Raw genomic sequence first — 121,896 nt, forward strand, 5'->3', positions numbered from 1 at the left:
CGAGATGGCCCAGTGGTTAGAACGCGTGCATCTTAACCGATGATTTCGGGTTCAAACCCAGGCAGGCACCACTGAATTTTCATGTGCTTAATTTGTGTTTATAATTCATCTCGTGCTCGGCGGTGAAGGAAAACATCGTGAGGAAACCTGCATGTGTCTAATTTCAACGAAATTCTGCCACATGTGTATTCCACCAACCCGCATTGGAGCAGCGTGGTGGAATATGCTCCATACCTCCTCCTCAACGGGAGAGGAGGCCTTAGCCCAGCAGTGGGAAATTTACAGGCTGATTATGTAGATTTAGTGATGGTTGAGCAGCCTAAAGCCAAACAGCAGCAGTACTGTATTCCTATTTAAACATAATGGAAAATAACCCAGTGTATATACAGCTGCAGGACATTAAGAACAGAATGACAGAGAAAATAACATCACTGGTACCACCCGCTCATCAGATATTCTACCGCCAAACTACAGCACTCAGTATTGTTGTATTCCGGTTTGAAGCGTGAGTGAGCCATTGTAATTACAGGCACAAGGGACATAATATTTTGGTTTCCAAGGTTGGTGGCGCATTGGCGATGTAAGGAATGGTTAATATTTCTTAAAGCGCCGTTGTCTATGCGCGGTGATGACCACTTACCATCTGGTGGCCCATATGCTCGTCCGCCAACCTATACCATAAAAAAAGTTGACGGATGTTATCTTTTACAATTAGGTATCCGGTTTACTTTTATATTTTATTAATTTAATTAAAATACTGGCAACCTATATGTAACCAGTGATTGATAATTAAAAGCAAAATAAACACACTCGTTTCTAATCGTACTACAATTTTATCTCGCACCTGGAAAATTATGAAAAGAGTAATGAAACAATCGTTATGGAAATGAGTCGTGTACGGACACTCCACTCCAGTCTGAATAATTTTACAGTTTCTCTGAGAGCTCTCCGCTTATGCTCTGTTTAACATATTATTTAAATAAAGAATATTGTATTTTTATACAGCACTAGTGCTATTACGGGAACATCGTTTCAATTCAAAAGGAACTGTTATAGAAATTACACATATAAGTTTTGCTCATTGATATTTAAAGTACAGCGGAGGTTGTCGATCCTGAATTATAAAAAGAATATTTTTTCAATAACTATGTTATAGATAAGTTATTACTTATGCTGTCAAATCATGAAATCAAATTTTATCCATTAAAAATATATAGCTAATATTTCAAAATATGTTTATATGTGAGTGTGCTGTAGCAGTGTTTTATTAACACATGCGTATATCAATATCTGTAAACTATGCTGATTTTACTTTTTTTTTTTAAATTTAAATTTGCAATATATTACTTAAGAGGTAAGTGAAACGTTGAAGTCTGGAAACTTCCTACTGCAAAGCCAAGGCGGTCTCTGCAGTAGAGGAGAAGGTCCGTCACTCTGCGCCAATGCTGATTGAGTCAATGCTAAATGTATTAAAAAATACTTTTTAAAGCAAAAAGAGTCATTATATGTTTAGTGGCTTTTAAGAAGACGTCAAGTCGCTTCTGAACATATTATTTACCAATGTTAAATGCTTACAGATTTAATAAATCTAAATGATAAGAATATTGAATGGCAATTCCTGTTACCTCATTACCAGTTCATCAGCGTGATTTAAAAATAACGTAATCTTTATCAATATTCTAATCAAATATAATTTATACGCGACATACAGATAATATTAAAAATGAACGCTTATTAAATCAAAGTAAAAGAATTAATTGTGTACTTTATAAATCTATTTGAGTTGTCGTACAATTAATAAAAAGACGTAATGAGTAAAATTATTTTGTTAAGTAAAGTTAAGTAGGTATATACTATTTAACTTTACTCACAGCACAGACTATTTTAAGGTTGTCCGTACGATCCTCGGGAGATTCATTCCATGCGACGTTTCGCATGAAACTGAGATAACAACCGATGGGCGTGGCGCACGGTGGGCGGAGCCAACGCCCTTCAAACAAGCTCCGCCTACAGTACGACCACGCCCGTTGGACCAAAAACGTGGCAGGTGGGCGGGACAGACTTTGAAGTATCACTATGGACACTTTATCAAGTAATTTGTTAACATTGATGTCGATTTAAAATTTATTTTCAGCCCGACTTTGATGGATGAAAAGCTTTTTACAATCGTATAAATTTAAGAATTTCACGCTGCTTCTGCGGTACAAATAAACCTTTGAATTCATAACTTTACGGCTTTATACGTTTACCTCCTATTCGGTATATTTTTAGATAATGTTTTCAATGAATATTATAACATTCAAATACTTTATAAACATATTAACGTTTTCTGAAGACGTTTTACATAATTCGTCAACTATATCTGTTTCGCCAAAATTATGTATTACAAGTTTGATAAAGTTCACTTCACTTATAATTATTAATATAAAAAACCAACGCACGAGCTACGAGGACAAACGAGCAAATCGATTATTTAATAATACAAACACCTTCACTTAGCTAACATAGACAATAGTACTGGAAGACCTTTGACATCGTCAATATACCACCAACCACGATGTCTAATGATCGACATCAAAATAATCTCGTGCCTCTTTACACTGGCCCACTGACCATTCAAACCAGAACACAGCCAAAGCTATAAATAGTTCATAGCTTGCTTATAATTTTTATTGCTGTGTTGCGGTAGAATAATTGATGTGTGAGGTGTTACTACCCCGGGCATATACAAGTCCTGCTACCAGTATATATACAGGTATATTGTAATTAATGCTTGATTTCTGTAAAAATTTGTACAATTGTCACTCATTTTTAAAAATATCATAATTTATTCATCTTATTCATTCAACTTTATACAGCAAACATAGAATAAAAACAACATTATAAATGAATGCGGAGATTAAATTCTGAAATAGTTTTATATTATTTTATACTAATAATAACCAAAATTTAATTTACTATAACGATTTACAAAATAGTTTTTCAGGTTTTTAGCAACATGCTTTAAATAATAACATTGATTTTTTTTATGAATTATTTATTAACAGTAAAACTACCTATTATTAATATCAAACCGGTAAAAATATAACATTTTCCACCGGGTTTGGGTGAGTTGAGGTCTGAGGGTGGTGAATATAAGATATGTCACGATAGTACCTAAAGTATAAAAGCTAAAATGGTTGGTATATATAGTATTAATATTATATATAATATAAATAAATAGTACTTGTACGTAACAGTATTGTGACCGACGGAAAGCTGAGCATAATGTTGGCTGTTCTCGTAAGGTTATTATTTGTTTAGAAAAGTAAATTATATCTTATTACTGAGAAGAATCAGTGGTTATTGGCCTTGTTAAATACACATACTTATATAAATTTATTGTCTATATGTAAGTAGTTTATCACTGTAAGATATTTAAAGAAGTTTCTTTTGATCTGGCTACTGGCGACTAGAATTTGAAGTCGAGTTATTTTCGTTTTATTAAATATCTTGCTTGCTTCAAACGTAGAATAGCAAGAATGTTGTACAAAAAGGGTACTGCATATTTTTCTTTAAAGGGGTATTTAGCAGCTCTGATCTCACGGATGTCTAAGAAAAAGTTGAGTTATTCTAAAGAGTTATCAAAGCGTAGCGAGGCGAAACACCCCGGGAATGTCTTTGCGAAAATTGTTGACATTGCGCTGTCGCCATTGCTTAGCAGCGTCGCCGGTATTTAACTGCTTAAGCTAAAATTTAATTAAGGGCACCTTGTTCATACGCTTGTGTTACAATATTTAGAGAATTTCAAGAGGTCGCTTTATATGTTCAAGCTGGAATTTTACTTGATGTAAATACGTTTTGAAATTATCCTATTGAAAATATACTTACTATTAAATATACATATTTTAAGGTAATTTCTTAGACTTAAGTTAATTTACCTTAATGATATAGAAACGACTGTGAAGTATTAAAATTTATTTTCAGTTTATATGCACAAAAAAAACTAAATAAAAATAATATTTAATCACTCGAAACTTTCAACGAAGATTTTATTTAAACCGGGCCTGAAATTAATCTTAAAACCCGGGTTTTGAGTTGAATTATAAAAATTAAATGAGTTTTCATGCTTATTTAATTGTTATAATTCACCTCTTGCTCGTGTGTTAAGGAAAACATAAGGAGGAAACCTGCATGTCGAATGAAATTCATTAGCTTATTTACATATGTATATTAATAAAAGCAACTAAGCAACAATTTTCTGTATTTTCGTAAAAACTTTAAAAAAAATTCAATGATTTACACTGTTTTAGCTACAATTAGTAAAATCATTGCAAATAACAATTTTAATGGTAGCCACGCTGGAGATATTGTAGTTCTCAAATGTATGCATAAACACAAGTTTATATGGGCGCAAGTCGCCATTTATCGGCAATGGTTTAAAATATTAATAATATAAAATAATAATGATATATTGTCAATTATCATTTTAATGTTTATATTTTATTATGTAAATTTCTAAAACACTATTATTCAATAAGTAAAACTTAATTTGGATTCGTCTTGCAGCTCCAACTGTAATGTGTCATAACGGACTATGTAATAAAAATATTATATTATTTTTTTAAATAATTAAATTGTAATTAATTAAGAGCTATATTTAATAATAAGAACCAAATAGATATTCATTTTTAATATTAAACTATATTTTAAGAATTAATTTGCAGTAATTGCATTAATTTATTATAAAAAGTTGTATAGCTGTGAATATCCGTTTGATTCATTCGAAGAGGACGCGTTAGAAACGGGCATTGTTATAGCAACGCCATATTGCATTGACACATTTTGTGAAAAGACAATAAATTGTTAACAGAACGAATGAAGTTTCTTTAAATTGATTGCGTTTCACTGCGATGGAAACTGTAAGCCCGACTACTTCTCCGACATATACAATATTCTTAGTTACTTATAATCCGATGGCACGGCGAATTCGAAACGATTAGAAAGACCCTAACTACTACTTTTCTTCAGAAAAGGGGAATATAGTTACTGACGACATTCACATTCCCGATTGTTACTCTAAATGACGCCAGAATTGATCCTGGGATTGAACCTAGGGTGTCTTCGGGATCCGTCACTTTATACTCACTCTCATTTTTAGCGTACACAGAAATCCTTAGTATTGTTGTGTACCGGCTTGAAGGGTGAGTGAGCTAGTAACTACAGGCACTAGGGGCGAGTTCTTAGTTCCGAAGATTGGTGGCGCAGTACATCATTAATGTTTATGGGCCAAGGTTGACCACTTATCGTCAGGTGGCCCATTTTCCCGTCCACCAACCTATAACATAAAAAAACAACATATTATAAATAAAATTTGAATATTCGATTAATTTCTATATTTTGTACATGGCAGGTATGATTAAATAAAATAAAATTGTTTGAGAATAATTTTCACACTAAATAATAAATATAAATAAAAATATTTTTATACGAGTACACAAGGTTAAAAATATGTACAGCGTATAGTGTGCGTGTAGCTTAAGTATCTAAAAATCATCACTAAATAAATAAATACAACTAAATAACATTTTAAATAAAGAATATTTTAGTAACATATGTCATTATCTATTTAAACTGATCCTGTATTCATTCTTTAGTAGTTGTGTGCGACACTTACAAGAATGCATGACGAGGCTTAAGCTTATACCTTTAATGTGTCTCTTTGATGTGAAATACCTTGCGTATTTAATCGCAGTAATTTTGTGATATTAATGCCATTTAATATACCCTCATATTTCCATTAATACAAATGCTTGAGTATATTGTATTAAATATTTTGATGTTTTCTTCTTAGATTTCAAAGTATTTTTATTTAAATATGGAGGATGAGGACCTCTAGGAGGTCACATACACTTGATCGTAAATTATTCCTTAATTTTATAACATAAGTCCTTGTATTTATGAGGTCAAATAAATATTTATTTATTCTTTATTTAAGCGCTTATTTTTTTAGCCTGTGCCCGGTGCCTAATTCTTACAGTTCATTTCTTTAAGCTTTGACTTTACCGATAGCAAAAAAAATTGTGTACCTATATATGATTATTATATGTAACTAAAAATATACCTATATATTTTAATCTTAAGTGCAGATACTTGATGTTATTTTCATGAGGCCTAGATTATTTGTTAAGTTAAAGATTGTATATGAATTATTTGCAGGTCATTCTAAATGAGCTGCTTTACGAATACAGCGGTTCTGATGAAATAGGTAATCAAAAAAAAAAATGTTACACTTCCTATACCATCGTGAGGTATAATCAATTCAATAAATATAAGAATCATTTACATTGGCTTACAATAGACAAAGATATCGACTACCAAACACATACAGAAAAAAGGAGACCGTCACATCACTGGGTGATGTTAAACATCAAAATTGATGGTTATTGAAATAATTTATCATTAAATAAAAACAATATGTAGTAGAATAAATAAAAACATAGTTTATCGTTAATGATATAATATTATTTCTTATTATTAGAATAAAATTGAACAACAAAGTCTACAATATACGCGCCACGCATACGCAAGGGAGTAGAGAGCGACATGCTTTGGCGTCACGATATACGAGTAGTCTTATTTTTGTTCTATCAGAACTCACTTCGTATATCACTCGTGAACTGTTGAAAACCTACAATAAGGTATTATTTCGATGCATGTATTTTCTAAATGTTATAATTATTGTAGTTAATATAGGATATCACTTTCGAACATTTCACAAAAAAGTGTATATTTTACCTGAAACATTTTGCTCATTGAAGTATTTTTGTATAATACATAAGCCAATATACTGGTATTATATATATTTTTATACAGGGCAACAATTTGATCACACCATTAGTGTAGTATTTATATTGGAATTACATGAAATGTACCGATAATAATCTTTTATAATAAACTTGTAACGATTTTGATCAAGTGTTAAAGTTTGTGGTTGAGTTAGTTACGAAGCATTTATAGAGGTGTCCATTAATAATATGTATAGAAAACTGTATAATCTAAAGATGTAATTGACCGTGTACTTTAGTTTTGAAAAGTACGTATTAGGCAAATGAATGCATTTAAATTTTTGTCGGGCGTATTCCTAATAAAGCTGATGGAAATTGAAATACGTCGTAGAATAGCCCATTCTGCTTTATACTTTGTTATCCTTATACCTAATTCTTAACAAATAAACTACCTCATACTTGAAAAACTTAAACAGAAAACTGGCTGAAAAAAAGGTACCAAAAAATAAAGAATGACCCCGTTCTACATGCTCAATATAAAGACAGAAATAGAACTAAATGCCAAAGGAGAATAAGAGAGAAAAAAGCACTTCCTATACTTTAAATGACTCCACGACAGCAAAGAATACAAAGAAAAAAAATTGAGTTTTAGTTTCAAAAAGTATTATGATAGAAAAAAATAGGTTATTTTCTTTTATGGATTGTAACAGTCCACCACCAAGTGATTCGGAAAATTTGGTTTAAGTATTGATTGAAGAAAGGGGCTCAATAACACCAAGCACATCACGCCTCCCATCTGAAGCATTAACCCCAAGAGAAAAATCACCGACGTTAGTTTATCAACTTTATCAACTTTACAACATATTAAATGAAATTTTACCAAAGCAGGACACGGTAAAGTAGCTCCTGATGGAGTCGAAACTCTACTGAAGCGATCTGCTTCTCATCTTGTTAAGCATGGTATTGTTTTTCCATTTTCGAAAAAGGTTAAAGTTCATGAGATCGTTTGGAGTATATCGGAAAAGTCAATCGTTGCTCTAAGGACACTAAGTTGTACGGAAAATCGTGCCGTATATTGGCAAATGGTGTCCTCATGTTAAGCATCTGAGTTTCCATGAATAGACACAATTTTTATGTGACATTCATGACGATACTATATCTTCGGAAATACCAACTTGGGAACTAGCCAAAATAAAAATTATATCAGATATTTTAATCAAAAGTGCTGATCACACGACTATTTTGAATCCGTCTCCATCTTATGTGACTTTATCTAAAATATCCTCTGCATTATTTGCTTTATCGGAATTAGATTTACATGTTTGGATGTTTTATATACATCATTTATATACAGCATGTAAGTATCTCAAAACATGTACGCATTTATTTAGCTTGATACCCTTTCTCATTAGCTTGGTTAACTATTTATTCTCCATTGATTATTTCAAAAGAATATTTCTGGAGCATATCTTTCCTTCCCTATATTATCAATCGGGAAATTCTTTTCTATCAATTTGTAAAGCTTATTTAAGCGATAGCGGAAGTTCGCACTTTTTTTGGCTAATATACACTTTTTTTGCGAAATACTCCTAACTACCGAACTGTACTTATATCACACTAATATCATTTAAAAAAATGACTGGATTACGATATTAGTCCATTGATTCACAAATTACAACACGTACACTTCATGTACAGATCACGTGCGATTAATTTACTGGTGGTCGTGGTCTTGCCTTGATGTAACTGGCGAATTGATGTGTAAATATAATTACAATATTGTTTTTTTTTTCGATTTATATTCAATCGTAAACAGCTGGTAATCCAACTTTGCACAGTTGAGCCCTATGATAAATTCTTATCATGAGTTTGAAGAAGATTTGATGTTGACTAAAAATATGCTTCAACGATAAAACGCTTTCTGCAACGAATGTAACTTTGTATTTTTCCAGTTTAAAGAATGATTTAGATAACAGTATGCAATTTTTTTTAAGAATACTCTTTTTTATAAAAACAGTTTTATTTCAATAAAATTAGACAACTTAATGACTTACTGAACCCTTAATGAATTCAACATTTTTGATGGGACAATGTCAACTAGATCTGCAAAAATGTGAGCGTTCCACATGGATGCATTTTGGGTCGCTTCCTATTTTTGGTATTCATAAATGAGGTACTCCTGCCATTCTATATTAATGGTATTAGTACGATTTGCTGATGACACATCAGTATTCTTTCAGTAAAATACTTATTGTGACGATGCCAATAATGTATCTATTAACGCTGACTAAGAATTTACAACTAATCATCGGGATTTTGATGCCAAAAAACAAAATGCGTTGTGATTAAAGTAAACACAAAAACTTTGTTCAAGCCCGCCTGGGTAGGAACCACCCGCTCATCAGATATTCTTCCGCCAAACAGCAGTATTGTTGTGTTTCAGTTTGAAGGGTGAATGATCCAGTGTAACTATAGACACAAGGGACATAAAATCTTAGTTCCCAAGGTTGGTGGCGAATTGCCGATGAAAGTAATGTATAATATTTCTTACGGTGCCATTGTGTATTGGCGATGGTGACCACATACATCATCAGGTGGCCCATTTGCTCTTCCGCCAACCTATATCTTAAAAAAACTCTGCCTCATTTACCAAATCAGAGTACAATAATACTAAGTATTGCTTTTTGGTGGTATATTTGATTAGTGGGTGGTACCTACCAAGTTAAAACACCAATAGAATCACCATTTGTTATTCCTTACAGGTTAACTCAGCAAACAGCATACAGGTTCCACAAAATCTCAGGTTAAGATTTAAATCATGTTGTCAGTTTAGGCAATGGGTTATATTTATAATGCCAAAGAAGATGTGCGAGGGAAACCATTGTCAAATTCTTAAATTATAAATAAAATATGTTTTGCTAAGCTGTACATTATTATTATGTAAATAGGTATATTAACATAATTGATAACAATATTTTTTTTTTAATAAAATTTTGTCGTGTTTGTCTAGACAAACACGACAAAATGTATGAAGTGGTCAATTTTAAATTTATTACCACTATTTTTTTTTTATTTCGTATTCGCTATTAAATTAATTTAACGTTTTTGTTTGCTTCTTTTGAGACAGAGAACTAAACAAAAACTCGATACAATACATAAATTAACTTCTACTTGAAGTCATCAGAAGTTCGCACAATATTGTCAATTAAGCGAGGCTAGCGGCATCTGTTATCATTGATTACTTGCCTAATTGTGCGTTAATCAGTCGTTAATTACCGACCATGGTGCATGCGTGACGTCATTATGCAGACTAACATCGTATCTATAAGGTATAAGAGCTATTGATATACTGCGAGTATGCGATATTTGATCCAATTTGTCACAGTAATGTCGTTTTGAATAGTTATGTTCTAACAAGGGAATAATAGGAATTGCAAAATACTTCGAACTTTTAGAATAAACCGAAATTTCGTCAGCTGTTCTATTTGTATGAAGAATTTCTAGACATATGTGTGTGCATATTTATAAAAGCGTGTGTGTATGGCGTGGGCGTATATTCAAAAGTACTTTCGTATTTTAAATTTTGAAAATGTATCAAAAATAGACCGTTACGTATATTTTATGTTAGAAATGGAGCTAAAGACCTCAATTAAAATGTTTCGCAATATAAATGCATACATAATTATATATATTTAGCTAATACCGTCGAGCAAATACTATTATTATATGAAGTGGCGTGATATCAATTGAAGTTTATGAGCACTACAAACCCTAGGATAATTACTAAAATTGTAATTTACACGCCAACGGGGACATGACATATTAATATAACAATGGAAATTATTGTGAGCATGAAATATTTTAAGATGCATATGTAGCGTAATGAATCATGATATTCTGTCGGTGATCTTAAATTGTTGACAACTTCATAATTTGATTGGTTTTTGTCGTTTTTGCAGATCGAACGAACTTTATTTAGAAATTTGTTGATTTTTCTACTTGATTTTCTAAAAAACTATTTAATAGATATGATTATGACATGTTGTAATATCAGGATAAATATATGTTATGGTGTATATGTACATCGTGTAATCGACAAGAAAACTTCAGCGCAGGGGATTTTTAAGGGAACACTGCCATAACAATGAAAGAAAACTTCGTGTGTAAGCTTTCCAAAATCATCTACAGAAACTGTATCTTATCTATAAAAATAGATTATTTCGCTGTTACTTGTATTATTTTTTACTAAAGTTGCTTATCTATTCTATTACTGACTATATATGTATATGTTATATAGGTAAAAAAAATTTGACTAAAATTGAAAACATATGCGTAACACAAAAACAAGAAATGAAAAATTATAAAGGTTTGTAAATGGTAACATGTTCTAAAAAGTAATATCATACTTTATACTCTATTAATATAATATTCTGAAAGGATAGATTCTACAATTCTATTCAGTCACGAAATAACAAAGTCAATCACAAATACAACTCACCAATGTATTCAGTATATCGAATATGAAGTTTAAATTCGATGCTAAACCGATGTTAAAATTTTTTAAAAAGAACGTGCACGACTCGTTACCTTAAACGGCTCCCGAACGCGACCACTACCAATATAAAAATAATTTCAAATTAAAAATTATACCAATTGAAAAAACAAATTTAGAATAATTTATGAATTGAATGTAAGCACGCAAGCACATAAGGCAAAATAAATCCGTTATAATAAATACTAAAACAATTTTCCGACCAAAAACTAAATTTTATAATAGACAGATAGACAGATAGCAGGTAACAAATTGATTTGAAACGATACAATCTAACAACAATACGTTGTAAACGGTTTAGTTAATAAACTCCAATAATAATTATACTCGTACATGAAAATCAATGTAATTTATTAATATTAAAATATAACTTAAATCAAAAACTAAGAATTGCGTTAGCAACACCGATTCACGTCTGTGTCGTTTAGATATTAAAACGTTATATTCTTTAATGTATCAAATTTCAAGAGATAATGAAATTCTTAGATGAAGATTAAAAATAAAAGGAAATCAATAACGTCCAGTTGAACAACAATATTGGCACATTGATTCATTAAAGCACCGTCACACGCGTCGCCCGATCACGTCAGAGCGGGGACCGTCAATCGCGAGTGATTAGCGAGTGTGATTACGCATTGATCGCTCGTTACCGGCTGTTTGCGAAGTACACACGGTCAATCACGAACATGCCACATCTATACGTTGATATGATCATGATGTAATGCCGGGCTATTCGAACTTATAAAATTTGAATTCCTGACAATCATATATGTATGTCTACAAACTTATATAACTTAGCCCGGCCGGCAGTCAATTCAATCGACGTCTACGGGTAAAATTAAAGTATGCTTTCTTATACAATATAAACAAAAATAAATAATAATAATAAATTAATGAATATATAATGCTTAACTATGAATATTTGTTAGGGAGTAATATATATTATTGAATTTTAGGTAAAACTTTTACAAACTCATCACTAACTTCAAAAGTATCATAAAACTACGCACATCTTTATTGTTATTGTAACCCGATGAAATAATATATCTAAAATAAACAGTAATCTTGGAATATACATTTATTGGCTGTAAAAAGCGTAGGGTTGTTACATTTTTCACCTTTTTCTCCCTAAAGCGATATATTACATTTATTTAATAGCCGTTAAACAATAAGAGCAAGTAAGATGTGAAATATTTTAATAATCAAATCAATAACATTCAAAATAAAACAGAAGTTCGATATGCATTGTGAAATGATAATTTCGTGCAACGGTAAGGTTCGGTTTCATTTTAAGTTTTAAACAACCTCGTTTCTATAGATATATCTCTTTAAATAAACAGAACTAATTACTATCTACCAACTCAACATACTTGCATTGAAAGTTTATTAGAATAAAACGTCAGATAAGCATGGTGTTCAAATTTAAATAAATGGACGGCATTCTAGCCGAATATTCAGCGGAATATACTGCATACCGTACATGAAACGGATACTCTAACCAGAAAAAACGTGCCGCATACAATAAATATATAGTAAACTATAATATTTCTAAAAATATCTATTGAGAAATCAATTTAATTTTAATACAAATATACTTTTCCAGACATATCTGTGAATCTAATTGAAAATTATTTGGCAGTATTCATTTGGAATGCTTCAAGGCTAAGAAATTTTCTCTTCGTCTACATTGACACAATACACTATATTTATCTCAAAATACACACAACATATTATATATGCTACTTCCAACAACTGTATCACTGTGAATGTTAAATCAAAAAAAAAATTAAGTTATGGCCACTATCAAAACAAAGCTGTTATTTTTCGTAACTATATTTTAAGGATCTATATCTGCAAACTGAAACTATATCTTTATTTAATTAAGTTTTAGTTATATTTTATACATAATTAACCTATTATTTAAGTATATCTAACACTAATTAATATATATATATATAATTTTATTTAATCTCACCTTACTTAGTGTTACCTTATTTCGCTTATTTTTTATGGCATCTTTAGGCGAGAAAATCGGCTACCTCAAGGTGAGCAGTCAACACTGTCGATAGGCGTTATTACCGTATGAAATTTTATCCATTTCTTACATAACCAGTGCGACTCTAAACTTGGGAACTGAAATATTACGTCACTTGTGCCTGTAGTTACACTCACCTTTATAACTGGAAGGCAACAATACTAAGTATTACTGTTTGGCGGTAGGATATACGATGAGAAGGCTACTTCCCAGGTGAGCTTGTACAAAGATCTACCACCAACTTACTACAACCAAATAACATTAACTTTAAGTAAAAACATTAAATAATATACTGTTTAGATTTGTCGAAACAGCGTCATTTCAGTGTCAGCGGGAAGATTCACTAATAAAATTCGCTCCTCACAGCTCCAGCAAGCCCTTCCAGTGTAGTTCAGACTCAACCATGTAAATCCGATGCCTATAATAACGATCACATACAAGTAACACAAGTAACATACTTCCAGTTGCAGTAAATGATCTTTGTAGGATTATTATCCGTGTAGGTATAAGTATTCGTGCTAATACATATACAATATTTTTGTTTCTCTAAGTTTACTTTTGCTGACAAGAGGTGGAGTATATGGTAATATATTATATGATGGTAAGTTCCACATTATCGATTATTCTGAACGCCAAAGTTCTATATCTCTAATCATTCTGTATCTCTATCTTTCACAAAGGATGCCTGGGCTAGTATAATTAAAAGCGCAAGGGATAAAACATCTTAAAAACGATAGCGGGATGTGAGTCTTCGAAGAGTGAATTTAGTTTTCGGCACTGAAGTGTAAACTTAACTGTCAACTTTTAACTCCCCGATGCTATGATTGATAATAATTCTTAACCGAACTACCTAGAACTTTAAACATTTGTAACATTGATACTACTGTCATTTGTTTTGACTACTCAGACAGTATTCAAGGGATTTGAATACAGTCATACCCTCCGGATCTAGAATCTTATAAGGTAACCGCATACTAGAGCAACGACACTAGTACACTCAAAAAGTACAAAAAATTAAATGGCCGGTTTAGAAAACAAGTATTTCAAATTATTCATTCTGGAAACTTTATAAAGTATGTTTCATAAATTTGACATACAACAAATTTGTATAGACTCTATCGAGTTGTAATGTATTTCACATATACGAGAATGTACATATCTTTCTTTTATAAATTCTCGCCCAATCGCAAACTTTTTTATCACTTTCAAAGTGAATTTATGATGAATATCTATTTCATTTAACTTTTATGTTAAATATAACAGTTACATATTGACACAAGCTATTATAAACAAAAAAAAAAACAGATTCAAGTTTTTTAATTGTTTTTTTGCATCCGATATTTTGTGAAACCAACGTTATGTTTTCTCACTGCATTCTATCGCAGTTAGTTTATCCCTTGATCCTTTAACCCTGCCAAAATATGAACTAGTGGCGCTATAAAAAATAGCCATAAAGCCGTGAACGAAGCGGAACGTGCAAATAAAAGCAGTGCCTCGTCGTAAAACTGTCGAATTGAATGGCGGACGCAGTTGACCGGCTGCGCGGCTGTAGTCGTTCGCGCAGAACAATCCACCTTTGAAAGGGTATTTAACTTTCTTAATTTCAGCAATTAATCATATAATTCGATGTACAAAGTGCAGCTAGTTATTTTTTTATATTGTGTTATTATATACTGAATAATATTTATTAAGCTGGTTATCTATACATATATATGTAAAGATAAAACAGTTTAGTACTTTATTTTCCTCAGTTTAGTATTTTATTTTGTAAACTGATATCCTTTTTTTGTAACTTTAACTAACCTAACCTGAACTTTAGTGGAATCTTTGGAAACAGAGCTTTATTATTGTTCTTGTTACCAATTAGAGCAGTTTACAGAAACTCGTAGTTCAAAGTTATTTTTTCCTCAAAATTTCCATAATGATTGCTATCAATTTTTACCACCGGGCGAACACTATTAGCTTTGAAATATAATACCGTGAAACTATTCACTTTCGTATTGTTTTTCAAAGGAAATTCCGATTGTACGCTGCCAGGCATTCCACATTAAGTTGCACAATATCAGTGTTTACGGCGGCTTGTATTATTCTAATATGGTCGAACAGTTCACATCCAATCAACGATTGGTTCGAACCAATAGTGTTCTCAATACCAATTACTACAAACTATGTACTTTATATTTCATTTTCGAACCAAAGTTACTCAAGAACTCTCTGTCTGGGTACCATTTTTTAGTTTATTAATCTCGTATAGTAGACTTATTTTTATACTCTTAACATATAAGTCTTGCACAAAATATTTAAAAAAATATACGTTTAGAATCCACAGTATAATATCAGGTGCAGGTAGGGTTCATGTGGGCATTAATAATGATAAATTTGAGTCATTAATTCGTGAGGATTAGTCGCGGAAGCGAGTGTGCGCCGCCGATAACCAAATATTAACTCAATTAGCGACGAGACGCGCCGGCCCGGCATTCAAATGTCTGCTAATCCGTCCTAAAGCCGGCTGGCATTAGGAATGGTCAGTCCTCGGGGATTTAGATAGTGCCTTGTTTTTCTACACTGACTAAAGTTGATCTTTTTATTTTAAGAAAGATTTTACAATTTCAGCAATTTATGTTCAATATTCTCGCAATGTTTAAATCTTTTTTTTATCGCAATTTCCTTCAATCGTATACATTTTACATTCATGGTTCATTTTATACACTTCGCGTACATGTGTATGTAAGTTAACCACAACATATTTTTAAATAAGCAAATATTTTAATATAATAGATACCGTACTTGACGGCACGTCTACGTCTTATGCGTTCTCGTTCCGAAGGTTCCGATCTAAATGGCAAAATACAAACGACGAGGTAAAAAGGTATATTTTAAATAATAGCCATTACTAATAAACTTTGTTTTAATAAAATAAATTATCAATGTTCGGAAAAGATTTATACAATCCCTTCCCGCTTTGCCTTCTCCGCATTGCACTTGTAGCCGCTTGTATGACGTCATCCTATCACTGACTTGGTCGTCGTCTCTTTCTTGCGTCCTACTAATTGTGCTCTTTTGTCTTCTGCTTCTATGCATGATTACCAATGATGAATGATTACCAATGATTATTAATTTTAATTTTTTATCGTGTATATGTCGTTATATGTCTACATTTTTATCGTCCAATATATTTCCGATTAAATTCTTTGCTTCCCTTAACATTTTAGAATACGTCTATGACTACAAATTTGACGTATTTAACGATATGACTTATATATATTATTTGTTATTTATATTTGGTTTTAAGTTACGGTGTCTGGCAACCAGGTTTGTCTTAATAAAGGTTGCAGGTTGCTGCAACAAATTCGGGCGCTGCGCTTCGGGGTGCACCTCACCCATGAATGGAAAATAAAGTCATGGACCATTGTACCTGGACTACTTAAATATTTTTGTAGAAAGGGGAAATCGCCAGAGCCCTCCTAACAAGCGGGCACTTGGTGTTCTCAACACGGAGTAATTATAGTTATAGAGGCTAAATGTATTTCCTTTAAAACTTTAATGTAAGTATTTGTTGTCTTTATCTGTAATATTTTTTAGATTCACTTGGTGGGTATAGGTAATTTGGGTAGCCGCCTACTCGTCATATATTTTACCGCCAAACAGCGATTATTATAATTGATGTGTTTCGTTTTGAATGGTGAGTGTGCCAGTGAACTATAGGCACAGGGACAGAACATATTAGTTACCAAAATTGGTGGTGTATTGACATTGTAAGGTACCACCAAGTATTGTAATAATATAATTGTATAACTATCACATCACAAAAAAAAAAAACAATATTATAAAAAAATATGTGTTTTTTCCTTACTTTACCTTACTAATCTGTATTAATAACTGAGATGTTTTTTTTTTGAGTTCTTAACTGAAAAAACTATTTAACTAATACTACATAAAACTTATACCAGAAAATGAAGCGCGATTGGGTTTTGCAGACGTCTGCCGATAATTTTGCTTTTAAACCATAAAGTATACTTAAAGCAAAAAGTAACTAGCAATATATAATATATATAATTAATATCAATAATTATTTATCTCAGTTTTTGTTAAAATCTATTTATAACGTTGTGGAACTAAATTATATAGTTATATAACACATCAACTTAATATCATCAAATTGAACTGACAAGTAATTAGTATTAATTCAATTAATTGTGGCCAATCGTGCCAACAAATGCATTGTTAGCAATGACAGATTACTAGAACAGTATGAAGTCTGATTCTAAGCCTCCAAGCAATGCAAATATTATGTGTTAACAATATTACTATAATTTATTGTTTTTTAATCTTGAAATGTATGTACGATTTTGTTCAAACAATTAATTTGTATAAATTGAAATTAAAATATTTCGAATCGAAGTCACAATTCCAGACCCCTTCTCACATTTGTGAATATTATGATGAATCAACGTATACGATTAAACAAAATATATAGATGGTACATCAAAATAAATGTAAGACAAAATAAACTTGTGAAATAAAAGGAATATTTAAAATATATTTTACATCAAATAAATAAAACTGTTAACGTAAAATACGATAAATAAATAAATATGTCAAAGTGAAGAGAGTTCGTCGCTTGTAGATTCCAGAATAAGGCTGCTTCTTAAACTGCTGACGAGACAAGAAACGTTCTACTTGTTAACTATGATCCAAATCATCCATCATCTACATAATTACATAATTGTTACATACTAAATAATAATGTAGTATTGCGTCCTTATGTTTCATTGATATCTGGTATATCAATAAAAATTATACATTAATTTTATAAAGTTATTTATTTAATTGCTATTTCCATCTAGGAGCTTACTTCCCGCTAGTTATTAGAAGATATCAAAATCGCTACGATTTTTCTTGGTAATTTCTGTTATTCGTGTACAATATACACATTTGATTTCGAGTGTACAGTAACATTTTTATTTATTTATTTATTCACTGCTCTTTTGTTCTTGTAGTCCTGTGATATAATCCCCGGTTTGAATCATTTAGAGATATTTTTATATTATAGTTTGGAAGTTAATCAATATATTTAAAAAAAAACGAAAATACTCATGGTCTCTCTCTCTCTCAATCCAGCCTGGCTTATCGTCCCTTCGGATTGAGGTTGAAGGAATTGAGAGTGATCTTGTTTTTGTATGATGCGTACTATAATATCTCCTGATTATTTGATTGACAACTTGTTCGAACATATTATATATAAGACATGTTTTATGCATATATTAACATTAGGTGCAACAAGCGGTCTTATTACTAAAGCTGCGATCTCTTACATAAAATCTTTGAATAGCAATTGTAAGAAAAAAATGGACACTAAAAATTATTTGCACTATAATTTACATTTAAATACTAATAATATTAAAATAAATGATACTCACATATGTCGTATAGTCATTAATACGGATATTTTTAACCGGAAGCGAAACACAACTACAGCATAATAGCAACGCTGTCTCATTTTGTACGTAGCCCACGTACTATGTCGTCACACTATGTCACCTAAGGTAACCTAAATCTGACCGAATGCCCTACATATAATAAATCATGAATAAACACATACACCTACATACATAATTGTATAACATCAATAAAATTAAACTTCATTTCGTTGTAAGACCAAAGTCTGTGTATAAAAAAAAATACCCATATTTTTATATTATACATAGATTCGCAACAAATATAATAGATGGCTGTTGTAACCAGTCCATCCGCATCAATAATCATCTGATTACCGATGATAACAATCTGGCCTTATATAAATACAGTTACAAAGTTCGCTGGTGTGAACTTATATGGAGATCGTCCGAATACAATGTGTAAAAAAAAAATTTAGACATTACGCTAACTCGCGGGACGCCCGCATTAACTACATATTTATTAGTTTAATTTATGCTTCTTTGTCTATAAATAGACGACGACCTCGCAAGTAACATAAATACTTGTCTCACATACAAACTAAGACATATTTTTAATGCTCGGGGTCCACTAATCTATTCCATTCATTGAACGCCGGTGAAGCCAAAATGATCGTTATAATATTATTTATATTGTAGCAAATTTAGAATTGATCCACTCAAGCAGCCTTTCTTTATAAAACAAACGAACCCGACCGAAAGCAAACTTAATCCAATCCGCGAGTGAAACGAAGTAAGACGTCGTCGGCTCAAACAAATTATTTGACATAATGTCGTTAATTAGAAACCCTCCTTTGTAACCGAGGGTAGGGTAATTAGGTTCGGATGCTCTGAATGGGTCCTTTTTCTGCTCGTTACGGCTAAAACAAAGGGGCAAAGAAGTAAACAGACCGTATTCAGGCAAGAATTTGCATTGGAGTTGACAATGAAAGAAAACTTTTATACATTTCGACATAACGATCCAGTTTGATGTAGAGGTTAATACAATAGCAATTCCATTAAAATTATATTCATTATAAAATAAAAAAAAATTATGGCTTTTTAATATTAAACATAACCCTTTCTTACCTATACAGGAAAGAATGTAGCGAAGAGTTTTAAAAAATACAAGACATTTGTTTAATATGTTTCAAGTGTTACAATATTTGAAGCTCAGATTTTAATATCAAATGGAGCGCACGGAACATTAAAGTGAATAACAAAAGAATTATAAAAACACTAGTTATCGCCGGGTTAAAAAACAAACTGACAGACAAAGTTATTTTCGCATTTATAATATTTGTAAAGATGTATTTTAATTGAGTAATTGAGTCCATTCCAAATAAGTGAGCAAAAAAAATAGTTCAGGCACGGTATCAAGACTCCCCTCGCGAGTTTAATTGCAACCCTATTGTTCCATCTGATTTGATTTTGTGTCTTTGTATAGCACAATCATAATATTGCGTTTTAGCGGCCGCGTAAGAACGACGTAACTGAATTTTATAAATAAACCATCCAAATTTATTAAATATTTATATATATTGGACCGATATACATTTTACATTAACAGCCTGTAAATTTCCCACTCTTGGGCTAAGGCCTAGGCTATTGGACCTATGTAAATAAGCATTAAAACGAAATATTTTTTTAAACCTACTCTGTTGAGATTATAGTAATAAAGCTTCCTACTATAATAGTTTATCATAAATTGACAGTCAGATTATATATGGAAAATTAATTTATTTGACGTCATTGTAATGGCGTAAAAATAAACCTCTTAAGATAATTAACACTTAGCCAAAGCATCCGTAATGTTACGGATGTATATGTATGTTCATAAATGTCACCTTCGCATCGATATTGCTGAAGCGACGCGTCATGCACACTCTTTGCCAGACAATTTCAACAAACAACAACTTGCTCCTAATTGTGTTTGCGATTCCTTTACAAATCTCTTTCGCCTCGACTACAATTATTGTGAAAACTCGTTTTGAAACGACGTTAAATACGACCGAATTTCAGATAATTAACTCTGATTACGGTCTCTTAGCATATAATTCGCTTTTGTTGCAAGAAAATTCGTAGAAAGGCCAAGTTAAAGTAATATTCGAATTAAATTTATACGAACAAAACACAAATAAATTGGAGGCCACATAGAATAACAAAATGTTTTGCACTTCATTTATTTCAAAGACACATTATTATTTTTAATTATCATTGAAAATTTTCTTCGAAAAAATAAATGTTGACATGGATTATTTATGTTATCATTAAAAATATATACACTTATTTTGTACTGTTATATTTTTTTATAATTAATCAAACATATAAAATAATTATGTCAATTAGCGTCAAGAGGAATGCATACAAAATATACAAAGATATTAATATCGACATTACAAGCTTTCATCAAATAAAGCAAAGATAAAATAAATTTTGATTATTTGAGAGTTATTAAATGTTGTGAAAACAATAGTTCAACCACCGTGAAAAAATCCAATATCGGGTAACTTAAAACCCATGCAAATTCGGAAAAATCTATTATAATCTGCATCGCACACTGCTGGACGCTCTTTTCATTCGATGCCTTTTGTTGGCGGATTCAATTAAGTTTACATCGGCGCCGAGGTCAGTTAATAAAAACCGAAGCCTACAAAAATTGGCGCGTAAATCAAATTCAATAAAGCCCTGCACAATAGTGTGGGACAGGCATCGGAAAATGACGCCGACAAACAATGACTGTCGATGTGCTCGGGATGCGCCCCAATCAAATTTATATTACAGACTTTTAATTGTTTTGTACCTTCCTAGCTTTGTTGAATTTTTTTATTGCTTTTTATATGTATCAGTGTAACCGATATGTCAGTCCAAAAGATCCAACGAATATTATTATTTAAAAAAAAATATTTCGGACCATTGAATTTAACTTTGTTTATAAATAATAGGTAATTAAATACAATTTTAATCGAATATCCCCTAAACATTACTATTCGTTAAAACGATTGCAAAAACAGTCACCCTTTCACATTAAGAATTCTCGTCCATCTTTCCACGTCTCTGAATTAATCGCCCGAGAGCCGCTGTCTATTAAAGTTTCTTCGCAAGTTGTTAAGAGGCTCAACTCCCTCAAAACTCTGCAGATAATGTTAAACATTCATTTAAGTGGGGGTTCTAACTTCCGAATCGTCGTATAAATCTTCTAATTCTTGGAGCGTTTAATATTCATATCACCTTCGCTGCTGCAGTAAGTCGCGATAGCGCACCTCGACTTTGAATCTTTTAAACTCATTACATAATGTACCATTTATATATAATATTATGCGATTCTACGTTTAAAAATAATTTTTAGTGATGAATTTATTCCCGGTATTTCAAAAAATGAAGTACAGCAAATATCTATTCTTTCAATTTCATTTATCAGCGAAATAAAAAGCTGTTGAATTTTACCGTCGAGATATTCACAATAGTCCAGAATATAGAATTTAACACTATTTACATTCCGTGCCTCGGAAAGCATGTAAAACTATTGGTTCGGTGCCTAAGCTCAATTTTTCATTCTGTATAATCATGAGAGTTAGAATGTAGTTGCGCATTATAATAAGTCTACGGGGCAGTTGGCTCTCTCTCTTGAGAATTGTCACGGTTGCCGAAATCAGCCAGGGGATTACCATCGTAAAGCAATCGATTCATCATTAAAACCGACACTTACAGTACAAAGTCGTTTTTAGTGTCGGTAAGTTTCATTGCAGTTAAGTACCAAGCTTGGGTACCAATCGTAAACGAATCTTCAGACAAAAGAACATTTACGATCCCAGTTAAAAAAAAAATGATGATATTATTTACTTATCAGAAACTTTTCTGTGATAAGTGTATCGCTTTGCATAAAATATAACTTTTCAACTATATTATTTAAGGAATCAACAAATAAAAGAAATTTATACAAACAATAACATCGCTACAAATTAAAGATAAGACACAGGTCAGCGGAGATACACATATAACTATTAAAAAGGGAATACAATGTATTATATTTTAGGAAAAGTTAAGAACTATTCAAAGTGCCCATACATATATGTTAAATGTTTTTGTAGGTAAAATTGAAACTAAGTCAATAAGGGTACAACAAATATTTTAAAATAAGTAAAACTACTAGTAGGAATTGCGAGCAATTGCGGGAAGCCGCCAAAACACGTAGCTCGTTCATTCGGGTCGTTACAGCAATGCCAATATTTGTAGACACCTTCTTTGCAATGAACACGTAGAAAACAAACGAATTTAGCAGCGTACGAAGCATTTGAAGAGATCTCGTTAAATTGGTCGTGTAATAACTGTCTGAACAAGTCGTTCTGACGTCGCCACATCAGCGGTTCGGATACGATCCTTCCGCTCATTTGAGGGCAATATCACAGCTTTATTATTCTTATATCTCTAACTGAATCAAATGTTCGAAAAATCCCGCCAAAAAATTTAAATGAACATCCCATATTTTACAATTACGATGCAAATTCGATTATATTTAGCTAACCTGTATAAAAGTATCGCAGACAGAACGAATGTTTTATGTATTTATTCAATTTCATGAGAGAGAAGACGCGAAACCCAGAACCGCCCAAGTCATGTAGCCGTCCGCAGTATTTTAAAATAAACGGTACTTTTTATATTCTTAGCATATTTTTCAAAAGTCGGCAGCGCAGCGTTTCAAGCGTATTAATACGCGTCCTTAAACACCCCTTACATGAATAATTAGATGTTTCCCGTTTTTATTCCCACCTTATCTCTAAAACACGCGTTTTAAATTTGCAAACTCATTCTTCTCGCCGTATTGAGGATAATACATCTTAGCTCCGATGCGATTCTGATTAATGCCCTCGACTAGATTCGACGCAACTTTGTTAGAGATAACGGCGAAAAATAATGGGACGTGACTTGGCTAATTCGGTTTTTACAAGCTTGAAGAAAGTTTGAAGAAATTTAAGTGAGCATTATTATTAAAATTATAAAGAAAATAAAGTTACACTATTGTTTAAAATCTATGAAATGTTATAGTTTAAAAATGGAAACTATTAAAATACAAAATATGTATTAAATTCCATATAAGCGACCATATTAAATTACTGAAAGAAAATGGTAGCCGTATCGGTGTTTCCTGATACACACTAACAGTTTCGCAATATTACTGACTGAATTGATTGCTTTTAAACTAAAAGAAAAATAAACTTCTACAATTTTAACCACTAAGAGCTCATTGTTGACGTCATTAATTATTAAAGTATAAGTTAATTGTATTTTATTTCAGAAATTACTATTAAGATTTTTTTTGTTTATTATTGAATTAACTCTCCATTGAAATCTCTTGACTTTCAATATCGTTTTTATGATTTATTTCAATATGGTTTCAATAAATCATTTGTTTTTAATCAATTAATATTTTAGAGCAAATATTATAATATTAAGGGCCACTCTGACACGTCATTGATGATTTATAAACAAAAAACCACAATAGAACCTTTTTGTTTTATCTAAATTTATATCAATAGCGAAATAGGATATTATTCAAAAAGCAATTTACGTATTCCTCTTTCAAAACACGAAACGTCAAAAAATTGTGGTTAGACGTCTAATTGCTTGGAATACAACTAATTATCTTATTTTGAATTCACTTAAAAAATGCGGATTTTAATATTGATTGTGGCAACGGCTGGTAAGACAACACATTCTTGTTTTATATACAAAACAGACTAATTTATTAAGAAAATGATCTTACTTTTTTACATTTGTAGCATTATTACTAGAAAATGTAGTTTCCGAAGAAGATGGTATCAAAAGAGGTACCTTTCCTTTCATGGTAAGTTTTAAGACTTTCAATGTATATGTGTTGACGATGAGGCTGGAGACGGCCCAGCGGATAAGATACGATAGATAACGTAGACCATAACTGGCACTCGTGGGTTCAAATCCTGGCAAGTACTACTAAGATTTCATGTATGTTAAATCAAAACTGTTCTTTCTCCGAACTACGCAAGCACAGTGTAGCGGATTAAGCTCTTAGAGGATGGAAAGTTTATTAGGCATGTACGGGACTTTTACGTTTTACAATGTTTATTCAATTTAATGAATCTAACAAACTTGAACTTAACACTTGCTTTATAGGCTTTTGTTTATTATCCGGATCAAACTGTAGTCAATCCTGCTGGAGGCAAATTCATTCGAAGTGCTGTGCTGATACGTGAAAATTGGCTAATATCTTCTTCTCTTGAAAGTGAAAATACTCTAATCTCCTTCCCGGAAAAAACTCTCGTAGCAAGACTTGGAGCTATTAGTATAGATGACAAATTGGATTTGAATGAAGATGAAGATGAGCAAGAGCGTGAAGTGAGGAACAGTCTTACTATATCACATCTTAGAAAGAGGTTTTCAGATATATTTTTTATAAATTGATAAAATTATACCTAACTTTTTGATTTTTCCAGATTATTCGAATAGCTCGACCTTTTAATTTTAATAGTACTGAGTGGTGGAATAGCGACATATCGTTATTGAAAACTCTGTTGCCGTTCAACATCACTCTGATAGTAGCACCTTTTGAGACAAGAGCCAATAAACTCAATTCAAATGAAAACTGTTTTATGCTCGTTTATGCTGTAAGTAGCTTATATCTTTTTGGATCATTAAGTTTGTATAAGTTGTTTGTTAATAATATTATTCCCATTAGAAACTAAACGAAAATGCAACAGACACAAGATATCTAAAGAAAATATCAGTTGAACTGATATCGTCTTTGCAAGATAAGTGTGGTAGCAACTTCAATAAAGATACTATGGTCTGCGCTGCACCCAGTAGCGAAAAGAGCGATATTTATATTGACTCCAACTTCTGCATGGTAAAATATTTTTTGGTTTTACAATCATTGTTTTTTTTTTTGTATTCTAATAATAATGTTTCTATTTATTATTCTAGGATAATAGTGGTGGTCCTCTTATATGTGACAATGAATTGACTGGTATACAGACATACGTTGATAATTGTAATCAACCATATCTTTATCAGCTTGTAAATTCTTGGGACGATTTAATATCATGTGCAACCGAAGAAAAATGTCTAGAGGAACAATGCACTAAAATATGCTATACTATAAATAAAGACCCAGTAATGGTGGCAACGCCTAACATAACGTATGCCACTACAGAAGCAATAATGAAGCTAGCTGATGGATATGTTAATGAGACTAATTTTGAAGTATACATATCGTCAATTCTTACATCTGAAAAAGAAACCAGTGAGACTGAAATAGTCAAAATAACCGTAATTACTGTAAAAGATTCGGAAGCTACGAGTGAAATGACAACATTGTCATCCGTTTCTGATACACAAGCGACTGAATACACTACAATTAAATCAAGTCAGAACACAGAGAGAGAAACGACGAATATTCCAGAAGAGCGTGAACGAGAGACTAATGTTGAGGCTCAGCAACATATTACTGTGCGCAGTGGTGCGTCAATAAATATGTTGTATTCATTGAAATATTTTATATATGTTTTTTTCGTTATAGTTTGATTGGCTTAGATTTTACTAATGAATGTCAAAATAGTTGAATAAATTTTGAAAATATTTTTTTCGTTTCAACTATTTTTTTCTTGGAATACGTATTAGTTTAAGTTAATAGAATTTTTACTTTTAAAATTTCACATCTTTTTTCACCTTTTCATAATTATATGAACTAAAAGTATTAACGACTTTGATATCTATTAATTTTAAAACATGAGTAAAAGATAAGTTAAACTGCAGTACGTACGTAAAGGATTCCTTCAATACGGTCTGGAAACTTGATAATGCTATTTGAGCAAACTGCGGAGGCGTTAAGCCTGCAACCTTACTTAATTCTACTTATTCTAAAACTTTAACATGCTTCGGTCCTGTGGAACATCTTATAATAACTTTCTGAATATTGTTATATTTTGCTTATTTATTAAATATTTTTAAGGAATTCCACGATTTGTTTATAAAAGACCGTAAGCATAATATCTTTTTAAATTCATAGTTTCTTATACTTTCGGTTTTTATTTCATTCCTATTTTTGTGTCGCAATAAAATATAAATTAATGTAATGTAATCTCTGTTTTGTTGAAAAGATTAATTAGACACAGTCTAATTCAATACTTCTTTTAACTACAAAAATATATTAATTCATTTAGATAAACTCATCATCTCATGATATCTATTCATTTATTTATTTATATATTCGTACGTATACAAACACAATACAATCAGGACATACATTAAAGTTACAGACTTACACCATTTTGATCTAAATTACACTCCTAAGCATGTGTACACGGCATGCTCATAACAATTATGTTAAAACAGTCAGGTGCTTTTTTATATACTCAAAATTTAACAAGTTACAGTAAATATATAAATTAAAATTAATTGTAATTATGTAATATTAATACTAAAATTATATAAATAAAATTGAATATTTATAACTATTAAACTAATAACAATACATTCATCCATATGAATTATTAGACTAAGAAAATTAATTAAATTCGACCAAGATACCTTAAAGAATATCAATTTTAATACGTGAATTAACTTTTAAAGTACTAACGCGCAGAAGGAATCAGAATGTATCTTAATAGGACTCGATATGTTTAAATTTCGATAGGGGATCGCATCGGAAAACTGTTATGCATATTTTAAAGTTAAATGTACTTACAACGAACTCATCGTGCTGAATGAGAATTCAACGTGAATAGCTCTTTCTGAACTTAAAATGTTTTATGATATTCAACGGACGTGATAAGTAAGCTTTAGAATATATATAGGCTAATTCAATTGGGGTAGTTTATAAGCGTTTATGTTATCATGCGAATATTAAAAAGGGTATAATTTATACGGTTAGCATTTAAACTCTGGTGGAGGCCTCTGGGGGAGGGACCCAAGTTTTGGTGGCATTCTTACCTACTAAAAGCACTGTGATCATGTTGATATAATGCATCGGCGACCCATCCTGTGCTGTACTCCAATCGTGGTTTGTCTCCAAATGTGTTTTTCTCAGGCATTGCTTTTAGACATGTTTTCTCTTTTAACTATTATAATTGTAAAGTCTTACTGGCCAAGAAATTAATTTTCGGCTAAACTGTTTATTATGCAGACACATGATGATACAATCGGACTGATTTTGGTTAAATTGTAGACAGTTTATAACATTGTTTGCAGAACAAAGGTTGCAGCGTGCCTTTTATTTACTGCAAGCAAAACCTTTGTCTGATGTCCAAATGATCTAACGGACTTTTTTATGAATCAATTTTATTAAGATCAATTAATTTAATCGCTTTAAAAAGTAATAGGTGTTACAAACATATTATATACAATAAGACTATGTAATATATCTTTTTCAAGACTTCAAACTCGTTTCTGATTTATAGTTTATGGTTAAGGCCGGTTATAGACATCTGGAGGCCCTTATTATTCTCCTAATAATTTGAACAAATTTCTTTTTAGTCAGATTATTCAACAAATATGCGGGAGAAATTAAATTCTCTGAACAAAAATAACTATAACACAGATACAGATATAATTATACTAAAATTTTATTATATCATATTAAAATAGTGAACTCTGCATTATGCGTTTTTTTTTATCTTAATTGTTACGCTGCTCTCTTGTGATGGCCCCGGCGGTAGCTTCGTTTACCCTCTACTAAAATCATCCCCATTTATGTTATATTAGTGAAGATAAGATCAATGGTAAATATCCATTGAATTTCTTATCAACATAATATTTATGACGAAGAAATTATCGATTTTATAACAAAGGTAATGTAGGAACAAAGTAAATTATAGTGTTATTTCATTCATTGTCCATATACTCAACAAGTGAATAGTCTGACGTACACCCGTGAATAGTCTGACGTATATTTTCAAATGTAATTTATACGTATAATAAAATTGGAGTGCCTGATCGGATTCTGTCGGATTTTTTATTAAATGTATGTATACACGGTACATATTTCAAAATAACATTTTTTACAATTTTTTGTCTTTCTGTCTGTTTGTTCCGACTAATCTCTGGAACGACTGGACCGATTTTGACGGGACTTTCATTGGCACATATAGCTGACGTAATAAGGAGTAACTTAGGCTACAACAATACATTTTTTGTTAAATTCAAATACGCACGAATTCGCGGGCACAGCTAGTACTGAATATATTTGTAAATACCTTTTCCATTCAAGGATAATGAGACGATATGGCAATTATTTTATTTTTAATTCTTAAGACGTTTTCTAAAATCGTCAATCCATATTGTATTACAATACAGGCAATATACAGTTCATATAGAGATCGACACATAGAAAAAGTGATGCCGATGGGTTGATAAAAAAAAAATATTACCTCTCGATAAAAAGGAGTTATATTTGTCACCATAACTTTTTATTTTTATTAGACATTGCCTGTATATTTTTTATTGTAAATTACTCTTAGAACTCATTTGCAAAGTAATTAATTCTAAAATTATATTATACATATTTAAATGACATAATATATCGGGTAGACTGGAAAAGCCACCCCATTCTAATTTGTTATATAAAAGCTGACTAAGGGTTACCCGCAATAAGATCAGTATTTAGCCCCTCAACAACTTTATTGTGGCAGGACCACTACCAGACCACAGGCAAACACAAAGAAATCCCAAGTAGATTTTCATCAGGCAAGTGTCCGGTAGTCGGTTGACTGAATAACACGGACCAAAACTAAATATTCAACGAATGATGATGATTACGAAATTATTCACAATACTTAAAACACCTTCTAAATTTACAATAGCAATATACTGTATGAATAGCTTTGCCATTTAAGTTAAATATTTTACTTTGTTCTTGTTTACAAAACAATACCTACTATAAAAAGGCCATTCTGCAAATTTCAGTAATTAACACTGACGGCAATGAGTTAGCAAACAAAAGGAATTAATTCAACAATCTCATAAAAAGAAATAAGCAGTTCATAAAACTTTTAATAATTAAAACTCGAATAAAAATAAAACTCCCCGAGTAGATAATGCCAGCTTTAGGAGACATTTGGGATCTCCCTCTTTTCTATACAAATGACATAAAAAGTACTCGGACTTACACTTGTTGAGGATCACGTTGCGATGGTTATGACTTGGAAGTCATTTTATGGGTAAATCCCACGCCGGGGGAGTTAATACTGACGGCTCTTGTTAACTTATTCTAACAACCAATTGAAGACTGGTAAATGAGAAAATGGCTCATAAAATTAATAGCAACATATAATTATTATGGAAGAAAGTGCATTTGAAACGATGTCGTTGAAATTAGTTTAGTTAGAACCGGCAGGTGTCGAAAACAATTTATGAGTTACTACAAGTATCAAAAACGGGATATTTACCATGTTTTTTATCTTTATTTGGTGGAGCTCCGATATTTCGACATTATCTACGATGTCTTATTCACGAGACTGAAGTTTGCGGGTAGATGTTGACGGCATTAGAAGTGTCCATATCGGACCTCCTTTCTCCCACGTTTGCTGAGTAAACACTGGTCACCACCAATATTGTCACTTTCACCCCTACTATTGTCCCTTGTTTTATTTGTTTTACGTGCACTCGACACTCGATCCCGTGTTTTACAGACGAAACTCACTGTATCGATTCGCGATTTTTTTATATTATTGTTCGAGGGTTTGCATAACTTTATCACTGGATTCCATAAAAAATAAAAGACATGGTAAATATCCCGTTTTAAATAATTGTAGTAATAATAATAACCATGTTAATGTCAATCTTATAATTTACGAGTTGTATTCAATAAACGTACATATGTATCTTTATTGTAGTGTATATCTGCCTTTGTAGGAAACGTGGTAGATTTAGCGACACATCCTTATGTCTTTACAAGAAGAGAACTTTCGTACCCTGCATTGGGACGTTGGTGATTGGTGAATATATTTTAACAAAAAAATTCCTTATTGTAGATATATAAGTATTAATATATATAAAATCTGTCATAAGTATACATACATAGATGTAAATAATTTACCTGATTATTTCAAATAGAAAAATGTATTATTGGTCCACAAGCTTAAAACCACATACAATTTTCTAGAACAAGCATTCATGATTTTCTTTTTTATTGCATACTTTATTGATTCTCATATTTACACGACTACATTTTCCATGAGCTAATAACTTAAACTTATTAAAGGGATGAACAGTTTACGTACTTGTTTATGGCACTTCGGTCTAGTGGCTAGATATAGGACCGCAGATTCTGGGGTCCTGAGTTCAAATCCGGGCCGATAAAAAGTTAATTTTCAGGAACAGCCCGAAGTCTGAAAGCTGGAAGTGTGTTCACTCCCGAGCCTCGGAGAGCCGGTAAAACCGTTGGTCCTGCGCCTTAACTCTTTCCAATCGTGTCGGAATTACCGCCCTATCGGATTATGAGTGTTAAGGAATAGAGAGTGCAGTGTCCTGTGAGTGTGAGTGAGAGTCCTGTTTTTGCGCACGCACTATATGTCCTGAGTAGATGGATGGTCTTCCCTTGAGATTAGCCGCCATGCCCGAAATCGGTCAGGACTTCATAATCACCAATATACATTTCAGTGTTGCCAGAACAAAAAAACTATTTAAAAAATTTCGGTTTATATATATATATGTTTTGTTTATATATATATGTTTATCGTTCATATTTTTTCATTACTTCTAAATATATTTATTTACTATTATTATTAGTAAAATTGAAACCATTATTTTTTTATATATATTTAGACAGAAAGGGTCGCGAAAAAATAATGCTAGTTATTAAATTAGATTAGTTGAATAAAATCTTGATTTTTTAGTTTCGAGACAAGACAAACAAGATATTGTCCATAAAATTGATAACATCCGAGTTTGTTAATTCTAAATATATTTGTTATTAGTTTTTTTTTTTGTAAGTTGCTAGTTTTCCGTTTATCTGTATGAAATTTACAAAGTTACAAAATATAACTAATTCTACGTTTCGATTTCGTTCAATTTCTGATAATGAGAAACATTTTAATTAAATAAGACCTTACAAAACATTATTAAAATCATTTTTTTAGGAATTATTTTCATGCATTGAAAATTATTACGTAGCACTAAGAAGTAGCGAATAGGGACATACTCTTTTTATCTAATTAATCAAACTAACGACATAATTGGTCATAGGTTTCAAAGGTACAACTTCATTGTATACAAAACCATGCTTAGTCTCACTTTTGGAGCTCACGTTGTATAAAGTTTGCGCATTGAGTTACTTACATCGATACAAAAAGTAACAAAATGTTCCGGCAGAATAGAATAGAGATTATTGACAAGTAGTATTACTAAATAATTGGTGATAGGACTTTTTACCATGGAAAGTTTATCATATCGCCAAATTGAAATATTTATTGTTATCTACTATTGAATTCCGGTTCGTAAGGTGAGTGAGGGAGTGTAACTATACACACAACGGATATAAACTTAGTTCAAAAGTTTAACGACACATTGACGATGTATTGGATATATAGACAATTAACATTTCTTACAGGGAACGGGCGGTGGTACTCACGAACCATCAGGTCGCCTTTTTGTCAAAACCCTAATTATACAGAAGAGCAAAGATTAAAAAAATAGACTATGATGACAGGCATGCGCCATATTCAATTCCAGGTTACATCCAATACAGTTGAGTCCAAAGCTTTAGAGTATCACTTATTACGAGCATTTACTTGTTGCACCACATTTATCAAACAATAAGACGTTTTTGGGTCATAGGTATTTATACCAAAAATCAATATACATTACAATTGTAAAGTTTGTTGCATTTAAAGCAACGTTCCGACAAAATAAACAAATATCTTTTCAACGACTAAGGTTTTTCGAAAACTTGAAATGTTTAGAAATAAATTTCATATTGTACTAATGATACAAATAAATTGTAAAGGAAACCGATCATATTATATATTCCGATACTATTCTATCAAAGAATAACGGAATCGTCAAATCTGCCGACACCGCCTCGGTAGGCAATTTTCAATCTCTTTTCTATTTATGACAGTAATAAAGCGACCGGGAAAAGTCAACAATCAATTTTGTATTTCAATTTATTCCCAACCATCCTAGTTCGTGCGGTGATAAGAAAAAGAAAAACGCGTTCATTGAAAACGGAAATTATTGCAAGAAGCCATCAGTGGTGTGCGCTCGGCTTACGCTGTTTTCTTTTTTATTTTATTTTTTGTCGAACGGTTTCACAGTTTTGATTTGTGGGCCGTCGCGTCGGCCGGTGCCATTTTTCACGCGCCTCATTGTGTCGTTCATGCTCGAGGAAGCTTGGTGCAAAGGTTTGTTCACGTCACACCTTTATTTGACTCGCTTGATTTGAATGTCGAACTGTTTACGTATTTTTACTTCACAAGACAAATTCTCTTACATGGTATCTAGTTAAATATAATTTATAATATACGCACGCATTGTTACAGGATATTTACTAGTTCAGTACACTTACGACCAGACTGAACAGCGAAACAATTAAAACTTTTTTTTATTTGCAAATATGAAGAAAATATTTGGTCTTTTGTCAATGCTGCGACATTAGTATAATCATGATACTGAAGGTACTGAAGTTTTTTTTAATATTTTATATAATAGTGTTTATAATATAAACTGCCTTGTTTACTGATGAAATTAGAGATGGCATCGATAACATTTCTATCAGACTGTATTCGACCGTCAACGAGGCAGGCGGGGAGCCGGGAAATTGGGGTGATTTTTCTTCTCTTTGCACGTCCGCCGTCGAAATGTAACGTCAGCACACACATCACTTTTGTATCTCCAATTCATAACAAAGTAATTATATACAAATGAATTCACCTTATACATTGTTCTTATTACTAAAACCAAAATAAAATAAGCAACAAAAACGTAAATTAGTAAAAAATGTAACAAAAAATATTTTTATTTTGCTGTCTCTACTACTTCTATATAGCAGATTATATCACATAAATGATCGACGCTTTGGTAAATCATAAATGAACGTTTTGCAAACTACTAAACCTTCTCCGTCAAATAAACATTTCCAATTTTACGCTTACCTCTAAACTGATGGAAATGTTTTTCTTTCATTGCTGGCTCGCTAGCATGTTTATGAGTACAAATGAATAAAGGTATATTTTAAAACAAATTATATTGGTTTGTCAAGTGTAAAATTAAATCTAGATCTATGTATTTGGTTATGGTCAAAGTGAGTGTAGCTAAATATACGAAATGTAAACGGGATAATAAAACAAAAGAAATTTTCATTTGGAACAAGATTTAATCAGCTACTTCTTTGGTCATATCATTGGTTTGAAAAGAATCTGACACATTGTGTTAATTGCTTGTTAGCAACATTTTATATAGGAATGCATGAGAATCGCCTACGTAAATGCGGAAATATAAATTATTAGTACACAATACGAGGAAGATATAAAATATCACTAAATCAACTAACTTTGAACTATTTTGAATTATCATTAAATTCAAAAAATTTATTCAACATTTATTTTCACATTTTTCTATATTTAATATACATGTATAGTTATTTTAATGTAAGATACAATAAGTCTACTTATGATTACATTTTATTTACATAAATAATACAAACATTATAACAATGTTTATGATAAACTTAACAGGTATTATACAATATACAAAACGAAATAACAATCTAGCGAGCATTAAATGGTAAAATAAATTTTATTTATGGCCAAGCCGAAAATATAATCGTAGGTATGATAAAATTATAAAAAAAAAATTCAATACAAACAAAATACCACACGTAATATTGTGCTCGCTTGCTTTCGATACTTAGAACATTTGAAAGTATAAATTTCGTATTTACATTAAAATTAATTATATCTAAAGAGTTAAAGTCATTAAAATACGATGAATCCACATCTTAATGTAATTAATTACTCTTTGAACCCGTCCCAGAAAGCAGTCTTTCCCGCGTATTTATTATACGTTTTATTCAAATCGGACCTTTATTTTAGTTTTCGTAAGAGATTATTCTAAGTCGAGATTGCTTTATGAGATCATCTTATGAGATTAAAAATCCATTATATTTTAAAAATTCTATCTAACATCATTCACATAAAAATTAAAATTGTCTAATCCGATTTTGGCATTAACTTTGTAACTATTCGAACACTAAACGCTATTCCGTCCAATAAGAAATTTAATTGTCACTTTATTGGAGTAACACAGGTTATTCATATGCCTAGAAACGTCGAAGATAAACACTTCATAAGATAGACTCGTTTGGTTAGATATTTGTACCAAAACATCATTTCAAACGAGTAGTCCATTTATCATTGTAGTGATGTCAAGTAGACATACATGTAGCTAATATTGTTGATCGATTTAGTTCAAAGCATCGAGCTCGCTATGCCTTGTAACACGGAACATTTAGGAAGGAAACATCAAATCTTCACTCAATCGCCACATACGTTTCGTTTAGTCACATTAGTCAGAAGCACTGAACATATATTCGGAAAGAGCGTCACATTCACAAAACGCGCTCAGTTTTGATACTTGATGTAAGGATGCGCCGTGTCTCAGACGCGATAGTCTCAGCTGGATGCGGAGAGGCCGAGGGGTTTGAGGTGCGGGGGCGCAAAAGCCGCGGGCGAAGAGCCCGACATGTTGTTGTTGAGGTCCCCGGATCGGCTTGAACCGTTCATCAATCCGCTCATTGCGTTGTTTGTCTGTCAAAAATACATCATTTAAATTCTTGTGAAAAAAACGTTCCTGTTTAAAGTACGACGTAATAGAATTCTAACACTGTTGTTTTAAGTGAGTTGTAATCGCTCAATTAATTTTTTGATGGTAAATCATTATTACCTCAAAAAATTCATAGACAAGTTATTATTATTAAATTAGTTAGTTATTAATATCTGCTCCATAATGTAGCACGAGAATAAAATCTAAATTGTAATCGTACAAAGGTTTCAATTGTGCAAATTGTACTTCACACCTAAACCATTCACGTTTAAAAATATTTATCTTATAATAAACTTACCGGTGGTGGGGGTAGATGAGTGGTTTGTCTCTTTAGATGCGCAAGCGGTGGAGGATTGTACGCCATATTTGCGAACACCAAGCGCTCCTCGTAATCGTATTCGCATAAGATCTTGTTCTCGCACAAATAGAAGCGATCACCCACACAGAATCTGTTAAACGAATTTATTCTTATATTTTATTTTGTTAAGCATGTATTTACTTTGGTATCAAAATATAGTTTACTGTGTTACCTGAACGTGAAAGTATCATCGAAACGAAATACAGCGTTTACTATTTCAGAGTAATTTCACGCATAAAATCAAATAAACATGTCCACTAAATTAAACTTAAGCCCCTTCACACTGCATGATTTCACCTTTGCCGGTGCAAAAAGCATTTACTTTTATATACTGTACGAAAACAAATAGTAATTTTGCTTTTATAAATTAAAAAATCAATATCTCAATCCTCAGAAAGACAGATACATTTAAAACCCGCAAATTAAATACATTTAATTAATTGCATAAAATGTAAGGTATAGTAATCAAGGAGTCGGTGCATTTTAAATCAAATTAAGCACAATGCATACACACGAATGCTTTTAACAGGAAAAACTACTTTCAGCAACTAGTAAATGACCTTAAGGAATCTTTTATAAAGAAGTATTTATTAACGGTTTCGATCTTTTCTATTGAACCCTAAAAGATGGATGTTATCGCGCATTTGTTGTTGTTGTACTGACACCGAAAAAAAACCAAAAATGTCTAAGAAATAAAATTTACTAGCATGAGTGGAAAAGGTCAACGTGAACAGGGAGCCAGATAACGTCAAGCGGGCGAGCATCCCTCAATGTAGCAAAACAAAAGGTATCGCCTTCGACTCGCCACTGGCCGCCCGGAACCGCTGGTGATAACACCGAACCTTATCTTTTCCCTCCCCCTTCGTCTTCCACCCTAAGCGCTCCCCGCTACCCGCCAACTCTTTTGTTTCACTTGTCACAAAAATTAAGCGCAATAGCTCGGCTACAAATGTCTCTTTTTTAAGGGGCCAATTTCCACCGCAACTCAGTCGATTTCGCCGCTCTTAATTAACTTTATTTCCTGTTCTCTCCGTTCCTGACTTTTGTTTTTGGGGTTGTTTTTTATTTTGCTATTTTTTGTCTGCAGTCGCGTAATGGAAAAGATGTAGAACGAAATTTTAATGACTGGGTGCAAGTTAAGCTTTGTGCGACGCGCCATTGTGACGCGTCGGCTGCGACGCGAAGTTTGACGTTTTACGTAATCGGACTTGTCTATTCATTGTTTTCTCTCCACCATGAAACAATATGATTGAAAGTCATAAGCGTGATAAACGTCACGTAAAAGTTTGTATTTTAGTCTTTATAACCACACCTTTGATGTTTAGTACTTTTTATATTTTTATTACAATATATTTATAGTAACAGATTTTTAACTAATTATTACTATTTTAATTAATTTTGTTGCAATTTTATGCGTTGACGCATTTTTCAACCGATTGAGATGAAACTTGGCTCGGCTTGTCGCTTGTGTAAATATTTCTAGCATAATAACATTAACTTACATCAGGGAGCGCGTGAGTTGTGTCAATAACAAAAAAAAGACTTCGGAATGCATACAGTATGCGTTCGCTACTTTCTATAATATAAAAGGATAAAACAATACAAAAAGACTGTTAGGGCAACAATCAATATGCATATTTCAAATCATGACTGTAGATATTAAAAAAAATCAAAATACGTAAAATGGTATGCGAAAGGTTTCAGCGACGAGGCAGTACTGGTCGCACTTAATAAAGGTTCGCACGATCTGTGCTTCCGTGGCGTCCGCCGCGGGCGCGCCGGCAGATTGCTACTAAATTATTTAGCCGTTTAGCGATATTCGCCCTGATATCTGTCGTCCGCCGCTTCAATCGGACAGCCCGCAAATTGGATTCAGATTTCTGCCCGGTGGAAATTGATTTGTACGTGATATTTAATAACCTGCGCTCGTTGTTAGCTAAACATGTATAAGATATGCGTAACTTTTATTAGTTTACAATTAGTCACGCTAATATTAATACGGGGTAGGTTTTGTTTAGTTTTAGGATGATAAAACGTTTATTAAAGAACTCTTACATTATATATGGTATGTTTTATATTTGACACAATTTATAAAATCATATAATACGGTAAAGGTTATTTTATTGTGACAAAGACCCTAACAAACATTAACAAAAGTATGACGGATGAATTTTATTTATTATAAGTTACATAAACTACCCACCTATAAATAATTGAAACGTGTAGGTACATATACAGTTTGACAAACACTTGCATAGTTTTTGTACTACGAATATAAAGTATTCATTTAATTATAAAGTTATTCTGTTTGTATTTTTGATCCCTTTGCCTTGGTCATACGATTTTAAAGTAGCATTGAAATGAATACACAATACGCGACGACACGCGAGGAACACTAACACGACAAAGGTCCACAAGTGACGTATAAACCATTCAGAGTGGCTCCAATCTCGCGACCTTTCTATTATTTAAACGGACGAGTCCAAAGAAGATTGCTGTTTTCGCGTCTGCTATTTTATTCGATATTTTAAGCCGTTACATACAAATATTTAACTAAGACGATAGGGTTGTATGTAAAGTAGAAATTAAATAGAGTATGGAACTTTTTTGTACTGTAACTGTAACTGTAATTTGAAATTTGTAAAATACATTAAACCTTTTTTAGTTCAATTTTTGATTATACTACTTAATTATATTCAAGAATCGTTAGTTTTCTCATATTTAAGGCAATTGTTCGAATTATTTACATTTTGGTTCTTATTAATTTTACAGAATAATCTATTCAAAAATAATAAGCAATTTTGGTTTATAAATAAATGAAAACAATTTTATTACGTATTGTGCATTGTATTAGTCATAAGTTTTTAAATATATGAATTGTGTATTTATAATACTCTGTAACAGACTGTATCGACAGATTCATTAATAAGTTCCAATATCGCTAGATGCATCATCGCTCAGTTCAATAACTAAGTGAGCGCGGGGAAATCAAGCACAGCTTACCTCTGTTTACTCGCTACTAGCAATAACGCCCGTATACCCGTATATCTACTCTTAGTCAAATACTCTTCTGGAAACTAAAACCTATTTTGTAAATTGTTATCATGACGTAAACTTTTTTTAAAAACGCAAAGACTTCACTTTCTATGTGACAGGAAAAAAAGAGACTACTACTTTTTAAAACGTTTTGCGAATTATTTAATTTACAAAGAAAATGTTTAACAAAATTTTTGAATAAATAATTTATTAGGTAACCTTTCTCTTATGCATGAAATGTGTTTATAAAAGACACCAAATTTATGCAACGCACAAAAACAATCTCGATTGTTTTAAAAGCAAATTTTCTTTGCATGTTGCTCCTTATGTAGCGGAAAATTTAATCGTGCTCTTTGTTTGCCGTTCGTGAGTTGAATAAACCATACAGAGCTACCGCTAGATAGTACACCTGTCTCTCTCGCACATCACTTTATTGTTATACTTTATCTCGCTCACAAAAGAAGTCCCAAACTGGACTCGTATTCAATACAGAGGCGTCCCTGCTCAATTTTCAGGAACGCAATCGCTTTTGACAGGTGAGAAAATTAAGTGAGCTTGCGTTGTAAATCCTTTTTGATGCGATAAATGTGGAGAAGCAGCATTAAAGATTCACGTTGGAGCAGAACGAAACCTGCTTAATGTATTGCTGTATTCATTTAGTAAAATAAAATAACTTGCTTTGTTTTAATTGAAAACTTGCTTTGTTCGAAGTGAATAATAAAGGTAATACTTTCATTTTAATTGTCAGTGTTATAAAGATAAAAAATTATCAAGTCATTTTGTGTATTTACTTATTTAAGGTAAAAAAATTGTTCATAAAAATAGATTATGTATGTATTTACCTACTGGAAATTATAAGATATGATAAACAATATACTGTAAAGGAGCTTCAACATATAATGTGTACATAGAAAAAAATCTATAAATATATTTTTTTAACTTGCCTATGATTGCATTGCTGGCACGCGAAACACTCGAGGTGGTAAACGTTGCTGCGCGCGCGCATCACCATCTCAAACGCAGGGATCACCTTGTTGCAAGCTGCGCAATACCCGGTGTTGCCGAAGAGCCTGTTTTTATTATTTCGTGTTATTATATTGATATATTACATACAAAATATTGTATTACACTTATTAATAAATATATTTTATTTAAATTGTAGTAATAAATATTAATGTCACTAGAAAATGTAAAAAAAAAATTTTAGCAACTTAAAAAATGTTACCATATAATAAAATATAATACATATACACATAAAAACTAAGTACTTAGTTTGTGAAAGTAAGAAGTTATTTGTATAAGTTATGGGAGAAATCGAAAATGAAAATTATTCACCTCAAATAATCTCGCTTGCATAGTATGAGATTCGCTCGTGTATACAGCGTGTGTCCAACTTCACCGAGCCGACAGTCGCAGCAGCCGCACTTTAGGCAATCCTCATGCCACAGTTGGTCCAACGCCTTCAGGAGATAACGTTCTGTTATCACTTTGCTGCATCCCGCGCAGATCTGCAAATGATAATTCATTACGATTTTGTCTAGACAAAAATTATTTACTTTTAGTTGTAAAATAATAATAAATGTTATTGAAATTATAAGCTCAGCATAAAGCAAGGAAACCGTAGATTTTAGCTCTCGTGCATCGTTTTCTATGAGACATTTGAAGAAACTTATAGAAAGTTAAAACAATGAGTTCTACTAGTACATTTTTTTTATACATAACATATTATACTATAGTATTATATTCTAATATAATGATCACCTGAGGTTGAGGCGGCTGCGTGGAGGTCGCCGTGGCGCCCTGAGCGCCGGCGGGTATCGGTGACGCCCGAGCCTCCTTGGTGACGTCCATGGCTAACATCTGTGCGCCGATCCCGGGACTACCGCCGCTTGATTGTTGCGGCGTCCGCCTCTCGCACTAATCAACAATTAATTTTAATTAATGCCATTTGCATACAAGTACAACAACTTAAATTAACTAATTTCACTACTACATTCAAATCAAAACTGAATCTTTGTTGCCCTAGGGCCAAGGCAGTAAGTAGTTTTGAATTGTAATTTTAGTGCGGGATGCCGCGTGTGAATTGCCGCCTGTTGTCGCGCGGTGTAATTTTCTATCTAGTTCTTGCCGTGCGAAAAAGCGCGTAAAAATCGCACACGGATCTGCAACGTGCGACGTCTCGCCTTTGTGGATTATGACTCTTACGAGATGACTTACAGGTAAAGTTAACGTCGGCTAGGAAAATAAATTCAACGATGAAGAATAACTTATAGTTAATTAAATACAGATTATAATATATGTTGAATGCATACGTATATTATACTAGCACTAACCGACGGGGCGTGACCGACAGGTACAGAAAAAACAATTTAGTGTTTGTAATCAATAGAGCTTATGTGAATATATCAATATTTATGGTGGTGTGTAAAATGATATATATTACATATAATGAATTTTATACTTTTTCGGATTGTGCATAATTCTTTATATATAAAAAAAAAATTTACCATTTCAATTTATAAAATTTAATAATTTATCAAATAAAGACACCATTGTTACGACTGATTCACTCTCAAAGCTTTGTGAACAATTGGGTCATTGATATACTTGGATTACAAAAACTTATCCAGCGCCACCATATAGATACGAGTATGTATGAGTACAATTTCAATAGCCTTTAATATTTTAAAACCCTTTTTCTGTATATATGTATATTTGAAGTCATATATTTCATTACGTTCTACTATATTTAACAATAGTGCTATTTTTGCTACGGATTCGCAAACGAGATACATTTAACGAATATATATCTGAAGTTGCAAACTAAATCAATATTTTTAAATATATTATTACATAAATAAACAATTGTCCATATAAACGTTGACACATAAAATCTTAGTATATATTTTATAGCTTTGATAACTAAGTTATATCATGCCTAATATTAAAAGTATTATATATTCTGCATAAAATTCCCATTAAAAAAGTCGGCTGTAATATCACTTTAAAAAAAATAGCACAACTAGTCAAGCGATTAATGAGAACGTGAAACACGATTCGCCTTTTCCGAACTATAGCAAATTATGTACCTTAAAATAACTAATAAAAACAGTAATTTAAACCACTCGGATCAAAAAACTGGCCCGTGGTAAGCAATAAAGTCAAGCACGGAGCGGCGTCGCCACGCTTAATTAACACTTTAAATACGAACATTTTTCAATTAAATTTGGCGACTACAAGCGTGCACAGGTGCTGCTTTTCATTTTATTATTATAACGCACCCTCTGATCATCCGGCTGACGTCTGGTATAGGTTTTTATATAATATTAACTAACCATCCCAACTTCAGGAGCGTAAAATTATAGTTAATCCTGTAATATTATTTATAAATCAAGCATACATATGTCATGATTTATCATGATAAAGAAATATAATAATATAGTAGTCAATCCAAGCAAACTCTGCCAAATCGTATTTTATTCTCGTGTAATGCAAGTTTATGCAAATATCTTGTTATATCTCCAATACAAATTCCAAAATGTTAGCGGCAATTTTAATGAACCGAACATGATTTAAATTAATGTGATGGTACTTTAATAAAGATTATTTCCGTGTTGTCACAGATAAACCAACAAAACTGACTTATTAATATTAGTACAAGAAGAGTGCTATTGATATTGATGCTCCTTAATTGCGTAATCTCCTATACTAATATTATAAATGTAAAAGTCTGTCTGTCTGTTACTCTTTCACGACCACTGAACCGAACTTGATGAAATTTTGTATTATACAAACAATAAGAACTCTAAGGCTAGGTATAGGCTACTGACGATTAATCTCTAAACTGCGAGCGAAGCTGCGCGTGACAACTAGTTATTTATCAGCTAATAAATTATTTAACTTATTTATTTTTTACAATATTGTACGATTCTTGTAAATAAAATGTTTTGTTAAGAAACGTTTTTGCGACACGTTTTCTATTTCAGTGCCAATCTGGTAAAGAAAAAACTGCCTGAAACAATACGATGCACTGCGAACTAGTGACGAATGTGAAGCGGTCATTTTTGTATGTTTTGGCTCGATAGCCATACATAATAGTTCAGATATTGGGCGGAATCGTGCACACTGCATCCTAATTGCAAATACAAACCTAAACGATATAATTATAATAAATGTAATACTGTATTAAGCACTTTTTGTTATTTGGAAAATACCTATCGTTGCTTTTTTCAGTTATAATTAAATATAAATAATTCACAGCATCACGACTTTTTAACCGTTGTATCAACGACACGTGTAAAGTATTGCTCATAATTTTGAAGTTGAAGATTATAAATCAGTTACATCGTTAATTTAATTGTAAGTCACAAATTATGATAGCATACATGAACACGTGTAACGTTATTTAATATTCATATTTTTATAAATTTTATGTCTCATAAATGTAACCGAGATACAGTGAGTACAAAATGTAGATCTAAACCGAAGGTCACTATGACTTTTCATGTGGTTTCTATGTTTATTATTTATCTCGTAAGGCGGAAAAATAAAGGGAAAATACCGTCTTTAGAACACACAAACGATCATACATGGAGTAAACAAACTGTACATAAGCGGACTTACTCTAATATAAGGTCTCTTCTAATCGACAAAAAACGTATGTAAACTCGAGAGTGTCGCAAAAAAATAGGACTCCTTCAATCAGCTGCTGTGCATTCAGAGTTCTTAGTATTTATTCACTTGTTAAGTAATCCAACAGCTCATGATTACGCAAGTGTACGTATGCTTATACTTGTCCACTGAGCACTGAATAAGACCATCGTTTATGTTCGAGTGAAAAGAATATAATTGTATACGAACGTTAACTTAATTTTGGACGATTGCGGACAGTCATGTCAATTTGCGCCGCTTCCTGTCGCCGACGGTCGCGCGACATGGACTTGATGTAAATCACAATATGAAACGATAATGCGGTTACTGAGCATTTCATAAAAAACGGAAGAATTCAATTTGATTGCATTTTTAACTTGAATCGTCAACGAAAATAAATATTTCAAAAGAATTTTGTTTTATAGGAGTACAGTTATATCTAAGTTATAAAGGTTATCGAAAAGGTATAATTAACATTTTAAAAAAACAATGAATTTTTTTACTGGATTGGAAAGTCAATGTTGGATAAACTGTGTAGTAAATAAAAACATATATTATATAATATCCTAAAAATATAACCCGTTTAATAAAAATATCAAAATATAATTTTACTTCTTGTATATTCCGCATTAAATGATTACAGTTACAATTCAAAACATATTTAAAATCAATTACGGAATATCGCACTTCAATCCGATTTTTTGAAATGGACAAGCCGTAAAACGAGCCTTCGTGAATAATTACCAGCGGAAAGGTGACAGCGACATGCCACGCCACTTCGAAAACAATCCGTGGCAAATGCAGTCAGCCGAGATTAGGCATAAAAAAAGCTCACTTCCATTAGCATTGACTTTCGAATGTCAATACGCACGAATTAAGATTTAACGAACGGCCTCGCGACAAAAATACTAAAACTATGGAGATTATTTGTCTATATCGATCGAATTTATTTAGTCCAGTATCGTATTACTCAGTGTGACGGATATGTTACGTTAGAGTTGCGTCGGCATTGAAGGTTGCTTTGTGCTCTGTGCGAGTCGCGAGGGACTACGGCGTCCCGCACCAACGTTAATGATTAACACAGACGCGGTCCGAGACCAATTACGTGCCACCGCCGCACTCCAAATTAGAAACTATTTTCAACCATTAGTGGCCAACTTCATAATCAATTACACGTTAAAATTTCACAGCGCTGTTTCGGGAGCTCTATGTTTGGATAATCGGAGTTTGTGGTCCCACGGCGAGCTATTACGTGGCTATACGGGCCATAAAGGTTTTTGTTTCACTGTCGGAAAATTTTAATGCATGTTTCGAATGCATTTAACTGCGATGCCAAAAGTTGCAGTCGAACAAATGAATTTATATATGCGAAATAATAGTCATGCAATCACGGCTTTAAAGCTATATAGACATTAAAATATTTAAGTACATTTGGTGTTTTAAGCTTGGGCGTATAGGCTTTTGATGTTGTTGAGAGAAAGGAAGGTAATGAAAAAGGTGAATTCGCACTGTTTACGTTTTTTGATTAGCGCTTTAATAAACGAGTGTCGCTAATAAGACAAATCTTTGAGTCCATTTTAAGGCAGACTAATAGGATTGAGTGCACTCTGCTAATCATAATTCATCAGCGAGATTAAAGAATAAGCGCGACGAGGGAGATTGCGCCCCCCGTGTGGGAGAGACAATATGATTGCCACACCTGCGGAAACGGCTAAAGTAACGAGGCGGGCTAAATAATTCAACCAACTACCTTAACGTAAACTATGCTTTACGTAAATATTTCTAACCTATCTTAATCTACAAAATAAAAAAAATAAAACATTTCTACTCGACGATCGGATTTTTATTATTTCGCTACACTATACGGTTCTCTTATACGGCTACAGATAATGGTGTCCAAGGTACGAATCCGAAAAATTAGTCCTACGTATTTCCTGGGCGTCGAATTGCCATCTTGCGCAGATTCCTAGTGTTCTTTGAGAATTACCACTGTGGACAAAATCGGGCAGTAGGGCACTATTATACTCGTAAATTAAGTTTTTCTATGGTATTCAAGTAATGATTTACTTCATTATTGGTTATTCTATTTGTTGCATTAAATTGGATTAACAAATGCTTTTTCTCCTGCACAGTGAAATAAAAATAAAACTCATGTTGATAATTTTTTATATTCAAACTGTTGTGAAAATAATGAAGTAGAGTATACTTCACTGCGGAGCAGTTACTATGGCACTTATTTAGCAGATTGCTTTCCTTTAAGTTGTTCTTTAATCTAGCAATGGTAGGCTTTACACCCTCCGTCGCGACGCTCTTACATCCCACCACAGTCGCAAGTATCTAAACATCATTGTTGCAAGTTTGTTAACAATGGCGCTTGCTTTTATTGTTTTATTGCCTTCTAATGTAGATTTTTTTTCTTACGATAGCGAAAAATTGCAAACAAAAGTTTTAAAATTCATTGATACATTTATTTTATAAAACTTACTAAATCAAACTTTATTGTGCATACCTGTTGGTGCAATGCTCCCGAAATATTTATCAAATTATTATCTCCGGGGTATAAGATTTAAACCACGTTTTGCTTAAAAAAAATAATATTTATATTTTATAACAATACTCTGATAAGACTCGCACGTCACATATTGTAAATGCAATATAATATACACATTGATGCTAAAATACTAGAAACCTTCGAGTCCCTAAAAAAACCATACATTTTTTTAACAAACATTAACAAGTACTATTTATATATAAGATTTCAAAAATCAATAAGTACAAGATTTTTTAACTTTTTATCATACCGAAACAAAACTTTTAGTAGTACAAGCTCTATATTTTTTAGCAGAGATAGGAAAACGTGCGTTAAAAGCAAAACTTCGTTAATGCCAAACCATATTGGATTACTGGCGATAGCCGACTGCCGCAATAATATAACGAAATTCAAACATTAATAGGCTCAAACACAATCACGGATGGCCGCATAATCGAGTTAGCTGCTATTCGGCTAAACCCCTATCACGTAATCTGCCCCATTGTCTGACGCTCGTTGCGCTGATCATGAGGGCCGATTATTGTGGCAATTTCGTGTTTATTGTTTTCAGGTGTCTCCGTCAACTGGCTCAAGGAGCTACACAATACCCGAACCGTATCTCTGAGTATGACTGTCCCATAAAATGTTAGTGTAAACACTTATGTCAGACGATAATATTCGCTTGTTGTAATAAATATACAAAAGTGATTAAGATGTATCAAAATCATAATAATAAGTATGTAATATTATCTCAGCGATATCAAATAAATATGAGAGTCCAAAGGAAGATAATAAACTTGATTCCCGTGACAGCCAAAGTAAGTGATGCTCGGATGGAATATACCTTTCGAAAGTTAAAAGTTTCACATCAGTTAGATGCAACTGAAAGAACAAATAAGTAGATAGAATCGGTGTCAAAACTGCCAAAAACAAAACTATAAAGTTTGTTTTATAACGGGTAGATATCGGCTTATCTATTTGAAATGTCGAACTCAATTTGGATCGAGAAACTCGACTTTTATAACCTACACAACTACTCCGCACATTTCCTTATTCTTGTTTAAAAATAAAAGTAAGTGACTCCCAATATCATAGAAACGACTCCGATATACGAGATATATATATAATAAAATCTTCATTAACCAAAGTGTCGATGTCATAAAAATTAATAAATTGATGTCTTATAATTGCAGTCTTTCATTAAATATTCGAAACGTGTAACATATTTTGTATTGAACGTCCGGTCCCAGTACCAGATCTCAAACGATTCATTTATGCCAACATCTTATCGAGCTTTAATAAAATCGAAAGCGTTTTATGATTACTAAAAGTTATGAAGCGAGTTAGCGTAACGAGTACAGCGCACGCATGTAACAGCATGAGCTCCAGCCGATACTGCTGATGTTTTATTACATTATAAAACAAACGTCTCAAATTAATTATGGGCCATACTACAGTCACCATCGCCATCGATCGTAAAGAAACTTTGATAGCAGTTGTAAAATCTTCCAAATCGTTGTCATGATAATTTATGATGCATGTTTATGGATGACTTTATGACGATAAAATTATTATATTCTCCGAATACTAGATGTTTGTATTAAAGTTACGCTCCAAATCGGCGGCGACAGTTCCGATTAGCACGTTTACAAGACAAAGCTAAATTTGTAAACGAGTCGCGCAGAGGCGCAAAGTGAATTAAAGCAACTCGGAGCCTATTACGTGAAGTGAGTTATAAAATAAAGCCGCGGCGAGTAAGTTCATACATTACAAGCCGATAACCAGACGAGACTTCTGAGACACAAACCAGTCCCTTTTAGTGAAATTGAAAACTTTTTCTCTTACTCATACCGCGGCCACGACACCGCTCAATTTAAATCAATTGCTTTTTATAATTAACTTACTCCATTATTGAAGTGCACTCCCTCGTTACCTCAATTAAAATTCAATCGAGATGTAGATCTATTAGAAAACGAGTTTTTCTGGCAGAAGTAATCAAGTAAATTGTTCTTACGATAAGTGCTACTCGCATATCCATTTTACGAAGAAACTGGATACGCGCTATCCAGTAATAATTATTCATTTAACTTTATTAATCTTACTTTTTCATTTACATTTCCGAGCTCCATAATACATTTTTACTACATGTTCTTTCACAGGTTTTGTAAGCTATAAATATACAATAATTTTAATTAAAATAATGAAGTAATCTTGGTTCCATTAAAATATAACTATATTATTGGCGCTACAGCCATGTTTCATTGTGATATTATGCAGCCCTCACTAATACAATGAAGATACGTGTCTAGGGAGTGCCACTTTTACCTAATTCTTATTAAACATTTATTAGCTTAGACGAAAGCTATCGGAAGGTATCGGAACTAATGTTTTATTTATGATCTTTTATAGAATTGCAATTTTACCTTATACCGACAAATAATACACTAATGTAAGTAGTTTTAGTAACGAGAGAGTTCCTCAAGCAGTGGCTTGGTTCGCCCTATTTTATTATAGATGCTAAGATGTTTAAAAATACCGAAGTTGATGTATCGTGCCGTCTTGTACAACTAGATTAAAATAGAATGCAATTTTGTTGTATTGCAGTGGGATATTGAAACGCAATGTGGTGGTATCTCACGGTGCACAGTCCAGACTATGGGGCCAGAAATAATTTAATCAGTGTTTCGGAATCCATAATCAAATTATGTAGGTATACCATGGATAGCACTTTCAAGAAATTGTTTTATTAAGGGGAGCCCATCGAACAATTTGCGACTCGATATTATAATTTGTTTATAACAAAAAAAATACGTCGAATTGTTTTTTGATATGATTCGATACGATTGAAGAAGATATACAGAATGCATAAAATTAAAAACAGAATAGCAACGACTCGTCGACGAAATTTACAAATCGATACATGAACTTGTCTGAATCATTATTTATGCTGGACATTTTCCAAGAAAAATTGTTACTTGATAATTTAGGTTACGATAGGTAACAATTTCTTGTAACTGTCTAACTTGAAACTAAAATTATTTTAATGATTATTTTAGTTTTAGCGCGGTCGTGTTTTATTTTACGGCCGACAGCAACATGACAAAGTGTTGTTACTGACGTTTTAACGCCCTTTTAATAAATTATTATCAACAAGACGTTTGGTTTTGTTTAAAATATACTTTTAAATACATCAAGGTGACGTCACCCGTAGGAAAGACGATAACCGAGTATTCATTTGGTGATTTTATAATTTCCATGATGATACGCGTAATTAAATTAGACTATTACCAAAGAGTATTAAAGTTCAATTCAATTATGTAAACAATTACATATATTCATTACGATATAATTCAATTAATTGATAATATTGTTTTATGATTCAATCGTAATTACAAAAATAATAAATCAAGATATTCTTAATTTATTGAAACAAAAGCTTATATTAGTTCAACATTATTGCATAATATTGTATTTTATTTTTAAATTCAAGAAATACCAATTATAAAAATCAAATATAACACTAAAGCTCTTTTCATTAACGAAGACGCGCCCCTCCACGCTATAAAGGCGTGTTTGCACGAGTGACGCTCGTACATACAAGACTTGTCTTAGTGTGCGTGAGATGACTAATGTAAGAATATAGATGGCCTAAAAAAATATATAAATTAGGTTATATTTGATAATTCACGCCGATAATTTAGCGAGCAGGGGCGCGCCTTCAGTGATAAACATTTCTAAAATTAATTAAACATACGTTACTTCAACAATTCAATCAGACATTTTTTTCTATTTTGATTAAATCAACTTATATATTTAATTGGATTTACGATTAATGTCCCAACATCGTATTGCTATTACATTAAGGTACTTACATAAATCCAGTAACACTATAAAATATACACACAATAAAAATATTCTATGTAGCATAACAGACTTCTAATTTACTATGAAACACGTGTTTACATTACAATATTCAAGTAAAAACTGAATGAAATATGAATGGAAGTAGCAACGCGCGCTCTATCGCGGCTTCCTGTCTGATAACACCCTTAATGACTCGTCTGTCCCATTGCACTTGTTCCCAACTAACTCATGATAGTTAGTTAATTGTTGAACTGCATACTACATAAATATACTAAACATTATTTTTTTATATTTTGTGAACCCTGTGACTGGATATTTTGCCACTTGATGTTTATCAAGATCCCGGGCTACTCACATGTCAAACTTATTGCGAACAATGGCTTAGTGATAAATATATTAGGACTGAGTGATTTTCGCACTTATAATATTTAAGATATATTTAGCCAATTACTATAGAATTGTAAGGATATTTTAATATAACCTTTTATTTCATTAAGAAACATTTATATATATAATAATTAATTGAATATAGACATATATTACATTATCTTATATGAACAATATTATTGTGGTCGAATGACGCGGCATTAAGAATTCGAGTTTATATAAATTTTCTGTTTACGTACAAACCGAGTATATACGTAAATATCGTCTTATATGTTACAGTGACGTAAAATATAATTACGCGTTACAAACATAACCTTTACAAGCCCTGTGAAGCAAAACAAATTTACATCTTGTTGCTTTAAACATTAATAGTTATTCAAATAAAATGAAACTGTCGAAGGATCATAGTTTATTTTCGAGATTGCTCGTGCACGTTGTAGAAAAAAAGAGTAATATTATTTTTCAATTCCCATACAAAGGTGGTCGGTGCGCGGCGGCAAATTGGTTGTATTGTCAATTTGGGCAGTGCGTGCCGGGGCGCAGATGAAATGTTTATTTTCAATTTCCGCCATTTTCCCGCCGCATCGGCCGCAGGATTAGAATGTGAAACAACGACACTAACGCCAGATAGTTTAAAGAAACAACTGCCTTATATTAAACTAACAATATACTGTCAATGGAAAATTAAAAAAAAAAATTGTAACTTTTCATTGCTATCCGTGTAAAAAGATATTTACGAATAAAAAAATACAAGTAATGTATTTATATAATTATTTACATTTAAACTAAAAATAAATTGTAAATTATGCTATTCATTATGAACATATTAACTATTCTTCGAAATTATATACAGTTGCAAACATGGTATTCATTGAATTTTACAAATCACTATACTTAAATAATTTATTTTGGACCATTATCCCATTTTGTTACTCGTAAATAAAGATTTTAACGTCATAAAATACATTCACAATATTAGTAAATGATCGTTTTACACAGATTCTTCTGATATTGATTCCATTAAAACCAAAGGAGCCATTTTATTGGTATAAGACATACCTACTACAAACAGTATATTATTAATTTTAAATAATATAAAATATTTATTAAACAAACTTGCATTTTTAGGTTTTCAATAATGTGACATTAAAGTGACACAGCGATTGCCTTTCATTAAATAGGCCGTTAAGCGTAGCTAAAGGATGTCGTGTAAATCGCAGATCACGAAATCTTAATCCACCATCTTAAGCATCAACCGATTAAAATCGTACTAGAAATTGATAATTTGCGTCTAAAATAGCCGTTACGCGTGTTGCACGTTTTCAATTCAAACCCACGACCTCTGGTGACTGAACCGCACCAGTACTAATTTACAATAAATCATATTTAAAAAAAAAAAAAAAAATTTATATTCGTTTTCAAGTATTAAATAAAATATAATGTCCATAGTTTTACTACATATATTCTTTGTATTATTATCTTAATTGCTTTTAAAAGCATCATGGGAGCCGGAAACTCAAATATTAGCATATTTTATTACTGATGTTTGTTTAGAGATTCCTTTGAGACGATACTTCAAACGCCGCCGGAGATAAAGGGTTTGTAGCTCACAACCGATGCATTGTCTCCCTACATACATGTCTGATCTTTAGTTATAGTTTTTTTAATTCAGAACCATTTGGCTTAAGTATCTAAATTTATAAATATTATAATATACCAAAACAAATTTAATAAATCAAAATCATATTTCTATAATAAAAATAAATTTATTCTAAAATTTTGACATCTATGCGACATTTAAACACAGATTACAAAAAAAAAATTACAACGACGTGTAGCATCGTAAATTCATATTACAACTTAGTTGAAATACTTTTAAGCATTGTTAAATGTTAAAATTTAATTATTATTAGTTTTAACGGCGAAACCCACAGTTATACTGAGCGAGATAAATCAATAATCATTAGGTAAGAGTAATAACGCTAATATTGGCTCCGTGTCTCTATATGGATATAATGAATAGGATATGGCGATAACCGACGCGCGAATACCGTCGCGTAACCGGAATACCATTAGGACGACCAGCTTATTAACTCTCTCCTTTAATTAAATTATTAGAAATCTCGAACCGAGCTAATTAACGAAGAATTCCAACATTTCAGTCCACCTATCGGGTATTCATTAAAATTGACAAAGCCGCGGGCATGCGAGCGCTTACCAAATATCGCCTCTATTAATGAAATGATCACTCGAAACTAATTAAATTATGGAGGTAATGGTGCATGCATGTGATACCGGTCGAGAGAATTCGGACTAGTGCATGTAACACCTGCGATGCTTTGGCTTTTTGACGAATATATTTTATTTTACTCCAACCCATCGATCTTGTTACCGAAAAACACCGAGAAACGTTAATCATTGGGCATAAGTGTAGCCAATGTATTCATACACTGACTCATACAATGCGTCAAATGATTATTTCATGTTCAGATTTTATTAACATATAATATTTATACAAAATGCATTCTCACGGTCTGTCAAAGTATTTTTTTAATAAAAAACAATTAAATAATACATTAAATTTGCCACGACGTGGACATGAAAGTGTCGTAACGGTGTAAAAGGCACGGCACACTCTAGGCGCAGCTACATTAAAATGAGTAATTATAATAAAGCTGATACGTCCTCATAATTAACTAAGCCTGGTGAAGAGTGCTGTGACGAGAGCAAGTTACAAAAAAGCGGTTCAAGCGCTGTTTATTGCACGCTAGAACCGTATAGAAATATTTTTTTGGTATATATTTGATTATCAACAGTATTTTGATAATGTTTTACCTAATTTTATGAGGCTTAAAGCTATTAGATATTTATTTAATAATCTACTACTTAGGTGGGAAATAAATGTTGTATAAACTTAATATTATTCGACAGCAGAAATAATATATAAGAAAAAAAATTATATTCATATTACATTAGTAGTAATTATAGTTTATATTATATTAAAGCAAAAAATAATAATAAACATTTTTGTTGAGGGCAAAACTTAAAAACTATATCGAAAATTCGAAACACAGATATGTGTTTCAAGCGCTGCAGCGCTTTTTAGATCGTACTCGCAGCAGCACTAGCGCTAATTAGACGGAGTGACAACCCACTCCTGCCATAAAGCGCTGCAGATTTATCGCCACAGATTATTTATATTATGTTTATTAGGCCCTACCCTGCGCACCCTCACAGCTTGTCTACTAATTGAATTGCTTGGATTTTTGTATATATGGTTACACCTGAAGAATTATTTAGATGTACGTTATGATATGAGCACACTGTACAATAAATGCAATAATTACTTAGTCTAACTAATACTCCCAAAGTTAAAAATAATTCTATAGATTGTGTTTCTAGTATTAATTTTAATTGTCATAATATAACGTAATTAAAAAATTAACATACATAAATTAAGTAAATATTTAATGTAAATCAAATTTCAGAAAATATCAAAGCACAAAATGTTTTAAAAACTACAAAGAATATTTTTCATGTGTAATGCCAAAAACATTCTTCCAAACCTAATAGAAAAAAAAACCCTTATTTCATAGTCGGTCTTTTTCTATTTTCAGCGTCCTATTTCCAAAGCTTTAACAAGCTGCCTTCATTATAAAGAAGTCAATTACGCGTGAACCAAACGACACGTGAACATTGTAATTACATAACATATCATTAATCATTGACCAGAAGAACTAGTTATTTTGGCAATGGCTACGTCTTTGATAAACAGCTTCTCCCGCATGCCACGCTGATAAATTGACAACCGAAATATTATAACATTAACGAGATGGCCAAGTGGATAGATCTTATGCGAAAATCGCATCTTCAAATTCGAACAAATCGTACTGATTTTCTTGTGTTTTATTACACAGCTCGTGTTTAGTATTGTAAGGAAATATAAGTATGAGAAGACACGTGTTCGATTAAATTCCGACACTCATATACCTACCGTTGAAGAGGGTAAGCGTGGTCGAATGAACACAGACTCTTCTCTTTTAGAGCAGAGAAAACCTTTATAGTTTAATGAAAATTTGCGAAACAGTTTTTTATTACTTAGTAAAATTCATTTATTTCCTATGAGTACGCCTATATGGTTAGACTTGATATAATAACTGTTATAATATGTAATCTTATTCTAATTAATTTATTTTATCATCGTAGACTACGAAGAGACAAAAGTTTAACTTATCATCATATATTTTTTAGCTTTTAATAAAATATACAAGTCATGATAACTTAAATATATCACAAAAACACGAGTAACATAAGTTCACATCAGATACAATATACCACGAAGAAATAAACCAAAATGAGTCGCAGCGTCACTACGGAAATCGCGACACTACCAAAGAATATTTAGAATTTACTTCGCAGTAGCCATGTTTAAATCGCAGCTATGCTCTTATCCACGGACACCGCTATCCGATGTTGTATCTTTCGTTGATTTGTTGCCTTGGCTGTACAGTATGTTCTAAAGCTAATTAATTTTAATTGGATCGCAATGCATCTATTGTATACCCGACTTTTGACCCCCGAGCTCTGGACGCATCGTAATTTCAACTCGTTATGTTGCTCGTATTTCAAATTAGTCTTATTCGAAATAAGCTCATATAAAATACCTAGATTTTCTCGAATACCTAACGATACGAGCTTACTTTATTGATATATGTATTAAATTAATTTACGGACAAATTCTTCTTACGTTTAACGTGAGTATTCTTTAGTACAAGTTTAGTAAACCTATCACTCGTATAACGTCATAATACAATACAATGCAGTAAATGATATCAGTAATCGTGCGACTTTGAATAAGCTTGCTCCTAATCCGTGCATTATGCCGCATTCAGGGCTGCCACATGCAATACATTCACACTTGCAACAAATGCTATAATTTTCCGCTCGTGTGCCTCTGCTTAAAGTTGATTCATAATTAAAATAAAAATGTCAGATTAATAGAATTAAAAAATACTGATATTATTACTTATTATTAACTTTAAACTCATTATTCATTAAAAATACATTAGGAACATAGAATTATTCAAATATGATTGGTAACCATTACTTTTTTACCGCCTAATGAAAACAATGTGCTCATATACCTCTTATACTAGTCATATTTATTGCGTCGTACTCGTTTCCAGCCGGTTATTATGTCTAACTTGACAGTACTCGCTGGAGGCAATATTATAAAAAAATCGGGCAAACATTTTCTGTACTTGTTTAATCTCATGAGCAGGCGGCTAATTGTGCGCGGCAGTGACGATGACAGTCGGGGGAGGGGAGGGCACGTGACCCGTCACTCGCAGGGAAATTAAAACATTCCGTTATTATTTTCAATTCGTTACCCGCTTACGAATGCGACGGCCTATTCTGATATTTTCAAATATTATAGCGTATACTAAAAAAATTATTCTATCAACGAGAAATAAGCTCTCTTTAAGAAGTGCAATTTAAAAGGCTGAATTAAATTTATCTTTTTACTCATTGAAATAAGTTATCTGTAAAATAGTAAATTTATATTAAACACAATTTAATATTAAAAAAGGGTTAAATCAAATTGGAATAAAATAAATGAAAACTAAATAACAAACATAAATTTAATACTTATCCAATTTTGCCTCTAATAGACAATGATATCTGGACGGGGATAGTATCAAAGTAATATTGGCGACCGTCGTTGGCGTAGAAATTTTAATAATTAAAAATCACCCCACCTACATAGGGAACACACTGCACATAACGCTATAACACTTTTAATTAAAAATTCTTATGACTAATTATTTTTGTTATTCTTTTTAAAAGTGTTATTATGGGATATAAAAAGAGACGGATGTAGGGCTTTTAGTTTAAATGAAGCATGACCGTTACAAAAACGTGCATCATTGCCTTTGGTTAAGTTATATTGTTGGAGCCTCAAAGCTGTACAGTTTATACATTAACAAAAGTTCATGGACAATAATTATTAACAACTTCGTTGCAATCTGATATTAAATGCCATGCATATATACAGAAACCGCATTATTTCATTAACATGTCTGCCAAGTTTATTCGATGCACTTCACATATAACGCCGGCGATTTAATAATGGAATAGAAGTCTGCTTTGAACAAACAAACTATTTTTAATTTCCGCTTCATTTAAACGTGCGTTGAACGATATAGAAAAAATAGCAAACATTCATAGCGAATCCAATAGGCTAATCGGGAGTTATTAAGCCCCTCGGTTCGTCCCACCTGATCGCCTCCCGGCTATAATAGAAATACCAGGGTCTTATTATTAAAATTGCTGCTAAATTGCTCCCCGCTCTCCCCTTGAATTTCGTAGGTCGAAGATGAGTTATTGACTTTATATACTATTGCTAACATTGTCTCTGAAAGACTATTGTAACAAAGAAATATTGATAATTGTTTTTGTATTAACCAAACACGTTACTTCCTTTATGAGCTAAGGGGTTGGTATTTCATAATTAATTTAATAGTGAGACTGGATGTTATATTTATTGGATATACTATTAAATCTAATTAAGAGCTGAAATTACTAAAAAATTCAATTAGTAAGTAAACTTAAACATTTTTATGTTGTAGAATTGGTATTCCACACGTTTTATAACTTGAGAAAAATAAAAAAGAAATGTTTCTTGAGTTTAAACATACATTGCGTGATAAAAAAAATGTATGTATTATTATATAGTAAACGTTACTATCGAATTATTCCGAGCTAATTCAAAGGCGTAACCTTATACAAATGTTCATTAGATTATGTGTCTGAGGTAACTCAATCAGTGGCAGTCAGTGGTATTATAATAACAGCGGTATTGTTGGCTCGGTTCTGGGACATTAATTAGGTAAGTACGTCGAACACGTCAGTCGGTGCGCTAATTAATTGAGCGTATTATTGGTGCAGCGCCTGGTCGGTGCGGTTTCAACAATAACAAGTTATGTATGTCTGATCATTTCCATTGTTTTTATAAGTTTAGTTTTCGCTTAGAATAATGGTTTATGATCTATTTCGTAATATTATTATTTCGATTTAATTATGTTTGAGGATAATAATATAAAAATACACGTTACTGTTATAATTATCCGCCTATTTTCATTTGCGTTACGTGTCATTGAGTTTATTTTCTTGTAAGAAAACCACAATTTATCAACTAGAGTTCAGGATAATTCTAGGAAAAACATAACCGAATCATTCATTCATAAATTCACGTTATGATTTATTAACGGCTGACTAATATCGTATTTACAGAACGTGAGAAACATTTTTTTATTTATAAGGAAAACTGAAAATGTTCTTAGCGGTTATTAGAAATAATATATTCAATTATTTTTATTAATAAATTAAGCGTAGAAGCAAGCGACTTCGTCATCGCAATGCTTATAATTTAACACGTAAGAAAAAAGTTTCATTATGTAAGTAGCAACATACAAGTTAATAATTATCTGTGTAACTAAAACAATAGTAACAATGTAACAAATTAAAACACAGAATGGCTGGATATTTTTAAAGTTTTATTTAAGTAAGTCACATGCTCACATGCTCGTATCTATATAGGTGTGGACCAATGAACCACAGATATACATAGAACTAAATAGTTGCTTATTAAAATTTTACGTTTTAAGTTTGTTTAATCGCAAAATTTATTTTACTTGGTATGCTTTAAAGAACAGATCGACTGAAGTTGAAAAATAATACAAAATGATAGTGTCGCAAAATGATTTCTCAGCGCCCCTCAATGTTGAACGATGCGTGAACGCATAGAAAACGTACAATTATTATCAGACACGTCCCGTGCGCCAACTATTGAACGTCGATGGTACTATGTCAAAAAACTTCACGCACATTGGACACGACTACGATCTACGAAGTTTCATGTCGATCAGACAATGTACGAAAGCATATTACAAAAACAAGAAATATTTTTAATATATGATATTTATGATTCAATTTGTAAAAATATTGTATTTTTAATTAACAGTGACATTCGATTATTATCAATTTATACAGGTTTAAATACTGCATTATCATTCAAATATGTTCTTTCCTTCACTAATGAATAACTAACACGTTTGTCCACTTAAACTAGAAAGGCTTCAGAAACCTAAGCAATACAAGTTATATAACAGAGGCTCGAAGAATATTTGCATGCAACATTAAAAAACTATTTTTTTTTTTAATTTATGTAACACAACTCTTTTTATATTTTAATGAGACAAATAAATGTCAACGATGAATTTGCATCTTTAATTTACTTAAGACAGCATGAATTAAAATGAGTCTTGGTAGACACTAAAGCCAAAAAATATATATTTCAAAACACACCTCGAGGAAGGAATAATATTGCACCATACAATCTTGAGACTTAACAAGATTATTATTGACATGATATTTTTTTAATTAATTTATTTCATAAGCTTAAAATTATTCAACCTAAACTGAAAGGAATAAATAATTTATTTAAGGTACTTTCTCACTGGCTACGCTATAATTTGGTAGGAAAATATTTATACTACATTAAAATTATAAATAGATTTTATTGAAAAATAGGTTATGACTTATGTCATTTAATAATTAATCGTAGCGAATTGATACGTCTTGATACTCTATTAGTGTTAGGGATTGGTTTGTGACTGATTAATTGAGTGCATAACATGACGCGTCTAATCACACTGTAAAGCTGATATCGATGTTAGCTGTCTATAGCGTATCGTTTTTAATACCTATATAGAAATTATAGCTTAGAAACTTAGCATATATTAAACAGCACCAACATACGTTTAGGATTTCCAATATAGTGTTAAGAAGATAGAATGTTCTTAGTGAAACTTTTCATGAGTAAAATTATTAAATATAAAATAACAGTTATACAATAATAATGCTCAATAAAAAATCAAAAAAAAAAATCTCTTGATTATTGTTTTTTTTTTCATGTATTTATATTTTTAGTTCGAAAAACCGACAAAGCAATAATTCATTATCGTAATGTGTTTTACTGCCGAAGTCTTGGAACTCGTTTATTTCATAACTACCTTCGATAGACTTTAGAAACAACAATTTAAATCTGTACTTCTTTTGTCATAATCATTTTTAGTCAAAAAGTACTAACTGTATAATCAAAATTAAATCGCAAAATATTAAAACTAAATTATTATTTTGACATTTAGCACCACAAGAAATAATACGAGTGCTTTATAACAAACAGGTTTCTCAATCTCGATAAAAGAATAAGTTTAGTGATGTATTAAATTCAACCATTAGATTGAAGATCGTCAATTTCAAAACGATATGTAGTCAATTACTTCTGCTGTAATAATAATTAATAATTTTAGTATTATTTAAGGATTTTATCGCAATTTTACTTGTTAAAAACAAAGTATGAATAAAATTTCATCTTATTGTATTTTCCATATAATTTCAGATCGTACTTCTATTTTCCACGAAACCCTAGTGCGCTTCCATGCTCATTAATGAAATTAATCTGTAAAATATTTATTAGAGTTTTTTTTTAAATTATAAACCAATGCACTGTTTATTTTTTTTTTCTAACTTTGATTTGCTTTTCTGAATCCTTAAGTGTTTTTCTTAGCCAAAAGCTCTGAATGGCTCTATTCAAAATGACTTTAAATTCTTGATACAAATTGACCTTATTAATCTTAATGAGAGTCAAATAATTAGAAGCTTTTCTTCTAAACATTAATTTTATTTTAATTAAATTATGTTTTTAACATTAGTCACAAACAACGAATTATTAATGACCAATTAAAATCTCATTGAATAATTCAGCCGAGTCAGAAAACAATGAAACATCACAAAGAAATTATATTAAAATTGTTTGTTTTTTTTTTAAAGTAATAATTTAGTAACGCTACGCAACGCAACGCACATTGCACGATATGTAATAGCGAATTATGAATTCCTTAATTATCTATTTATTGCGTAAATAAATTAATAAATATGTCTATATACGGCAGTTGTATTGTTCATAAACAAAATATAATACATTAAGTGCGTGAAAATGATATATATAACGTTTATATCAGATACAATGCCATATGTATTAACACGAACAAAAAAAATGTATAGATTTTTACGCGGAATCGTCTACCTTCGCCAGAGAATCAATCGGAGAATCAATTCATAAACTATAAAGCATATGCCCCTACAATCAAACATATGGCCCTCATATCAATCGACCAGGTCGTGACAATCTGTATAATTATAATTAAAACCCAAACACTCACAATATTGGATCAATGACGGTCGTTTGATTGAATCGATGCGTGCTGACTGCCCTCGGTATGTTAAGCGCTCGAACGCGGCAATTAGTTACAAATTTAATTTGATATCCTGTAATTAAAATTTAATTTTCCTTCCATATCTCTGTTATAACTCAGATGTTTTAATGGAAAATTAATAAATAAATACTGTCAATCTACTCGATCCTGCCAAAATCTACTAAAAATGAGGAATACCTAAGACCATATTGTTTGTAAATTCGTGCATAAGGTCTTATATAATAACATCGCATCGCCAAAGTATAAAGATTATAAATACTATACAACAGATAACATCGCGACGAGCGACCTCTTCGCCCGTAATAAAAGTAAACAAAAAAAAGTTAATTATTGATTTTGTAAAATATTGTACCAATGGATATCATAACAAGTGAGTAATAGTCTAAGTACATGCATTGTTTGTCGTTATCGATGTCTAGTTACTAAAGCTTGAGACTAATAGTTTTATTTAATTATTTTTTAACAATTTGTTGATATACTACAACTATTTGCGAGGTAAAAATCTTTAAAACTTATTATATATATGTATCCATATCACAAAAATAATATTATTATTATCAAGATTTTTTTTAATTTATAAGAGATTGATTTTTGTTGTCGATTTTTTTAGTTCTACAAACTCTATACAAAGTTTTAGTTTATATGTTATGCTATCTAGAATGTTCGCCAAGTCAATTTCATAAAATATACAGTACTGTTTGTCTCTTACTTTACTTATTCTTGTCAGGAACTTAAAACTGTCACAATGAAATATATCCGTGTTTAGTTTTCACATGATTTCGAAAAAATAAAAGTGAATCCCTGTATAAAAACTAAAAATTGTATTAATAAAGAGTCATCTATTAATGTGATTAAAAATAAAGACATTCATGAAAATTATGATTTACCTAGCGATGTAAAAAGTTGTAGGTTCAATCCTGGCCCCTTGGGTTCTTACCGTCCCCACTCCTAATACAAACTTTACGCCTTATTAGAGGGGTAAATGTATAATAAGGAATATTAGTAATTCCTTAATACTTGGAAATTCTTAAAAAAATACGCAACGCGCATCGAACCTAAATTAACGTTTCAACATTAATTGTAATCTTAGACTTGTAGTGCTATATTGATATCCGAGCTTGAGTCTAAACAATGTATTTAATAAAATTAACATACATAAAATATGTCATCGAGAACACTCGTTTTAAATACAACTGAGTTATACACACAATATTGTATTCTGTTTATTGCATACTCCATTTTCAAATATGTTATTTAATGTTTATATACTTTAATAAGCCGACTGAAATAATTGGAGAAATGTTGATATGCAATATTAATTTAGCAGTTATTGGAAATCTGAAATTAAATTTCTGGCGAATATTTAGTAACGCTCTATTGTACTAGTGTTTATGCAAATTTCAAACTAATAAAACCATCGGTATATATAACTCTTGATAATAAGAATTTAACGGTTTTAAATTAATTCTTAGAAGGGTTAGTTTAAATTAACTGTTTATTATTATATATACTATTGCCTAGAATATTTCATTAATCATGTCACTATTGTTCTAATCTAGATCAAACAAGTTATTTTTTTCGATAAAACTGACTTAATAATAACTAATTATATTGTGCAATATTTACAAGCATTACAGTATTATTAAAAATCAAAACTTCTTAAGCTAATTGACTTTACAACATTGAACATGTTATGTTACTTGTAAATAACAGGGTACTCCAGCAAGACAGCCCAAGTTCTGGAGTTGCGCATCCAGTTTCAAAGGGGGTTTCTGATAAGTGGATTAATTACGTGGATGATCTTCCACCTAAATTAGTCTAACAACCGTATTCTATTACACGTGCTACTTCACTTTGTAAAGACCATATAATATGCGATTATATAGCATCCAGTATTACCTGCAATTTAATATTCTGGACTGTACTTGTTTTGAATATACATTTTAAAGTTTAACTACAATTAAAAATATTTCAAATTTATTAGTGCATAATTATTAGTATGGAACAATGAGTATATTGAGGCTCTATAAAAAAATTTAATCAAAAATCCGGATAGGCCCAGTCAAAGTTATTGCCTTGTTCAAACTCAATTGAAGGTTGGAATTTGAATTAGTATTGTCTCGAAAAGCATATGAGTCCAGCCTTTCACCTGAAATCTCTACGCACTAATTTATGTTTGAGTATAATATCATGCTCAGGCTAATTGATAGTCTCCATGGCGAACGAAGTCGGTCGGAAAGACTAAATAATCTTTAAAGTCACTGAAGGACAACGGATAAACATGACCTTAGAAACCGAACGGTTTTTAACACACTAACCATAAAATATATTCATTTTAAATATATTAGATGCATAAAATTATAAAGACTGCTCTATCAAAATAGTATTCTAATTTTAAAAATAGGTAGGTAATAATTTTAATAATAAAGAAAACTAAATCTCATTATAATAAGCTTATAGGTAGTTATAAATAGCAGCTGAGTAAACAAGACTTACGCAGCTGTATTTTGTAATTTCCCAGCAAATATTGAGTTATAGAAGGAACACATTCGTGGTCAATTGGTCGGAAAATATAGGGACCGTTGACAAAACAGAATAAATACTAACCGGTCGTTTTAAATGTCTACCTTTCATGTGAATTAACTCAATAGACTCGGGGTATCGATTTAAAACAAATATTAGGTACGCATGATTAAAAATCATACATCTCACAAAATTGTTTAAAATATAATGTTTTATTAATACACAGTTTGTTAACCAAGTCAGTGATTATATATATTCGGCTTTTGTCACGCGCACAAATTAGTTCTAAGCGAATAATAAAACCATGAACAATCATTATAATTCACACACTAATTTACCTCGCAAATGAATATCTAATTTTTAATCTATATCCAATTAATATAATGCAAATTTAATGAGGCAGCACAAAACATTCCAGGTTGTATTCTATTACCAAATCACAATAGCAACACGATCTAAATTGGCTACTAAATATTCAAAACCAATACTCCGTACGAAACATACACGGGTAATTCCACAATGGCGGGCTAATTCAATTTGAATCACACACAATATTCTATTAATCGTGACGGACAGGTGTAATCAAGCAGCGTGCTTATTGCCCGCATTGTTCTGATCGGCGTGTGACGATGATGCCTCTGAAACTGACTCCCACGTAACATGTATCGTATTGACCACTATTGATGCACCGTATTTACTTTGTAATAATCCTATGCCAAAGTGTAAATAAATACGCAGTACAATATATAATACCTTACATACGCACAATCGTAAAGATTTAGTTGAGGTATGATCACTGCGGATGTCTGCTCCTAACAGTGAACATTTCGGTAAATGTAGCTTCATTAAAATCAATTAGTAACTTTCAATTTGTTGTAATAAAAATGATAATCTACTAGGTTAGCCTTAAATAATTATTTATCAATAAGCGGATCTTATTTACATATATCGACTCTTCGTATGTAGAGATATTAATACCCATATATTAATACTGTAATTTTATATTAATTATAAAGATATATCTAATATTTTTTGGAAATATAAAAAAAAAATACTTGGAAAAAAAAATAGCCGAAAACAGAATACTTTTAATATTAACATTTTTGTTTATTTACTCGACAATATAGCAACGTAATTACACAACATGAAGCAATGTAAGCGGCTACCTCAGCAACAGCTGTCACAAACACCACTAATGAATAAATAATCCAAACAAACAGATAACAAGAGATGCCAATTAAACAATACACTAATTAATTCCAAACATTGGTGTAGTGGACTTAATTAGAGTAGGCATCATTATTAAACGCACACTGCACACGGCGGTATACCGGCGAAACAATGGATGGCTGATATTAATAACTGTTACACCGTTATTCAATTAAACAAAAGTGTGAATACCGAAATATTACCATAGATGTATTAGAATAAAACTCAACTCGAATGAGTTCTACTCTTAATAACATAACATAGATAAAAATTTAAAAACTCAATCTAGGATCAATAAATAGTAACCCCGTCACACGTAATACAGACCTATTAGGACATATTTACGACAATCTAATAAAAGAAGCAGCCACACTATATCAAAAGCGGCTTTTTTAATATCAGAGGCGAGAGCCAGCCGCACTGTCCCACGAAACATTTTCCATTAATAAAACGCGAAAAAGGAATATTACATATGAAAAAGACATATATCCGTATCGCCGGACCCGCCGCTATCTCCTCGGAAGGTAATAACTTCTTTACAAGTCCAAAGTCCGAGGGATTGAAAAGCAATTTCAGCACACCCCCGCCCTAGAGCGGGGCCGGACTCACCATATTTCTTTTTCGCCGCTACTGTAATTCGCCTTTGATTTAATCTCGAGAAACAAATCTTAGAATGTGAAACTAGCGATAGGCATCAGTAAAACTAGTTTCACTGATTGGATTCCATCCCGCTACGAGCCCGACTGTTCTTACAATTTGAATTGGTCACTGCACAAACTCCGCTATTTGTTTGATTTCGTTAAAAGATTGCATTTCTTATTTTCTCTGTCGAGATTTTGTCTGAACGTCAGTATTACGGAATCTAACCCTTGTAAAAGGTTCTTAAATAAAAGAAACGAGCAGATACTTCACTCGCTCGACAAGATGTCCTTTTACTTATTTTTATAATTTTACTAATATAAAAAATTATAATCGAAAAAACACAAGAAGACGTTATATAAAAGAAATCTAAGTATACAAAATAATACCAAATCGTGAGTGACATATAAAAACTAATTAAGCGAAATAAAAACATCGCAGCTATAATTTCTTTTTTAAATGAAGGAATCAACTCACTGTACTTCAGGCAAATGTATTGCTATGTAAACAATGTTCCGCGTCTGGTAATTAAATTATCAAGAACGAACGCATCGAAAAATCAATTGAAATAAATCACTGAACCTATGTACATATCGAGTGTCGACGGCTCAATTTGTAACGTATCAGTAAACTGGATAGAAACGTAACTTTAGCTAGTTTATCCATGGTTGGCGAAGCGTCTCGTAATATCACGTTACTAGCCACGATACTATCCTAACCGCAAAATATACTTTACACAATCATTGTGTGGTATTATTTTATTGATATTACTATTAAAATAATATATTTCGAACTATAAAAAGACAAAAATGATTAAGAGAACAGAAGTGCGAAAAACATCAGAAATAAAAAAATGTATGTAAACCCTACTCAATTTGAGTTGAGACGCTCTCATCCGACCGTCCGGCCGCAGATTGCTATCGTCTAAACTGTTCCGAGCGCCTTATTTATATAATCTAACTATTTGTGAGGGACAAGCACCCCTTATTATGCTATTCCTTTTGCTTTGGTTTTTATAAAGAACTTGTAAAAAATCTGGTTACATATAAGGGATCTGCGTTTCATTACAATTTGACTGCGATTAGTTTAAATTATTTTTTATTTATTTATTTATTTATTGGAAAAGTTACACCATCAACTTATCACTAAGCACTTAAAATTTATATCTGACTTGGGTAACATACAAAGTGACACGTCTTTAAAGTTGTAACATATATGGTCTTGTAAAAATGTTCAGTTAGTTATAAAAGAAGCTTAAATTCATGAATGTAAAATAATTCGAAGGAAGAACGTGACGCAGGCTGAAACAACGCTCACGCGTCCCACTGCCATTTTCTGGGCGAACGAAACTGTATTGAATACAATTCTAATAGAAAACACTTCCATAATGCTCGCTAATATGCAGCTTTCGGAAAATATTTAATCGCACAAAAATAAAAATAATTATTTAGAGATACATTATTGAGCTAACATTGATTTTAAATCTCAAAGAAATTTTAATGAAATATTTGGTTATTTTTAACTATTATAAAATTTTAATTAATAAGTATGTTTATTTTTTCTTCAGACTGCAATTCAATTAAGGATTATTAATAGAAACATACCGTATGCGTTAAACAAATGCTACCATTGTGGAGGGTCCTCGGGCCGCGATCGGGCCATTTACTACTGTTTTCAATTTGTCGGTCGCGACCATACATCAGTTGCGGCACGCAGCGGAAACACCGCCCCAACTTTAATACACTTACGTTTGACATTTTTCCGCCCATTATGCATTCTTCTAAGCCAATGCTTTCTGTAAATACTAGGAAATTTGTTTTACTCGGAAACCAATTTATACGAACAATGAAAATGTATCAGTCAAACCAATTGTTTTTAACAACACAAATGATTTACAGAATGCAATCAAATGTTTACGTTTATTTGTGTTTTTTTTTTATTTTTTATTTTGATACTAATGCGGTGGCGAGATATACCCTACGTAATTTTGAAAAAAAAACATAAAATTAAGTTTCAATACGCAATAGTTCTCAAACATTTGTCGTGGAAATACCAAGTCGACATCGTTTGTCAACTTCGATGATAAATGTTCGTTTGTAATTGAATCGCGGGAGTTTGCTCTGTTTCCATACGCGAAACGGAAACGGATTAGTTTTTGACATTTTTATGTTTGTCTAATAAACTGAACTAATTCGTAGAAAAATGTGATGAAATTTGACATTTCGATTTAATATTATTATTGTTTATTATCGACTACACTATTTTCACTGTACTTATTATTATTATTACACCATATTATTATTCTAATAAAATTAAAATTAGATAAACATATATTTTTTTAAGGCATCGTCATTATTTTTTTCCATAGATTTTTCCATATTGATTATAGATTTAAAAAAATATTTCTGTTATATATTTGTAAAAAAATATTTAATATAAATATTTTCTTTAGATATACTTCTTATATGATTCCAGTAGCATTGAACAGAGCCACCCCATCACAACCCATGGGTGTCGTAAGACTCAAATGGAATTGCTAACGGTTGATAGCAATCGACCACGTAATTTTACGGTTCAAACGGAGAAACATCAGCATAAGCATACTCAAGGAGGGTTGCCGTCAGACAGGTGGCGGGACTTAGAAATACGCCAAATTCTTTCACAGCATCTAAACGGCAAGCAAGTTTACAGCGCCGACCCTAAGTAAATAGGATAAAGGTAGGCCAATAAGGATAACTTTAGGAGATATATTAATAAGCTCATAAAGAGATTGAGATGTATTTGTATAAGACGAGCGGTGAGGCAACTTGAAAACTGAACTCATAATATTAATTTAAATTTTGCTCATAAATCATTGTTTAAAAAAATTATGTGGGTTTAAATCATTGATTTTTCCTTACAAACATGTCAGATATACGAATAAGTATAATATATGTACGTAATTATTTATGCATTTTATTCGAATCGATGACAAAATATAAACATTCAAATCTATTTCAAAAAGTCAAATAGTTTAAAATAAGAATATGAATACAAGACTCAAATTTGAACGACTTAATTTAGCAGAGGTATTTCAAAGCACTCGGTAAAGTTTCAAACTGGACGGGTAATCATTGGAGTCAACAGCGTACCGGGTCGGCTTTCAATTTAGCGGAATTAATAACAGCGCAAATCTGACTCCCCGCTGACCACACTGTCGTAACTATAGGCTGATTGTGGATAAACGCAGGTGTCATATTCTAACTTTGTGGCCACCATGAATGTAATAGAGACGATATTGAAATAATGTTGGAATGTTTTGGTTTAACATTTATATTTGATTTTAAATAACACACACAATAAACAATACAGAATAATCTATGTTAAATTCATTAAGATTTAATTATATGAAACTCATAATTTTTTCAACGTTAATGCTAATCTGAAATCTGTTTAACTAAATCAAAATCAACTCAGTAGGTAACAAAGTCGTAAACAAACATAATAAAATTAAATAAATAAATTATGGTTAATTTATTAAAATGTTCATTATACACATGTGGCTAAACCAGTAAGCACTAGGTATCGAGCAGTACTAATTTCGAGGACTGTTGGTGCGCGTCGGCCCACTGCGCGTTCAAATTGCCGTAGCGGTGGACGCTATTCCCGCTCGTTCATTACAGGCGATGTTTGCTACTCTACGAATGAAGTACGCAGAGGAAATGAACGCTTTCTATGAAGGGGTATTAACCTCGTTGTGAATTTCATTGTTAACCGGTCAGCTCGCTCAACGCTGAGAAATATATTTCTATAAGCAAACTGTTAGAGCGAAATCAAAATTGTTATTTTGACTTATAAATATTATAATTACTTAACACTAAATCTATTAGAAATATGAGAAAGCTTTGAATTCTAGAGATGATTTAACTTAATTTCTAACTCAAGGGATTGATATGTATTATAATAAATATTGCTCTATAAGTAACATTTTTAAATTAAATTCCTTTAAAATGATATAATTTAAACACTTTAATCGGAATTCAATAAACTTTTAATGAATTTGTTGGAACGATATACACAAAGTGAGTCTTACAAGAGCAAAGTAGTAAAACGTAGACACAGTTTGTTCCCTACTTAATGTTAAGTTGTCAAAATTTGCATAGAATCTACCGAACGGCGCCATCGCAGCAAACTTTTGACTGTACTTGAAAAGCGCTTAAATCGAAATGGCCAATAAATTGACGACCTCAATTTTTCTTTTAAGACATTTTACGTAGAAAGCGAAACACATTACTATAATTTTGTAATTTTTTTTTAAAAATATTTTTTTACATTTTTTTAATGACGAAAAAATTAAACTATAGATACTCAAAACATACTCAGAATGTAAAACACATTCTCCAAACATGCAAATAGAGGATACTTTTATAATTTAACACTCCTCCCTCGACAGTGTTTTATGAATTTTATAAAACCATTCGATCGCTACCATATTGATATCAAAAAAGTTTTGTTTTATAGCTTTAACTTTTTTCATATCAGCATCGACTACATGTAAAGAGCCCGTTTGAACGTTCAGTCTACATTCATAAACACTTCAAAGTTAACGATGCTACAGTGCCATAAGAAAATAACAAACAAGCATCAAAGCGGTCTAAGAAGATATTATTGTGTTTTTATCATGTTATACATATAACTACCGGGATTTTTCACTACAAGTTCTTTATTAGCTTCACTTTTTACACAACATAGTATAAATACAAACTATGAGTTCGAATGTAACCGACTTCTAATAAATAATCGTATTATCGAATAGAGATTACGTACATTAAATGAAACTAATTTTTTATCAAAAAGTTGATCTGTTGGCGCTAGAGGGGTTAGTAAATCTTTTCAATGGTTACTATTAAGCCTCTAGAGTTTGGTTTGGCAAACCAAAATAGAACCAAACTCAAAAAATTTTTTGAGGAGTCCCATACATTATGCTGGAAAATTGTAGCTTTATTTTTTTAATGTAAGAAATTGATTGGCGCTTTGAGATAAGACCGACTTGAATGCCGTGACGGCAAACGGCATTACACTTTTAAGCTATCATGTCCTTCTAATATGAGGCGCGTATAATATATTGATAATTAAAAAAATATATATTGTAATAATAATGAGAGAAATATATTAATCTTTAATAAACTAAACTCTTTTCGTTATTTAGTATGTGTGTTTATCACTTTTGATTTTTAATTCTTTCAATAACCATCATTTTCCATGTGTACAAGTACCGGTCGACACGTGACGGCCACAATTTCTTCTTCGTTTACATTTCTTCTTTATTCATTTGTATATATAATCAGAAATTATGAAAAACATAATTTTCTACAAACTGTATCAACATATCTGCTTAAGTGGGATATGAATATTGTCTTAAAGCCAAACATATTATATAGATAATGTAACTGTGATTATACCAAAAGCAACCTATATTTTATATACTGAGCCTATACTTTTATACCTAATTATATTTACTTAACTATTTCTCCATTATATTGATATATTTTAAGTGAACTAAATTACCTTTTACTTATTAAAATTAGCACTTATTACGCACGACAAATAAATGATTATATTTTATTAATAGTCGTTCCTTAAGTCAGGCAAAATGATAAATTGTTCATACCGCCATTAAGTAGGCATGTGTGCAATTTAAAAAAAAAACTTGTTTTATTTTATAAAGGTACAGCCGTCCTTGTCTTGCATTAAATTAACCAAGTTATCTTAATCGATACAAGACACGGTACACACACTCATATCGTTCACGTAAACGCATAACTAGTAATGACTTACTGTAACGAGTTTACACCACCATTTTTATAACAAATTATAATATAGATATATTTCAGACTAGCTGTGTCCGCAGTTTTGCCCGCGTGCAATTCCGTCTGTGGCCTTAGTCTTGTCTTGAACTCTTATTATTACTTTCTGATGCTGAAAGAATAGAATCAGCCCAATAGTTTCAGAGTTCATCGACTACAAACAAACAAATCTTTCCTCTACATTAACATTTATAATGTATAGAAGTAGGACACTTATCGTTAGATAAATTTATTAAATAAATATGTATTATAATAATCAAACTGAAATGTATTTTATTGCTTTATTTATTTCAATTAATTGGTAATAAAATAAAAGTGAATATGTTTTTCAGAAGTGTTTATTTATCTAATGTTATATTTATAAGAAGCCATTAAAACTAATTACGATTACGTTATTGTGATAATGTTATTTGCTCATTAAGAAACAAATTTACGACTGATAAGTTTATTATTAATGAAGCTCCACATTTTGTCATTATGAAGGTTATCTTGTCAAGCCTCGAATTAAAAATTAATAAGGTTTACAAACCACTAAAACGTAATTTTAAATCATAAGTGTAATATTTTTTTTAATATCCATACATTATTTTATTTAATTCAATTATTGATTTAATACATTCGTAACGATAAATATAAAATAAAGCTCCAAACAATGACCGTTTTGTTAAATCAATAAATCAAAATCAATATATTCTTTATTCAAGTAGGCTCATAAATGCTCGTTCGAATCGTCATGTTAGTGTTGAATTAATGTAAAGCTACCACCGGTTCGGAAAGTAGATTCTAAGAAAAACCGGCAAGAAACACAGTAGTTACCCTTTTTGCCAACGTTTTAATTACAGAGTATGTCAGTAAAGTACAATTAAACTTTTATATATCCTGCCTAGAAATCAACAAATACTAATTCCACGATTTTTATGTTTAATATAATCTTGTTATTTATAATATGCCTTATTTTTCATTGATAAGTAAGTATAATATATAAAAGCTTTCAATAAGATTGAATATAGTCTATGAAGTAGTACGATAAAGATTTTTTTTTATTACGCTTCACTGGACAGAGGATCTAAAGCCTTTAACCAATACGATACAATACTTGACGTCAACGGTTCATTCTTAATTGTAGATAACCCGCTGCGGGTCACGACTTCCTATTGTATCGACAATGGAATTATCCATTCTCCCAAGGAAATGACATTTTTATTTGAAAACAATAACGACAAATTATTGAATATTTGGTGCCAATAATTTGAGTGTTTATCTTTAAAATGTTCAAATGTAAAAGGTTGAGTATTCAAACTTTCAATTTAACGTCGAGTAACATAAGCTGGCTTACTGCACAATTGAGGCTTCTTTGATTAACTGTATTTCTAACAAGCTAAACTAATTAGATTAATCATATATTTTAAAACGTAAATACTATAATAAATGAATACTGTGGTGATATTTACCTCAGATTTTACTTTTAAGATAGACGAAGTAAATCTTCGATTCCGAACTTTTTCGTCTTGATTCTTTATTAAAACACGTCAAGTGTTACTATATTTTAAGCATATTATGCTATTTACAATCATTTAGGCCTTTTCTACAAATGAATCGGCAATTGCTATGTGACATTCCCTAGACCCGCTGACTGTATTATTGCAGTTAAAAGTTAAATATTGATTCGTATTTATAGAAGTATTCCTAACGGGAGGATACTGTTATCCTATGATGTGCAAACTTGTATATGTATAAACTATAGTATTTATAATATTATATAAATATAATTAGATGCTATATTTATAATAATTATTTGGTATATTTTGTGACGTGAATAAATCTAATTCAGCTAATGAAGAGGAATTTCTTAATTAGTGATGTTTGTACAAGCCATGGGCACACGTTCTGTACCGAAACGGGTTAATTACGACCGATAACTCTTTAATTAACCTGCCTAATAACAGAGTATTTGCATTCGAGCCGCCGACGTAGTAAGACCAATTAGGGAGAGAACGAAATCGATCAAAAATATTTGTTCGTTTATAATTTCAACAGCACTATCGAACGTTTTAAAACACTATACAATAATAGTATTATTATTTTTTAGATCTTATAAACAACTCACAACTCTTATATACGAGAATATTAACACATTTTTTTGGAAAATATTAAATAAATAATAGGTTTATACTATTTTTATACGTATACTTTTTTAACTAAACTTAGTCTCTATAAACAAGAAATAATATTGTTTATATATATATTTTCCCCCTTTAATGCTTATCTAGAATCTCTTACTAGTATGTCGTGTGTAGTATGAGTTTATTACGCCAATTCGTCACAAAAACAAACGTCAATGCGCGTCATTAGTCACGCCACCAAAGGTTATCTGTCTTAATGAGTAGAACAGGGTGCGAGGGCAAGACTTTCTAATTACAATATTAAATTTAAATACAATTGATTCAGTACATAGCGACAATGTTATTGCAGTGCTAATATACGACACCTGCTATCATAATCAAAATATCATTTATAAGCAGATATCATTTTCACGATATTAAAATTATTATTTACCTACGTATAATTTAAAAACTACTTATAATTCTTTAATCAATAATTAACTCCTATGTGTTCTGCTAATTATCTGCTAATAACAGCTTCACTTGGATGTTATATCGTAATACTGTTCAAAGACAAGATTAATCTATTTTTTTTTTTGTACGTAAACATTACCACTAATGATGACATTTACTTAGTATATTTTTTAAATATTAATAATATAACATAGTATAATATTAATAATCCTTAGTACTATTATACATTTTATTCGTATTTAAAAGATAGTTTTATTGTTATTATGTAAATATATTTATTCCTCGCGTCTATGTAATATAAAATGATTTGTATTCTAATATAAAATACTACATTATAAACTTGAAATGTTTTCGTTGTATCACATCTCGCATCACTTGCAATGTAAAAAGTTCTACGACTTAGATAAATTATCAAGGTTTTCCTTAAATCATTTTATTAAAAATTAGAACTAATTAAGCTGATAGTAAAAAATATAAGTTCTTTTTTATTTTTTGTATCTCCCGTTCGAAATATAAACCTTTACATAAAAATATCTACTTGTACTGAGAGCGAGCGCGATAATTTATTTTTGATATAGATATTTTGTAATCTTTAAAATAATACTATATAAACATATGAAAGTATATATTTTCAAGAAAACAAAACAATTAAAAAGGTTCTTTTAAAAAAAAATGTAGAAACAGTAAAGCAAAAATAATCTACCTTATGGATGAACGGATGTAAAGTTATTTTTCTTTATCGCAAACTTATAAGCGATTAAAGTTTTTTTTAAATTAATTAACATTGCATCTCTTTCAAAATATATGTATTTTAACTCGAATTTACAGTAAGATCCGTAATATAGTAATATTTTAGTAGTATTATATTCATAAGCTATCTCATAAATAGTTAAATGTAAATATTTTTATTCATATTTAAATAATTCGAAAGAGTAAATAAAGTGGTTACTGAAAAACTAGTTTGCCAACCTAATTAGTTATGACCTTCGCTCAGGATTATTCATCGGAACATATTTTACGTCAAATACAATCTGTAATTCTGTTCATCCTTTTTTTCACTACGACTCTGGTGGGTACACTAAAAACATACCAGTGCTTAGTGTACCAGTATTACACATACTGGTACACTAAACACTGGTAAGTTTTTAAATAATAAATAAAATAAAAGAAAATAATACACGTATTTATATATAGCGCTGACTAATTGAAGGCAATTTTGTCTCTATAATTTTTTACTAGGCTTTATTGCCTGTGGTCCCAAGCTAGATAAAAGACCGGTCTTGATGGTCTAAAATATTTGTCTTTGTCTCGCGACATTTTTGACTGATGCAACAAGTAAATACGTAACAGACACTGAATTTTGTATTTTTTTTTTAAATTTTGTACTATAAAGCAAATGTCATGTACTTATAGAACAATAAATTAGTTATGAAAAATATTGTGACGAATTTATACTGTTGGTGTGAAATATTACTTTTCACTTTTAAAGTAATAGTTATTTAAAGAAAATGATGTTATTAATGTCTTATAAGTCCTTAACTCATTTTATGTAATCATTTCAAAATATTTTTCTCCATAGCCAAATGTACGATTTAATTTTTAATTAGAATATTTGATTTTTTATTTGAGTAAAGCTACTAACAATATATATAGTTTTGCAGTTATTCTTTAAAAAGGTAATAAAAACGTTTACGAAAAAAACTACATTCTAGGAATACGGTAGGCAATTAAATATAATAATATTTTTAAACATTTCGCTGAAAACTACTTATATTTTTGAAATCAAATACGGATCCCTATGCAATTTAATGACTATAATAAAGGCTTAAGCATAACGATATATTAATTATTATTTAATATTAATGCCATATAAAATTGTGAAACAAAATGGAATAATCCTAGGTGTAATTAATATTAGACGCGCGGTCATCGCAATGGACCAATCAGCGTTGATTAATTTGTACTAACAGCCTCGTTAATTAAAGCAGCTTTATTAATTAGCCCAAATGAATTAATGTATATGACACATATAATATACATAACAAACATATCTCGATATTTTATTCTAACACTAATTATAATCTTGACGCATAATTCGCTGTATTTTTTTTTCTCAAGAATAAATTATAAGATTTGCTAGAAACCGTATAATAAATATTCTTCGTAACTAAAATAATTGCAACATTACAAAACTAAGCACAGATAATCAACAACCTTCATAATTCTATAGTTCAAAGCTAACTTTACAACTTCAAAATCCACTATTTAAAAACAGAAAAATATCGTTCTTTGTCGAATTGAAATAAAATACTTGTGTCTAAAGCAAAACTTGGTAAACAAAGAAACATATAAACCAGTACGTAAGCTAATTCATTATAAACAGTCATTATCTAGATAAGCAATAAAATGTTGTCCCTTAATTGCGCTCGGTAATTATAAGAAGAGAAGCCGTGTTTATAATTAAAACGAATGAAGCATTGCTACACTCTTTGGTCTAGTGATGTAGCTCTAATGAGCCACTTGCTAATTAGAGAAGGAACAAGCGGATACGCCATTCTAATTGGCTTTTGGGACAACCATGTCGCGCTCTTAAGTTATAAATTGAAAATACTTTTTAAGTAGGTTTTATATTTGACTTATTCCACGACTATCGTGTTTCTAATTTTATAATATATATTTAGGTCCGTTTGATTGTCCTGTAGAAACTTTTTAATCGAAACCACATGACGTGTTAGGATGCACATCGATTTGAATATTTTTATTTTACAGATCATAATAAATCGTAATAACAGCGTATGTTTCATTTTAAAAAGTTAGCATTCTTTTAACTTTAACTAAAAAGTTTTACCTTTTATTTTGTATTTTAAGCTTGTTTTGTTGAGTTGAAGCAGTTAATTTAATTATTTCATATGAAACTTATCAAAATTATTAAATATAAAACAAAACAATTTAAGCATTATTTTATTGTTTATAGAGAAAAAAAAACCCTATAATAAGTTAACAGTAAAAAAATACCGCATCTACTTTTTCCTACTTCGCGTGATTACGGCTATTCTCAATATTATTCATTAGCTAAGATATACGATACTGTTCCAATTAAGGATATTACATTTTCTTTTATATTCGTTTCGCTTTAATTTAATTGCGGCTAATAATTTATTTAATTAACTTTACTTAACACATCTTTTTTTTTTAATTGGTATTATTATGCGAAAATATCCTTCCCTCTTCGTTACTGTTATATTTATGTTAGTGCAAAATAAATATAGTTAGAAATACAAGGAGGGGAAATTTACTAAGCCAATTATTCTCTAGTTACAATCGCTATTCATTTCCCGCAATTTTATTAGTTTTTCAAAGGCTATACAAGCAACTGTAGAGATCATTAAGCGGACTCTTCAAAGCTGTCGCCGCATTACACTAATTGACGCAATTAGAGGGATTGCCGAACGGAAATAAAAGTCGGCTCACCTTCATGAAACGCCGGCCCGCCAATTAGCCTAGCCGGTAATTAGCCTCTTCAGTGCACTGCAACAGCTAAGTCTCTTTTCACTTAGTAAAAATCACAGCACAATCAAACAGTGTTCATATTTTAAGAGTATGAAATAAATCGTTCGTCACCGCACCGAAAAGTTTTTTCGCGATCGTGATATCAAACACACGACTTATAGAGAGACGTGCGCTCGCCGCCGCGGTTGGGAAGCGAATGAACAGGAGTCACTCGCCACTAGGCGGGGAGTGATGCCCTTCCTTTTCCCGTATGAAAGCGTCACCATTGCGGAGCTTTTCGCACAAAGCTGCTAGGTTCACATACGCTCTTTTTACGCTAGGCGACGCTAAACGCCGTAAGTGGGCAGATTGTGCGGTATTGCATTTAGGCCTAAATAAAAGTGAAACTAAATCAAATTATTTGGAAGAGTCATCCATCGATGTTTTATACCTAGTTAATAAATAATTGTATATAAACAAAAACAAAATTGTTGCAATTTAAAGTTAAAAATTGCCAATCACTACGAGAAACAATTTATGGACCTAATATTATTTTAATGGTAATTAATTTCTATTTTTTACTTTACTTTTTATCTATTTGAGCAAACATTAAACATGATTACATGTTATTAACACATAACTGTATTACTATTTACTGGCTGGTAACAATTTTCTTTCCGCGATATTTACTAACTAGGCATAAAGAAATAACACAATCTAAATAAAATGACCAAATATCGTTTAAAAAAAATTTGTTGAATAGCGTGACCGTAGAAACTTAATTTTTTATGCAATCCGCAATCGAGTGCAAGAACACCCATTCATCATTGATAAAAATAGTGGCGACACCTCATTCATTGTATTTAGAGTGGTGGACTACCACGAGGGGCATCCCTTGTAATACATTACAATGTTTAACAGCCATACTTGTAGATATGCCGACGGTAAAAAACGACAAATAAATAAGTACTCCTGAGTAGCTTTAATAAGTTTGTAAAATAATTGAATACAAAATATCAACGATTAAAATATATTAAATAATAATATTTTTTATACTGAGCTGTATATAAATACAATTAATTGCTATTATTCTCTTCTTTTTTGTACAATTAATTTATTTAAAATGATTAAAATAATTGAACTTTGACGTTTAATGATACGTATTAATAAAATTAATATATTACCTATTACAGTATAACGTACTTTCTTATAAAATTTTAAAGGGAATTTAGTTAAAAATCTGCTATATTACGAATTATGTTTAACTTATTTGCGAATACTCGAATGGTTTGATTTTATTTTTATATGATATTTTAATGTGTGTTTTGTAACTGTTAGTCTTACTTTAATAAAAACACAGATTTCAGATTAGATATTATCTATATACAAATGCCCGTAATATAAATTTTACTTTTATTAAATACTACTTATATACGTGCTCTGTTCGTAAAGAATATTGGATAGAATTAATTTTCGATGGTTAATGAATTCTATATATAAACAATACAAAATAGCCTATAAATGCCTACGTCAATAAAGCGTATTTTAATTTGTATATAATTATAACAATATCAATGCAGAAGTTAATTGTAATTTAAAAAAAAAACGTTAGTATTTTAATACTTATTCATATCGATACATTATTATTAACAAATGAACGTATGTATCCAACTAAATGTTTGTCCATCCGTTTTTATTATCTGTGATTTAACTCAAAATATTATATTAATACTAAGAATTTACCTAAAATCGGTTATATTATTTCATTACCGTTTTTTACATAATAGAAGATTAATAATACTATGGTTTCATCATTTGTGTGAAATGCGATTATAAAATAAAGTTTCTGATTTTCATCATACATTCATATACCTAACATAAGCGAACATTGATGATTGGCGATTATTTTAACCCTCGTTGTGTATATACTTCATTCAATTACGCTCTAACAAGCGCTATTGACTCCTTACAGGATTGTATTAATATGTTATATGTAACATCTTTATAGTTCCTTTGGAATCGAGATTCTTATAAATGTAAAATCAACGAAACATTATAACTGTCTTTTATTTAAAAGTATTGCGTAATAATTTTACGATGTATTTTTTATTTAGTAGTTAAGGTACCTTATATTGCGAATACGTACACTAATTTATTGTAATTTATAGCTTTAAAGTATTGATATATTAAGATATTGGTTTTTATATATTTTATAACGCAGATATCCATTATGACGATGTAATGAATTTTGAATAATATGAAGTTAAATGAGTTACCTTTATAGTTAGTTTATAAGACTTATTTTAAATTTCTTATTTTAAGATGTTTTTCAAATAAAACAAAAGATTCAATAATAATGTCTAACAGTTAAGATAACTATATTTAAAAATATAAATGCGAAAGTAACTTTTTCGGTATGTGTGTGTGTGTGTGTGTGCTTTCACGATTAAACCACTGGATCGATTTCGATTAAATTCGTTAAGAAGCGAGTTTAAGCCTCAGAATGGACATAGGCTCTTTTACACCCTAAAAGGAAATACACCGATAAAGAATATTAAGCAAGTTCTTAAACCATTTTCATCACAAACTGAATTCGAAGCGGTCGAAGTCGTGGTTACATCTAGTTTCATATAGAAACACAAATATAAACTCATTAGAACACAATAGTACCGAAACAAAAAAAAAATACTAAATTAAAAACTTTAAAATAGAAATATGTATATGAAATAGACGGTTTGATACTTGATCTTTACGATCGACCCCTTATCATTTAAATTTAATTTAATATTCATATCATAAAAACGTGTCAAACAAGAGTAGCAGATACCCATTGTAGTGAGTCTTGTTATCCGTCTTTTCTTACCCAGACACTCTTGTATTGAATCAATTAAGCCTCTGTGAAAGGGTTCCATAAAACATGATTTATTACTATCCATCACAATACTTTTAATTAATGTCTCAACTTACTTGATATAAACGTTATTTTAAAATTGATATTCACACACATTCTCGGTGGAGTTACTGAATTAATAAAATATAAATATTAAATCAATTATATTTTATATAGAGTCGACGACAAAGATTGTCAACGGAATATAATCAAAATCAGAATTATGTTTAATTAAAAGTTCCTTGCACAGGATGGAATAGTTAGCCTACACTGTGTTAGCTGCCAGCTTGAATTTTTAAACAATAATTGTTTCATGAAAAATAATTACTATAAAAAGTCCACGGCCAAAGGGGAACGGAAAATTTGTCTGCGACTGGGACTCGCACGTTTGTCTTATATTTACCTATAATAGATTTTTAACTACATAAAACTAAAAAAAGTATTCTATTTATAAAAATAAAATAATTAAAACTATGTAAATAATGTTGATAACACCTTAGATATATTTATATTGTACCTGCTATATCCTTACATAGATATTTGCATACATAACTACAGGCACAAGGGACATAACATCTTAGTTCCCAAGGTTTGTGGCACATTGGCAATGTAAGGAATGGTTAATATTTTTTACAGTGCCAATGTCTATAAGCGATGATGACCACCTACCACCAGGTCGCCTATCTGCCTACCAATATCATAAAATACCCCAAACACTGTAAATTTAGCAATAATATTACTTTTTAAAAAATCTAAGCGTATTGTACAGTGGTATTTGATTTGCTATTAGGTACAGTAGAATAGATCAATTTAAACGCACATGACATGAATACGCAAAATTCCTAAATAAATCGAAAGGAACGCCTTTCGTTTCTGTATCAATTTGCAATCCATTCAATGCGACCCTGACGAATTTAAGGCTGTGAATAAGCGTACTTTTTTTTGTCGACGATGTTATCACTATCTGTAATCACCCTCATTTTGCTTCATTTAATATTTTACACATAGCAATTTTTAAAGTTAAAAAATACACCTAATATATTTTTTTACTTTATACATTATAAAAAAAATGTTTTGTAACTTCTCGATAAATCAAAAGTACATCACTTTGGTTCAACCAACTTAACCTACAGTATAAATTGGTACATTTATTTGCGTCACTCGATTTATTTACTGTTATCTATATGTTAAATATGTTTTTTACAGGAATTATCATAGCAATGTATAATACTATACTTATTTTGATATCACTCATTTAAAGATGTTTTTTAAATAAAGTTAGAAATAAAAAATCTTTATTCGTTATAGAAACATTTGTCGTATTGATTGTGAAAAAAAAACTAAAACCGGTTCAGATAGAAACTGAGAAAAACCGGTGAAAAATAATCAGCGGAACTTTTCTTTTTTTTAAATTTTGTTTCAACAGTTGTAACTAAAATTCATTTTTTTATATTCCTATTTGAAAAAGTCTGATGGCGATCATTTCATTTCCAAGGTGTGCTATCATCTAAGAAGTCATTAATTTTATAATATCCTTTAATACGCAAACGTTCCTTAACGATTTCTTTTTTTTTTGCAATTGAAAAAATTTAAACGTTTTCCGGGATCACGTTGTAAAAGCCTAAACATTGCTCAACATAAGAATTTTTAACACCACTAGGGTTCACATTTGTAACTAGCTTATGGTTGTTCCTAGTACTAATAGAATGTACGTCGTAAAGATTTAACGTAAGTAGCGTAATTGCTGTTTTAAAATAAATAAATAATCAATTTTAGAATATGTATAATGTGGTAAGTATTCACAATTATCTTTTTACTCACTCCTCCACTCTACGGTAGTAAAGTTAAAATATTAACAATTCAAAAGCGATTTATCATAAAGTTCACTTGAATAAGATATATTTGATTTGATTCCGTCTGTATAGACGTTTACCGAATTCAATAATGTCTATTCTATATCAAATATTTAGTTTTAAATTTTATTGGTATCAAGGAACACATCTGACAAGTGTAATTATTCAATTATTATTTATAAAATTGTTAATTTAAGACCACGTTCACCGTAGGCGTAACGCCAGAATCGCTATTTATTAAGATTTGACTATTCTTTTCAAAAGGGCTTTACTGATTTTATTTTCATTGAATTCGACTTAAGCCAATTAATCACTCTTATCGGCTAGTTTCCTTGAGTTTTTCGTCGGAGGGTTCGACGGCTGACCATTGAACCAATATCAATGGTACTATTGTGAGACGTTTTAGCCTTTTGTTAGTCATTGTGCTGTAAACTGATGGTGCCGCCGACCGACCAGTATAATCTGTCGATTACTCTTCTAACATATTTAACATTCAAAGGTAATCCTATTTAATTAAATTATATAAATCACCAGAGAAAAATAAAATATAAATTAACATATAACATTTTAAATGTATAAGATTTTAAATTAACATGGTTATTTTTATTTCTAACAGTATTTAAAACGGGATATTTACCATGTTTTTTATTTTTATCTGGTGGAGCTCGATATTTCGACATTATCTACGAATGTCTTGTTCACATTTTTAAATGTAAATAGAAAAAAAATATTATATTGTCGATTTTCTATAGTGTTCCTCATAAATAGATAAAATGATTATTCAAATAGTACCAACATGTAGGCGTACATTCATTCCTACAGTTATTATACTTATATGTAATTTCAAAGTGTTATATACAAACACAGATTTAACATTTAAAAGCTCGATTTTATATTACACTATTATTGCTTAACTAAGACTGCTATGACTAATAAATGATTTGTCCCGATTCAAAATCGAACCGATGACTCGAACACGTGACTTAATTAACTTAGTGAACCTAATGTATTACAATAGTAATGCAATATTCGTTTTGTTTAAACGCTGTCATGGAAAATTTGTCTCCAAAATCTCGATACAATCAAATTGTCTTAAACAAATCCGAAGTAATCTTCAACTCCTTATTTGGCCTCCCTTGCTAAGTCCTAGTAAAGAAATTGAGGAAAGAGAAATTTGCATAAATTAAACGGCATCTTTCGTCACTTTACAAAGTGTGCTAATGGCGGCTTAAGGCTCTCACGCGAACTGATTCAGTATCACGTGACGCGTCGCATGTTCCTCCGAGAACTTTAACTTTAATGGTAGCATCAAGTGAGACTAATTTAGATGAAGATTAATTTTAAAAATAAATATATGTATCTTTTAATTATTATATAACCAAAAATATTAAGTCATACAGAACGTTTTAATTTTAAAACATGATTACAAGCGATTCACGTTATTACAGTAAGCAATAATGGCCGCAAAAATTCTTTAGCATATTGTAAAATAAATAATAATATTTATATAAGCATTATACATCTTTTTTGAAAGTTGAATAATTTATCGTTTATCTTAAAATCAGAGAAGCGGCGCAGGCCCCATAATAAGCAAATGATGGCATGTAAAACGGCCTGTGTTGCCAACTTCGCGTTACTTATTTAAATTTTGTTTACTCGAATTGTTTTAATAACATGCCTCCCGACGAGGAATTAAGTTGATTTTAATTCGCTGCTTTAATTAATTTAAAGACGGCAATTTCAAAATAATGCTCAAAATGATTTTACTTACTAGAGCAGGTGGAACCGAATTATTATCAACCGAATCTCTGAGTCACCTTTTAACATATCTTTGTGAAAAAAAATATACATTATCGTTTAAATTGTCTCGTTTGCCAGTTAATTAAACAAAAACTCACCTTTAAAAAAATAAGGTCAAAAGAAATTAGAACAAGAACCGTAAAAGATAATGAGATTCGTTTAAGAATAGAGTAAATCTAATTTCGGGGTTTTATTGCGATAACGGATAAATGAAAAAAAGTACAAAACTATTGGCAACCTACAGCACCCTGCGCGCGCAACAACCGTGAAATATAATTTAACAATAAAAACATTTATCTCTCTTAAATAATGACGGTCATTTCGATATAAATTACAAATTATATACAATTATATTAAATTGGTTTCAAACATAAGTCAATATCTGTTAGTTTTAAAAATAAAACCGTTGCTTAGTATAGCCCATTAATTAAAAAACGATTACTATGCCAATCAATGATATAATTTTAAATAAATTTCTAGGAGCACACATTAATATTGAAATATGTATGTATAACATTTACGAAAATATAAATCAGATATGGTTAACTTCATCAATAGAAAACTTAATATTCTATTTATATTACTTTAATTTCTAAATCAACTTTGACAATTTCACGCTACGATAATTTTTCAATGGCCTTGTTTTTTATTTTATGCAATACGACCAAGACTAGTACGTAATTAGTTTAATAAAACCTTAAGTATAAAAGGTAAATATTTTACAGTTTTTCTTAACTTCTATTTAACTCATAAATATATTTTAATTCAAAGCATGAATAATTAAGTTCTTTGCCTTATATGTATACAAGAAGAAGACCATTTTATGAAGTTTGAACCGTTCTTAAAATATCCTTCAATTGTCATAATTTATTTTAATATATAATCTTTACTATAAACATTTAATTTCCTTTACACTAACAATCGCATTGCCTTGTATAATTATACAAAATAGATTTTTTTTATGATATATGCGCCACCGACCTTGGAAACTAAGACGTTATGTCCCTTGTGTCTATAGTTACACTGGCTCACTCACCCTTCAAACCGGAACATAACAATACTAAGTATTGGTGTTTGCCAGTAGAATATCGGATGATGATTATTAAACAACATTCTTTATCGGCTATAATTTTTCTGTTCTTGTATGCCTACTCTTACCAAGCTAAATAAATTAGAAAAGCAAGTAAAATGACGCCGAGTTTAAACAAAATCCTTTTTTTTAAATTCAACAATAACTACTTAGTAACTTTCCTATTCAAATATAGACTGTAAAACGTGACGAATCGATGTATTATATCAACAGGGATTAAATTAATGAGATCATACTTACCCCGCCGTTCAACCGCCATGGGAAAAGCAAACACGGGGGAAGACGTATTGTACTTGTATAACCATTAGTTAGTAAACAGACAACAAAAAAATAATCAATGCATCGGTAACGTTTTGTATTGCAAATTTTACGCTATACAATTCAAACATTTGTTAAAATTCGGGAATCTGTCTAATTTACTCTGTATGGTATTTTGGTGCTTTGAAATTCCTATATGGGTCATATAGGAATTTCATAGAATTTCTTGGAAAATAAAATAATTTGGCTGGATAACAAATATAGCATAAGATATATGTTTTAATTAAGTGAAACTTTATATACCTCAAATTTAATAAGAAGGATATAATATAATTACTATTATGTAAACGAAACGCCATTTGAATAATAATAAAAAGAAATAAAAAATATGTCGGATAAATACAATAGGGTTTTTGTTACATCGATCTAAATAAAGAACAATATAAAATAAAATATATATTTAATTAAATTAAAAATAACGTAATCAAAGTACAGGTAGTTGGGATAATTCATAAAATAAGTTTCGTTAAAACGCAATTCGTTAAGATTACATTTATTTATCCCATCGAGACAATTTCGATTTACTATTTCATAAAACAGTTAATAAAAATCATATGAAATAACAAAAAAATTCCTCGTCGTAGCCATGGCCCAATCGTCCATTCAGCACGCGGCGTGGCCATAAAATTAAATAAATCCGTTATTTTTCAGGGTGAGAAATGTGCGGTTGGACTGGTCCGGTCAATCGGGCGGCAGTGCGGCGCGATAACGGTGCACATTTGTAAAGATTTTGCCAGCCCAACCGCCCAAGACTATTCGACTGTGTTGTGGCCATACGGATACATGGAGCTAAGAATTTATGGAGGTGAATTATTTTATTAATATTTTTAAAATTGACGCACATTATGTAATGAATAATTTAACTTTATCAGAAATCAGTTAAAAAACTATATGATAAATTACACATTTTAAAAACATTTATTTAACGTAGGTGACGTAAGTATGTGTGGGTCAAATCTTACTAATGAATTTGACACTAGTACCACCCATTCCGCTTTTACACAATTATTAATTATTACAAACTAGTGTAATAAAATACATGAATTTACCTAAGTGTAAAGCCTAAAACTTAATATAAGTATTCAGAGATATCGCGTTTCGTCAGAAGAAAACAATACAATTGTTTTTTTTTTATCTTACTCTCTACATTTTCTACTCCTTTATTTTAGGCGAAATACAGAGGATAATCTGCGAATAAATGAAAATTGATTTTAAGATTGCTCCGCCCTGGGTCGGCGTTGACAAATAATACGGATTACAGTCTCAGTATTAACTGAACTCACTGCCTTTATAGTGTTTGTGTTACATGCGTATAGCTTATTGGATTCTATTCTACTTATTCTCGTCTAAATTAATATCACAATACTGTATTTTGAACTGGTTATCCGAGCTAATTATTCGCACATTCTACTAATGTGTTTTTTTTTTGTAATATAGTTTTTTTTATATACCAAATACTTTTTTTATAAAATGATTAATGTAAATAATTATTGTCATCTTAAAAAAAGTACGCACGTAATAAAGTACTATGCATATTTTTAATATGTAACGAAAAATTTGAAGTAAGTAAATGCAAAAAAGAAAATAAATTCCACAAGGCCCCTGCCAGGGGTGTCAATTAGGCGAGCTACCACGTGACGTCACTCATCTGCATCACAACCGCTCTGATGCAAATTTAAATACAGTTTAAACTCTTCTTTTTCGTTACGCTGGATTTTTTACAGCAGCAGATGTTCAGACATTAGGCATACGGCATAAATATATGTATAGGCAAATTACATGAGATTCGCGTAGTATCATTTACTAATATTTGTAGAAATATGCAGAAATATAATGTTTACTAAAATGAAATAAATAATTCGAAGTCCATAAAGGTTATAAATATAAGCGAGCCAATTATTATTATTACTTTAATAATTATATGAGTAGATAGATAGAATTAGAATAAAATAAATGTCTACAATTTCATATTAATAAATTGGAATGCTATCTAACACTGTTGTCGAAAATTTGGTTTCAAAACGTTATATACCAAAAATGTATAAATTTAATTAAAACTTATACGTTTCCAGTTTATTGATGTTAAATTATTTCATTAAAATGTAAATCATGATTGCTTGATATAAAATATTTGAAACACGTGAGTAGAATATCAAAAACAGGGAGATAAATTAAATACGCATTACCTACCTCCTTTGTTATGGCAATCCTGTGCAATAATATGTTCATTCATTCAATTAAAAATGGAACGTTAAGACATATTTGAATGAATAGAATGACGTAGAAATTATGCAGCGTGAACGCATTACGTTCAAAAGTAATTGTGAAAATAATGGAACGATGGCTATAAAAAAGTTCGAATTCGTGGGAATTTGACAGTGTAATGAGTGGTGTAAAAATTTCTTTCACTGTACAATATTGTAAGAGAAGAGGGACGTGATTAAGTTTAGGGGCTTAATATCCGGCGGGAACGCAAAAGACATAAAATGCAGTTTGCTCGTCCAATCAGGGCTATCAATCAAGAATTATAAACAAAAATATTGCATTTAAAGCGAAATATATAATCGGAACAAAGAATATTAAGTTCATTATAATATATTAAATGCAATTATTTTTTTCATGTCCGAACATGAAAAAAATACCAATATACTGGATAAAATTTTGAGTGTTAGATTTAATATTTTATATAATAAAATAAGAATATAGAAATAAAATCATAATTACATATATTTCAATTATGCCAACAAAATCAAAGATCTTCAAACAAATTTAATGATGACAGCCCTACTAATTTGCCGCATCAACTGGCCAGTAGCGAATAGACAACGACCGAAACAGTAGGGACGCATGCTATCGAAACTACAAAATGTGTTGATATTCTGTGACATAGGAATACCGACCTTATGTCCATGTAAGAGCAAACTAATATTAGGCAGTTGAAATTTATTTGTTATGTAGTTAGCAGGGGAGAAACGTGTGTATGACGTTATAAAATAAAATTGAAGCCGCAAGGGCGGCCGCTGGATCTAATTAAATGATAAGTACGATTTAAGATTAATGTCCTGTACTAGAGAGATCAGAGGCTAAAATCCTTAATATTTTGCATTCTCCTCTAGGTCATTCATTATAGAGAGAATGATAACTTATTTAAGTAATTTGCTTTTAGAGGCAGTAGAGCATACACAGTTGTTTAATTGCTTCGTGAGATGCTATTTTAATTACATTACGTGGATACATTGTTACAAGATATATTATCTAAAAAATAAATTTTGTTCAATTAAGTACGACATTTACAATTATATATTACTAGATAATATAGTCAGTGTGATGGCTGCTTCAAATAACTAAAATATAATTATCATTGTACATGGAAAATGGTTAAAAAAAAAAAATGTATATCCCGCTGAGTTTCTTTCGCCGGTTCTTCTCAGGTCCGAGGTGCTAAATTCCGAACCGGTGGTAGATTTTTGACAATCAATAAGCAAGTGTAAGTGTAACTTCTATATTGAATAAAGATTTTTGACTTTGACTTGACTTTGACTTTGATACTAATTTATAATTTTCTCTATTAGGTCGAATATTTTCATCATTCTATTAGTATTTTAAAATATTTATACAAGAATAACAGTTCTAATGAAATAACACAATACATGAACATAGATCCATACAAACTACACAGCATTTCTGAAACTCCTACAAATAAACAACATGCATTGTCATATCACGATAATACAAGATTTATTGGTTAAAGTCGTTCTCACATTTAACCACTAGTTAAAATAATCTTTATTTATTCTATGGCTGCAAAGCCGAACTTAATGGAGCGTAATCCCGATTTGGTATTAACACCAGTATAATGATTAGGGGATGTGATCGTCACATAGTGTGGTGACAACGATAGTTACTTTTACAGCCATTGAAAGTTCTCGTCGGAATATTCACAGATAAATAAAAATAGATAAACATATAAACTAACAACTTTTCACTTGAAGATTTTTTATTATTATTAAAGTGATGCCCATATATAAAAATACTTTTGTTAGATTTGCAATGAAATTTGAGTAACAAAAAATAGTTAGGTATATTCATACTTTCTACGTAGAACGATTCATATATAGACTATCTCACGATTATGAAACGAGATCCTTGTTAACTCTAAAAGCTGCTTCTATGATCGATACAATAATTCGAGTCGCCTGCTAATTGACCGCTTTCCAAAATTCACGAGCACACATTAAAATCCCCACGAAATTATTCACAGAGTTAAAAATCATTTAGAATAGGCTGTATGTAGATTTAACATACATTATTTTTATTTATTTATTACATTAATTTCTGTTTGTATTTTACAATGAAATTATAGTACAATTAATTAATAATTTTTAATTTCAATAATTTAATTAAATATATAGCTTTATATAGAAGAAATATTAGATGTGATAATATTCAATAGATAATATAAAAAAATAACGTCTAGTTCTACTATAATTATTATTTAGTTTTATTATAAATATAAATTATTTTGTCATATCTATGAGATTTTAATATTGCTCTCAGCCATCTACCACAAACATACGGCATAAAATGACGCACGCGTCGCACACGCGTCTCTTCGGGTTGTAATTTTATCTATAGATGCAGCAACGCGTGCATGTGATGCCAGCCTAAGGGATACTATTTTTCATGCAATTTAAAGGTCAGACCCTGTTAAGCAGCCAAGTTAAAGTGAGTATTTTTATATTAACATAGTTAGGATTAATTTGAACTAAAGTCGAGGTCGCATCCGAAAAAATAATCGTGGCTATAAATATCATACTTCATATTATTATACTCTTCGGTAAAAAGATTTCCATTTTATTAAATTAATATTTTTACTCAGTATCCGAAACTATCGGGTATCCGAAATAAAAATCGAACCGTAACCGAATCCGATTTTATTACGTAGTGTTATACTTAAAGAGAGTAGCTTAAATTATTTTTTATGGCTATTTGCTTTTTCTGTAATTATACCTAATATCAAATAAAGAAACTATACAAAACCATCGGATAAGCCGAAATAATTTCGTAACCGTAATCCGTAAAAAAATTCAAAACCAGTAAATAATATAAAATATTATTCAGATATTCGTATCCAGTATCCGTATCCAGATCCAAAATTATATATCCATAACATCATTTCTGTATTTTTGCTTTTTACTATTTAATAATCAGTTATTATATTTTTCGAAGGTTAGTCTAGCTATTAGTTATCATGAACTTATAATAAATGTGTGTCTCATCATAAACATTAATTTGTTTTAAAAATATTTTCGTTTATAACTGTCGGTCAAATGTTCTGTTTTATTTAAGTATGACGATTTTCTGTAAAAGAAAGAAGAAACGGAGACATCCCCAGATCTCGAATAACCCGTACCGTAAATACCTGCATAGTCAGCGCTCATTTGTACTCGAACATTTTAATATTCGCATATTTTTGTAGGCGTCACAGGCAATTGTGTAAATACTGTATTTTTAATAAAAATTCTAATAAAGAATAGAATATGTAAAACTTGTCATCATCAAATATTTTAATAGATACTAATATTTATTACTACCAATATAAATTATTATTATGAAACATGCTAAATCTAAATACTCCTTATCCTAAACCAAATGTAGCACATTGATTTTAACTAAATATTTTTTTATGTTATTCATTTAATTAGGTTCGGTTTCAAAAATGTCCTAATGTTATGTTTTACTGCTACTCAATTCGTCCGCCGTCCCAGAGCTGAGCCCCGCCGTGTCTTTAGAATTTTAATTAAATTGTTCATTGGCTCAATTAAATCGATTATTATAGCGAAGCTAACGCGTCACGGACAGAATATGCTCCACTTTTTATTATTACTGTTCGCTTTAGGTTTTGCGCTAATTATCTACATTAATGTAACTTGTTCATATACTCGTATGTATGATAATTTGCATTTATTAACATACAAAAATAAACAACTAACCTTTAATTGGAGACGCAATTATTTCAGTTTTTCTTTATATTTTATTATATACTTAATCGATTTGTTTCACAACAACCTAATTGAGAGCTAAGTTTGGTTTGTTTATTTTCACGATGACCATGGAATCTTTAGGAATACAAGATTTTTTGACGTAATTATAAATAACAATAGACAAGAGCATATCTTTATAACTATTTAATCAATTGTTTAAAGGCTACCTGTGATGCGTGGGCCGTGCCATACTCTCAATAAAGACGTGATTACCTTACGCATAATCCTTGTATCTTACAGATATAACTATATCTTATTTCCTAAAGTTTTCTATATTGATGACATACATATGTATGTATATGGCTAGAGCTCCGCTCGTTATAGGCTTTTAACTCGTTTTTAATATACAATATAGATATAATTTATTATAATTCTTATTTTTATTATACATGGCTGATTTAAGTTGAATGAAAACTTACAACATAATAAAATAAATTATACGAACCGTAAGAAAGGGAACCGAATGATAATGATTCATACGTTTATAAACCAGTAAGTACCATCGAAGTCACTAACAGATCAAGTTCACAGTAAAACTAACCGAACTCACTTAATAACATTATGTATTATTAAGTGAGTTCGGGTTATAATATGTCTCAAGCAACCACTTTCGGCCAAAAACATAGACATGGAACCACTTAATTACAGTAAATTATACTAGGAGCAAATTACATCGCGATGTCCTTTAAAGAAGAGGAAATGCTACCGTCTAAACATGTTATATGGCTCTTGTCATGCAGGCGGTTGCCATAAAATTGCCTGATTGCTTCCCGCTAATTATTATTGCGGGATCGAATTACAGTCTACACGCTTGCAACGGCAGCTACAGTTTGCTGCACCATAATGACTTGAAATTGAAGCTTTTTATTAAATATGAACTTAATTAGTTTCCGGCTAATTTATACTTCGATACTGCGTCGCCCACATATATCTCACCATAAATAGAAGTTGAAAGATACAATGACTTGATAGATACAAATTAAGGGCAATTAGCGAAGGTTATAAATCGACGTTACATCACTAGACCTGCTGTTCGCATCCCGGGGGCATCATCAATATGTAATTTATAACTCTTCTTATTCTTGCTTCTAATGGCCAATTCACTCTTTATTTACAAAATTAATAGGGAACAGTTTGATACATACATATGTCTATTATTTTACTAAAAAGTTTTTTATGCAAACAAAAAATATTCGCTTATATTTTGAATGGGTAGAATGTAATAAATCTTAGGAAATTAAAAAACAATATATTGGCGCTAACAGATCTCATATAATGTGTCAAATTGTACAAACTCGAAAACTCTTTCGGGAGTACATGCTCGTATAGTTCGCAAAGTTGTTGCAAAGAAAGTTTTAAGTACAGGAACGAACGATCAATCACCAACAATGGGACCGAGGTGCACCCTCGAGAAAAAAGTTGAACGGGTGTAGCTGATTTATTGACGTAGTTAGAATTATCGCCATTTGCAATTCTTGGTGGGTTTAGCAAACAAGTTAACGATAACGCTCACAGCGATTACAACTTGTACTTCAAATCTATCTAATGTAACCTACTTTGTGACGTAAGCCATATTTTGGAAAAAATACAAATAAAATTAATTTATCTATAAGATTATTATTTAAAACTTTGGTAATAACTTTCCAACAACGTATTTAAGTTACTATACTAGATACATAAGCCCCGACTTGTTATAGTAAAAATTACTTAAAAATAAACACATTTCCAAATCGATTTTACAAAATCGGTACTCTTTAAAAGATCTGTTATCTACTATTCTAATTAATCTCTGGAGATCCCCGCTCCAGTCCATGGGGTAATTAATCGTCGACATTGAGCTTGTTATATGCCTCTGATTAAATTCTAATGCCATTCTACTATAAAGTTACACAATTTGTAGAAACTGTGTAAAAGTAATATATCGTAAATGTTTATATGTTGTCAAATGCAATATGCTATTACAATTCGTCCTGTATGTTATTTATTTTTTAAGAATACATGTGTAGCTCAAATATATTCATGACGCTGAAGAGCTTAAGCTTTGCTTAAACTTTGCCAGAGACTGCCAAGCCATTGAAACTCTTGGGATAAAAGCTTTAAGGTTGCATTTTGGAAATCTAATACACATATATGTAAAAACTATATATGATTAAGATACAATTTTAAACGATATAGCTATTATTTTTTCAATCGTTATGTAGACTATTATTTATTTATTGTACCTAAATACATTGTGACAGTACAATCGCAAATTAAATCAATCTCATGGTGAATTGCAACGCCTTCATGTAATCAAAGATTAGTTTCACGCTATCAAAGCAAGTTAAGGATACATAATCACCAGTCTTACGACCCTTAACCCTCAAACAGCAAGCAGTGGCAGTGAAGCCTTACATTAGGAGCAACGTTATTGGACCCTCATATGGCCACACGACGATTATCTTAAAGTTAACCCTGTCGTTACAAACCTTATTTGCGGTTGCTTCGAGCCGTGAACGGTTAAGTTTAAGTTAAGAACACACTACACTACACTACTACTATCATTTCGTGTCTATTAAGTGATTAGTAAGTCTTTTCACTAGAAATTATGTCATTATTGACGTAAATTAATTTATCAGTCTATATTTGCAACTGCTACCGTTCTGCTGACTTTACTTTGGTAAATATACATGATTTATCATTTGGATATCATTCGACCTAAGATATACTATAAGTAGTTTAATAGCCCCTGAACTAAAAATTAAAATCCTTTGAAAATTGGCAAAATAAGATATGTTTAAAGTTGAATACAAAATAGTTATATTTTTTTAAAACCAAGTGTACACTACGCCGTATTTAAGCTTAGTAGTGACCGGAGCGTCGCCAAGGTAGTTACACTGTCCTTCGAATGAGATGCGACGCCGATGGCCGTTTTGTGCCCCGCCATGCTATTTGGCTGATATTGAACCTCTACGTTTCGTACAAGATATCTACGATTATATTTTCAAGCTACGGTCTTTGTTTTCTTTGCCAATAGATGTTCAGTAAATGTAAGTGTGTAGAACTTAACATTCCAACTAAGAGTTCTAATTATAGCGAATATTATGTACAATTAATGTACCTAATTTATTTTTATAAATTTTTGCATTTTAAATACATACTGATATGAACACATATTTTATATCTCCAAGCAATATTCGAATAAACATTCAGCTATAGTTCTTACTGTGCTTAACTAAACTTAATTATCTATAAGTTTTCTAAAGAGGCATGAGCTATAAAATATGTTTATATGTTATTATATTATTAAAGGTATGGTGTATTCCTGATCGATTTCGGTCACGACTAACATTCTCAACGGAGGACACACACTACACACTAGGCAGCATATATCTTATAATGCATTAGTGTGTGTGTAAACACAGGTGATATATTGCTATCTTTTTGTCACTCTCATAATTAAAAGCAACGCAAATAGGACCAACTACGTTTTTTGCGTGTATTCCGCTCTGTCTGCTAGCAACCCTGGCAGAAAAATCCATTATCTTTTTACTACACCAACCAAGTTTGAGACCCCAGGACCCTGCGATCTGCAACCCTATAAGTTTCCGGCTTCTATCAGGGCTTATCCTGGCGGTTCTCTACGTCTATCAGGACTTATAGATATTATAGTACAGTCTGTATATGTCTCACTGCGGAGTTAAGGCCTTCTTAAGCCATACTCCTTTTCGAGTAGAAGGTTTGGAGCTAATTCCACCACGTTGACCGACACAAATTGATAAATACATATGTGTAACATTTTCATCTGACATTGACAACTTACCATGAGATGGTTCATTAGCCCGTCCAAAAGAAAACAATTAAACACTTGATAAATCCGGAGATGAACCCGCAATTTATAATTCTAAAGCGTTTTAATAATACATAATCATTTTAATTTTACAATAATTTTTAATAATACACTTTTATAATATAGGAGACACGTAAATTATAAAAGTATATGACTCTTTTAGAAAAATAAAAACCGTCCCAATGTTAATAGCTATACTCCAAAGAATAACATAATATTACTATAAAAAATAATTGAATTAAACTATTCTGGCAGTGTCGATATCACTCAATAGCCAGTTTTTATAGCATAAGCCTCGGAGCTGAACCTTCCTGCATTTATGACAATAGGCTTCCCAGTAGATCCACATTGGAGCTTCAAAGCTATATAGCCAAAAATTTGATGAAAAACCAATTTCAAGATTAATGTTTTTCATATTTATATTTAAACAAACTATTTAAAAAGATAATTGTTTTTCATAAGTTTTACGATTGGAGGACACGAAATTATTAGAATATATGAATAGTCATTAAACCGGGGAAATTACCATAATCTATATAAAAAATAAGTTTTTTTTGAAGTGCATAAAGTTGAAGGAATTAACCATTAATCAAACAAAGACTCGAATGTGCAATTTTTAATAAAACAAAAATAAAGGGATTTTTTATAATAAAAAAATTAAAAATATTTACTCGCTTCTATCTCTCGAATATAATCTTCACCTTGAGCGACTTCGCGATTTATTATAGGCACAGCTTGGTCCAAAAGACTGCGTTCATATTCACTCATAACAAAACTGCTGCAAGTTTCAATGATCCCAGTTGGGCCTACTTTATTAGGACCTGAGAAAAATTTTGTACCAAAATGAGGATTAGCTGTAAAGCTATTTACGATTGAGTAACCTCCACATAGAGCTTCCAGCAAATGTTCAATGAATTCATTTATTGACCAAGCCATAGCGAGAGTAGCTGCATCAATGCCTACTTTAAGATTTAAAACTTCATTTCCAGACTTTCTTAATAGACGCGTTAACGTTTCAGCTTGGTTTTGTGTGATGGAGTAATGACTTGGTAATATATTAGAAAATAATGGCACAATGGTGTTATCGGAGTGACCACCAATAACTGGCACATGTAAATGACGAGGATTTACATTTAAAGCATTCCCTAGCAAAGCTCTGGCTCTAGCCGTATCTATGTTGGTAATTCCAAATAATCTATATTTATTGAAGGTTTTGTAATTATTTAGAAGTGCACTAGCAAAAGAAATTATAGAGTTAATAGGATTAGAGGAAATAGCAAAAAATGCATCTGGGTTATGCTCGGGTAACGTTCGGCAAATTTTTTGAACAGGTAGTGCATTAGCCGCTAACATTTGATCACGTGTATATCCAAGTTTTCGTGGTATTCTAGATACCATTAAAATAAGTCGCGAATACCGAACAGCAGGTGGTAAAAAATTATCTCCTGTAAACGAAGTAACTGTGGGCCCACCAGGTGTTCGTGCTAACTCCAGACCAATACCGTGCACTGTATTGTCATCATCGTATAGGTGTAGTCTTGTTATAAGACTATTTAATTTCAGCAGCAGCGCAACATTTTTTCCAATCTCACTCGCAGCACCAATTACAGTCACTTGAATATTTCTACACTGCACAATTTGTACGTATTTATGACATTTTGAATACAACGTATAAGATAATAATTTTTGGCTAATCATATTATACTAATTTTGGATTTATTTGAAAGTTCTGTATGTACATGTTACAGTCGCACAATTTTCTTGTTTAATAAACAAAAATCCGAAACGCTATTGACATTACGTGCATTTTTTCGAGTTTGTTGTCAGAAAACCCAACTAAAACGTATTGACTACATACTCTATGAATACAACATTTTGGAACACATATTTTCGTCACTCAGTATTATATAATTATTAATCACGTGCTCATCACAAAACACATGGTCATTTCTGTTCGACGAAATAATCCTAACGATTAAAATGAAATGTAAGCATGAATGATTAAAATGAATTTCCTGCAAATTTACATAATCTTTGAATAGGTAAGTCTACTTCGTTAATCATTTTATTTATTCAAGCACGTCATAGACGTTTGTCAAATCTATGTAATATTTTACTTAACTAGCGCTGATACGCGCTATAACGAAAGAAAAAAATTGTAACCATTTATTTTATTTATTATAAGAAAACATGTTTCAAGCTAAAAAGTGTTTACATGTTTTTTCTAGAAAAGTTATATCCAGAAATTACCAAGTGACAATAGTTGGAGGAGCAAGTGAAATTGGACAATCCATCGCTTTATTACTAAGAAACCAGCGTCCAATCACTAGTCTTGTTATTCACGACAATGTTACACACACTCCTGGGATCGTATTGGATTTATCACATATACCTACAAATTCTGCAATAAAAGGTTACGTTGGAAGTGATTCTTTAGACAGCGCGTTACAACATTCTGATGTTGTAATTACGACCGGGGCTATACAAAGTCCAGGCTTGTCTGAGGAGGCTAGATTACATTTTAATGTTGAATTTATTAAGTCATTTGCTACAAGAGTTTCAAAAGTGAGTCCTATTCCATTCATAGGCATTGCGACAGAACCGATAAATATTTTAGTACCAATGGCAACTGAAGTTATAAGAAACCACGGTGACTATGATCCAAAAAAAATATTTGGCATCACTAGCGTAGATTTATTTACAGCACAGGCTATGTATGCATCTATAAATAATATAAATCCTGAAGACTGCAATGTACCTGTGATAGGTGGGCATTCGAATGAAACCGTCATTCCTTTGCTGTCACAATCTAAGCCTGCTTGTAATTTAAACCAGAAATCAATCGAAGAATTTACTGCCAAATTCCGCTCTCAAGAAGATTTGGTTACAAATTATAAAAAAGGATGGTCTCCAACGCTGTCAATTGCGTATGGTGTATCCATATTTGTTCAAGGAATATTAAATGCACTAGATGGTCGATCAAATCAAATACATGCGTATATTGAAAATAACGATTTCGGTACATCGTATTTTGCCGGTATGGTGTTTGTGGATGAGAATGGAGCTGGTGAAATGGAAAGATATTCCAATTTGTCAGATTTCGAATGTCATTTATTGGAACGGACTATTGAGCAGCTGAGAAAAGACGTTTCTAAGGGTAAAAAAATGTTGGAACTGGCATAATTTTCATTGAATTGCACGATTTTCTATTTCTTCTGTACTTACTATGTATTTATAACATCTTTGCCAGGCAAAATTCATACTATAATAATATCAAGGAAAATGAAAAAAAGAAATGTATCAACTTACGAATATTTATTTACATACAAATCATGTTTAACAAAATAGTACTTATTACGAACGAGGAAAACTTAATCATATCACAGAAACAATCAAATATGAATTCATTAATTCAAGTAACTAAATGCTAGAAAAATATTTTTATTACTATGTAGCTACTAAACAAAACATTTATGAAGTTATTTCCTAATACTCGCTTATTATTTAGGAATCAATACTGAACACTTTTTGGGTTACCAATTACTTGAATTTGTGAACTCTTTATATTTTTATCGGAAAATCGTTTATCGTGGCTGTTATAAATGCATTTATATTTGGCATTCTTATTAAAATGTTGAAACTTGTAAATTTCATTTCAATTATTCGCTGCAATCATCTGAGCTAATGTTCAATTGATTTGTAAACAAAATATTCAAATGAATTACAGTTAAAACAAATAAAATAATTACATGAAAACCAAAATTGTATACTTACATCCGAGTTCAATCAATCAATTAATTTTTCTTTAGAATTTTCTTTAAAAAAATGAATAATTTAATTAATTATATTATATAAAATTTCCCTTTAAGGATAAGATTTATAAACGGCGAAACTTGTAATGGAGTAAAAAAATATATTTTAACTTTTATTTATTTCAAAACTCGTTCTTCGTTCGGGTAAAACGTCAAATTCAGTGCATGCAAACGTTATAAAATAAAACTATGTCCCAAATTTATCTTCCCTATACAGTAATTTTGGCTATACATGTGTGTCAGTCAAATAAATATTCTGAGCTGTTAAATATTAGTATCGTTTTAAAAACCCTTTAGACTGCGAATAGTGTGATTGACGCCCGTTTACAAATCTTCTCTTGGGATAAACTTTACGGTACTGTTTAGAAAATTGATATAAATACTTTTACGATTTTCGAAATTACATCGTCATGATGATATGTATTTTTTGCAGAATTTATTTTGTAGAATTGCAGTTATATAAAAAAAATTATTGTTCACAGTGAATATTTATTATATTGATCAAATATTGATATTACCATTTTTCAGGTTTATTTATATTTTTTTAAAGACGATTAAGAAATGACGAATTATATAAATAATTTGTACTAAAACAATTAATCCACTGTTGCTGGAGAGGAATTATTTCTCATTTTTAGATAAAACCTCTTGGTGCAACAACAAGAATTATTACAGCGTGTAATATACAATAATAAAATCTTTTCAGATCCACCAATCAATGTTAAGTCCACAAACAGGCAGATCTCAGTATGATTTTACTATCACTAGCGATATCTAATTATTTTTTCACATTTTGTATAAAATTTACTACTAATTTAAACCATTGTATGTACAAATTATACAACATGTATACAAACCTCTAAAATTAAATATATTTACCTGTAACAATATAATACAATTATAATTTAATAAATATTTCAAATTATATTTAGATACTACTGTAATAATACATCTAGCAGCAATATATAAGTACAAATCTTTAAATTATATAAAAAAGGTAAGTGTAACGGAATTTTACGGACTCAATATAACCGGTATGAACTAGTATAGTTGTCTGTAGCTCACCATTTCATTCTTCATTACTTTTACTAACTTCACTGCCGGACTCGCTGACCGATGTTGAACGGATACTGATGGACGTTTCTTTAAATTGACTGATGAAGTCTAGTAGTTTCTGGAGATTTCTCTGAGTTTTTATCTGGTCTGCTAACAATTGGCGTTTCTCTGCATTATGTTCATCCAAATTTTCTTTTAAGGTCGCTGCTCGTGCTTCTAACTTACGTAACTCCACGCACAATTTTATATTTTTTTCTTGCAAACATTTCCTTTCGGCGAGTTTATCTAATAACGGAGAACAGTAATTATTAGCCAATTGTTTTTTATACTTCTATTTATTAACGATATTTATATTAAAAATATTATTAACAATTAATTTACGACAGATGCAATTTGAAAGTTTTAACGTAATCTGATCCTCAGATAAAGCATATATACGAAAAGTAAAAGGTAAAGGTTATGGTAGGACTGTAGCTGCACATAACACTGGTGAGGCTAGGGCTAGGTTAGACATTTGAAGCGCGGTGTTTATCGATATCGATATTTTGAGTTGAACAATTTCCTTGTCATTTTATTCAGATTTATATGAAAGAACTCTCATCACGTAACTTCGACTTGTAATAACATTAGCTCTGCTTTTAATTTTGTGTATAATTCTGGCCGAACCTAATTTAATTTGAACTAAAATGTGCCAAAGGTACTTGAAGTATACTTTGAGTCAAACGCATTCACGGTCGGTATTTCTAGAAAAGTTCTGAGCATATATGGGCTAAATATAGATATAGCACAGCGTAAAGTAAAACTACCAGTGGGCCATCGACTTTGTAGTCTCGCGAATTGCCGCTTTTCCTCATTGCGGCATTACATTTATTTATTATTTTTATACTCAGTCTTACTTCCCGATACTGGCATTTACTTAGGTACCGGTATCGGGAATATAATGGATACGTACATGTATCATAAAAAAATACAAGATCGTTAAATCACGACTAAATAGCACAATGAGCAGGTCTCGGTCATTAAGATTTTTACACCCCTGTGTGTATGGCAGCGCCTCTCGCCCCACGGAGTCCACTCGATTGAGCTTCCTAGACGCGTCCGGTGGCCCACCGATAGGTTGCGTATAGGCTGTGGCCATAGCCTAGAGTAGCGTGTGGTGGGGCGCACCCGAGTAGAGGTGCACGCTGGCGGCGCGCGCGGCGCCGCACACGGCGGGCTCGGGCAGCGCGCGCGCGCACGCGGCGCAGCGCCCGCCCGCGCCGCAGCCCGTGTGCTGCCACAGCTCGCACCACGCGCACCACACCAGCAGCGACGGCACGTCTGTCGGACGCCATATAAGAATAAATAAAAACACCTCGGCCTCGTAATCTGAAGTCATTTCTTATTTGCTTTGGTCATGAATTTCTAAATACTAGTACTTTTGCAACTCTGTATACAATGCTAACTGAATATGGTTTTAACCTGGTCCCAGCTGCAAGCGCTGAGTATTTAAATCCTATCGTGTTTGTAATTTAAAGCGGTCACATTTCACCTATGGTGCTATTACGGTTATAGCATAGCGGCTGTTGCTATCAAATATTTGTTGCGGATTGATATCAAAACAATTCAAAAAAATATAAATCAGTATTATGGACCTGTGCATATACTGATTTATCGACACACAATACTAATTTATCGATTGCAACATTTATCAATCCGCAACAGATATTTGATAGCAACAGTTGCTATGCTATAACCGCAATAGCACCAAAACTCTATCCATAACCTATTTCAACCACAAGAGATTTAAAGATAAATAAACAGCTTTGAATTAACGCATCATCATGTTTATTGGTCGAAATGTTGTTTTAAATATCGAAACAGTTTGTTACCAAAACTTTGGAAGTAAAATGAAAGTAAATATAAGTAGTAAGTTGAATATCGGTATATTATAAAGAAAGATTAATTAATCAAGAACTATTTGTAGCGAATGTTATGTAATGTAATATGTTTAGTAAAAAATAATGTACCATTTCTTCCACATCCATGACAAACTTTCTTAGTAGGTGAATAAACTGGCTCTACGGATAGACCCGCCGGTAACGACGCCACCCAGGCCGGTTTATTGTTGCTCCAACCTGGTTAATATAGAGTGAAGTTAGATTTTTTTTTTTTCAATCCATTTTAGTAAATTGAAAAAAAGGTTCTTTGTTGTAAATATTCATATCCTCACATACCTCCCTTATTTTCTGATGATGACCCTGAAGGAGAACCTTCCCTTGAAAATTTATTTTGACTCTGTAAATAATAATAATAAATATCAATATGTATAGTTGATATGAAGTATTTTCAAATATTAGCAAAAGATAATATTGTTATGAAAATGTGAAACATTAGTCTTTGTTACCTGTTGCTTTCGTAACTTTGCAGAACGTGTTTGCGGCGGATCGCTGTGTGACTGCAAATATGGATACTGATTGTACTTTTTCCTTTTCTGGAAATAGAAATTACAATTGCATAAATATTAGGAGCCTGTTCGTGAGCATACTGTACGTCCCCGACGTCCCGTATTAATGGATGTTTTATAAAGAAAGATGCAACCATACCAGTCATAAGACATTTTATATTTAAAGTTACTGACCGAGTACAGATCTATTCACTATCGAAGACGCGGCCTTCAACGTTAAATTATTTCCGGCGTGCATTAATATGAGCATTACCATCTATACCATAGCCATACGGGGCACGTGCCCAGGGCCCCCATTTTGAGGGGGGCCCGAAGAACCAACAATTTCTTGCACACGTTGACTGCTATGAATATTTTTTGCACCACCAATTAGATTTCTAAGAATTACCTAAACTTAATGTCGGGCTATAAGCTAATTATTTCTACATGGTAGACGATTTTTTTAAATTAAAAATAAAATGTATTTGTTAAATATTTTGCCAGATATTTCATTTTAGTAAATATCTAGCAAAGGGGCCCCCGATTCATGTGTGCCCAAGGGCCCCAAAATAGCTTGAGATGGCTCTGAATATGAAGGAGTGACGCTCGAGCTTTCAAGAGTGTGAAATGACAGACAATTGACAACAAAAAAATATGAATTTTATTTTATTTAAGTTTTTTAATACATTAATTTAACGTAAAGAGGCTCGCCTTCGTCAATGATAAGATCTATATATAACTTTTCTCAATTTATCAAAAAATTATCTATCTTGCACAAAAATATTTCAAAAAAAAGTTCCTGTTTTAGCGCGTCCAACTAACGAAAACGAGAGGCTTTTACATATTAGTATTTAGGTTACGTCTGAGGTCATCTTATATGCTTTCAATACAATATTATAAATGACTAGCGACCCACTCCGACTTCACATGGGTGCGAGTTATATGGTACAGATGTACACTGGTACAGTGTTCACTCTAGCACTAGGAATAATGTAACTTTTCACAAGTGAATTTTTTTTAGAATTGGATCCGTAGATTACGTACTACATACACACAAAAAAATATTACTTCTTTCTAATATTTGTATAGAATACAATTTTTTTTGTCTCATTGAACCATTTTCCATGTTTATTGGATTTCGGTGGATGCTCTGCTTATCTAATATCGTTCAAGTGTATTGTCAATGAAAGGTGAAGACCGAACATTAGTGTGGTCAAATGCTTAAATAAGATCCACTATATTTACACCTCACAGACACCAAATTTTTTTTCTCTTATAGGCCATCTTAGACCCCTGAGGGTCGATATAAATCACTTTGGGTATCATTGGTATAAACTGACATACTCAAGATTTTAATTATAATCTATACAAATATTTTAATTGATCACACTACACAACATGAAAAAGTAAAAAATAAAACTTACGGGTATCATGTCGTAACTGCCAAAGAGAAATTCACTCTTGTCATTTGAAGATCGTTTGCGACGTTCATTTCTCGTTCTTTCTATTATATCCTTTTGTTGTAACGTGATCAAACCAATGAGTCTGGAATGATAAGAACTTTTATTAGCAATTTTATAAATTAATTTAAGGACACCGACCACAGCGTCTAATCTCAAGCTGCAAAAAAATGAACAACACATATTATATTAAGGTATCTACTTACCTACCTATTAAGGTATCTACAGGAAAGTGTGTAAAAATTACCTGTACCTGTACCACGGCATTTGCAATACCCGTGAGCTATTTGGGGGACAGGTGTTATGTACCCTATGTTCTTTTCTATTGGCCTCACAATGCAAAATTTCAAGATGATCGATTTCTCTCTCATATTTTAATAAATCTATATATAAATATAAATTATCTAAGATTTTTTACAATTTTTTTAAGACAAAAATGATGAAATTGGGCGTATACTAAATAAATAAATATAACAAAAGTATTTTCTATTTGTAGTACCCTAATGAAAGAAAACATTATTTCAGCATACCTCATAAAAACCTCCTTGGGTACAGGTTCTCCTGGTTCAGGGAGAGGTGGTGGAGATGGTGTTGGTGAAATATCCATTCCCAGTGAAGAGTCTGAATCTGATTGCCGTTCCTGCACCTCATTATGATCTTTCTGGATTTTTCCACCACTGAAAGATACAAACACTAAATTAAAACAATTTATTTAACTCTCAAATGTATTTATTTCCAATGTACTGCATACTGTAATGCCATTATATATGTAAATTACTGAACAAAAAAGTATTGGATTTAGACTTTACTTGAGAAGATTATCAACATAAAAATTCCAGTGACTTGTCTAAAATAAAAAGTAACAATAAAATGTGTTGTTAATGCTTGTACTTGTTGATATATATCCCTAAGATATTCACTCATCGCTCAAACTTTGTATAGTTGTTGTTGGCACTTGCATTAAGGTTTCTGGCATAATACCATCATTGTATCATGATGGCAAACAAGTCATAACTAATAATTAATTTTCAATAAAATTGAAAAAGTCATTGCAATGCTTGCCACAAATTACAATGTATTATGATATTTACTTATTTGTTTTCTTTATAAATAAATATATTTGAGGTTTCAAACTCATTTGTATACTTACATGAAAGACTCCTTTACTTTATTTAATGCGATTGCAAAATTACTTCTGCTATCTTGTACAATATTTTGTAACTGTGTTACATTTTTTGAATAAATATACTTCTCACCAATTTCAATGTTATTTGTGTTCTCCTTTTCACAGTATTTGTTTTCATTGTCTGAATCAGAAACATCATTATTAATGTTTTCTGTTTTAATCTGGATTTCATTTAAAACTGAAGGTTTTAAAAGAGACACAGTGCGATTTCTGCTTCGATATTGTAATTGATGATCTCTTAGTTGTTGAGCAACATATCTGTTGTCATTTTCTATGCTAACTTGCTTATTTCTGGCCCTTAGACGCTGTTGATATAACTCTAATTCCCTGCGAAGTCTATCCACTACTAATTTCTAAAAATAAAATACATTTTTACTATGACAAACCATAACACTATACATATAATCTAAATAAAATGTTATTTTTAACTTCAAGTGAATAGGAAAAATACTTACTTGAGCCTGACCTATAGCTATTATTTCTTTCTCTGCTTCACTCACTTTATTTTTCAAATTAGCATTCTAAAACAAATAAATAACATTAAAACCATAAATACGAACAAAATTTAACGCGCAAATGATATCGTTCTTACATTTTCGTCTTCCTGCAGACGCGCAACCCATATCTGCAAATAAGTGATATTTTTTTAAAGTAAATAACTGTTCATCTTAAAAAAAAAATCTAGGCCTAAATTATAAATTACCTGATGAACACGAATTGCGTTTTTTAAATCAGATTGTGTTTTACGAATGTCTTCTTTTATTTCATTAGAAACTTCCATTATAACACATAAGAACTTTAACAATTATAAATAATTGTTTCAACTATTTTTAAAAGTAGATATCACAAAGAAAAACTAGAAAAGTATTTGTCAATTGAAGTAAATACCATTTTCCGCACACATTGCTTAATAAAACTCAAAAAGCAATTAATGACACTAAAATAAACGATGTTATTTAGTTATTTCAACTAAATATTTACAAATTTATTTATCCGAAGTTTAAGCCATAACTAAAATAAATATGTTCAAGGTCCTTTTCTACTTTTAGTTCAATTTTCTGTTATATATCATGAAAGTAGAAACAAAATACACCCATGGTACGATTGGTACGTATGCTCTACAACAAGTAACAAAGATTTATTTTATGAACTACTGTAGAATGTACATAAACATAATTATAACACAAAAGTTATATCTAGTATTATTACATAGGTAGTATATACATTATATATTACTATTAGTAGTGTTATGTAGATATATAACTGTTTTTTTTTTATAATTTGTATTCTTAGGAATCATTTATTAAGCCTAATAAACTACTTTTATGAAGTGATTAATGAAAATAATAAAACTTTATCTTAGAAATTAAATATCTAAAAAATGATTTATTTTTTGTTAAGTATTAAATTTTGTTGAAATCGTTTTCTTGAATTTCAATTTAAAGCACAATCAATTTCAAATTTACTTAAATATCATTTAAATGTTTGGTTTATAAATATGTATCAAATTCAGATTTATTTTTTTATCTTGTTTCTTTCTAGATTTCTAGTTCAACTGGAGCCTGAACAAAATCAATATTCTTTCATCTTTTAAATAAAACCTTTATCATCTGTATTCGGTATTGCATTTTCGTTTTCGCTTAAGATTTAATAAATGGCATATCAATTTTTTACTTTTAATTTCAAGTCAATTTCAACATATAATTAGGTACGAAAGTTATTGTGGAATATTTTATAAAAAAATAATTATGTTAACGTATATTAGTTGAAATTGTGTTTTCAGTAGTCGTCGCACTAATACCGCATAACCATAAGATTCGGCCTAAAAGAAATAATGAATATATAAATTATCTATAATTTTAGAAAAAAGTGTGCCCGTTGCCCTGAAAAATGTCGGTTAAGAGACAGGCAACAACCGAGTTAAATCATGAAAATTGGGACCAGGATGATCCTGCCGAACAAGAAGAGGAAACAGGTGGTTTTAAAATGGCTTCTAAAGAAGTTCTTGAAAAACGTGTAATACGGACCGCTAAAAGACGGTCACAGGCCACCGGTGAAGAGGTAATATTGCATATTCACTGCTCTGTCGCGTTATTAGTATTATAAATACATATTTTGATTTTGTGACTTCAGCTAGGTATACAAATACTTATAACTAATAATTGTGTTATTTTATTAATTATTATTTTTTAATTTTACAGGCAAAAAAGAGTGTATTTAGTGGATTTAGTGGTTTTAATAAAACACAACCAACATCGTTTGATTTTCTTGCCAAATTAACCAATGGAAACAATGCTTCTAATGTATCACCCCAAAAGTCTGATACTTTAGCAACATCTAATACATTTAATGCAACATTAACAGGGGCAACAAAAACAAGTTCTCTGAGTAGTGGAATAGGCAGTATGACAAGAACGTCAACACCTTTAGCTAAATCAGCTTTTGGAAAACCAATGAATGAGACATCTTTATTTGGAGTAGCCACAACCACATCAGGATTTGGACAGTCAGTGTTCACCGCTTCTAAACCTAGTACAGCAGCAAATGAGAGTGCATTTAAAATGCAATCTACACAAAGTGCAACTTTCAATACAACAACTTCAAAACTAAATACTAGTGCTGAAAAACCAGCTGCTCAGATATCTTCAAACATATTTGGATCATCATCCACAAGTGCTAATAATACAAAATCTCTTTTTACTTCCACAAATACTAATTCAACACCATTTAAAACACAATCAGTTTCAAATTCAAAACCAAATGAAGAAAATAAGTCAACAAATAAGTCTGAAACTCAAGAAGATAAAAAGTTGATATATTACAGTAAATTAAAAGGTCTAAATGAAAGTGTCTCAGCTTGGATCAAAAAACATGTTGAAGAAGGTCCTTTATGTATTTTAACACCTATCTTTAAAGATTATGAGAAACATTTAAAAGAAATTCAAGGTGAATATGAAAAAAGCAAAATTGAAAATACATCTGATGATAAACCAACAAATGGTGATAAGAAAACTACATCACCATGGGCTGGTAACACAAATTCCTCAGTATTTTCCACTTCAAATGTATTTTCAAATAATAAGAGCAGTACATCATCTCCAGACAAAATATCAAATTCAACAACAAGCCTAAACACTTCCACCACCACTTCAACAAATAACTTTACAACTACAAGTCCACCGAGTAGTGGATTCTCATTTGGAATAAAAACCTCATCTGCAAACACATCACCATTTGCTTTAAATACAGCAACCACCACAGCAAATGCTAATGGAAGTACTCCCTTCTCATTTGGTATTGGAAAACCATTCAGCTTTAATTCAAATATTCAGAAAACTGAGGAACCAGCTAAACAAGCTGATGAAAATGAAGATGAACCACCAAAAGTTGAATACACACCTATTGTAGAAGAAAATAGTGTTTATGATAAAAAATGTAAAGTATTTGTAAAGAAAGATGGAAATTTTGTTGATAAAGGTGTTGGCACACTGTATGTTAAGAAAATAGAAGACAGTGGTAAGCATCAGTTGCTAGTACGAGCAAATACGTCTTTAGGGAATGTTTTACTGAATTTGATATTAGGTTCATCCATACCTACACAGCGTATGGGTAAAAACAATGTCATGATGGTTTGTATTCCTACTCCAGATGCAAAACCCCCACCCACATCTATTCTTATAAGAGTAAAAACATCTGAAGAAGCAGATGAACTATTGGAAACATTAAATAAATACAAATCATAATTTTTTTTTTAAATGCTACTGTATATTCTTTAAAAATTAAATTAAAATTGAAGATTCCATATTTTGTAATTGATTTTAAATGTGCAATTTGCATATCAGTTTTAAGCAATTAAATGTTTCAGTTTACATTCCTTTTAAATTAATTTTATAATAATCTTGTAGATCAAAACATGTATGTAAACCTAATGATATTGTACCGTTTTATTTTACCTGTGCCCTGTAAGTTTTTTATATATAACTTTATTATATGAATAATATTCAGGAATAGTATAATAGCACCATCACTAGACCAACGAATAAAGAAAATCAACTATCCTATAAAAGCTAGCTAGCCTAACGACAATTTGTCATTTTCATAAAATATTGGTAATTTTACCTAATTATTAGATTAGCTGTTTGATCTTTCTAAATATAGATGAAAGTACATGGCATTTTTAAATGAAGTAAGAATTATTTGGACTTGCAAGTAAACTGTATATTAAAATTAAGAAAAAAATAAAAAAATATTATTGTAATTCTATTTAATTTTTTTCCTACAGTCCTCTTGAGAACATTAGCACATATTTATTATACAAAAAGACATTTTATATGAACAATACAATAATGTAATGCTTTCCTATGTTACATAAGCATAATTTTATTGAGAATAAATTATATTTCACATGTTTATGTTTAATAAAATGGAGAAAATATAACAAAGACCATAAATATTACATATATAATTGTATTTATCTCATTTTTATAAATTTTGTTTAACATTAAGCACATGTCTATAAATTCATAAAGCAATAACAAGTTATAATTGATATTTTTAATCTCAGCTATATTAGTACTTTTATGTGCCTGCCATATAACTACTTGATATCATTTGACCTAGGCCCATCTGAATTCTTTGCATGTGAAGTTCTACATTATTTTGAAACAGTCTTTGATATTGAGGCTCTAGTTTCATTTTTATTTGGTCCATAGTTCCTTGCAAGACACTTAATTCATAAGCATTTTGATCGGAATCTGAGAGACTTTTAACCTGTAACATTAAAGCAGTAAGGTCTGTTACAAGATCTATAACATTTGATTCTTTAATAGACCCATTGTTATTTTTTTCTACAAGAACTGCCGCTTCTTCTCTACATTTTTCCCTTAGATGTGAAGGGGCCAACATTGCAGCTAAGCTTGGCCCAGGTGCAATTTGCTGACAGTACATTTGAATTTCATTTATATATTCTTGCAAATCCATATTCATTCTTTCAAGATCAATAACAGTTGCTGCATATTTTCTTTCAAAATCTTCTGGCATTCTTTGACCAAAGGATTTTCTCTTCTCTGCCTCACAATTATATTCTTTTAATCTATTAATTTTACCTTTTTTAGCTTGTAATATCTTATTTAATTTAACAATTAATTCCAATAGTGGAAATGGATAACTACCTATTTTGGAATCAAAATGTTTTGACAAGTCATTACATCCAATCATGGGATCACTTTGGCTATTATTCTTGTTTGGTGCAGAGGGTTGGTAGAGATTAAATATTTCTTGCATTACATATCGCGGTCTAAATTTTTGAGTTATGCTAGATAAACATATAGTGTCAGGTGGTTCATTAGACAAAACTTCATAATCTGGGACAGAATGCGTTCCCAGTTTCGGCCTCTCAAATGTGATTCTATATGTATTATTAGATGTATCAACTGCATCTATACAACCTGTGAACAAACCATCTTGAGGCTTGCGTAACCTTGCTGTGACTTTAGTTCCTACAACTAACTGCATAGGTATTTCATTAGGCAAATCTTTAACACATATATCAGCAGTTTTTCGCTGTTGTATATATCTAATCAATTTTCTTTTTCTTTCAAGTTCTTTACGTTCTTCAGCAAAAAATGCTTGAGAACATCTCCTAGGTTTACCCATCATTCTTCGTATTTTTGCCCATTGAACTTGAGTTAATTTTTTGTTGGTTAACTGGGGAAATGATTCTTTAAGACATATCATAAAGTCATTTTCACCATCAAAGAGAGCCTTATCAATGTTACTGTAGAAGTATTCAAAACAAACCCACTTATGAGCTTTTGGCAATTTCAACAGATTTCTCAGCCTCATACCTATCCGCTGACCACTCTTGCGATCTGGTGATTGATTACTCACTTTATCTTCATTTCTTTCAACATTCTTTGGTGTTTTTGTTGGAGATTTTTGTTTTTTAACACTAGATTGTTTGTTGGGAGTTTTTGCCAATATCTTAGGAGTTCTTTTTGGAGATTGTCTGGGTGGCGAAGTGTTAACGAAGTCATCAACGAATATAAATCTATTTTTTTTTCGAATACGAGCAGGCATTCCTCTGGCATTTAATTTCTGAACTGGTTCACTTGGCGCTGGTTTTGGCGGTAATTTAGTACCTACTCTGTGAAGTCCCAGAGCAGCTGGTCCAAACGCAGGAGGCTCTTCATCTTCATCGGGCAAATCAGTCTCCATCGGTTCATCTTTAATTCGATATTGAAACTTGCTTGAATTTTTTTCATCGTTATGATTGTCTGGAGATGAAACAATAAATTATTTAATAACGCTAAAAGCAAAATTGTCAGATATATTTTGTAAGTCTACTATCTAACTAAAAGTCAAGTGACGAACAAGTATTCACTATCAAATTGAAAATAAATATTAAAAATAAAGTGACAATTCGTCTACAAATTTGAATTTTTTCAAATTTTGAACCTTTGGTGTAGATCATACATTCTAAAGTAGATGACTCTAGACGGCTTTAAAAAAGATCATACTTCGAATTTTTTTCAGAGAATTTAAATTAAGTATTGTGGGCATAGAAAAACTATACAATTATAATATTAAAAAACATAAACAAACTTACTTTCCCATTTATCCGCCATGTTGATGTCGTAAATTTGATTCAATTTGAAGATTGAGAGCGCCAACTTTATCAAATGACAACGTATGTCTTTACATTATGGTTTCGCTAATCGCTATACACATAATTTGACAAGATATAAAATTGTACTTAATATTTTGTAATTTTAATTGTTAAGTTCGACTAACCACAAAATTTAATAAAAATATTTGAATATTATAATTTAATTGTGATTTTTTCTAGTTTTAATACTTGAAAATTCACTTAGCCTTTTATTAATTACATTTGTATCTGATATTACCTATTTTATTGAAACCATTTTTTATAAGTAAGAACTGTGAAACTTAACGGTAGCTTCTCTTTTATTAAAATATTTCTTAATATCAATATCATGAACGCTAATTTGAAATTTTAAATTGAAAATATTTTAGTTCATAAAATATTATGTATGTATATAACATACAATTTTTTGTTAACAAATATTATAAGTGTAGTGAATACGTTTTTTGTTATTGGAACAAAAATATTGACTTCATACATTCTAAAAAGTATTTATATTTGATTAATGTTAATATGTGATATATTTAGTATAAATCAAATCTAAATATAATTGTGTATATAAAAATAATACTTATGAAAAATATATCTATGTATTAATGTTACATTTTCATGATATACGTGTATAATATGTAATGTATATATGAATATTATCAGTGTCAATAAAAGAAAACGCTAATTAAAATTAGCGTGGGATAACTAATATATAATATATTTAATATTATATAATTTACATTGCCAAAACGAATATTTCTAATACACCTTATTTAATATTACGTGAAAATTGCGATGTACCTATTTGTATTCGATATTTTATAATTTTTTGTAAGGTTCAGCCTCATGTAAAAACAACTTTGACAAGCAGTGATCAAAATGTATCGTAAATAAAGATTCGCATAAATATCCGATAAAAATCACCGTGCTCTACTTAAGTTTTGAAAATTTTAATGAAGCTCTTTTAGTACCTTATAAAATTCAGTTTGCTGAAACCGAAATAAGAATTGGTAGCATTGTGTTATTTGTCAAATGTCAATTTTTGACTGTTGTAGTTTGTACTGATGTCATTATTTACGTTTGAATACAAATTACAAATAAACATTGAGTCGAGACAGTTGGTTTACACTTTCATTGTATACAAATTAAAAACAATAAAATATCCCATTATCACCGATTAAAACTGTTTATGATAAATTACTTCTGTCAATATGGTGCAAAATGATACTGATTCTTGGTCGTCAGACGACACCATAAGAGTTTTAATAGCTTCAGATATACATTTAGGTTATCTTGAAAATGATGCTGTACGTGGAGAAGACAGCTTTATTGCTTTTGAAGAAACCCTTTCTCTGGCCGTAGAATATGACGTCGATTTAATTTTGCTTGGTGGAGATCTTTTCGACCACGCAAAGCCGTCCCCTAGTTGTATGTTCAAATGTACCCAGATTATTCGCAAGTATTGTTTTGGAGACAAACCTATTAATATCGAAGTATTATCTAATCAGCTAGAAAATTTCTCACGAATTGTTAATTATGAAGATCCAAATCTTAATATTTCGTACCCCATTCTTTCAATTCATGGAAATCACGACGATCCAGTTGGACAAGGCAGTGTCAGTTCTTTAGACATTTTATCCATTACTGGCCTTGTTAATTATTTTGGGAAATGGACAGATTATACTCAAGTCCGAATTTCACCAGTGCTCTTACAGAAGGGTGAAACAAAGTTATCATTGTATGGATTGAGTCATTTAAAAGATCAGAGACTTGCTAGGCTTTTTGCAGAAAAGAAAGTAACATTTGAACTCATCGAAGATGGTAATGATTGGTTTAATATCTTGGTGTTACATCAAAATAGGGCAGATCGAGGGCCCAGCAATTATATTTCGGAAAATGTCTTACCCAATTTTCTGGATCTAGTTGTATGGGGTCATGAGCATGACAGTCAAGTTTTTGCTACAAAAGATGTAAAAAGGGAAAATGAAAGTTTCTTCGTTATCCAACCAGGAAGCACTGTAGCTACATCATTGGCAGCTGGAGAAGCCCTACCCAAGCATTGTGTATTGATGCAGCTACATAAGAAAGAATATATATTAACACCCCTTCCGCTTAAAACTGTGCGCCCTTTCATATTTAAGACAATAGTCCTTTCTGAGGAGAATATCGGAGAAGAGGGTGTAAATGAAAATGAAAAAGTACAAAATTTTTTAAAGGACAAAGTTCACCAAGCAATTATTGAAGCTGATGCAATTCGAAGTGGTGACCCAAAACAACCTGCTTTACCACTTATTAGGCTGAGTGTTTTTTATGAACATGATGGCCAAGATTTTAATCGTGTTAGATTTGGTCAAAATTTCAATGGCCTTGTTGCAAATCCAAATGATGTTCTCATTATGAAAAGAGAAAAAAAAATTCGTGAAAGAAAAGAGTTAGGTGCAAATAACACCGAAGTTGATATAGGTGGGGTGGCTGCTGAAGCGACTGATGTAGAATCCTTACTTCGTGCTTATTTCGAGGCGCAACCGCAAGACCGTCGACTCTCAGTTCTATCAGTACGAGCAGTTACCGAAGCAGTTCGCGACTTTACGTTAAAGCGTGACGACGACATTTTTCGTCGCGTTTTAGATGCTCATCGTAAACATTGCGTGGATTTCTTACTCGAATCGAATGCCGAAACTCCAGAGGAAGTGAGTGACAAAATGAAACTATGTAAGGAGTCGCTAGACGCGGCCGACGCCGATCTTCTCAAGACTCTTATATCAACAGCGTCTAAGAAAGCAGAAGTCGCCAAACAGTCTGCATTGGCTAAACACGAGTCGATCGTGGTATCAAGCGACGAAGAAGCGCCACCAGGGCGAGGTCGCGGAAGGGGCGCGCGTGGTGGCCGTGGACGTGGCCGTGGTCGCGGTCAAACGCGTACGGCATCCCCACCTACGCCAGCGCCGGTGCAGGAGCGTCGCACGCCAAGGAGAGCAGCAGCACAGAAATCTTCCTCTAAGTTACAAAGCCTCATAGCAGAGAGATCATTTAGACGTCGGAGGGAATCATCAGACATTGAAATTTCAGATTGAATAAACATGAATTCTAGAGTTGTTTTTGTCAATTTTTTCAAGTTTTGTGCATTACATAGTAGTATAGTTTACACATTTGTATGCTATATTATGTTAAGAATATATTATCCTCATTTAATATAAATCACATTTCTTTTGAATCATGATAATAAAATTAGTTGTTTGGTCTTATAGCAGGTTAGTTAGGTCAAATCATAATTATTGTATGGGAAATTTTATGAAATATATCATAATATATAATTATCAAGTTATAATAATATTTTTGATTGAAAAAGCAAGGATCAACTTTAGCTCCGATGGAGTATTTATCCTTAAAATAAATGACTTAGTAACTTTTAGAATGTTACATAATAATTGTTTACATTTTACTATTTTGGGCTTATGGACCATTATTCCATAATATATACTTATTAAGCAATATTGAGAACATTATGGACTATTTTGGATTTAAATAAATATCAATCTATTGTTATTTTATAGAATTTTTGAATTTCAACGTAAAATTGTATAAAAGTTATTAATTATTTAAATTTTTTTAATTTATTAATAATAATATATTATTTAAAAATCTAGAAACAGTATGATCATCTCTTAATCAATTTTAAAATATTTTTTATTTTAGTTTTCTTTAATAATTTAGGTAAGTTGTTGTAATCTTTTATCCACCATAATGACTTAGAACATTACAGGTGTTAGAAAAAATATCAAAACGAATAAAAACCAAAAATTAAAGGGATATAAAAAAATTGATTGCAATGTGACATGTTTATATAAATTATTAAAATATATACATGTATAGATAATATCAGTGCAATGTGGCTGGCTTGAATAAAGATACATCCAAGAAATTAATAATTATTCCACAATTACTTGTTTTTTTATTAATTAAATGCTTAAACTTAGTCTTATTCTATTATTTTTTTATTCTTATAAATGGTTAATGAAACTGGTAATTAAAATAAAAGATAATTATTAATACCAATATAATCAATGTTTTCGAAAGTTTAGTAGATTGTGTCCGAGGCAGGAACCAGCAGCATACGACGCAGGTAGCGCAGCGCAGTGGCGGCGGCAGCGTTCGGTTCATGACCGGCAAAGGCGAGCGTCGGCGAGGTAGGCGTCAAGCGGTAAACGGTAAGTCCAGAGGTGGGCAAATCGGGGCGCTCCACGCGCAGGCCTAGTGCATTACACACCAACTCCAGCGTCTTCTCCGCTTCACAGCTCTGTGTAGCCGTCAATGCCTGCGTTCCCAAAGATCTATGCTCTTCATCTAAAAGAATAAATTATAAGAATATCGATCATGATTGTGATATTTTAGAACCCTACCGCCATTATATATTGTTTAAAAATAATAGGTCTATATTTTCAATCTATTATTATAAAGTTAGAATAAAGCGTAAATAATGGTCAACATATTAAAATGATTAATGAATAAGACACAAACAGAAAAAAAAGGCGGCAGGACATTGGGTTGGGTTGTTACCAATGTGTGTTAGCAGACCGAGGTGATAGTTGGAGAGGCGCTGTCCAAGGTCGTGACGCCAGGACGTGGGCTCACAGCGTTCTGCGAAGCGCTGCAAAGTCGCCTCTGCGCGCTTCTCCTGAGATCGCTTCTCATGAGCGCGTGCCAATGCCTCTTCCTGCCGACGGTGACCAAAATGTATTAATTAAAATAATTAAGCTTTAAAAAAACATTATAAAGACCATCTAAAGATCGCATTTATAATCTTTAATTTGATTTGAATCATGATGGACCATTTTGACCATGTTTGAATGAAATACCTCCACGAAATCTCCAGTTAGTCTTGCGAGGTTTTCTCGCAGATAGGAGTATAAGTTTTCCGCGGCAAGTTGTCGCGCCGCTTTCTTTGTAGTTGAGGTGGCCTGTCGCTCGTGCATGCGCAAGCGCGCGCGCATTGTGAAACGACGCTGGTGCGGTGGGCCTGTGTCGCTCACCAGCTCATATTCCGGCTCACCTAGTCGATATTCTTCACACAATTCTTTTAGAAGTGCAACGTAGCTGCGCGAATCCACAGCCGGGCCTCCGGTAGTTCCACAGGGGCCTCGTGATGGGCCAGCTTCCTGCATTAACGAACGACACATATTAGAAATAGCTTTACTCGGAACAGTGATGGGTTAATATCACTGTTGGCATAATTATAATTATATATTAATGATAAAGTTATAATCAAAACTACTACCAGAGCAGGATCATCTGAGGGCAAGGGCGGCGAAGGAGGTGGCGGTGATGGCGGCGAGGCAAAGGGCGGCGGAACTTGGATGCCGCGCGTGTGTAGTTGCATAAGCATACGTCGAGCTGCCTCTTGTTTGGCTTCCTTTTTAGATCGTGCCTGTCCAGTTACTGTAATCCCATGTGCTGTGCAACGGTATTCAAATGTGGCCTGATGTTGAGGGCCTGACTAAAATATATATTTTAATAAATATATTATCAGAAATATATACCAAGTTTTGACTTGTCTGTTGTAGCTGTCTCGCATACCACTATACCATACACTAATTATTTATTCTAAAAAACAATGCTTAATGCATGCTGTATTTTTGGTATGAAGGTAGTATGAGTTAATGATTAGACATAAATTGGGGAGGAAAGGATTAATAGGTATTGTATGACATTGATCATACAGTTTGTCAATTATATGTTGTTATTGTAAATTACAGGACTCAAGTAATTTTTTGGAATAATGATTAGGCGGTTAAATATCAAATGTTTCGGTACTTACAAATTAACACCACCGCAGCAAAAAAAGGGTTGGGTTTAGAATTCTGCTGCACAATTTTGGGGAAATAAAGTGTTGTATAATGTATAATAGAGGTTTGGTCCCTGAATATGTTTGGTGTGGTTTCTTTTAATCATTTTGCTTTTAAATTCATACATTTGATTGTGCAAAATTGACACAAAACTAACTCTGTTAATTCTGATTCAATACGGTATTGTCAGTCTTACCCCTAGTGTTATTTAAGAAACCAAGGGCACGAAGGGAAGGAACCTAATTTTAAGGTTAGAATTACAATGTATATTTATATCTCAGAAACAGAGCATTTTAGGTTAGATTATTATAGCAATATTAAACAAATATTGTTTTAATATTCACAAAATTTTTGCTGTGGTGGTGATAATATGTATTAGTGTTTCCTTTTAGACCTAGTTCAACATTTTTAGTTCTCAGATTTTTTATTACTTTAAATTATTAGTATAGCTATTATTATTATAGATATTAATCAGCTTCTTAAATATAAATTATTAATATCAATGTTACTAGGTATACATTTCTTCTTTAAAAGTAAAAGGCATAGAAACAGTCTTACTTGAGATATGCATTCATAATTGGGCAATTGACCTAACTTGATCATCAGCTCTTGCAACACCGTCACTGCTGTTTTCATTTTCGTGCTAAGAAGAATAAAGATAAGATTATTTGAATAATCGATTTAGATCAATATAAATAAGCGCTTTGGCCTTCTTGGCTGGATTAGTGAGTTACTTGTAAACAATTCTCATAATCAATCAACATAAATGACTCATCCACAAATCTATACAATTAGTAGAAATTGTACTATTTCTACTAGCGTATTGTACAAAATTATTTATGATAATTATGTTAAAAGTATTTGCAACTAGTACATAATCTTTTCGTTCCGTAAAATCGAATCAATAATTATTTGGAGGGCCGCTTTTAAACACAAATAAATAAATATTTTGTAAGATACCTGATGTTATCATTAAATACCTACAATGCGAAAAAGAAACCCCGTCACAAACAAAATAGAGTAGACAACTTGACAGTTATGTGCACAATATTATATTAAATTACTGTTATCACTTCATTATAATTAATAAATCTTAATAAATGACGTACATGGTTGTGTATTATATTGTTGTTTAATGTTTATTTTTTGATTCAATAGCCCGTGTTGACAGCACTTGTATTTTTCCCTGACATCAAACTGACCTCAGTGATGCCAACTCCTACAAAATGTTCCCAAGGACCTACTTAAAAGTTCCCTATATGTCAATTGACAACCCCTAAAGTTTTTGGGGTTGGGTTTAGAATAATCCTTCACGATTTTAGGGGAACAAATTGTTGTATATGTTAGAGGATTGGTCCCTGATTACAACAATACCACTCGCGTCCTGCGAAACTGCACCATTTTCGAGAAAATTAAGAAAAACTATCATAATCTATACACGCGGAAATATGTCAAATAGATCATAATATCACTATAAGAGCAGGATAAGTAACTATTTTGTTTAAGTTCGACAAGGATGCAATATACATAAGGTGCTTGTCATATGTCAAAACGCTAAATGAATGTGTCAAATATCACGAATATGTTTTGACATTATTCATATTTAAATATGTCGTTCGTTGTTTCTTTTTGACTCGCTTTATGACGAATGAGTGCTCATTTTGTTTGTTGTGATTTATTTCGATGATTTTGCTAGAAAGCTTAGATTTACACATTTGATTGTATAAAATTGACACAAAACCGACTCTGTTAACTCTGACTCAATATGGTCTTGTCGGACTTACCCCTAGAGTGTTACCAGTGTTGTGTGTACCACTCTAGGGGTAAGTAAGATTAGTTTTTGCCAATATCTCAGAACGAAGCAAATTCGCATGATGGGAATGGTACCAGAGCATAGGGAGAATACTCATATCCTTCCCCACAGCCCTACTACCCCCTGCTCCTGCAGCAGATTTCTAAATCGCAACCGCTGTTGTATTTTTGTTGGTACATTTTATGTATTTACATGCATTCATTTATAACCTAATAATATTAAGGATACTAAAAACTTTCCACTTTACTTTACTAAAAAACATTCCACCAACCCGCATTGGAGCAGCGTGGTGGAATATGCTCCATACCTTCTCCTCAACGGGAGAGGAGGCCTTAGCCCAGCAGTGGGAAATTTACAGGCTGATTATGTTATATGTTATACTAAAAACATTCGTACATTAATTTTAGTTAATTATAAATAATATTAATTATAAATAATAAATGTACATACATCCTAAAACCCCTATACACCTTGACTTTTCTTGAATTCCCCAAGTGGTCATTACTATCATATTGGTATAATAATGGAGATCTAAGAAAAATTTAATATTTGATGTGGTAGTTATTTTCTTATGTCGTGTCAGATATTATAATTATTCTTAAATCTGCATGACATGAAATAAAAATAATTTAAATTTTTCCAGTGCTTGTTTATCCTCAAAAAAAGTTTCACCAATATCTAAACAAATGAAATGACATTTATGCTTAAAAAAATAATTAAAATCTTAAATTGGCAATACCGTAGAGAAGTAAGGTCTTAAGGAGAAATGCCGACTGCCGCATTTCTCAGGCCTTCACTCGCAATATTGTACCGGTTGTACGAAATTAATAAGAGTACCAGTAATTGCCAGAAACGGCGCACTACTGTGGTTATTTTAAGTTACGTAAAATTACTTTTATTTATTAATTAGGATTCATCAATCTGAGTAATAAATTAATTTAAAAAAAACCTCTTTTGAAGATTGATATCTTCTATAGATATTTCCTAGCAGGTAGGTGGGTGTCTTGAATAGATGCTTTTTTGGGGTTCCATACCTTTAAAGGAAAAAAGGAAAGGGACGTGTAATCTGTTGACCTCTCTCTCAGCCGAAGGACGTCCACTGCTGGACATAGGCCTCCCCTAAAGATCGCCACAACGACTGGTCTTGTGCAGCTCGCAACCAGCGGCTTCCCGCGACCATCACCAGGTCGTCGGATCACCTTGTAGGGGGCCTGCCCACGCTGCGTCTTCCGGTCGCCACTCGAGAACTCGTCGACCCTATCGGCCGTCGGTTCTCGGCTCAAGGTCACCTAAAGTGCAATGGAGAGAGCTATGCTCGGAGTTTCTCTGCGCGATCGAATCAGAAATGAGGAGATCGCCGGAAGAAATAAGGTCACCGACCTGTTGACCTAGAATCATGAAATTTGCCAAGAATCAATATATTGTAGTACAAGTATAAGTAAATTGTTGTTATATCAGTATAAATTTCAGTACAAATAATTATTTTAACAATATTGATCTGTGAAATAAAAGCATACATTAGTTATAAAAAACCCCCGGCCACCTTAAGGCAACGAAATAATTGAATATTAAAATTAAAGGTTAACAGAACGAACAGACTTTTTTTAAATTGAACCGAGAATAACTATGCATATGTATATTTTTTTAATTGAACTAAATATAACTAATCAGAAAGTATATAAAAGAAAATTAAAATAAATCCTTTTTTTATACTTAAGGGCAAATATTATTTATTTAAAAACATTTTATGGTGTAAAATCATTGTCTCGTATATTCTAATAAATTTGTGAATTATTATTAAAAATGATTTGGCAGTTAAAAGTTCACATATTGTTTTATCAGGCATGTTATAGCAGGCAGGCAAAGTAAACTCACACGCAATGAGCTACGGGTACTGTTAAAAGTGAATAACTGGTTGGACATTACAATTATTAAGTAATATAGACACATCCTTTTTAAAAAACAATCGCGATTAGCTAGAGTACCCTTTCAATGTGCTGCTTCACAAGGAGAAACAATATTTTACATTGCAAAAGTGCTGCACGTTAAAATTTAATTTAACCAAATAGTTATGTTTTAACCGACCCAAAAGAATATAATTATATAGTCTTTGTTTTGAGAATAGGTTACTCTATTTTAAAACCGGGAGTGCATTGGCTGAAAGTCATTCAGGCCATAGATTGAACGGCGCTGTTTAGTCAAAGGCTAGCCTGTTAATTGAATGGCTAATCGAGCTAGTTGCTGCGACATTGACATATAAAATAATATATTACGTAAAATTTATTTGTATCATTTTAACAGAGAATATGCCTTACTTTATCGAACTGTTAAAATAATTCAAATATATTAACTTACGAGGTTATTGCAGCAAATTCTCACAAGTAACTTCAAATATTAAAGTTGATTTTTACATTTACATTTTATACAGTTGATAATAGTTTATACAGTTGATTTTTACAAATTAATGGTATTCTCTTATTTTTCGCTAAATATTTATAATATTATTGCCGTAAAAGAATAGTGAAAATACAATAAGTCCTTAACAAGTCTTTTTCTTCAAGAAAACTGTCATATTTGCCACTTTGAACCTAAAATATGTGTTATGTATCAAAAAGAAATGTGTTGTTCTATATGAGTACTCCTATTGAATTTGGATATACGTTACTAATTAAAATCGATCATAAAAAAAGAAAACTTTTGTTTATAATTCATTGTTTTTATTTCACAAAATATAAATCTATATTAACATTTAATATTATCATTGGTGGTCCCCTAATGTTGTAACGACTTATTTA

The 121,896-nt window shown here is 31.3% G+C and overlaps 9 protein-coding genes across 14 annotated transcripts; 4 read left to right on the plus strand and 5 right to left on the minus strand.

Moving 5' to 3' along the window:
• Nucleotides 1-24,363: 24,363 nt before the first annotated feature.
• On the plus strand, nt 24,364-26,401 carry LOC113397565 (serine protease sp-Eoc49-like). The gene is made up of 6 exons (XM_064218378.1): nt 24,364-24,490; nt 24,570-24,634; nt 24,940-25,161; nt 25,260-25,430; nt 25,502-25,669; nt 25,747-26,401. The coding sequence occupies exons 1-6, from the start codon at nt 24,457-24,459 to the stop codon at nt 26,344-26,346; spliced, it is 1,260 nt and encodes a 419-aa protein (XP_064074448.1). The 5' UTR covers nt 24,364-24,456; the 3' UTR covers nt 26,347-26,401.
• A 7,711-nt stretch (nt 26,402-34,112) lies between these two features.
• Bx (Beadex) lies at nt 34,113-77,255 on the minus strand. Its single transcript, XM_026635890.2, has 6 exons — nt 77,010-77,255; nt 40,736-40,891; nt 40,310-40,482; nt 39,919-40,044; nt 35,879-36,029; nt 34,113-35,564 (listed from the first exon to the last, which is right to left on the minus strand). The coding sequence occupies exons 1-6, from the start codon at nt 77,013-77,015 to the stop codon at nt 35,430-35,432; spliced, it is 747 nt and encodes a 248-aa protein (XP_026491675.1). The 5' UTR covers nt 77,016-77,255; the 3' UTR covers nt 34,113-35,429.
• An 18,253-nt stretch (nt 77,256-95,508) lies between these two features.
• LOC113397564 (malate dehydrogenase, mitochondrial-like) lies at nt 95,509-96,653 on the minus strand. The gene has a single exon (XM_026635973.2). It carries the CDS (start codon nt 96,547-96,549, stop codon nt 95,509-95,511), a length of 1,041 nt encoding a protein of 346 aa, XP_026491758.2. The 5' UTR covers nt 96,550-96,653.
• A 382-nt stretch (nt 96,654-97,035) lies between these two features.
• Nucleotides 97,036-98,108, plus strand: LOC113397563 (malate dehydrogenase-like). The gene has a single exon (XM_026635972.2). The coding sequence runs from the start codon at nt 97,042-97,044 to the stop codon at nt 98,032-98,034; it is 993 nt and encodes a 330-aa protein (XP_026491757.2). The 5' UTR covers nt 97,036-97,041; the 3' UTR covers nt 98,035-98,108.
• A 41-nt stretch (nt 98,109-98,149) lies between these two features.
• LOC113397481 (uncharacterized) lies at nt 98,150-106,025 on the minus strand. Of its 2 annotated transcripts, XM_026635868.2 has the most exons (12): nt 105,494-106,025; nt 105,383-105,415; nt 105,246-105,311; nt 104,755-105,143; nt 104,135-104,281; nt 103,569-103,689; nt 102,106-102,192; nt 101,936-101,996; nt 101,729-101,836; nt 100,887-101,039; nt 99,729-100,004; nt 98,150-99,542 (listed from the first exon to the last, which is right to left on the minus strand). In XM_026635868.2, exons 1-11 carry the CDS (start codon nt 105,569-105,571, stop codon nt 99,733-99,735), a joined length of 1,515 nt encoding a protein of 504 aa, XP_026491653.2. In that variant the 5' UTR covers nt 105,572-106,025; the 3' UTR covers nt 98,150-99,542; nt 99,729-99,732. The 2 variants fall into 2 exon arrangements, with proteins under 2 accessions (XP_026491653.2, XP_064074181.1); XM_064218111.1 differs by lacking the exons at nt 98,150-99,542; nt 101,729-101,836 and having other exon boundaries at nt 99,727-100,004.
• Nucleotides 106,026-106,364: 339 nt separating this feature from the next.
• LOC113397479 (nuclear pore complex protein Nup50) lies at nt 106,365-108,724 on the plus strand. The gene is made up of 3 exons (XM_026635866.2): nt 106,365-106,498; nt 106,654-106,851; nt 106,992-108,724. Exons 2-3 carry the CDS (start codon nt 106,681-106,683, stop codon nt 108,531-108,533), a joined length of 1,713 nt encoding a protein of 570 aa, XP_026491651.1. The 5' UTR covers nt 106,365-106,498; nt 106,654-106,680; the 3' UTR covers nt 108,534-108,724.
• A 571-nt stretch (nt 108,725-109,295) lies between these two features.
• On the minus strand, nt 109,296-111,499 carry LOC113397478 (protein lin-9 homolog). 2 transcript variants are annotated; one of them, XM_026635863.2, is made up of 2 exons: nt 111,398-111,499; nt 109,296-111,065 (listed from the first exon to the last, which is right to left on the minus strand). In XM_026635863.2, the coding sequence occupies exons 1-2, from the start codon at nt 111,414-111,416 to the stop codon at nt 109,369-109,371; spliced, it is 1,716 nt and encodes a 571-aa protein (XP_026491648.1). In that variant the 5' UTR covers nt 111,417-111,499; the 3' UTR covers nt 109,296-109,368. The 2 variants fall into 2 exon arrangements, with proteins under 2 accessions (XP_026491648.1, XP_026491649.1); XM_026635864.2 differs by lacking the exon at nt 111,398-111,499 and adding an exon at nt 111,247-111,367.
• Nucleotides 111,500-112,474: 975 nt separating this feature from the next.
• On the plus strand, nt 112,475-114,535 carry LOC113397472 (double-strand break repair protein MRE11). The gene has a single exon (XM_026635856.2). The coding sequence runs from the start codon at nt 112,657-112,659 to the stop codon at nt 114,517-114,519; it is 1,863 nt and encodes a 620-aa protein (XP_026491641.2). The 5' UTR covers nt 112,475-112,656; the 3' UTR covers nt 114,520-114,535.
• Nucleotides 114,536-115,487: 952 nt separating this feature from the next.
• Nucleotides 115,488-118,520, minus strand: LOC113397492 (double-stranded RNA-binding protein Staufen homolog 1-like). 4 transcript variants are annotated; one of them, XM_064218392.1, is made up of 6 exons: nt 118,398-118,520; nt 117,847-117,931; nt 116,721-116,939; nt 116,302-116,601; nt 116,003-116,159; nt 115,488-115,789 (listed from the first exon to the last, which is right to left on the minus strand). In XM_064218392.1, exons 2-6 carry the CDS (start codon nt 117,922-117,924, stop codon nt 115,524-115,526), a joined length of 1,020 nt encoding a protein of 339 aa, XP_064074462.1. In that variant the 5' UTR covers nt 117,925-117,931; nt 118,398-118,520; the 3' UTR covers nt 115,488-115,523. The 4 variants fall into 4 exon arrangements, with proteins under 4 accessions (XP_064074462.1, XP_064074459.1, XP_026491668.1 ...); XM_064218389.1 differs by lacking the exon at nt 118,398-118,520 and adding an exon at nt 118,273-118,396; XM_026635883.2 differs by lacking the exon at nt 118,398-118,520 and adding an exon at nt 118,249-118,354 and having other exon boundaries at nt 116,021-116,159.
• Between the last annotated feature and the right edge of the window lie 3,376 nt (nt 118,521-121,896).

Source organism: Vanessa tameamea, chromosome 3 (assembly GCF_037043105.1).
Source record: "Vanessa tameamea isolate UH-Manoa-2023 chromosome 3, ilVanTame1 primary haplotype, whole genome shotgun sequence".
NCBI lineage: Eukaryota > Metazoa > Arthropoda > Insecta > Lepidoptera > Nymphalidae > Vanessa > Vanessa tameamea.

Excerpts from the sequence above, each read along its gene's own strand:
- LOC113397481 (XM_026635868.2), bottom strand. The coding sequence starts at position 105,571 with ATGGAAGTTTCTAATGAAATAAAAGAAGACATTCGTAAAACACAATCT. Across the intron at positions 103,690-104,134 it reads CCCAAGGAGGTTTTTATGAG|ACTCATTGGTTTGATCACGT; the intron begins GTATGCTGAAAT and ends TTATCATTCCAG. Across the intron at positions 100,005-100,886 it reads CAGCGTGCACCTCTACTCGG|ATAAACTCGCCGAAAGGAAA; the intron begins GTGCGCCCCACC and ends CTCCGTTATTAG.
- LOC113397479 (XM_026635866.2), top strand. The coding sequence starts at position 106,681 with ATGTCGGTTAAGAGACAGGCAACAACCGAGTTAAATCATGAAAATTGG. Across the intron at positions 106,852-106,991 it reads CACAGGCCACCGGTGAAGAG|GCAAAAAAGAGTGTATTTAG; the intron begins GTAATATTGCAT and ends TTAATTTTACAG.
- LOC113397492 (XM_064218392.1), bottom strand. The coding sequence starts at position 117,924 with ATGAAAACAGCAGTGACGGTGTTGCAAGAGCTGATGATCAAGTTAGGT. Across the intron at positions 116,940-117,846 it reads ATTATGAATGCATATCTCAA|TCAGGCCCTCAACATCAGGC; the intron begins GTAAGACTGTTT and ends TATATATTTTAG. Across the intron at positions 115,790-116,002 it reads CGGTCTGCTAACACACATTG|ATGAAGAGCATAGATCTTTG; the intron begins GTAACAACCCAA and ends TTATTCTTTTAG.
- LOC113397564 (XM_026635973.2), bottom strand. The coding sequence starts at position 96,549 with ATGATTAGCCAAAAATTATTATCTTATACGTTGTATTCAAAATGTCAT.
- LOC113397565 (XM_064218378.1), top strand. The coding sequence starts at position 24,457 with ATGCGGATTTTAATATTGATTGTGGCAACGGCTG. Across the intron at positions 25,162-25,259 it reads AAGATGAGCAAGAGCGTGAA|ATTATTCGAATAGCTCGACC; the intron begins GTGAGGAACAGT and ends TGATTTTTCCAG. Across the intron at positions 25,670-25,746 it reads TTGACTCCAACTTCTGCATG|GATAATAGTGGTGGTCCTCT; the intron begins GTAAAATATTTT and ends TTATTATTCTAG.
- LOC113397563 (XM_026635972.2), top strand. The coding sequence starts at position 97,042 with ATGTTTCAAGCTAAAAAGTGTTTACATGTTTTTTCTAGAAAAGTTATA.
- LOC113397472 (XM_026635856.2), top strand. The coding sequence starts at position 112,657 with ATGGTGCAAAATGATACTGATTCTTGGTCGTCAGACGACACCATAAGA.
- Bx (XM_026635890.2), bottom strand. Across the intron at positions 40,483-40,735 it reads CGCAGCCGCCTCAACCTCAG|ATCTGCGCGGGATGCAGCAA; the intron begins GTGATCATTATA and ends TATCATTTGCAG. Across the intron at positions 36,030-39,918 it reads TGCCAGCAATGCAATCATAG|ATTCTGTGTGGGTGATCGCT; the intron begins GCAAGTTAAAAA and ends TTCGTTTAACAG.